Source organism: Rana temporaria, chromosome 5, assembly GCF_905171775.1.
Source record: "Rana temporaria chromosome 5, aRanTem1.1, whole genome shotgun sequence".
In the NCBI taxonomy this organism is placed as follows: domain Eukaryota; kingdom Metazoa; phylum Chordata; class Amphibia; order Anura; family Ranidae; genus Rana; species Rana temporaria.
The window spans coordinates 190241213-190385391 of record NC_053493.1 but is presented as its reverse complement, the minus strand read 5'-3'; the positions used below and the strand labels follow the sequence as shown (position 1 = coordinate 190385391).

General features: G+C 45.9%; 1 long non-coding RNA gene across 1 annotated transcript; it reads right to left on the bottom strand.

Annotated features, from left to right (window-relative positions):
- Positions 1-138091: 138091 nt before the first annotated feature.
- LOC120939609 lies at positions 138092-141201 on the bottom strand. The gene is made up of 3 exons (XR_005749309.1): positions 141053-141201; positions 138425-138595; positions 138092-138335 (listed from the first exon to the last, which is right to left on the bottom strand). It is a non-coding gene; the product is annotated as an uncharacterized LOC120939609 (long non-coding RNA).
- Positions 141202-144179: the final 2978 nt, after the last annotated feature.

Genomic DNA, 144179 nt, shown 5'->3' with positions numbered 1-144179 from the left:
CTGCAAGTCGTTCAAAATACGGCCGCTCGACTTCTGACTGTGAAAAAAACATGGGAATCAATCTCACCTTCGTTGAGATCCCTTCATTGGTTGCCCCTAAAAGACAGAATCACTTTCAAAGCACTCTGTCTAACGCATAAGTATATTCTGGGAAATGCCCCCCAATATCTATGCGAGAAACTAAACGCTCACAACACCAATCGCATTCTGTGATCCACCAACCAAAATCTACTCCAGATACCCAAAGCCAGATACAAGTCCAAAGGAGAATGAAGATTTGCGGTCCAAGGACCCAGACTATGGAACGCTCTACCAACCACCATCCAATTGGAGGTAAACCACCTGGCCTTCAGGAGAAAGATCAAGACCCATCTCTTCTGAGGGCCCAGGGAATGGATACCAAGCGCCCAGAGGTGATTCAGTTCGCATGTGTTGCGCTATATGTTTCTCACTTACTCACTCATACATGCACCATTTATATATGCCAAAGTATTGGGGCATCCTCCCTAAAAAGTTAAGAGCAAATCGCTCCTCCGCCCCTGTTGCCCCCAATGCTTCGGCATATATGCTCTTTTTTAACTGTGGTGGTGAAATCACCTCCTACAGCGTTGGAGTCACGGCTTTATGTATCGTGAGAGCAAACGCTGTTGCTGTCAAGATAAATAAATCTGCGCTGCAACAGAATGGCGTACCTGCTAAGCAAATGATGGTTAACATTAAAACAAAGAAACATTACAGTATAACAGTAAGACCTTACAATACCATACCTGCAAAGCAAATACAAAAAAAAGTTGTAAAAAAATAAAAAAATGTAATGCAACCTGTGCCTAATATATATATATATATATATATATATATATATATATATATATATATATATATATATATATATATATGTATATATATGTATATATATATATACCGAAGCATGGGGGCATCTTCCCACAAAAGTTATGCAGCATACACAGCTCGTATAACAGTGTAAATTTGTTGTTCCCTCAAAATAACTCAACATGCAGCCATTACTGTCTAAACCGCTGGCAACAAAAGTGAGTACACCCCTAAGTTAAATTTGTCAAAATTGGGCCCAATTACCAATTTTCCTTCCCCGGTGTCATCTGATTTGTTAGTGTTAAAAGGTCTCAGGTGTGAAAAGGAAGCAGGTGTGTTCAATTTGCTTTTATCGCTCTTACTCTCTCATACTGGTCACCAGGGCTGGACTGGGAAAAAAATTTGGCCCTGGACTTCATCCAGACTGGCCCACTTTTACAAGTCTCTCCCATGGCGGCCGGACAACTCCCGCACCATCCCCCCCCCCCGGCCACCCAAGCCCCCTCTCCCCCTTCACTAGCCACTAGCCGTTATACTTTATTAGAGTAGAACGGTTGGTACTGGTACTCTTATAGGCAGTACCAGTGGAGAAGCTAGACATTATTTCACCCAGGGCAAAGAATCAGTTCGGTGCCCCCCCTTATGGGACAAGTTTAGGAAGAAGTGAGAAACTCCCAGGCCATAGCTGTTGAGTCAGCTGTCTGTCCCCTCCCCCATGCTCCTCTGGTCCTCCCCCTGATTCTTTGTTCCTCCAGGTGAGTGCTGCGGGGAGGGAGAGGAGGTGAGCTCTGCGGGAGAGACAGAGGAGCGTAGGGGGGTGGCGTTCCTCTGTCACTGAAGCCGGCCCACTGAGCCATCGGCCCACCGGGAAACTCCCTGTAGTCCCAATGGCCAGTCCATCCCTGCTGGTCACTGGAAGTTCAACATGGCACCTCATGGCAAAGAACTCTCTGAGGATCTGAAAAAAAAGAATTGTTGCTGTACATAAGATGGCTTAGGCTATAATAAGATTGCCAAGACCCTGAAACTGAGCTGCAGCATGGTGGCCAAGACCACACATCGGTTTAACGGGCAGGTTCAACTGAGAACAGGCCTCGCCATGGTAGACGAAAGAGAAAAAAGTGGTGCCTTCTAAGCGTAGCAAAGTAAATGTTTTATTAAAAAGTTGCAAAGAACATAGGAAATAAACTCACAGAGGAGCTAAAATGTTAGGGCTTTTCTGTATTACTCTGCATCTGCTATGTCCTGGGAGCTGCTGGTGCTACTAGTGCCCTGATGTTGGAGGACGGAATCTCTGTGTCTCCTCTCCTCTGTCGGCAGCGGTGGTGGAACCAGACGCTCTCAGCAAACGGAGACGGAGGACAGTATTCCCTGGAGCACAGCCACAGGTGTCGTCACTTCCGGGTCTGAGGTCAGCGGGGAGGTGCGCATGTTCAAAGCATGCATGCTTCTTCCTCAGGCTCTATAGGGGCCATCTTTGGCCAGGGTAATTATAACGAACAGGACGGTATCTTATTGGCTAACCCAATCGCCATGGAAACACATGCGTACCTCGACAAAAGTTTAAAGGCTTATATGCATGGTATTGTCATAAAAAGTGTTTGGGGACCTGGGTCCCGCTCTGGGGGACAAGTATCAATAAACAAAAAAGAAAAAAACTCTGCGTTAAACCCAAATGTCAAGTGAAGAAAAAATGAAAAAAAAAATCCTAATAAAATAGGGGGTGAATAAAAATGTGAAAAAATATGTGATTCAAAAAGGGTGATGCTGCTGCTTATAAAAGCCTAAATACATAAATCTCAAAGAAACATACAAACAGAAATAAGCGCGCAACCCACATATTGTAATGCAATAAGTACAAAAGAGCTAGTGCATATAAATAAAATAATAAAAAATTATTATCACTATAGTGAAATAGTTTCAGTGTATCAATGCACACAAAAATATTATATCAATGCACATTTGCAAATATATAGTGAAAAACACAGTGTAGTTAAGTTGACCAAGTGTTAACTACCCATGGTGGAGGTAGTACAAACAATATGTGGTGAATTAAAGTCCCCAAAAAATTTAAGAAAAAGTTAACAGCAGGACACTCCCAGGGTTCAGTTCACCGATCGCTGCAATACTCAGTACAATATCTGGAAGATGCTTGAATCTTATTTTCAGTCAAAAGATGTGAAATTACTGACTCTTACCAGACAAGATGGACCTCGGTTTAGGGAGGTCAATGAAGCGTGTGTATCAGCCTACCAGCCCCGGTAAAAGATCACTCAACTCAGGGAGGGGCGCTTCTGTCTTGCAGGAAGAGGAAAAACCTTCAGCTGTTTCTCCAGACCGAATCACACAGGAAGACGGTAGTCAGATTCAACTTAGCTTTTACCAGACACTAAATCTGAGAGTATTGACTCAGTAGAAAAAAAAGGAATAAGATCCTCATAGTGAAGTATGTCCAAAAAGGTAATTTATTAAAAAGTCATTTAAAAATGTCACAGCAATAGTGTTGAGCAGAATATGCCATATTCGATTTCGCGATATATCTCGAATATATATTCGAATATTCGAGATATATTCGCTAAATTCGAATATTCGTGATATTTTATCGAAATTAAATTATTGCGATTTTTCGCTATTGCGAATGCGAAAATAATTGCGAATTTTTAATAACTGCGGTAGGAGCACTCTAATTGGCTCACAATATTCTTGATATTTTGTCGAAATTTTGCAAAATGCGAATGCGATATTGATGGCGAAATTTCGACAACAGCGCTAGGAGCACTCTGATTGGCTCAGAATATTCGTGATATTTTATCGAAATTTCGCAAAATGCGAATGCGATATTTATTGCGCAATTTCGACAAATGCTGGAGGAGCGCTCTGATTGGCTCAGAATATTCGTGATATTTTATCGAAATATCGCAACATGCGAATGCGATATTTATTGCGCAATTTCGAGAAATGCTGTAGGAGCACTCTGATTGGCTCAGAATATTCGTTATATTTTATCGAAATATCGCAACATGCGAATGCGATATTTATTGCGCAATTTCGAGAAATGCTGTAGGAGCGCTCTGATTGGCTCACTCTGAAATCGAATATTCGAGATATTTTAACGCAATTTCACAAAATGCGAATGCGAAATTGATTGCAGATATTTCGAAAACTGCTGTAGGAGCACTCTGAAATCGAATATTTATGATATTTTAGCCAAAAAATATTTTGATCGCGATTTTTCGATCGCGCATGCGCAATCGCGCGAACAACACGCGACCATTTCCTGGACCCTTGCCAGTTTCCAACTTTATGATCGCAACGCAATCGCAGAGCAAGATGGTTGGAAGTAATTTCACTGTATCTGAGGAAAAGATGCTGATTTGTGTAAGTATTTTGACCACTGTTATTTCATTATCTTCAACTGCATTTTAGTCTAGTTTAAAAGTTAGTATATATGATCAGATATTAGTATTTCACAAACAATGTGTCTCCTGTTTTTACAAAACTACAAGTCCCAGCATGCCTGGACAGCTGCAGACACCCTGGTTGGTAAATGTGTATTTAGGCACTTTTCCTTGTTATTTAGCATAATGAATTTAACATTTTTTTGGACATAGGACGTATGCGAACGTCCTGACTTCAGGGTCCTCAAGGCCCAAGGACGTTCGAATACATATTGCCCTTTAGATGTTGCAGAACTACAACTTCCAGCATGCCTGGGAATGCTGGCACTTCTAGTATTGTAAGTTCTGCAGGCCCACATTTTTCAGGCCTTTATGCACGGGTCTCTAAACTGTGGCACCCTAGATGCAGCAAAAGTAAAATTCTTACCATGCACTGACAGACCGTGGCTGATGGGAGTAGTAGTTTTGCAACAGCTGGAGGTGGACTGGTCTTGAAACCCTGAGTTAGGTAACAAACCCGTAGTGTTTTGCAACCATTCTGCCTCCAGCGGTTTTTTTTCTGTTGAAAAGCCTGTGGCGTGCAAAACACAACCCAAAAACTCCACCCGGTGCAGGGAAAAATTTGCACACACCTAAAGAGTGACATCACAAAAAACTGCGACGGTTGCATACGTCAGTGGTCCTCCGAAAAGGTCCCGTCTCTGACCCCCCGGGGTGTTAGGCTCCTGACAGGGAAAAGAGTTACTGTGGTCCATACAGCCGAAGCCATATGGACCCATCTCGGTCCAAGCAGCCGAAGCCACAAGGACCCAACATCCTCGGAGGGACTGCCGAAACAGAACCCTCCTCGGTGAGGCTCCCCCGAAGGGAGACCCCATGAGAGCCGGTGAACCTAACCAGAAGGCCGAGTCTACCAACTCCCAAGACTTTCAGAGACCGGCCCGAGGACCAGCACCCTACTCGCCACACATAAAGTGCAAGCACCAAAACAAAAAGAGTGACAAACAAAACAGAACACGGGGAAAAATAATAAAAGAAAGTGGGGAAAAGGAAGATGGGAGAGTGAGGAAAGTGACCAATGTGAAATAATTCTGCCTCCAGCTGTTGCAAAACTAAAACTCCCTGCATGCAACTGGCTGCAATTACCCCCCCCCCTCTCCCCCAATGTGAATGTACAGGGTATATTCACATGGGCTGTGGCTTACCGTGTGCTTCTAGCTGAAGCAAATTCGGCGCTGCAGCTCAAACCCTCAGCGGGAAACTACTGTGAACCCCATGCCCCTCTGACTGTACCTTAAAAACACTACACCACACTAAATATAAATGAAAAAACATAACATATACACATACCCCTACATAACCACCCTCACCTCCACATTAAAAGAAAACATCTTGTACGGCACTGTTTCCTAAACGGAGCCTACAGCTGTTGCAAAACAACTCCCCGTTATTACTGGACAGCCATTAACTGTCCAGGCATGCTGGGAGTTAAAGTATAATTGTTGTACAGCTGGTGACGGTGAGCTACATGGTGTATCAGAGCATGCTGGTAGTTGTAGTTGTTAAATAACATCAACTCCATTATTTATTCAAAATTAATTCATCAAAAAGTCAAAATAAACAAACATATTATTGTTCCTATATAAAGATAGGGATGAAAAAAAATAATCTATTGTACAGGCCCATTATCAGTGTCTAAAAATAATTATAGCGGTCAGATGAATAGCAACGCATATCTCCCCTATACGTGTATCCTGTGTTGTTAATAATATATACATAATTATGCAAATGATAATGGCTGCTATATTTATGCAAAAAAGGTGGCGACCGAAATGGCAGGATATAAAATCTGTCATGTTACCCCTGTCATTGATTAATAAGGCGAGAATGCTTCCAATTGTTGAATACCATACATTTACGTCATATATCCATAAGGCTGTCAACAAAAGTATTACAATATACTTTGTTCTTCATCTTGCAGAAGTTCCTGGAAACAGGGTACGACCAGCTCCGCAGGCAGCCAGAGAAAAAGGCTGTGGTCAGCGCCCTAATGACCGACTTTGGCGGCCAACACAATCAGCTGGCGATTGTGAAGAAGTGGTCTGACCTGAAGAGTCGCCACATGGAACAGGTCAGACGTCTTCGGGATAGATATCATCCAGGTAAGTTATTGTTGACAGTTATGTTTTTTTTTTCCAAAGTGTATTTTGTGCGTGAACTCGAGAGAGAGAGGAGCCGGCCTGCAGGAGTTGGGAGGCCTCCCCCAGAGGCAATCTGCCACATTTCTCCATGCCCCGGGTGGCAATGGCGGGTGTGAGGGGGTCCTCCCAACCCCACCTCGCATAGCACACCCACCGTGGGCGGGGCTGAGACCACCAAACTCAATTCACATGTAGCCGAGAGCGGGATCCGAACCCCTAGTTGCAGAGGTGAATCGCTTGTCAGCGCAGTGGCAATCGCGTTGAGCCACCGCAGCTCCTTTGGTGACAGTTATGTAAGGTCATATGTAATTCATGTAAGGTCAGATGTTGTTAACCAAGATGCCATGTTGTGCTAACATATATCACCACCAGCCAAGGTATTCATAGTACTGTTGAAAAAAGACATGGGACAGCAGACAGGAACACAGAAGTTATGTGGGAACATACTTTTCCCATTGCTTTGCATGGGACTTTAAACAAAAACCCAGACCCTCACCAATGTGGGTAGTTAAGGGATAAATTAACGATCCTATACTTTAAGTGGATGTATAGGTAACATGTGACCAAGTGTTATTGAAATATCTACAGCTGTTATGAAGTAACATGTATTTCCCATAGAGTTGAATGGGACTTTAAAGAAAAACCCCGACCATGGCAAATGGGGGTGGGTAAGGGTTAAACCACCTATCCTATGTTTGTGGCTGACATATAAGTAACCTGTGTGCCAAGTTTCATGTAAATATCTTTAGCCGTTTGTACGTGATGCTGGAACATACATACATACATACATGCACACACACGTTGAGTTTTATATATATAGATTCCCACTAAATTCCTGTGTTAGGCGTGGGGTTGTTATAGTAATCCCGTGTGCTCCATCAGGCCCTTTTTTTAACATGAGATCGTCTGAACAAAACAAAGGAGACAAAAACAGCTCATTTTAACATGGTGGCATCCCAGCTCACGCTCAGTCCCCTGTAGTGCCCACAAGACCCTTTAATATAACATTGTCCCATTGGTTAACTGTCTATATAAATCAATTTGTATTCATATACAATACAGCAGAGTACACAGAATTTGCATACGTCATTAGAAAACATTTTTATAATATATGAACATTGTGTTATTATAGGAGCTCCGCTACCGGTTGTGCGCGCCAAGCGCAGAAGGCGCCAGGCCGATGAGGAGGAGGAGGAGGATGCGGCAGAGGAGTGTTAGGTTCGGTTCTGGTTCTGTTGCCTAGGCTGGACCTTGGACAGTTGGATATTTTAACCCCCACACCGGTCGGTCAATTTATAACACAGACACGATATATGCTGTATTAGAGATTGCAAATTGTCTATATTGTTCAGAGTATTTTATACAGATTCAGATGTTCCTCTTTTAACAAGTTTCATTCTTACAAGCTACTTGCACACAGGATGTCTGTGCCGGAACTAGCCATTTAGCATAATCTATTTGTATTTTATGAAAAACCGCAAAACTTAAATGATAGAATAGAAGCAAAAACAAAAAATACATATTGAAATGTCTCTACAGAGACCTATGTTATATAAAATGGAATCCTAGATCTCAAAATGGAGTAGCTAATGTCAGACATATAATATTCCATTATTTCACATTCCTTACATCCCTCCTCTGATCCCAAAGAATGTTTACTTTCTTGGGATCACTCACTATACCAAATTTGGTTCGCCATCTAAATGGTATGAATCTTTTCCTTACTATGACTAATTTTGGGTCTTGGCCTTTTCCTATCTTATGTATCAACCTGGGGTGAAGTAGCAAACCACAAAAGCGGTCACCACAAACAGTATAAGCAATAGTCCACAATATTTCCCTCCTTGTATCGTTCTATTGTACACCTGATTGGCAGTTAAGTGCTGGTTTTCCCGGACCCTTGCTCTATGGAGGGAGCCATCAGGGTCTCTAGCTTTGCGTCCTCCTTGTCCTTGAGCCCTCGCTCCAAGAGGGGAGCCATCGGGGCTTCTAGCTTTGTGTCCTCCTTGTTCTTGAGCCCTCGCTCCAAGGGGGGAGCCATCGGGGCTTCTGGGGTCTTTATCTTCAAGGGACCTTTTCCACCGTATATGGACCTTGGTAAATGGGGCCTGTCTTTCTCCTCACGGCCAATTGCTTAACCAATACCTCATCTCAGGTATAAAGGGGTGAGTTGGATCTGTGGAAAGAGGAGAAAGGGTGACAGCAACTCCTTCTTGGGTATGTTGGATAGTACTCACCAGATGTTTCATCCAAGTCTCCTGTTGAGAAAACAAATCATTATCCTTTCCTACACTATTCTCAGCTGGAGGATGTCCCATGAGTATCTCAAAAGGGGAATACCCTCTAGAATTAGGAGTGACCCTTATCTGGTAAAGTACACCTGGAAGATAATGTTTCTATTCATTCGTTCCACAATTACCAAAAGATATTTTACATTTCCTTTCTGTTTTAGCATATGTGTAAAGTCTATTTGTAAGTCTGTAAGAGGTCCTAATGGAGGGGGCAAATCATGTGCAGGGATAGTATCCGCTGCTTGTTTGGTTACTTTGTCAGCAAGTGCATTGCCAAGTGCTTCCGTGGTCCTACTCGTAGTATGAGCTTTCACTTTAATCACTGCAATTGCTTTAGGCAGGTGTATGGCATCTAGTAATGTTTCAATAAGGGTTTGCAAACAGCTGACAGGCACGTATTAAAGCAGTAAGTTCAGCCTCTTGCGCAGATTTTGCGACTAAGGGTTTTGATTCATGAATAATGTCAGGAAGTTGGACAACTGCATAACCAGTACGGTAGGTTTTATCATCTGGACGTGTACAGCTACCGTCCACATATATGTCAATGCCCCCTTCTAGGGGTTTCTCCTTTAAATCAGCTCCTGGGGAGGTTGTTTGGGAAATTAGGTCTTCGCAATTATGCTCTGGCACTGGTTCTGATTCAGGCATTAGTTTTAATGAGGGAGTGCAGAAACCGTACTATAGGAGTAGTGGATGGACAAGTTTTCATCTCTAAATTTTGTGTGTTTAAGAGAATTATCTCGTACCCACTTAACCTTTGAGCTGTCATATGTTGCGTGTTCATGTTTTGCATCAGTTGTGTGACACTGTGAGTTGTGAAAAGGGTCATGGGTGATGCCAGAACAAGTTTCTCTGCCGCCTGTACTGCTAAGGCACAGGCGGCCAGTGCTTGAAGACAAGCGGGCATACCCTGAACCTGAAGAGGCAGTTTTTTTTTTTTGAAATATACGTTACAGGTCTTTGCTTACCACAGTGCTCCTGAGTCAGAACAGCAGCCATGGTATTCCCCACAACGAGTCAATACAGTGAAAAGGCCCTACCATGTTGTATCAACCCCAAAGCGGGTGCATTACAAAGTGAACGCACCAGTGTGTCATAGGCAGTGACCATCTCATGGGTCCAGTTAATTTGTTTGGGGGCTGTGGCGAGTGTAGCCTTCCTAAGGACTGAGTCATGAAATGAACAGTCTGGAATCCATTGCCTACAGTACACTATTGAGCCTAGGAAAGACAGCAGTGAGCGCTTGTCGCTCGGTCTGCTCAGTGCCGATATGGCCTCTACTCTGGCAGGGGATACCAGCCTGGCACCTTCCGAGATGACCGCTCCCAAGTATTCCACCCGAGACGAGCACCACTGCACCTTCTTGAAAGACGCTAAGTGACCCTTGTCAGCGAGGTGGTCTAACAGATGCACAGAGTCATTACTACAGCCAATTTCTGTCCCATTTCCTATTAGAAGATCGTCCACGTATTGGATCAGAACTGAACCATGTTCAGGCACCCAGTCAGTCAGGGATTGATTTAACACCATGCTGAAGGCGGCCGGACTATCCACAAAGCCTTGCAGTAACCTGGTCCATGTCAGTCGGTCGCGTTTCCATGAAAAACTAAAGAGGGGCTGACTAGCAGCATCAACGGGCACACTAAAAAATACATTGGCAAGGTCTATCACCGTATACCATTTATGTTCTGGTGTCAGAGGAGCAAAGATGGTGCCAACATCTGCAACGAGGGGAGGTAGAGGTATAATGCATTTGTTCAAGGGTCTTAAATCTTGTACCAAGCGCCATGTTCCGTTTGCCTTTCTTACGGGGTTAATGGGTGTGTTCCAAGGACTGATGACTGGAGTCAGTATGCCCTTTTGTAAAAATAATTGTATCTGTGGGTCTATACCATTCAACTTCTCCTCAGACAGGGGATATTGTTTCTGAAAAATGGGGATACATCCCTGCCTGATTGTCGGCCGGTAGGGTGTGCAATTTAGGAAACCCACAGAATCTTTGGACTCTGCCCATATTTTATGCTGACCTATTGGTGGGGGTAGAGCCACAAAGAAAGATCTGATGTCCACCCGTTTCTGCACTGACACATCACAGTCTGGTGATTTAACTGACACGGTGCCATTGGGCTCAAAAATTATTTTGATCCATAATTTGGACAGTAAGTCTCTACCAGCTAGAGAGACTGGGCAAGTAAGTAACAGAGCAAAACTGCATTTACATAGAAACTTGCCATCCTGGTTACATATTTCTAAGTCTGATGTTATGTCATGTGGTGTTGGTATCCCATTAATTCCCTGTGTCAACCGGAACGGAGGTGTCTTCCCCCTCTACAACAAGGTTTCAAGTAGGTAAAGCCTGCCAAATGCCAGAACAAGAGCAAAGAACTAAGGACGGGACTGAGATTGTGCCTGTTGGTTCCACTGTGGGTACTGGGCTATCTGTCTATTGTCATTCCAGTTAGGGTTTTGACCTCTATAAGCTCCCCTGTTTCCCTTTTTACCTCAATGACTTTGTCTCCCTTGTGGGCAGTTAGCCCTCCAGTGGCCAAAGCCACCACAATGGAAACATGCTTGATCATTTTGTGGGCCCTGGCGAGGGTATGGCACAGAGCGTGGAGGATACTGATTATCACTAGGATACTGATTCTGTTGTTGGTAGGGCATTTGTGCCGCCAACAGGGGTGTTTCCTCCAGCATGGGCTCTCCCGTTAAAGCTGGGAACAATCCTCCTTTTGCCTCAAAAAGACCTGTTAAAGTCTATGGGACTCGAACATTTGAAATCTAAAGTGCTAATATTTCCTCCTCATCCCTCCTAAGTTTTTTCCTAAGATTACTCATTTCCCGGGCTTGCTCATCAAGAGTTTGTTTATGCTCACTCATTTGTTCACGTTTTAATCTTATTTCTCTATGCTGTTCTTGGATGCGTCTCGATTCTTCTATCTCCTCTAAGTCCCTTTGCAACTCCCCAAGCTCTCTTAGTGTATCCGCTATTGTCTGGGCTTCTCTTATTTTCCTGTCTTCTTCAAATGCCCTCTTATCTGCCTCCTCTTTGGCTCTACCTTCCCATTGCCGTTTTTGCTGGTCAGTTGCAGAGCCATAGGCCATGATTGCAACTTGAGGATTTGAAAGAACGGGGTATAATTTTCTGCGAGGAGCTTCCTCTTTAACAAAAACATAGGATGGTGGAGTTGGCGCGGTTGGAACTGGGAGTGGGCGCCTGGTATAAGGTGGAGGAACCTCCCTAGGAAGGGCAGTACCTTGGTCCAACTCCGCATATTTCTTTTCATATTTTTCCACCAAAGGCCTCCACTTCTTACAACATTTTTTTTTTTCATATACTCCGTATCCCAGTCTCCTGGTGGATATATGTTCTTTCCTATTCCACACATCTTCTCTACCTCATACCCTATTCACAGGACCCACTGGACTGTATCCTGACATATGCAATTGATGGCTTCGTTTCATTATCAAATCCCAAAAAGGATCACAATATACAATTGGTATTTCATTCTTAACAAACTCTATAGGGGAGGGTTGCTTCAGCTTACCTTCTGAACACTCCTTCCCAAATTTATTACCCATGTCGGTACTCTGTATTTCAAGTCCTCCTTAAAATATTTGGGACACTGGTAAAGAAAAGGGACAGACAACTAAAGTTTGTCCTGTCCTTTGCACAATCTCCTTCACTTCGTCCGGGGACAGGCCTTCTCTAAGACCTTCCTGTGGGGTGAACGGTATTTGATTGTATATATATTTACTCTGTGCACTCTAGTGCAGGGGGACTGTTTTTTTTTTGGGATTAAACGGGTAAAATCTCCTGTTGCCTAGTTGGGTTGGACTTCTATGTCCTCCCGGCCATACAGAGATTAGGGATAACTTTGACCCGTCTGCCAAGAAAGTTAAACCTGTTTTGCACTCACTACAGGAGGTCTTTGGCACAGAGTATGACATGCAATCACTTGTCACAAAAACAACAACCATCAATCTTATATTATACAATACATTGTGTTCTATATCAATCAAAAGGTTGTAACAGATTAAATCACATCAATTTCAGACAATACAAAACAAGAAATTAGCTCTTTTGTACTTGGGGCTCCACTCTGTCAGTCCTTCTTCAGGGAGCAATCTGCTGCTACCCTGAAATATTCTTACAATAGTTTATAGTCAGACACCCCGTCGGACTCATTAGTTTATAGTCAGACTCTCCCTATCCTTTATAACCGCAACCTCTGCAATACGCACAACAGAATTTTAAAACTAAAAATTAAAATTATCCGAGGTTCTACTGAGCCAGGCAAAGAACACAAAAACACCCAAATGTAAAATTCGAGAATAAGTGTGACCTTACCTGGTCAATCAGTACCCCGCTTCCTGGTACCAGTTCTGTTAGGTTCGGTTCTGGTTCTGTTGCCTAGGCTGGACCTTGGACAGTTGGATATTTTAACCCCCACACCGGTCGGTCAATTTATAACACAGACACGATATATGCTGTATTAGAGATTGCAAATTGTCTATATTGTTCAGAGTATTTTATACAGATTCAGATGTTCCTCTTTTAACAAGTTTCATTCTTACAAGCTACTTGCACACAGGATGTCTGTGCCGGAACTAGCCATTTAGCATAATCTATTTGTATTTTATGAAAAACCGCAAAACTTAAATGATAGAATAGAAGCAAAAACAAAAAATACATATTGAAATGTCTCTACAGAGACCTATGTTATATAAAATGGAATCCTAGATCTCAAAATGGAGTAGCTAATGTCAGACATATAATATTCCATTATTTCACATTCCTTACAAGGAGGATGCGGCAGAGGAGGAGATGGATGAGGAGGAGCAGCCAGGGCCCTCCCACTCGCCAACCCCAGCTCCTGTTGAGGAGCAAGCTGAGGAGCTTCCCCCCCCCCACCCCAACTTCTCAAGCAGACGAGCAGGAGGAAGACAGCGGACCTGTGAGCCTCGCTCAGGAAGGTAAATATGTGCACAATGATTAATAACATTTCAACAATAAAATGTAGATATAAAAATGGACAACATATAAAGTGCACCTGTCAGATTGTAGAACCATAATATGGTATTTATGATAGAAGTATACAGGTAGTGCAGAATTATTAGGCAAGTTGTATTTTTGAGGATTCATTTTATTATTGAACAACAACCATGTTCTCAATGAACCCCAAAAACTCATTAATATCAAAGCTGAATATTTTTGGAAGTAGTTTTTAGTTTGTTTTTAATGTTAGCTATTTTTAGGGGGATATCTGTGTGTGCAGGTGACTACTATTACTGTGCAGAATTATTAGGCAACTTAACAAAAAAATAAATATATACCCATTTCAATGATTTATTTTTAACAGTGAAACCAATATAACATCTCAACATTCACAAATACACATTTCTGACATTCAAAAACAAAACAAAAACAAATCAGTGACCAATATAGCCACCTTTCTTTGCAAGGACACTCAAAAGCCTGACATCCATGGATTCTGTCAGTGTTTTGATCTGTTCATCATCAACATTGCGTGCAGCAGCAACCACAGCCTCCCAGACACTGTTCAGAGAGGTGTACTGTTTTCCCTCCTTGTAAATCTCACATTTGATGATGGACCACAGGTTCTCAATGGGGTTCAGATCAGGTGAACAAGGAGGCCATGTCATTAGTTTTTTTTATTTAATACCCTTTCTTGCCAGCCACGCTGTGGAGTACTTTGACACGTGTGATGGAGCATTGTCCTGCATGAAAATCATGTTTTTCTTGAAGGATGCAGACTTCTTCCTGTACCACTGCTTGAAGAAGGTCTCTTCCATAATCTGGCAGTAGGACTGGGAGTTGAGCTTGACTCCATCCTCAATCCGAAAAGGCCCCACAAGCTCATCTTTGATGATACCAGCCCAAACCAGTACTCCACCACCACCTTGCTGGCGTCTGAGTCGGACTGGAGCTCCCTGCCCTTTACCAATCCAGCCACGGGCTCTTACATCTGGCCCATCAAGACTCACTCTCATTTCAGCAGTCCATAAAACCTTAGAAAAATCTTTCTTGAGATATTTATTGGCACAGTCTTGACGTTGCAGCTTGTGTGTCTTGTTCAGTGGTCGTCGTCTTTCAGCCTTTCTTACCTTGGCCATGTCTCTGGATATTGCACACCTTGTGATTTTGGGCACCCCAGTGATGTTGCAGCTCTGAAATATGGCCAATCTGGTGGCAAGTGGCATCTTGGCAGCTGCACGCTTAACTTTTCTCAGTTCATGGGCAGTTATTTTGCGCCTTTGTTTTTCCACACGCTTCTTTTGTTTGATGATCACGCTTCAGAAGCTTTGCAATTTTAAGAGTGCTGCATCCCTCTGCTAGATATCTCTCTATTTTGGACTTTTCAGAGTCTGTCAAGTCCTTCTTTTGGCCCATTTTGCCAAAGGAAAGGAAATTGACTAATAATTATGCACACCTGATATAGAGTGTTGATGTCATTAGACCACACACCTTCTCATTACAGAGATGTACATTACCTAATATGCCTAATCGGTAGTAGGCTTTCGAGCCTATACAGCTTGGAGTAAGACAACATGCATAAAGAGGATGATGTGGTCCAAATACTCATTTGCCTAATAATTCTGCACTCCCGGGATGTTTTAGACACATAACAAGTGTATACACATGATAATGATTGATTAATAAGCAAAAAAAATATTTTATTTATTTGGTAACGTTCTTTGAAATCCAAATGTTTTTTTATTATATCCTAACAGTAGCAAGAAAGATGATGCAGCAGCACGCGCTGCTAAAGAAGACACATCTGAGGATTAAGGGAAATCATCAACAAATTCGCTACCTGGTCCAGCAAAATACGCAGCTAGAGCAGCAGCAATTAGAATATCTTGCTGAGCTGGAAAGGCTTCAGAAGCTCATGCTCAGCTATGTCTGAATTTATTTTTTTATTAAAAAATGTTATTTTTTGGAAATGTTTCATTTCTTTTTGAGATAGATTTTTAGGTTTTTCAACACATCTAACTTCACATCGAACAAATCAACATCAACACATCTAACTTCATAATAAGCAAAACCATTTTATACTATCATTTTATTTAACACAAACCTAGGACAAACTAAAGCACACGGACACAGACACGACAAACACAAAATAAACTGTTGAAAAATGAACATAACAAAAGCAACAATATATATATATATATATACAGAGAGAGAGAGAGAGCAAGAAAGAGAGAGAGAGTGCAGATTTGCTCTTGCAGACAGCCTAATGGTTGCAGTATAAAGGCCGCAAACCAGGGTTTAACATAAGGTTCATTGTTTTAGTTACACTTGCTGTTACGATCCGGTCTGGTAGCTTGTAGCGGAGGCTGTTGGTGGATCCGCTGTGCCAGAGAGGTCATGAAGCTTTACTCAGCATGGAGGCAGCAGCAGTAGTATTAAAATATAATGTAACTAGACAATGCATTTCCTGAGGAAAATGCGAGTGGGAATGCTGAATAGCTTAATTGCTGAGCCCCTTGCCAAAGACATTCACCATAACCACTACACTATCTTTAGGACACACAGCTTCTTTCTCTATCTGCAAAGTATAGAGTATGCTGACTTCCTGGTCGCCCCTCCCCCCTCAAGAGGTTTCCCCTCCCCCCCAGGTCAGTGAGGAGGAATATTGCACTGAGGTCAGGAAAGTTATTTATGGAAAGAAATAACATTACAAACGTTTTTAATTCACAGATCAAATACATGATTTAAGCCTCCAAACAATGCTTAATAAATCCTCAACCGTACATGCGATCGATACAACGACTACACCGTTTGAAATACACGGCCCTTGTGAACGCATCGATATGAAATTTATGTTGATAAACTTAAAAATGTGGCCATGTCTGCGATTTAGAAAAGAGCGTCTTTGTGAGTTTTGCAGCAACATTTTTTAGATAATTTAACATGAGAGTCTATGAGACATAATTTCTGGCTGTTGCTCCAATAACTACAACTAAAATACGTATCGCAGAATTGATCACATTGCCAGAAACCAGACAAGCATAGCTACGTTTTGATATAAAAATTGTGTATGAAAAGTAGATCTTGTGGGCGTGAGAGCAATTTGTTTCCCCTTTTTTTAAAGATATTTTTAATTACAAAGATCTCCAATGTTAAGGTCACATGACAGACTCTAAATCCCCTCCATAGGATTACATTATAACCGATTGCATTTTCGTAAAAAATTCGCCAAACGTAAATTGCGTTTTCACCAAAAATTGTAAACGATAACGATCAGAAAAGTCATAGCCGGATAGCTAAATATTTTGTGACCGCTTTAAAGTTTGTTTAGTGTCTGTAAGTGAAAGTATGAAGTAGCTGAAACTTTTGGCAGGGCATGTGATTTCAAAGGGGAAAAGGATGTTCTCATTGACTTCAATGTTAAAAAAAAGGGTCTAAAAGCTTAAAATTTATAAAAGTGTAAATAGTCCAAAAAAACTTGAAGAAGTCCCATCATTAGCTGAACGAGACGAACATTTTTACAGTTGAATGGTCTCAATAGCTGAAAGTATGCAGAAGTTACGCAGAACCAAAAAACGTAAGGAATAATAAGAATACTAAATTTACGGATATCAATACTGGAAATGTTTATTAAAGCATTCACACTAATTAAGATTAATACATTTACGGGTATCCATACTGGGAATGCTTATTAAAGCATTCCCACTAAGTATCACACAGGCAGGATTTACAAGCAGTAGTGGTAATAGTACTAGATAGCATAAAAACACTTGGGGAAGACTTTACAGCATCAGTAGTGGCCATAGTAGTCAATATTGTACCAAAAAATTGGGACACAGGTGTCTTGACTGAGCTGCAATAGTAGTAGTAGACATTGACAATACAGTGTCAAATCACTCGGGCAAGAGGTGCCATGATGAACAGCAGCAGCAGCATCAGTAGTGGTAATATTAGTATAGAGTGGCAAATAACTAGTGACATAGGTGTCTTGATTGAGCAGTAGTAGTAGTAGTAGACATTGACAATACAGAGTCATATCACTTGGGCAGGAGGTGCCATGATGAACAGCAGTGGTAATAAGAGTATATAGAGTGTGAAATAACTGCTGACATAGGTGTCTTGACTGAGCAGCAGCAGTAGTAGTATTAGCAGTAGTAGTTGATACAGAGTCATATCACTTGGGCAGGAGGTGCCATGATGAACAGCAGTGGTAATAAGAGTATATAGAGTGTGAAATAACTGCTGACATAGGTGTCTTGACTGATCCAGAGGAGTCATGGGAGAAAATCATGTGGTCAGATGAGACCATAATATAACTTTTTGATCATAATTTCACTAACCGTGTTCGGAGGAAGAATAATGATGAGTACCATGACAAGAACGCCATCCCTAATGTGAAGCATGGGGGTGGTAGCATCATGCTTTGGTGGTGTTTTTCTGCACATGGGACAGGGTGACTGCACTGTATTAAGGAGAGGATGACCGTGGCCATGTATTGCGAGATTTTGGGCAACAACCTCCTTCCCTGAGTTAGAGCTTTGAAGATGGGTCGAGGCTGGGTCTTCCAACATGACAATGACCCAAAGCACACAGCCAGGATAACCAAGGATTGGCTCTGTAAGGAGCATATCAAGGTTCTGGCGTGGCCTAGCCAGTCTCCAGACCTAAACCCAATAGAGAATCTTTGGAGGGAGCTCAAACTCTGTGTTTCTCAGCGAGAGCCCAGAAACCTGACTGATGTAGAGAAGATCTGTGTGGAGGAGTAGGCCAAAATCCCTCCTCCAGTGTGTGCAAAGCTGGTGTAAAACTACAAGAAAGGTTTGACCTCTGTAATTGCAAAGAAAGCCTACTGTACCAAATATTAACATTGATTTTCTCAGGTGTTAAAATAGTTATATTCAGCACTGTAAATACATCAGGTCCGGGGCTCCATCAGGGAATGCATGACAAGGGACCCTTCAGCGCCCTGAACCGACAACGGGTGCCAGAAAGTCACCACCGATCCAGGACTCATTCATCTTTATGAATGTGAGTCTGTCCACGGAGTCTGTGGACAGACGGGTCCTCTTGTCCGTGACCACCCCACCTGCCGCGCTGAATGTCCGCTCAGATAGTACACTGGAGGGGGGGCAAGACAATAACTCCAGCGCATACTGAGCGAGCTCACGGCAGGTGTCCAATCTGGCAACCCAGTACTCCATGGGGTCGTCGGTGCTCATACTGTCAGAAGCACCGACGGACGCCATGTAGTCTGCCACCATGTGGGCCAGCCGCTGGTGGTGACTGCTGCTGCTGGTGCTGGTACTGGGTCGCTCGGTTTGGAAGAAAATCCTCATCTCATCCATTAGGTCCCCTGCTCAGCTGCTGCTGGGTGCAGCCACCTGCTGGGTGAGATGAGGGGGGACAACTGGAGGCCGGGGAGTTGCCTGCTCCAACCGGCTGACAATGCCTGCCTGCAGTTCCTCCATCCGGTGCTGCCTCCGGCTGGCTGGGATGAACTGCTCCAGTTTCCCCTTGCACCTGGGATCCAAAAGGGTGGCCATCCAGAAATCATCCCTCGCCTTGATGGTCTTAACCCGGGGGTCCCTCCTGAGGCATCTCAGCATGTGGGCAGCCATGGGGAAGAGCACAGCCCACTGTGACTCCTCACTGCTGCCTAGGTCAATGAGGTCCGACTCTTCATCCCTGAGGCGCTGCTGGTCACGCTCAGAGATGCCCAACCCCCGGACTATCGGTGCCCCCAACACCGGCTCTCCCTCCTGACCAGGCCCTGACTCCGGGATGACACCAGCAACCACCTCCTCCTCATCATCATCATCCTCCTCCTCCTCCTCGTCCTGGCCCTGGTCTCGGTGGAGCATTGCTGACTCCTCCTGCTCCACCAAGGCACTCTCCCCAGCTTCGAGCAGGCGATCTAGTGTCCTCTCCAGCATGAACACTATTGGCAGCACGTTATTGAGGCCGACATGCTCACTGCTGACCATCTTGGTCGCCTGCTCGAAGGAGGACAACACTTGGCAGACCTGGTGTATCTGCCCCCACTCCGCACAGGCGATGAAAGGGAGTTGTGGTGAAGCCCTCTCAGTGCGTAGGTCCATCAGGTACTCCCTCACCGCCCTTCGCTGCTCCCACAACCTCTTCAGCATGTGGAGGGTGGAGTTCCACCGCGTCACACTGTCCACAATCAGCCTGTGAAGGGGCAGACTGTAGTTCCGCTGCAACTCGGACAGGGACGCGGTAGCGGTTGGGGAGCGCCTGAAGTGGCTGGCAATCCTACGCGCCTTTGCCACAATGTCACTCAACCCGGGATAAGTGCGCAGGAACTTCTGCACCACCAGGTTGAGGACATGTGCCAGACAGGGCACGTGGGTCAGGTTGCCAGCACTGAGGGCGGCGAGTAGGTTGCTGCTGTTATCGCAGACAACCATACCTGCCTGGAGCCTTCGGGGTGTCAGCCACTTCTGGACCTGAGCCTGAAGTGCTTTCAGCACTTCTTCTCCAGTGTGTCTCCGGTCCCCTAAACTAACAAGCTGGAGCACGGCCTGACAGCGCACGTGCCCCACACTTGAGTAGCTACGGGGGCGCTTGCTGGGAGGCTCAGCAGCTGCGGAGACAGTGGCTTGAGGGAGACCAGCAGTTCTCCCCTGGACACCCCGGGGCGGCACCACAAGATCGGTTGCCGCCGATCCCTCACCGACGCCTCGGAGGGAAACCCAATGGGCCGTGAAGCTGATGTAGCGCCCCTTCCCATGCCTGCTGGTCCAGCCATCCATTGTCAGATGAACCCTGTCGCTGACAGCGTGATCCAGCGACAGGGTTACATTCTGCACAATGTGCTGGTGTAGGGCAGGGACACCAGTCCTGGCAAAGAAATGGCGGCTGGGGACACGCCATTGGGGTTGGGCCTGCTCTAACATCTGCCTGAAGGGGTTGCTGTCAACTATGTTGAAGGGCAGCAGATGTTGGGCAATAACCCTTGCCAGGAGCCCATTGAGGGAACGCACACGTCGGTCTCCAGGGGGGAAGAGAGTGGTGCGGTCAAAGGCGTCTGAAATTGACGCCTGGCGCCAGACGGCAGTGCGGGACACAGACGCGGAGGGTGCTGTGGAAGTAGAGGTCTGGCTGCCGGTACCAGTACCTCTACTAGAGGGAGCGGGGGGGCATGACCTGCTGGAAAGAGATGAAGATGTGGCAGGGGCTGCTGTACCCTGCTCACTTGTGGTGGTGGCGCTGCTACCACCACCACGCTTCATCTCGTCAAACACCGCCCAGTGGTTTATCCTCAGGTGCTGGTTCATGGCTGTGGTACCCACCCGAGCCAAACACTTCCCTCTCTTCACCCTCACTTTACAAATCCGGCAGATGGCCACGGTAGGGTTGTCTGCCACCAGGGTAAAGTAGTTCCAGACAGGTGACTTCAGCACCGCCCTCCTGTTAGATGGGGTGACGCTTACTTGCACCTGCTGGGACTCGGTGCGCACAGGTGGAGCTGCCTGCTGCTGCTGCTGCTGCTGCTCCTCCTGACACCTCCTGCTGCCATCACCAGTGGAGACCCTGACGATGGTCTCCCTGGTTGTTGACCTGGCGCACCGTTTCACCAGGGTGCCTACCTTCCCCGTCGTCACTGACGCAGTGAACCGACGCGTCAGATGGCAACCATGATGGGTCACCCTCTTCGCCACCAGAGATGTCAGACCAAGGGCTGAGATGTGTTGGTCTGAGGGAACCAACTGACATGGAGCCTCTAGCCTGGCTCCGCTGTCCCCTCACCCACGCCTGGGTCTGACTAGGTGCTGCTGTTTCCTGCACCAAAACAGCAGCACCAGTTTGAAGGGATGTCTCTGGGATACTGCCAGCAGGTATCCCATCCTCCTCATCCATCCCTTCAAAAAGGTCCTGACCATCAGGACAGAGCTGGAGGTCTGCCTGATGCATGGCCTCCCCCAAGAGATCCCTCTCACTGTCGCTGTCGAACAGTAAGATGCTGGACTCTTGGGGGCTGGGGGGGGTACTACAGGCACCGGTGTAATGGTGGTACTACTGTGAGTCGGGACCGACGACTCAGTGGCACTGCTGTGCCCCATGTAGTCCACCACTACTTCAGCCTGAGATGGCAATATCGGGCGGCTGCCCGATGGGAAGAACTCCCGGATCAGGCGGACTCCCCTTGCACCCGATCCTCTACCACTAGTAGGGGCACGAGAGGTACCCCGTGCTGGCAGCGACCCAGCACTGGGAGTAACTCCCCTACCCCTGCTGCCACGGCCACGGATGCCGCTCATGATTGCTGATGTGTGTGGGGGGGGGTAAACTTTATTGGGGGGGGGAATGTGAGGAAAATTTGTTTTTATGTGTTTTTTTTACAAGACAGGCACGCAGACAAAGACGTACACAGACAGCTACTAAACTATAAGAAAAGTAGTACACCAAAGACAAGGACTACAAAATAAAAAAAAAAAAAAAAAAAGCACTAAACAAACACTAACTTTTTTTTTTTTTTAACACAAAACACAGACACTAAACACACACTAAGCTAAGCTAGATTAAATAAATGTACACTAACAGTGTGTACACTTACTACACAAAATTTAACTAAACTGAACAACACAAAACTTAGCTTTTAGAAAAGCTCTTTAGGAAAAACTAAGCAAAATGTGCACTGAAATCACTAGCAAATATCACTGAACAGCGAAGCTGCAAGATCAAACAGTAACACAAGATGAACAAAACTTAGCTTTGAAAAAAGCTCTTTTAGAAAGCTCAGCAAAATGTGCACTGAAATCACTAGCAAATATCACTGAACAGCGAAGATGCAAGATCAAACAGTAACACAAGATGAACAAAACAGCACAAAACAGCACAAAACGTAGCTTTGAAAAAAGCTCTTGGGTCTATTGCTTTGAAAAAAGCAGTTGATATACTGGAAAAGATGCACTGGAATCACTAAATAGCAATGCAGCACTATGCTGATGATGATATAAATCAATCAGGAACAGACACAGGAACACAGAAACAGCCTCCACACTCTCTAGCCAGCTTCTGAATCTGCAATGAAATGGTGACCTTATATAATGTCCGTGCAGGCAGGTTCCTATTGGTTGCTAACCTCTGACGAGTGTGGAAGGAGAACTCTGATTGGCTCTGATGCAAAAGGGCGGAGAAAATAATCGCGCAATATTCCTATTGCCGAATATTCGCATTGCGAATATTCGGCAATATAAAATGATCGCTTCAGCTACTCGGCCCAAGGTCTCTAATCATACCAGCAATGCTTTTAGACGTCTATGGAGATCACTAGGATGTGATCTGTTTTAAAAATGAAACTGTAAAAATCGCTCTGATGCGGAAGATAGGGGCGAAGAAAATAATCGCGCGATATTGCGATTGCCGAATAATCGCATTGCGATTTTTCGGCAAAATTCAATGAACGCTTCAGCTACTCGGCCCAGGGTCTCTAATCATACCAGCAATGCTTTTAGACGTCGTTGGAGATATCTAGGATGTGATCTGTTTTAAAAAAAAAATTGTAAAAAATCGAATATTCGGAATTGCGAATATTCACCGCGAAATTCGAAATATAGCGCGATTTCTCGAATATGCTATATTTGAGTCGAATATTCGCAATGCGAATATTCGTGAGCAACACTACACAGCAAGTAAAAATGTCACAGCAAGTAAAAAATCCGGAGGGGAGGGAACAAATTATTAATTTTTAATTAATTTCTCCGCATGATAACACACAAATATACTAGACAGAAACAAAACAGCTGATTATTACAATGTAGGCTCATATATGTCTAACCAAATTGTTTCCCCCTCCAATGTGGGGTGTATTTTTCGATGGCCAGCACATGTATCAATGAAAAAAAAGTTTTAAAAACAGCATTTTTTTCGGGAGCAGTGGTTTTAATAATGCTTAAAGTGAAACGATAAAAGTGAAATATTCCTTTAAATTTTGTACCTGGGCGGTCTATAGTATGCCTGTAAAGTGGCAAATTGTTCCTATGTTTAGAACAGTCCCACAGTAAAATGACATTTCTAAAGGAAAAAAAATAATTGAAAACTAATCGCGGCTGTTTTGAATTATTGGGTCTCGGCAATACAGATAAGTAATTAAAAAAATGGGTTCCCCCAGTCCATTACCAGGTCCTTTGAGTCTGATATGAATATTAAGGGGAACCCTGAACCAAAATGTAAAAAAACAATTGCGTGGGGGTCCCCCCAACATCCATACCATGGTATGGATGTTGGGGGGACCCCACGCATTTTTTTTTTTAATTTTGGTTCAGGGTTCTCCTTAATATTCATACCAAACCCAAAGGGCCTGATAATGGACTGAAGCGGGAACCCATGCCGTTTTTTCAAAGAGTTTTATCTATATTGCCGAGACCCGACAATTCATTATAGCCGCGAGCAGTTTTAAATGACTTTTTTTTCTTTGGAAATGTCATTTTGCTTCAGGGACTGTTCTAAACGCGGGAAAAATCCTCCAATTTACAGGCATACTATAGACACCCCCCAGGTATGAAATTTAAAGGAATATTTCACTTTTATTATTTCACTTCAAGCATTATTAAAATCACTGCTCCCAAAAAAATTGCAGTTTTTAATACTTTTTTTTGCATTGATACATGTCCCCTGGGGCAGGACTCGGGTCCCCAAACTATTTTTATGACAATATCTTGCATATAAGCCTTTAAAATGAACATATTTGATTTCTCCCATTACTTTTAAAGGGTGTTCCGCGACTTAGGAATTTGCCGCGAACACCGCAAATTGTTCGCTATTCGGTGAACAGCCGAACACCCTTACTTACGTTTGACTTGAACATCGGGCTCATCCCTACAGATAACCACCCTATTTCTCCATTCCCCTAAATAAAACCCTTCTAAGAAGGTTTTAAAGTTGACAGCTTCATTTAACCCTGGAGGCTAAGTGGTCTTCAGGGTGTGGATTCATTTGAGCTCCATCTGAAGGAGGGTTTTGTTTCAATCTTGCCCTTTGATATTGAAACGGATCCTATCCAAGATAAAAAATTTGGTCTTGGGAAATGTTCTATTGTGGACCAATGTAACATGTCCACCCAAGGGCAGTTAAGGGTTACAGATCTGCATGCTCCTTATATGCCTGTAGGCTCACTTCGAGAACTCAAGTTTGGTTTTGCCAATGTAATAGCATCAACAGTCACATAGTAACATGTTAATAACCCCAAATGCACTGCAGTTGGCAAAGTGCTTGGGTTTTAAAGTTTGGCCATTTGGCAGAATATGATTTTTTTTCCTGTATACATGTACTTGCAGTACACACATGAACCACACATGAATGTGCCCTTGTATTCACAAGGGTCCTTCTGGGACTCCCCTTTACATTCACTTCTTAAGATTCGGCCCCTAATAGAGTTGAGCGGACACCTGGATGTTCGGGTTCGACGGGTTTGGCCGAACTTCGGAAAAAACTCTGGGTTCGGGACCTGAACTTGACCCCGAACCCCATTGAAGTCAATGGGGACCCGAACTTTTGAGTACTAAAATGGAAAGGGCTAGAGGGCTGCAAATGGCAGCAAAATGTTAGTCAGAGCATGGCAAGTACTCTGCAAATTAATGTGGATAGGGAAATAACAAATAACTTAAAATAACATAAAAAAAATAAAAAAATAATCTTGACCTAGGAGGACGGGGTCCATATGGAGTAGGAGGTTGAGGTGGCGGTGGATGTGGCGGTGTAGGTGGAAGCGGCGGTGGAGGAGGACGAGGTAGCCAACACAGGTTTTTTTTTTTATTTTTATTTTTTTTAAATTAGGGTACACCCCAAAAGAAGCAGAATAAAAAACACACAAACTCCTGCGCACAAGTGGGATCCTTGATGATAGATCAAATGTCTACATATAGTTCTCTTTGGATGTCAAGAAAGAACCGTAGTATCAGAGGCCTTGCTGCCCTTCATGGATGGGGGAATCCTGATAGAAGACAAAAAAGGGAGAAAGAAAGGCGCACCAGCCTCGTGTACTACCGTTTGGCAAATTTTAATGAAAAATAAGAATGATAAAAACTACTCACAAACAAAGGATGATAAAAGGCTTGTCAAACGAAAATTGAAATACCCCTCAAACCACACTCCAGAATGTAGGGGGGGGGTGGCGAGGTGCGTTGCTGCTTGGCTGACGCGTTTCGAGGTGTCAGAGACCTCTTCCTCAGAGCCCAGCAGCCCACCCCAAAAGAGTGAGAAAGATCTAGGGTTGCCACCTCATCCCTTTAAACCCGAACACATAGTAATTACACAGGTTCTGGGGCTAATTTAATGTCGATAAGGCACCAAGTGAGTTTAATTAGCACCTTAATTAGCCAGAGAACCTGTGTAATTAATAGGTTTTCAGTTTTAAAGGGATGAGGTGGCAACCCTAGAAAGATCAGAAATACAAGAATGGCTGGGTAAGGCCGGTATACGTGTCTATTCTGCACAAGGTACGGACAAGTCCTGTGGGATCCATGCCTGGTTCATTTTAATGAATGTGAGCTTGTCCACATTGGCTCTGGACAGGCGGCTGCGCTTGTCTGTGATAACGCCCCCTGCTGTGCTAAATACACGTTCAGATAATACACTGGCTGCAGGGCAGGCCAGCACCTCCAAGGTTTAAAGGGCAAGCTCAGGCCTTGTGCCCAATTTGGAGACCCAAAAGTTTAAGGGGGCAGACCCGTCATTCAGTACATGTAGGCGTGTGCACAGATACTGCTCCACCATGTTGGTGAAATGCTGCCTCCTGCTAAAACGTTCCATATCAGCTGGTGGTGCTGGTTGTTGTGGCGTGCTGACAAAGCTTTTCCACATTTCGGCCATGCTAACCCTGCCTTCTGAGGTGCTGGTGGTGCCCCGGCTGCGTTGGCGACCTCTTACTCCTCCTCTGCCTTCGTCTTGTGCTTCCACTGTGCCCCCGCTGTCAGGTGGGAATTCCACCAGCAGCGCGTCTACCAGCGTGCGCTTGTACTTGCGCATTATGCGATCACGCTCCAGTGAGGGAATTAAGGACGGTACATTGTCCTTGTAACGGGGATCCAGCAGCGTGGCCACCCAGTAATCAGCACCTGTTAAAATGTGTGAAACACGGCGGTCATTGCGGAGACACTGCAGCATGTAATCGCTCATGTGTGCCAGGCTGCCCAGAGGCAACAAAAAGCTGTCCTCTGTGGGAGGTGTATCAACTGTGTCCTCTGTATACCCCCAGCCACGCACCAGTGATGGCCATGAGCTGGTCTGGGTGCCACCCTTCTGTGAACATGGTTCCTCCTCCTCCATCTCCTCCTCCTCATCCTCCACCTCGTCATCCTCCAGAACTGTGACCTTGCTGGACAATTGTGCACCTGGCGTTTATTGGTGCAGGAACCCACCCTCAGAGCCACTTGTGAATGACTGCCCTGAAAGCCTTGGAAATTATCCTGATTCCTCCTCCTCCTCCTGTGCCACATCCTCTTCCATCATCGCCAAAGCGTTTTTTCAAGGAGGCATAGAACTGGTATAGTAACGCTGAGAACTGCATCATCAGCACTGGCCATGTTGGTGGAGTACTCAAAACAGCGCAACAAGGCACACAGGTCTCGCATGGAGGCCCAGTTATTGGTGGTGAAGTGGTTCTGTTCCGCAGAGCGACTCACGCGTGCGTGCTGCAGTTGAAACTCCACTATCGCCTGCTGCTGCTCGCACAGTCTGGCCAGCATGTGCAAGGTGGAGTTCCACCTTGTGGGCACGTCACATATGAGGTGGTGAGCGGGAAGGCCGAAGTTACACTGCAGCGCTGACAGACGAGCAGCAGCAGGGTGAGAACGCCAAAAGTGCGCACAGACGGCCCGCACTTTCTGCAGCAGCTGTGGCATATCAAAGTTTTAAGGAACCTCTGCACCACCAAATTCAGCACATGCGCCAGGAAAGGGATGTGCGTCAAACCGGGTAGGCCCAGAGCTGCTACGAGATTTCGCCCATTATCGCACACCACCAGGCTCGGCTTGAGGCTCACTGACGCCAACCACTCATCGGTCTGTTGTTCCATGTCCCTCCACAACTCCTGCACGGTGTGTGGTTTTTCCCCCAAACAGGAAAGTTTTAAAACTGCCTGCTGGCGTTTACCCATGGCTGTGCTGAAGTTGGTGGTGAAAGTGTTACGCTGACCGGATAAGGAGGCGGTAAAGGATGAGGAAGCGGAGTAGGAAGAGTTAGCAACAGGAGGCAAACTGAAGCGCCCTGCAATCCTCGGTGGTGGAAGGACATGCGCCAAACTGCTATCCGCCTCAGGCCCAGCTGCCACTGCATTTACCCAGTGTGCTGTTAGGGAGATATAACGTCCCTGACCGTGCTTACTGGTCCACGTATCCGTAGTTAGGAGAACCTTGCCACAGATGGCGTTGCGCAGTGCACACCTGATTTTTCCAGGGATGGCTCGCCTGGAAAAGTAGTGGAGGCTGGGCATGACATACTGTGGGACAGCCAATGCCATCAGGCTTTTAAAACTCTGCGTCTCCACCAGACGGAATGACAGCATTTCAAAGGCCAGGAATTTTTAAATGCTGGCATTCAGGGCCAGGGATCGCGGGTGGGTAGGGGGTACTTCCTCTTCCGCTCCAGTGTTTGGGAGATAGAGAGCTAAATGCTTCCATGGGACATTGTGGAGATGTTTGGTGACCCAGGTGGTAGTGTTGCTTGCCGATCCTCTGATTGCGGGGTGGCAGGTGGCACTGTCACTACAGAGGTGGATAAAGAGGCCGAGACTGAAGCAGAAGAGGAAGCAGGAGGAGCCAGAGACCTTTCTTAGTTTTTTTATTTTTTATTCTTTATTTAAAGATGTGTCAGATACAATAAAGCGGTAACTTCACAGAACGATTAATGCAAACTTGCGAGGTATTATCAATACTCTGCATTGATACAGAAAACCACAAAGAAAGTAGAGAAATACAAGACATCCCCAACCCCCGGGGAGAAACCCCCCAGGCATATCCCGCTGGGAGCGAGCCCACCCCGGGGGGGGGCACCTCCGAACCGCCAGGGGGATCCAACACATCATAAAGGGAAGTTTAAAATTGGGTAAAAAGTGCTATCCTGAACACACCAAATTTTCAGTTATTTATTAAGGAAAGGTTAAAAGGAAAACAGAAGAAGAAGAGATAAAGGAAAGAGAGGAAGGGAAGAGAAAAAAAAAAAAGAAGAGGGGGGGGGAGCGGAGGGGTCACCAACCAGAGGGGTGCATCCACAGCACCAGTCAGGCGGCAGAAGCCACCAAAAAGTAATTTCAACTAGGTATACTGGAGGAACTCATCTGAGAAGCGGAAGATGTCCCAGTGTATCCATCTAGACTTGTGTTCCTCAGACTTATCCTGCAACTCCTCCATCTGTTCTATGTCTTTCACTCTCGCGAACCCCTGGGCCACCGTTGGGGCAGTCTGCTGTTTCCACAAAGGCGGGATGCAAGCCCGTGCAGCATTAAAGTGGTTGTAAACCCACATTTTTGACCTTTGCCTACAGGTAAGCCTATAATAAGGCTTACCTGTAGGTATAAAGAATATCTCCTAAACCTGTACGGTTTAGGAGATATTCCCCTCGCAATGCGCCGCTGATTGCAGCGGCGCATGCGCAGGGGGGATGCTCGGCTGAAGGGCCGGCCCGCCGACCCATGCCGAATTGAAATCTCACGCGCGCATGCGATACCCGGAAGACGCGCTCGTCTCAGCTCGGCGTGGACCAGGTAAGTTCCCTACCTCGTTCCGAGGTAAGTATTTCATAGTGAGCTAATATGCAGTGCATACTAGCTCATTATGGCTTTTGCCTCGCAGGGTTAAAAAAAAATGTATATGCGGGTTTACAACTGCTTTAAGGAGATGCTTGAGAAGGGATTTATGGTATAGTTTCCTTGACAATGGGGTGAGGTTGAGCAGGACTGCCGCTGGGTCATCCTGCAGTGAAACGTCAGTGAGCTTATGAATGAGTTTAAGCACCGGTTGCCAGAAAGTGGCAAGTGTAGGACACTCCCAGAAAATATGGAGGATTGTACCTGAGTGGAGGCCACAACGCCAGCAACGGTCCGTCTGAGGGGGAAATATGGGGTTCTATACCAACGTGTCAAAATTTTGTATGTCGTTTCCTAGTACTTACTGCATAGAGAGGACTTCTGCGCAAAGAAAAGTATTCTCTCCTTTTGAGGTTCGGTAAAGGTGACCTGTAAGTCTCTCTCCCATTTCTCAATGAACGGAGGGTCTGCCACAGCATGAAGGTCCAACAAGCATTTGTACAAGGTTTATAAGGATCTCCGGACCGGACCCTCCTCCAGGCAGAGCTCCTCAAAATGAGGAAAAAAACGAGCGAAAAGAGCCGGGCCAGGCAATGATTTAAGAAAGTGCGATAACTGCAACATCCTCCAGTGGTTCAGTTTAATAGGGGCCCCTTCGGAAAGAAATGCCTCCGAAGACACCCAGCCGGATGGTCCCAAAATCTGCGAGGCTCTCAGAAGTCCCTGTGAACCTTGCGATGCGAAGGCCGGATCTCTCAGACCGGGCAGAAATCCAGGATGCCCTACGATCGGCGTCAATGGAGAGGGGAAACTGTCCAGTGTAGAAAGTCGAAAAAATCTGTCCAGCTCCATCAAAGTGGGGCCAATCAACGGATGGACAGTTAAATGTGAAACATGAGATTTCCCCGCCCAGGGCAAGCCGTGGAGCGGGGCCTGCGCTGCTTCCTGCTCCAGGGATACCCAAAGTTTCAGGGCGCTGTGTCGGCACCAGTCCACGACCCTAGTCATATGCACCGTGGTATAGTATAGGGCCGGGTCCGGGAAGCCCATACCTCCCCTCAGCTTGGGTCATAGCAGTAGCGCTCTACCAAGGCGTGGATGCTTTCCCCTCCAGATGAACTTTATGAATGTCGACCGAACTGCATGAAAAAAGGTCCGAGGTATTTTTATCGGCAAAGCCTGCAACAAGTACAGGAGTCTGGGCATTGCGTTCATCTTGAGTACGTTGCAACGGCCGAACCACGAAAGAGCTAGAGAATCCCACTTCTTAAAGTGGAGTTCCACCCATAAATATAACATTACATCAGTAGTTTTAAAAAAATGTCATTAGTCCTTTACGATTTTTTTTTTTTTTTAGATGCCTTCAAAGTGTTGTTGCTAGGCAGAATAGTTAATCTTCCCACTTCCTGCACCTAGGTGCTTAATGCTTCCTAACCTACACCGCACAGACTCCTTTCCAGGAGTCTGTGCACTCCCCAGTCTCAAATAATCATGTGACTTGGACAGCACAGGTGCTGAAACCTGATCTGACACTGCTTGTGCAGCACTGAGCATGTGCGAGATCTACAAGGCTGAAAACAGGAACACCTCTGGCTGGGCAGCAGACAGGAACACCTCAGGCTGGGCAGCAGACAGGAACACCTCAGGCTGGGCTGCGGACAGGAACACCTCAGGCTGGGCAGCGGACAGGAACACCTCCAGCTGGGCAGCAGACAGGAACACCTCCGGCTGGGCAGCAGACAGGAACACCTCCGGCTGGGCAGCAGACAGGAACACCTCCGGCTGGGCAGCAGACAGGAACACCTCCGGCTGGGCAGCAGACAGGAACACCTCCGGCTGGGCAGCAGACAGGAACACCTCCAACTGGGCAGCAGACAGGAACACCTCCTGCTGGGCAGCAGACAGGAACACCTCCGACTGGGCAGCAGACAGGAACACCTCCGGCTGGGCAGCAGACAGGAACACCTCCGACTGGGCAGCAGACAGGGGCTCAAAAAGTTGGTATGTTGGCATTGCAACGTCAGGCTGGGCAACTGGCACGTCAGGCTGGGCAACTGGCACATCAGGCTGGGCAACTGGCATGTCAGGCTGAGCAACTGGCACGTCAGGCTGAGCAACTGGCACAACAGGCTGGGCAACTGGCACGTCAGGCTCGGCAACTGGCATGTCAGGCTGGGCAACTGGCACAACAAACTGGGCAACTGGCACATCAGGCTGGGCAACTGGCACGTCAGGCTGGGCAACTGGCACGTCAGGCTGGGCAACTGGCACAATAGGCCGGGCAGTTGGCACAGGAACGGACTGGACCGCTGGCACTGGAACAGGCTGGACCGCTGGAACTTGGACAACAGGCTGGGCAGTCGGCACCGGAACAGACTGGGCAGCTGGAACTATGGGCTGGGTAGCCGGCACTGGAACAGACTGAAGCAGGTTGGCTGAAGTGGATGCAGATTGGGTTAGTGGCAGGATCGAGTGGGTTGGAAAAAACCTTTTCTTCTTCTTTGGTTTTACCACTGAGGATTTGTATATGGGTATAGGGTTGAAGGTAATGGATACAGCTGGTAGGGGGGAAGAGCGGAGGGGTGGTAAAACAGAGGGTTCCGACCTTGAAGAGGATTTTGGTGGAACAAACGGAGGCAGTTGAGAAGCAGCAGAAGGGTTAAAGGCAGGGTAGGTGCAGCAGGAGGAAACAGGGGACTGGTACTTTGTTGTTAGCAGGGTGTATTGTTCAGCAAAAGTGGGAATTGGGGGTAAAGAAAAAGACATCCCAGCAGCTTGGTAACTAGACAAGGAAATGGATGGTTGGGAGCTGACAGGGGCTGAGTACAACAAACTAGACCAAGCTTGTAGTAATGGTTGCACAAAATCAGATTTGCATACGGCTTGTCTGACCAGAGACTGCACAGAATTAATGCATGCTGCAAGCACCTGTTGAGGACAAGCTGAGTACTGCTCATGAAAAAAGGCTGAATCATCTTCCAACAGCCACACCAAAGACTCTACCTGAGCTGCACTAAAAGGAGGTGTATAATCATCACGCCCAGTAGCAGCATCAGACTGAGCCAACTCTGTGCAGATCCGAATCAATGGCTGCACATCCTCAAACAAAAAACTGCCATGATCAACAAAAACATGAGCCATACGGATACATTCCAATAACTGCTCTCTAGTGTATTCACTTAATTCCTGATAGCAGAAATCTCTGTCATCTGTTGCCAGGAGTGACAGGTACAAAATATCTTCCAGATGCATTTTTATAAAAGCAAATGCCCAGAGCCAATTTCCTAAGTGCAGCCGACCTGTTTATATGGCTTCAGTATTATGTCAGGGGATGCCCACGCAGGCATCCGAGTACTGGGTAACAGGTCAATGGGCTGCACTAACGGAAACAGGCACCAAGATAGCGAAAAATATATGTTTTATTAAAGGTTAAGCACACGTGTAAAACAATCATAGAAAACCCCCAAGATGAGCAAGCATAACACAGCAAACCATAAACCACCAAGCAGATAATGCAGGGATGAGACACAAGCAAGTCCAAGGTTCAAGCCGGGGGTCAAGGATAGGAGAGAGCAGCAAAGTCCAAAAGTACAAGCCGGGGTCAATAAGCGACAAGGGGGGAACCAGAGTCCAGGGCAGGGAGCGAATCAGGAACAGGTTGGCTACAGCTATCAGATCAGGCAGGGAACAGGCTAACAAGCAAAATACTGAAGCCCTGAACTCCAGTTTAGGGCGGGCTTAAATACCTGTGCAAATACATATTGGGAGACACCTGCTGGTGGCCACCAGAACTGCACCCCTGTTACTGGAGGGAACAGTGCCACCAGCAGGTGACCAGAGTCATGACACAGATCATGACAACCCCGCCACCTTGTGTTGGTAATTGCTGGCTGTGATGCCTCGAATAGATGGGTTGCCCCTAATGTGTTGTAGAAAGGGTTCAAGTGAGAGGACGAACAGTAGTCGGGACAGAGGGCAACCCTGTCTGGTTCCGTTGGATATGGAGAAGGGGCTGGAGTCATAGCCGTTTACTCTTACGGTAGCGGTGGGGTTTCTATAAATGGCTGAAATCCAAGACAGGATGGGGTCTGGTATTCCTACAAATTTGAGTGTCTCTTACAGAAAAGTCCAGTCCACTCTGTCAAAGGTCTTTTCGGCATCCATTGACAGGAGTAGGAGGGGAATACGGGAGCATTTAGCTGTATCAATGATGTTCAACGTACGTATAGTGTTGTCCCTGACTTCTCTATTTTGAATGAACCCAACTTGGTCCGGAGCGATCAAGCGCTGCAGCAAGACGTTCATCCTGGAAGCCAGGATTTTTGTGAACAGTTTCATATCACAGTTTAGAGGAGAGATCGGCCTGTAGCTGGCACACAACAACGGGTCCTTACCCGGTTTAGGGATCACTGAAATGGACGCCCTTTGCATGTCTGCAGGGAATCCGTGACCGTCCAAAACAGCATTAAAGGCTGTGATAAAGTGAGGGGCAAATAAGGCCTGATAGCGCTTGTAATAAGGGAGGGTGAATCCGTCAGGACCGGGGGCCTTACCAGGCTGAGTGCCAGCCATGGCCGCCGCCAACTCCTCCACTGTAATGGGCCTAGAGAGGTCCTCTCGCTCTTCCGCAGTCAGCGTGGGGAGATTGGCTTCCCGTAGATAGTCGCAAATGTCTGAAGGACTCCAGGGAAAGAAGTCAGGAGTGGGGGATTGGTCTAAGTTGTACAGTTTAGAGTAAAAGTTGCGGAAGCTCTCCGCTAGTTCCGGAGAGGAGTGGATTTTAGACCCAGATGACGAAAGTAAAGCAGGTATATAGGTTTGTGATCGCTTGGCATGCAAAGCATTGGCCAAAAGACGGCTGCACTTATCTCCATACTCGTAAAAAGAGCGTCGGGCCTTCAACATAACATGTTTCGCCTCGTATAGAGAATGATCCCTTATGGGCTCTCGGAGCCTGGCTAATTCCGATTCAATCATACGTCCCAGCTTTGTGTTGGCATTCCAGGGAGTGAAGTCTAGCTAGTAGGTCGGACAAGGTTTTGAGGCGACGTTTCTTGGCTGCATGGCCATGTTTAATTATGATACCCCTAATGACACATTTATGTGTGGACCACACGGTGATCAGGTTTTTGACCGAGCCCACGTTAGTAGAAAAATATAGGGAAAGTTCCTTCTGGATATCCGCCGCAATTTCAGGGTCATTCAAGAGGGCCTCGTTGAGGCGCCACGTGGATGTTTTGGGGGACGCTTGTGAAAGCGCAAGCTCCAGAGTGATTGGGGCATGGTCTGAGAGAGCAATCTGACCAATGCTCGACCTAGTGACCAGGGGTATCGTAGAGTGCTTTAGCAGGAAGAAGTCTATTCTGGAGTAGGAGCCATGAACATTGGAATAAAAGGTGTAATCCCGTTCCTGGGGATGAAAGATTCTCCATATATCAACTAACTGATGAGAGTGCAAGAGGTTTTTAAGGCGAAGGCGGTCTCCTTGTGGTAGAGAGGACAGGTTGGAGAAGGAGTCCCTGTGTGGGTCCAGGGTCAAATTGAAGTCCCCACCCAGGACCAGTGTTCCCTCTAGAAATGTGTCAAGGGTAGACAAAAAGATCTCGAGGGTTGGGAGGGGATTGGAATTTGGGAGATAGATGTTCGCGAGAGTGAAAGTCTGAGCACCGATCTTCCCTTTTAAGAGCAAAAATCTGCCCTCTTGATCGTGATGCACATCGAGGAGCTGCCACGGAAGAGATTTGGATATGAGGATACTTGTTCCTTTAGATTTCGAAGACGGACTATGGTAGACCGTTGGAAAGTATTTGCTAGACAGTCTGGGTATCTTGTCTGCCCTGAAATGAGTCTCTTGGAGAAATGCAATGTGCGCTCTGTGTCTCCAGAGCTCGGCTAGACAACTAGTGCGCTTCTCCAGGGAATTAAGCCCCTTTACGTTCCAGGAAAGAATCTTGACAGACATACTGCCAATGAGCCTGCCCCCATCGGCGACCACCCCTGGGGCGAGAGAGGGAAAAGAAAAAAAATATATAAAAGAGGGGGGGTAGGGAAGTTCAGAGAGGTAGAAAGAAAGTAAAGGAAAAGATCAATCTAGAAGGAGATAAAGACTCAGAGAAAAGCCTACTGCCACCAGGGCAGAGTATATCTAGTGTGGGGAGTAGTAAGGCACGAGCAGGCCCAGAGCTCCCACCATTGGGGCCCCACCAGCCAGCACTGAACACTGTTGGAGCACCAGCATTTCCTAAAATGTAAGGTAATAACTGCAGATCTACAAACAAGACATACAAACCAAGGGTTGAATACATTAGCAATACACACATATACAACAATAGCGGCCTCAACTGGAAAACCACAGTAACTTCGTAAATGTGTGGCTGAAAACAGGCCATCCCTTTCCCTAAACCCAGGAAAGAAAAAAGAAGAAAAATAAAAATGTTGTCCCCTGCACGGGAAAGTGAAGAAAAAAAATTTAAATTAAAAAAAGGGGGGGGAGGGGGGAAATATGTGATTCTTAGTAGGCATAAAAAGCAGTATTACATATGGCGTGTAAGGCAAAAAGATGTTATCATACTACTGTAATTTCAAATACAAACCTCCCTTTAGGGGGGTAGGGTGAAGTCATCAGGGGCCCAGTGCTCCAATCCCGGCTCCGACCAAAAGGCCACCCCCGGGAGCACAGGGGCCCCTGGCCAATGGTTCTGCAGAAAGATAAATTTCCCACCCCAGGGTGCCAAAAAGTACATTTCTGGAGCAGCAACATGTGATACCCAGGTGCATACAAAATAAACAGTGTAGCGATTAACGTACAGGTAATAAGGGGAACCGGTTCAACTCTGCATGGCATTGGGGAGATCCCCACTGGTCGACAAGTCAAGGTGTGGTATAGGTCATCGTAGAAAGCCCCCCGGTACAACTGTCCCCCCCTCCCTCCCAGCCAGAATCTGACCCTTCACAAACAAAAGGGGGTGTATATACTGCAGGGTAGTAGATCTTGTTCAGTCCATGGGTGAAACGTCAATGGAGTGTATCTACGCTCAGACTGACAGTCCACTATACAAAAGAAAAAAACAAAGTTCAGCCGAACGCTTCCTCATTCAGGTGCATTGGGCGGACGTGCCCCGAACCTCCGGCTCGAGAAGGGCCACCCCTACCGCAGCGATGTTGATGGCCCTCTGAGGTCTGCCTGGGGGGGGGCCTGACGTCGGGGATCACCAGAGACAAGCACCAGAAGCCAGTTGGGCACTGGAATCGGATCAATCCCAGCAAAGATAAACAAGTCTGGCAGTTCCGAAGGGTGACGCAGGGGGAAGGTGTCTGCTCCTTTGGGAACGATGAGATGAAACGGGTGTCCCCACTTCTAGGCGAGACCTTGTGCACTAAGAGCATCCAGGAGTGGCTTGAGGGACCGTCGCATGAGGAGGGTCTTCCTGGAGACATCTGGCAGAAGGTGAACAGATGCGCCATCAAACTCCAGGACCCCTACCCTCCAAGCCCGTTGTATTATGTCCTCCTTCAGGGTAAAAGAGTGCAGGCAACAAAGGACATCCCTGGGCCTGTCTGAGGAGTCTGCTCTTGGGCCCAGGGTTCTGTGAACTCTGTCAATGACCACCTCAGAGTCCGGTTCGCGGTCCAGATAGCGGTTGAAAATTTTGGTCACTGTTGAGAGTAATTCTGACTGTGGAACAGACTCCGGGACCCCCCTCAACCTTATGTTCTGTCTGCAGGTGCGGTTCTCCAGGTCATCAATGAGCAAGTGCAGCTGAACAACTTGGTCACTTAGATCAGAGTTAGAGGATTGCAAAGTCTGCACAGTCTGAGATATTGCCCCCTGTTCCTGCTCCACATCAGTTACTCGAGTGTCCAGTGCAGACACCTCCTGCTTGAGGGCCTGAACCTCACCCTTCATGGCAGTCTCCATCCTCTGTGCCAGTGACTCCAAATCTGCTCTAGTGGGGAGCTGCTGGAGAAATGTTCACAGTCTCTGCTCAGAAACGGCAGCAAGAGGGAACACAGGGGACTGTGGAGAGTTAACGACAGCAGTACTCACTGCGACCTGATGCAGAGGCGTCCCTCCTCATTCTGTACCGCTCCCAGGGCTGAAGCACAGAGCGCTGAGTGGCGGGGAAGCCTGTGGAGAGGCAGCGTGTCCCATGTTGAGTAGGCCACCCTCTATGTCCGCGGAGATGGTCAGCGACCTGGGCAGGCAGGGAGAAAGATCACTGGGTGGCGAGAAGGGCGGCAGTGTGTAGTCAACTGACTGCTGTGGTGGAGGAAAAGGCACCGCGGGAACCCCCCGCTGTGATCGAGGATGCAGAGAGAGCCGGCGCCATCTTGTAAGCTGCCGGCATGGAGGACGCCGGCTTTTGCGACCTCAAATACCTATCCATGGCGGAATCCAGAGCCGCGGAATGTCGGCCGGGTTGTTCGGACACCCGAGGGACCTGATGGATGCCGGTAATGTGTGGTAAATAAGCGGTAGATAGCTGCCGGGAACCCACCGGCCGAGAGCTCTGCAAATGTGCGTCTTCACGCTGCCATGCCGAGACCATGCCCCCTTTCTTGGTTTTTGAGGTGTCTACTCCACTGCAGCTCGTGCTTTGCACTTAGATGCCTGGTCATGCAGGTTGTGCTCAGGTTGAGAACGTTTATGCCTCGCTTCAGGCTCTGATTGCACAGCGTGCAAACCACTCGTGTCTTGTCATCAGCACATTGTGTGAAGAACTGCCATGCTAGGGAACTCCTTGGACCTGGCTTTGGTGTGCTTGGTCCCTTGCTGCGTTGGGCAGTAGCAGGCGTACTGTCTAGGGGACGGACACGCCGCTTTTCCACCCTGCTCCCTCTTCTGCTGTGCTGGTGGCTCTGTGCGACCACCGCCTCTTTCTCCGAACTACACAGGTCACCTGCATGACGTTGATTCCATGTGGGGTCGAGGACCTCATCGTCCTCCACATCATCTTCCACCCAGTCTTCACCACTGCCCTCCTTGTCGGTCTGCACAATTGCGAAAGCAGCAGCAGTTGGCAACTGTGTTTCTTCATCATCCGAGACGTGCTGTGATGGTCCCCCCATGTACTTATCGTGAAACATAAGTGGTTGGGCATCGGTGCACTCAATCTCTTCCACTTCTGGGGCAGGGCTAGGTGGATGGCCCTGGGAAACCATGCTAACAGCATGGACATCAAAAAGCAGAAGAGACTGCTGCATGATTTGGGGCTCAGACTGCTTGGCTGATTTGCAAGGGGGTGAGGTGAAAGATTGATGGACATCGACTGCAGGTGCCAACTCTGACCTTTCAGCACAAGACTGGTTGGGAGACAATGTGAAGGAACTGGAGGCACTGTCAGCAACCCAATCTACTATCGCCTGTTCTGCTCCTGGCCTCAACATTCGTAGAGCTGGATTAGGCCCAACCAAATACCGCTGCAGGCTCTGTCGGCTACTCGCACCTGAGGAAGGTGTTTCACTTGTGCGTGTAGCTGGCACAGATCGACCACGTCCTCTCCCTGTAACAGGAGCTCCACCAGCAGCACCACGACCGGTGCCACGTCCCTTATTTGACATTCTCATATTTCTCAAATGTAGGATCTTGCCCTAAATGGGTGTTTTTTGAATAGCACAATATAAGAACAGTATCTAAAGGGTGTATCTCACATGCACAGATATGCAGGAAACGCACCAAAAAAAAATATTTTCCCTAAATTTTTTATGTTTTTGAATAGCACACTAGAAAAACAGTATCTAAAGTGTGTATCTCACACGTACATATATGCAGGAAACACTGCATACACTGGAGGAAAAACTGCAAAATATATTTTTTGGCCCTAAATGGGTGTTTTTTGAATAGAACAATAGAAGAACACTAGCTAAAGTGTTTATCTCACACATACATATATGGAGGAAACACTGCAAACACTGGAGGAAACACTGCAAAATATATATATTTTGCTCTAAATGGGTGTTTTTTTAATAGAACAATAGAAGAACACTAGCTGAAGTATTTATCTCACACCTACAGATATGGAGGAAACACTGCAAACACTGGAGGAAACACTGCAAAATATATATTTTCGCCCTAAATTGGTGTTTTTTGAATAGAACAATAGAACACTGGCTAAAGTGTTTATCTCACACCTACAGATATGGAGGAAACACTGCAAACACTGGAGGAAACACTGCAAAATATATTTTTTTCGCACAAAATGGGTGTTTTTTTAATAGAACAATAGAAGAACACTTGCTAAAGTGTTTATCTCACACCTACAGATATGGAGGAAACACTGCAAACACTGGAGGAAACAATGCAAAATATATATTTTTGCCCTAAATTGGTGTTTTTTAATAGAACAATAGAAGAACACTAGCTAAAGTGTTAATCTTACACCTACAGATATAGAGGAAACACTGCAAACACTGGAAGAAACACTGCAATTTTTTTTCCCCTAAATGGATGTTTTTTGAATAGCACAATAGAAGAAAAGTATATAAAGGGTGTATCTCACACATACAGATATGGTGGAAACACTGCCATTTTTTTTGTTGTTGCCCTAAATGGATGTTTTTTGAATAGCACAATAGAAGAAAAGTATGTAAAGGGTGTATCTCACAGTAACATATGCAGTGCTGGTGTAATATGATTTCTGAAGCAGGACTGACTCCTATATATTTCTCTCCCTACAAGCACAATCAGGAACCTTTCCCTAAAGTATCTAATGCAGAGTATCTCACAGGAACATATGTAGTACTGGTGTAATTTGATTTCTAAAGCAGGACAGTCTGACTCTTATATATTTCTCTCCCTACAAGCACAATCAGGAACCTTTCCCTAAAGTATCTAATGCAGAGTATCTCACAGGAACATACGCAGTACTGGTGTAATTTGATTTCTGAAGCAGGACAGTCTGACTCCTATATATTTCTCTCCCTACAAGCACAATCTGGAACCTTTCCCTAAAGTATCTAATGCAGAGTATCTCACAGGAACATATGCAGTGCTGCCACGTACCTTACCAGAGGCCGAAGTGCGACTAAGTGCAGAATGCCCCCTGGAGGTGACACAGGGGGAGCTATGCCCAGAGATGCAGGAGTTGCCAGCTGCGACTTGCTGAGTTGATGTTGGATATCAGCTGTAGACCAGGATACGCAGTCAGGCAGGGGTACCACGGAAGTACCAGATGAGGTGGACTGGCAGGAAACCCAGGGGCGGAGTCAGGAGCCGAGCCGATAGTCATACACAGGAAGCAGGAAGTGACTGGAACAGGTCAGAAGGCAAGCCGAGGTCATACACTGGATCCAGCAGACAGGAACAGGACAAGGATAAGCCGAGAGATAAGCCAGGGGTCATACACAGAGAAGTCTGGTCAGGCAAGCTGGGTCGTCAACAGGAATACAAGAACAGGAACAAGGATTCAGGATTACACCAAGGGCTGAAGATCATGCAGCAGTTGGTGACTGCTGCAACAAGCTTTAAATAGGGCACTGACGCCAGGAGTCCCGCCCGCATTGCGTGCGCAAAGGCGCACGCGCGTGCGCAGTAAAGAAGAATGTATTTATGGTGTTGTTGCCCGTATGTGCGCGCATGCGCCTTGTGCTCATATGCGCGGGCATTGTGCTCGTATGCGCGTGCATGCGCACTGTGCTCGTAGGTCTGTACAAGACAGGTCTGCCAGTTCTTCCACGGTTGGTTCTCTGACAAGTGCTGGTGTAATTTGATTTCTGAAGCAGGACAGTCTGACTCCTATATATATATATATACTCGCCAGCACACCAGGAATCATAACGTCCAAAGATTTAATGCATATCTATTATGTCAAAAAGAGTAACGTTTCGAGGCCACGCAGGACCTCTTCGTCAGGCAAAAAACTCTTCTTTTTGCCTGACGAAGAGGTCCTGCGTGGCCTCAAAACGTTGCTCTTTTTGACATAATAGATATGCATTAAATCTTTGGACGTTATGATTCCTGGTGTGCTGGCGAGTATATATATATATATGATTTGCTTTCCGGTTCCCAGCCGGTGATCGTTTCAGCACCCTTTTACTACTTGGCCATTTTGCCGGAAGGTGTGCAATCGGAATATTTTTGAGGTGACTCCTATATATTTCTCTCCCTACAAGCACAATCAGGAACCTTTCCCTAAAGTATCTAATGCAGAGTATCTCACAGGAACATATGCAGTACTGGTGTAATTTGATTTCTGAAGCAAGACAGTCTGACTCCTATATATTTCTCTCCCTACAAGCACAATCAGGAACCTTTCCCTAAAGTATCTAATGCAGAGTATCTCACAGGAACATATGCAGTGCTGGTGTAATTTGATTTCTGAAGCAGGACAGTCTGACTATCTAATTCTCTTCCTCAGAGCAGCAGCATCAGCAGCCTTTCCCTACCCTATCTAAAGCAGAGTGACAAGCTGTGCTATGTGCCTCTAGCTTATATAGAGGCTGGGTCACATGCTGGGTCACATGCTGCACTGGCCAATCACAGCCATGCCATTAGTAGGCATGGCTGTGATGGCTTCTAGGTCACACGAGTAAAACAAATGGTGATTGGCTGCCCTGCAGTGCGCCATTACATTGCCGAACACCAAACCCGAACTTACAGCAAATTGTTCGGGTTCGGGTCCGGGTACCAAAAAACCCAAAAGTCCGGTACAAACCCGAACTTTACAGTTCGGGTTCGCTCAACCCTAGTCCCTAATAGATGTGGCTCTTTTGAATGTGAACATGGGGGTTTCTGGAACAAATTGACCAATGGAAGAATCCATGATCAACATGTGCCAATATTTGGCTATAATTTATAATTCTTTTGTTCGTGTTGATTTGAGAATTTAATGATGATTCTGATTGCTTGGATTGTTGTCCACATTCAATTTATTTAAGTAAAGTAATTTCTGTCTATTTTGTGACATAACACCCTTGTAAGCCTTCTTTAGCGAGGCCCGAGAGTAGCCCCTCTGTAGCAGTCTGTCTTGGAGTTTTTTTAGCTTTGATCAAGAAAGTATAATCATCCGTACAGTTGCGTCTTACTTTTAGGTATTGACTGAATGAAATATAATTGATCAGAGTCTTTGGATGAAAACTTGAGGAATGTAAAATAGCATTACCAGCTGTCCGTTTCCTATACAGACTGCTGCAGAGGACACCCTCATTGTCTCTGCGGACTTCTACATCAATAAAAGTAATATTGTGTGCATCATAAGACAAATGTTAGTTTAAATTCATTTTTATTTATTTGCTGAATACAATGTAATAGGAGGTCGGATGGGCTTTCCAAAACAAAGAATATGTTGTCAATGTATCAGTGCCATATTAGGATATGGTCCCTATTCATTGACATGTTCTCATCCATGAGGAACATATGCTCCGACTCCCCCAGGTACAGGTTAGCATACGATGGGGCACAGCAAGTCCCCATCTTTACTCCCTGCACCTGGAGGTAGAAGAAACCATTGAAAGTAAAGATGGTGTGATGAAGGATAACGTCCAATAGAGACACCACCAGCTCATTATACACACAGCCAGTCCTGTTGTCCTCGCTGGGATAGAATGTGTTTGATAGACAGTAGTTCTTTGTTGTGGGGGTGGAACTGTTAAGTGCCTCAACATCCACTGTCAGTAATAGGACATTCGCAGGGACATATAGATTGTCTATGATTTGAAGGAAGTGGATCATGTCCCGTACATACGAAGGTAAACTCGCCACATGTGGTCTTAAGAACTTATCGACAAGTCTACTGGAGTTTTCCGTAAGTGCACCCCTGCCCGATATAACTGGAAGAATGGTCAAAATATCCCACAGACACGCTCCTAAACCTTCCCAGAAGAGTTGAAGCTGTTATAGCTGCAAAGGGTGGGCCAATTCAATATTGAACTCTACGGACTACGACTGGGATGCCATTAAAGATCACGTGCATGTAAAGGCAGGCACTACTTTTAGAGTGTATTTTACATAATACTATTAATACTATACTAATTCTATATGTGAGATATCAAGGAGTCTAAAGCGTGAGTGTTAGGGAATAGCTTTCCTGCATTACAAAAAGGATTTCTCAGTTAATTAATCTTTCTACCCTAGGGTACTAAAACAAAAACCCTTTTATTTTTAAAATATGTACTATTTTTGTCTGCATAAAACAAATAACTTTGACCTCCCCCAATATATATGCTCTATTTCTTAGAAATGTACTGTACATAAATGTTCAAGTACAGTAATATAATATCACAAAGTTGTTATTACCAATGTGAAAATTCTGTACATGTGACATTCAAATAATTATTTAAAGTTAGCAAACTACCTCTGAAATACATGAATACATGTATTTTTGCTTTACCCACATTAACTCAAAGTATAATTACTAAATTATAATAATTATTAATATTTGATTCACTAGTAGATGTCTCATTAGAGATAGGAAAGTAAAGCCATTGCTCTTTGTCCTTATAAGACTAAAAATGAAGTAATGAGAATCTGGGAACTTCCATATTGATATCTTTTCATCAGTAATAATACTGAAAGGCATTAGAATCTGTAACGTGGAGATAAAAAAACATTAAATTAATGCTGCATCTATCTATGTGGATTTATTTGTATTGTTATGTATATTATTTGTACTGATGCAACCTGAAAAGATCCATTGTTTAATTTTTCTATGTATGCGATTCTTGGTTCCTTGTTACTTGCTCCAATTTCCTGGCTGGAATTATTTGTCACTGAAGTTACCAGTGTTCACTTGGTCAAGCAACTTTTTTTATGAAGACTGAACAGTTCAGAGCTACCTGTCATATTGAATTCACAAAAAACAAACCTATTGCAACCATTATAAAGGTATGCCAGGGTACCCAAGTTCCCCCAGTACTTATGTGTCTAAAAGGAGGAAGGCTAAGAGCAACAAGTAATAGAGCAGGTACAGATGTTCTAAAACAGTTCACACAATAACTGCATTAAGGAGTTTCACAGCCATAGTGGAGGAAGCAGTAACAGGACCCTTATAAGAAAGCCCTTTAAGTTCAAGCCAACTGCCTAGTGGTGTACTGAGCCCTAGAGGGTGAACCATGGAGTCATATCAAACTCCAAGAAGTACAGGTGGTAAGAGAATATCTTACACAGACTATGCATTCAAGCAAGCAATAATGTGTTTCCAAAATAATTTATTCACAATAATTTATCTAACTACGTAGAGCTGTGTTTGGTGTTAGATTTGTCCTCAGTCTGCTAATGTACAATATACAATATATTTCCATAAAGAGAGCCTGTCACTTTGCAATTTGCAACTTGACATCAGTGCATAAAAATACGGAACTCTAATAAAAAAAAAAATTTTAACCACTTCCCCCTTGCAAGTGTCCACTTCCTATGGACCAGATTTGTTTTCCAATTCTGCTATGGACCTGTTTATACAGCTATAACTTTGTCATTACATAAGATTTCAAGATAACACATACCGTATATTGATTTTTTTTTAAGGACAAACAAAGCTTTCTTTGATATTGTCTTGCAAATGTTTTATTTTTTTTTGCTACCTTTAGACAATAAAATGCAACAATACTAAAAAAAAAAAATAGTTTTGGCCAGTGTTAGTTAAAAAATAGTATTACTGTAGACAAAAATTCTACCTTTTATTCTGTAATGTGTCCTGTTTAAAATGACTCAAAATTATAACACTGGTACAAAGCATTGCAAAGTTATTTACAAAAAAATAAAAACAAATTACTTTTCTTTTTGTGCTTTTTTAAATGTGAAATGCATAATTTTATTTTAAATGTGCAATATATTTATGAACAAAGCAAAAAAAGTTTAAATATTCATTGGTAATAAAATAGAAATGAACAGAAAAAAAAAATCAGCAGGACATTACATATGAATGGAGAAGGAGTATAAGGAGTTAATTGGGGCTGATTAGAGTAGGCAAAGGGTTAATAAAGGGTTTAAGCAGAGTAATGTTTTATTAAAAAAGAAAACATTTGCAAATAGCAGACTATTGAATGCTTCAAAATCTGTATTTTTACTGTTTTGTTTCAAATGCTGCTTTATGTTTTGACATACGTAGTGTGACAGGAAGTCAGGTAAATCTGTGGGTGTTGTCACAGACGGGAGATACATTTCTGCCTTGTTTAGACAATACACCAATTATTATCGGGTGTCAGCTGCAGAAGTAGCCAGAAAGGTTTAAAGCATTGGAAAACTTCAGCTGTTCAGAATGAGGCAATTAAGGCCTCTATAAGTAATCCAGAGGATTACTACTGATTGCTGCATCCTGAGGCTTTTTGAGTGAAGGAGAGCAGTAGCAGAAATACTTCTGAAGAGGTGAGGTGCTGTTGATTTTTCTGTGTGATAAAAATCAAAAAGACTATTTGTTTTTCTGCTGTATGCCCAGCAGTGTCTGCTCAGCAGTAGGCTGTGCCAGACTCCATAGATAGGTTCCTGTGTGGTGAAGGTAGACGCCCCAACTGGCCAGGGTTTATTTTATGTTTGATTTTGTTTATGCTGTTTGGATGCTTGCACTTGTTTCCAGCAAGATGGAAGAATAAACCAAAGTCTTTGTTTTCAACCGTCTTCGGCTGTTTCTCTGTATCGTTCCGTGTGTAGTGAACCCATCCAGGAACCCATCCAGGGGGCCCCCCCCCCCCCCCCCGCTACCGAGCTAACCCCTTACAGTAGATATTGACTGTCCAAAAAATGTGGTCACCTTATTATTCAATCCATACACAGCTTACAATGACAATAAAACATTTATTTTTTATTTTTTTATTACTATAACAAGTACTGTTTAGAGTTAAGAATATACTGTATGCTTGAATAGAATTTCAAGCATACAGTATATTCTTAACTCTAAACAGTACTTTTTATTTGCTGTCTGCCATCCCTAAGCCTCATAATTATCTTTTTCTGCTGATGTGATTTTTTTTAAAATAACAAACATTTCATACTTAACTCCTCTGTGCAGTTTGTTTTGCACAGAGTGGCCCCGATCCATCCCTTCTGGGGTCCCCCAGCGACGCTCTCCTTGGGGGTCCCTGGAGTCGGGATGCTGGACTCAACCCTGCCCCCCTGGCACCCACGTCATTGGATTTCATTGACAGCAGCAGGAGCCAATGGCTGCAATGCTATCAATATATCCAATTAAGATCCGAGACAATGGCAGAGAGGTAGAGTGTGTCTCCGCCATAGGAACAAATGGGTTCAGGTGAGAAAACGGGGGGCTGGGAGGCTGGTCAATGTCAGAAGTTTTTTCACCATAGGATGCATTAAGGTGAAAAAACACAAGGGTTTACAACCCCTTTAATATTAGAGGGTGACTACATTCATTCTCCATATCCCCACTGTAGGTAGAAATGTATCCACTCTCTCTTGGTGACTTCTGAGTCAGACTAGGGACTATGAACTATGGGATTTTGTACAACAGTGCATATGACCATAACTAATATGAACTGCTCCAGGAGAGGAAAAAGGAGCATTAGGCCCATGGGAATCGAAAGGTAACACAATGTGCCTGAGGTATGCACCACTGGGGGTCCTGATGCCTCAGGTAGATTTAGTATCAACACAAGGAGATATGGTAATGGAAGGATGGAGATATAGTCAGATGCAAAGTTTTTTTGGAAGATTAGACCCTCAAGTAAGAACTTTTAACTCCCTAACTATATTCGAAAAAACACGTAAAAGATAGAAAGAAAGATATTAAAACCTGACCACTTACTGTCACAAATGTATAAAATAATATGTAGTGAACAGAATAAAACAACCCCTTACTTTATCAAAGAATGGGAAAAAGAACTAGGATGCAGATTCCCCCCATTACAATTAAAAAAAATAATCACAATTACACATGCCACATCCACAAGCTCAGCCATCCAGGAAATGGCATATAAGTTTTTGGTTAGATGGTACCGCACCCCTGTGCGATTAGCTCAAATATATTCAACAAGAGATGACCGATGTTGGGGAGTAGCTTGGACTCCACCAAAATGGCGGTGTGATTCCTGAGCTCTGGCTATCAGCGGGACAATGGAGCGACTCACAGCGGCCAGAGGCACTAAATTCAGCCCTACAAGCAGAGGAACACCTGGGCGGCATGACGAGGAAACGGCAAGCAGACCATCGGCCGAAAAAGCTGACAGACTTTTACTCAACCTCGCCACTGCCTCGTGGGTAAGATGGCGCTAGCGCTTCCTCCTCGTCTCAATCCCACAACGGACACCCTCAGAGCGGCAAACTGTCAGCAAACCGAGGGACCCCTAACACTGGGGAGACATCCCAGGCTTCCTCCCCACTCAGCAGAAGCCCAGCAAAGGCTTGATTCAGAGCGGATGTCTCAGAGCTGCAGCAATGCGAGGTAAGATCTAACACTGACTCGCAAGAAGACACCAGAGAGCTCCCTGATTCTATTGTTTCCTTCCCCACGCTGCATCAACCAGTCATGGATACCACACTTATAGACATGCTTATTTCATTAAGGAGCACTATTCACAGTGATATGATGGCATGCATGAAAAAGTTTAACACAGAACTTTCTGCTGTGGGGGAAAGAGTAGACCACATTGAAACTAAAATGGGGGAATATGCCACCACTATCAATGATCTGGTGGACGCTCATGACACAACAGAGGAAGAACAAATGTGGATCAAGGCAAAATTAGCAGATTCAGAGGACAGATCTCAAAGAAATAATGTCAAAGTGAGAGGTATCCCAGAAACAGTTCAGTCTTCTGATCTGCGCTCATATGCTACAGCAATGCTTGCAACCTTCATGCCTGATCTTCCTACCATTGAGCTATCTATAGGATCCACCGTTTGCCGAAACCTTCTTTTATCCCAGAGACTGCATCCAGGGATGTTCTGTTCCGAATGCATTTCTATCACTCAAAGGAGAGACTGATGTCAATAACACGTAAAGGGGAACACCGTGACACTGATTATTCCTCAAGCAATTCTACACGGATCTATCGCAATTTACTTTGCAACTTCGCAAAAATTTGAATAATGTCACTAAGGCCTTAAGAAATCATAACATTGTTTACAAGTGGGGATTCCCAACAAAGATTTTGGTGACTAAAGATGGATCCACCCACGTGATCACCTCCCCGACTAAAGGCTTCCGCCTACTCCAAAAATGGAAGATTTTGCCAGGAGACCAAGCTCCTTCATCTAGCTCTGAAATGCCCGGCAGGGTATCCCCAGAGTGGAAACAAGTTTCTAAGTCCTAATGACCATTCTGACTTTTGTTCTTTGCCCTTTTATCAGTTGTTATATGCCCTAATATAGGGCCCCGCTTTTTGGAGCTTCCCCCAAAACACAAGCTCCCACTTACTTGAGCAGGAATTATCTGCACTTGTTTCACGATGACCCTCCTTTTAAGGTTCAATTTATGTTTTTACTTTTTTGTTAACCAGTTTTACTTTCAGGAACTGCACCTACCAAAACATGCGGGTCGTGATGCCTATGATCGTCTAGTTATGAAGGACTGCCACGATATCCTTATAGACTCTGCCAACCACAACCGTCAGGCTTCTTGCTTCCTCAAAGCGTTTTCTATTGGGTCTGGTTGTAAGTACGCTTGCCCCTTACTAATCGCAGCATCATTTTCTGTTTACAATGTCGGTTAAAATTCTCTCAGTAAATGCCCATGGTTTAAATCATCCAGTCAAGAGGGCATCGCTATGGCGAGAAGCTGACTCTTCACAATGTGATATTCTTTGTGTCCAGGAGACTCATTTTCCTAATAGAGCTCCACCTAAATGTACCCACAAATCCTTCCAGCATTATTTCACCTCCAGTATGGAAGCTAAGAAGAGAGGAGTTTTGATTGCTATTAAAGGAGTTGTAAAGGATTTTTTTTTTTTGTTGAAATGACTGTTTACAGGGTATAGAGACATAGGCCCGGATTCACAAAGCACTTACGCCAACGTATCTCGAGATACGCCGCGTAAGTGTAAATATGCACCGTCGTATCCATGCGCCGTGCCCACAAACTGAGATACGCCTAAAAATAGGCTTTATCCGACCAACGTAACTTGCCTACGCCGGCGTATCGTGGGTGCATATTTACGCTGGACGCATCTGGCGCTCCCATTGATTTCCTATTCAAATATGGAAATGAGGGAGATACGTCGATTCACGAACGTACTTGCGCCCGGCGCATAATATACACGGTTTGCGTAAGTCATACGTCCGGTGTAAAGTTATTCCCCATATATGAGGCGCAACCCATGCAAAGGTATGGACAAGGGAACTCAAGCAGTCGTATTTTACGTCGTTTACATTGTACGTGAATATGGCTGGGCGTAGGTTACGTTCACGCCGTAGGCAGTGATCCGTCGTATCTTAGGCATTCGTTCCGACGTGATTCTGAGCATGCGCACTGTGATGCTTCCACGGGACGGCACATGCGCCGTTTGTTATTCGTATCTAGCTGAGACTCAGCCCATCATTTGCATGGGGTCACGCCTCATTTGCATGGCTCACGCCCACTTCCACTTACGACAACTTACGCCTAAGAAACCCAGTGCAGATTTGGTGGCAATTGCTTTGTGAATTTGGTGCTTGCTTCTCTGCGCTACGTCGGCGTAGCGTATATGAGATACGCTATGGCGGCAATAATATGCACCGATGTCTGTGAATCTGGGCCATAATAGTTAACTGATTCCTTTTAAAAATGATTAAAAATAGATAAAAATCAATCATATAATGTACCTGTAGTTTCAGTTTTGTTTATGCATGCTTTTTCATGCTTCTGTGAAGTACAGAGACACAGAGCCAATAGAGGGCAGTGATGGTTTGTAAAACAAAAGTGTTTGGTTCTGAGGGGTTTAAGACACACAGTAATCACACCTTTTTGATTAGTGCCACAGAGAGAAAGCTCCCATTACTTTTTTCATCAGGAAACAGACTGTTCAGAACAGAGAAGGATTACAGCAACATCATAGCAAAAACGAACAATGTGGACATGAAAACAGGACTGCAGTAAGTTAAAGGAAGCGATTTAGCTAAAAAAAAAATCCTTTAGTGACCCTTTAAGGATACACTTTCCTTCAAATTGTTGTCGGAACATAGTATGTGATATTAACAATGTTCGCTATTAGAGTTGAGCGGACACCTGGATGTTCGGGTTCGAAGGGTTCGGCCGAACTTCGGAAAAAAGTCTGGGTTCTGGACCCGAACCTGACCCCGAACCCCATTGAAGTCAATGGGGACCCAGATGGGGACCCAGACTTTTGACTACTAAAATGTCTCTAAAACACAAATGGAAAGGGCTAGAGGGCTGCAAATGGCAGAAAAAATTGCCTGAAACATCAACTGTACGTTTTATTACTGGATACCATGATCAATATAAGAAGATGGAACACATTTTAATTAAACATTGGAATATTCTAAAACAGGACCCTCATCTAGCTACTACTCTAAATGACAAGCCTAAAATCACATATAGGAGGGCCCCCACCCTTAAAAATAAAATAGCTCCGAGTAAACTCAAAGATCTTGCATCATCCAGTACCACTTGTTTGGTCCCCCTCACTGGAATGTATAGATGCAATAAATCTCGCTGCAAAACTTGCCACTTTGTTACCCATGGCCAAAAACATTTTGTCCACAATGACAAAACTTACAAGCTAGAAAACTTTTACAACTGTTCCACCGATTATGTTGTATATTGTCTCTCATGTCCATGCAACCTTTTATATGTGGGCCGCACAATCAACCCACTCAGACAACGCTTTGGTACACACCGTCGACTTGTCCAAGCAGGCTGCGACGAGCATAGCGTTCCCCGTCATTTTTTGCAACACCATGATCAGTCCACTGACGGCCTGCGGGTATGGGTCATTTAATCAATTCCCAAAAAGTTGTCTGAGGCTGAGCGTTTCTCGTGACTCTGCGAGCGCGAAACTTTCTGGATATTTACGCTTAATTGTCTTGCTCCCCTCTGATTATATGAGGAACTGGACGTGAATACCATTTTATAATATATAGATTTGTTATCTGGTGTGCCCTTGCTGACTCATAATAATCTGTCTCTTTTATATCTATTTTTATATATTTTATGATAATTTGTTATTACTGTAATTACTTTCAACAATTTATACATAGCTCTGTCGGTTATATATGACTGATTCTCTATCTATCAATTTTATTATTTTTTTACATAAGTTTCCAGCATAGACATATATGTGCGGATACATATATATATATATAATTCTAATTGATTTTTCTAAACATATTTTATTGGATGCTGACATAATTTGGATAATATCATTATACCCCAGTTTTATATCATGTAATTTTATGAATGTACTTTGCTATTAATTTTATGTACACATTATCTCATTATGTTTTCCATTTATTGCTCGCTTTTCATGTGTATACAGGAAGTGCAGCCGCTAAAATCTAATAATTTTTGGCAATACTTGTCCAATTATCTCCTGTTTTTATTTCAATTAGGCCGCCCGCCCGCCCCCCCCCTTTCTTTTTTCTTCTTTTTTCCAACTCTTAATTTTCACTTTTTTCTTCATCTGCTTCTGTTTGTACTGATCGTAAATCCAGGTCTCCTATTGGCCCATTATTATCACATGGTTTTCCTGATATAATCCTGCAAGGCCCTCTCCCCTATACACTTGAAAAAGGAGCGCACAGTCTTGCCATTGACTAGCGCTGGCTCTGAAACGCGTTGTGTGCCTTTTTGCTTCCTTTCGGCCACCGTCTAGCTGACTTCATCCCCTTCCGAACGAGCGCTGTGTCCAGCTCCGCTTTGCACTACAACGTTTTGGCCCCTGCTGGCCACCGTCACGCTGACCTTACCATCCTTTGGACTTGGCTTATCCCTTCAGCTGACGTTCATGCTCCCCCATCAGGATTGACACACGACCTGGATTTTTGCTCACATATCCTCACTTGCACCCCTGTTCCTGTAATATGTAATGTAAGTGTTGGATATCTATTTTTATTATTGTATTAAACCAGATGACTCAGAGGCGCTTTCTTCCTGTCTTTTCTTTACAGGTAAGAGCATGGCAAGTACTCTGCAAATAAATGTGGATTGGGAAATAACTTAAAATAACATAAAAAAAATAAAATTAAAAAAATAATAATCTTGACCTAGGAGGACGAGGTCCATATGGAGTAGGAGGTTGAGGTGGTGGTGGATGTGGCGGTGTAGGTGGAAGCGGCGGTGGAGGAGGACGAGGTAGCCAACACAGCAGGTTTTTGTTTTTAATTTATTTTTTATCATCAAAGGTTTATTAAAGCCAAATATTGCAATACAAATTTCGTATTAAAACATATTATAAAACAGTGTATATAATGAAAATGAAGACAAATTGCAACTTTCAGTTCAATTAGCACAGGAGCATAAATCTGATTATAGTCCCAGCCTATAGTGTGGTGAATTGTACTCAACTCTACAACAATGGAAGCACTAATCAGCGACCTGGATGAGAGTGAATTCAGACTTGTATGCCAATAGTTCTGTGAATCAATAGAACAACTTATAAAGTCAATTACACACATTTCAGTAAAAGAGACGGGGGAAGAAAAAGAAACGAGAAAGTATGGGTAGGATAGGGGAAGGTAGGGAGTGCCTCACTGGTGACATACTGGGCCATATTCTCGTATATTTTAGGCGGGCGGCGCGTAAGCCATTTACACTACGCCGCCCCAACCTACAGGAGCAAGTGCTGTATTCCCCAAACACTTGCTCCGTAGTTTGGGGCGGCGTAGTGTAATTGGCCCGGCGTATCCCCGCGTAAATCCAAGGGGGCGGCTTGTATTTAAATTAAGCGCGCCCCCGATTCGAACAAACTGCGCATGCGCTGGGCTTAAAATAGCCCAGTGCACATGCTCCAGTTCTCGGCATAAAACGTCAATGACGCCGACGTGTGCGTCATTGACGTAAAGTCGTATTCAAGAACGACTTAGGGAAACGACGTACCCGACGGGAAAAGACGACGCGGACCCGACGCCATACTTAACATGGCGTACGTGGGACTGGCGTAAGGTTACCCATCATATAACAGGGGTAACCTTACGCTTACACAAACGACGTTAGCGATGGTTACGCAACGCAAATTCGTTCGGGAATCGGCGTATCAGGTTCATTTGCATAGACAAATGAGACCTGAACGTAAACGCCACCTAGCGGCCGGCTAGGTAATTACATTTAAGATCCGACAGTGTAAGTGACTTACACATGTCGGATCTTAAGCGTATCTATGCGAAAATGATTCTAAGAATCACTCGCATAGATACGCGGGCCAAAAAAGAGAGATACAACGGAGTATCCTGAGATACTCCGTCGTAACTATACTCAGAATATGGCCCACTGTTCTTATTTGCTTAGAGGGATCAACTCAGGGATTCGTCGCAACTAGCATTGAGAGGACACCTGGATGTTCGGGTTCGGACCCGAACCCAAACTTTGAAAAGAAAAGTTCGGGTTCGGTACCGAACCCGACCTGAACTTTGACCCGAACCCGAACCCCATTGAAGTCAATGGGGACCCGGACTTTTGACTACTAAAATGTCTCTAAAAAACTAAGGGAAAGGGCTGGAGGGCTGCAAATGGCAGCAAAATGTCGGGAAGAGCATGGCAAGTACTCTGGAAATAAATGTGGATAGGGAAATAACTCAAAATGGTATAAAAAAAAAAAATATAAAAATAAAATCATTTTGACCTAGGAGGACGAGGTCCATATGTAGTAGGAGGTTGAGGTGGATGTGGCGGTGTAGGTGGAAGCGGCGGTGGAGGAGGAGGAGGTAGCCAACACAGAAGGTTTTGGTTTTTAATTTGATTTATTTTTTAAATTAGGGTAAACCCCAAAAGAGTGAGAAAGATCTAGGGTTGCTACCTCATTCCTTTAAACCTAAACACAGAGTAATTACACAGGTTCTGGGGCTAATTTAATGTCGATAAGGCACCAAGTGAGTTTAATTAGCAGCACCTTAATCAGCCAGAGAACCTGTGTAATTAATATGTTTTTGCTTTTAAAGGGATGAGATGGCAACCCTAGAAAGATCAGAAAAAAAACAATGGCTGGGTAAGGCCGGCCCGGTGTCTATTATGCACAAGGTACGGACCTCTGGGATCCATGCCTGGTTCATTTTAATAAACGTGAGCTTGTCCACATTGGCTCTGGACAGGCGGCTGCGCTTGTTTGTGATAACGCCCCCTGCCGTGCTAAATACACGTTCAGACAATACACTGGCCGCAGGGCAGGCCAGCACCTCCAAGGCGTAAAGGGCAAGCTCAGGCCATGTGCCCAATTTGGAGACCCAGAAGTTTAAGGGGGCATAGTCGTCATTCAGTACGTGTAGGCGTGTGCACACATACTGCTCCACCATGTTGCTGAAATGCTGCCTCCTGCTAAATTGTTCCATATCAGCTGGTGGTGCTGTTTGTTGTGGCGTGCTGACAAAGCTTTTCCACATTTCGGCCATGCTAACCCTGCCTTCTGAGGTGCTGGCGGTGCCCCTGCTGCGTTGGCGACCTCTTCCTCCTCCTTTGCCTTCGCCTTCTGCTTCCACTGTGCCCCCGCTGCCAGGTGGAAATTGCACCAGCAGCGCATCTACCAGCGTGCGCTTGTACTCGCGCATCTTGCGATCACGCTCCAGTGAGGGAATTAAGGACGGTACATTGTCCTTGTAATGGGGATCCAGCAGCGTGGCCACCCAGTAATCAGCACCTGTTAAAATGTTTCGAAACACGGCGGTCGTTGCGGAGACACTGCAGCATGTAACCGCTCATCTGTGCCAGGCTGCCCAGAGGCAAGGAAAATCTGTCCTCTGTGGGAGGTGTATCATCTGTGTCCTCTGTATCCCCCCAGCCACGCACCAGTGATGGCCATGAGCTGGTCTGGGTGCCACCCTGCTGTGAACATGGTTCCTCCTCCTCCTCCATCTCCTCATCCTCCACCTCGTCATCCTCCAGAACTGTGCCCTTGCTGGACAATTGTGTACCTGAGCCTTTGTTGGTGCAGGAACCCACCCTTGGAGCCACTTGTGAATGACTGCCCTGAAAGCCTTGGAAATGATCCCGATTCCTCCTCCTCCTCCTCCTCCTCCTCCTGTGCCACATCCTCTTCCATCATTGCCCGAAGCGTTTTTTCAAGAAAGCATAGAACTGGGATAGTAAAGCTGAGAACACTGGCCATGTTGGTGGAATACTCGAAACAGCGCAACAAGGCACACAGGTCTCGCATTGAGGCCCAGTTATTGGTGGTGAAGTGGTTCTGTTCCGCAGAGCGACTCACGTGTGCATGCTGCAGCTGAAACTTCACTATCGCCTGCTGCTGCTCGCACAGTCTGGCCAGCATGTGCAAGGTGGAGTTCCACCTTGTGGGCACGTCACATATGAGGCAGTGAGGCCTTCCCGGCCCACACTTTCTGCAGCAGCTGTGGCATTTCGGGGTAAGTTTTAAGGAACCTCTGCACCACCAAATTCAGCACATGCGCCAGGCAAGGGATTTGCGTCATACCGGCTAGGCCCAGAACTGCTATGAGATTTTGCCCGTTAGCACACACCACCAGGCCCGGCTTGAGGCTCACTAACGCCAACAACTCATCGGCCTGTTGTTCCATGTCCCTCCACAACTCCTGCGCGGTGTGGGGTTTTTCCCCCAAACAGGAACGTTTTAAAACTGCCTGCTGTCGTTTACCCATGGCTGTGCTGAAGTTGGTGGTGAATGTGTTACGCTGACCGGATGAGGAGGTGGTAGAGGATGAGGAAGCGGAGTAGGAGGAGTTAGCAACAGGAGGCAAACTGAAGCGCCCTGCAATCCTTGGTGGTGGAAGTACATGTGCCAAACTGCTATCCGCCTCAGGCCCAGCCGCCACTACATTTACCCAGTACGTTGTTAGGGAGATATAACGTCCCTGACCGTGCTTACTGGTCCACATATCCGTAGTTAGGTGGACCTTGCCACAGATGGCGTTGCGCAGTGCACACCTGATTTTGTCCCCCACTTGGTTGTGCAGGGAAGGGATGGCTCGCCTGGAAAAGTAGTGGTGGCTGGGCACGACGTACTGTGGGACAGCCAATGCCATCAGGCTTTTAAAACTCTGCGTCTCCACCAGACGGAATGACAGCATTTAAAAGGCCAGGAATTTTGAAATGCTGGCATTCAGGGCCAGGAAACGGTAGGGGGGTACTTCCTCTTCCGCTCCAGTGTTTGGCAGATAGAGAGCTGAACGCTTCCATGGGAAATTGTGGAGATGTTTGGTGACCCAGGTGGTAGTGTTGCTTGTCGATCCTCTGATTGCGGGGTGGCAGGTGGCACTGTCACTACAGAGGTGGATGAAGAGGCCGAGACTGAAGCAGAAGAGGAAGCAGGAGGAGCCAGAGACCTTTCTTGGTTTTTGAGGTGTCTACTCCACTGCAGCTCATGCTTTGCACTTAGATGCCTGGTCATGCAGGTTGTGCTCAGGTTGAGAACGTTTATGCCTCGCTTCAGGCTCTGATTGAACAGCGTGCAAACCACTCGTGTCTTGTCATCAGCACATTGTGTGAAGAACTGCCATGCTAGGGAACTCCTTGGACCTGGATTTGGTGTGCTTGGTCCCTTGCTGCGTTGGGCAGTAGCAGGCATACTGTCTAGGGGACGGACACTCCACTTTGGCACCCTGCTCCCTCTTCTGCTGTGCTAGTGGCTCTGTGCGACCACGGTCTCTTCCTCTGAACTACATGGGTCATCTGCATGAGGTTGATTCCATGTGGGGTCGAGGACCTCATCGTCCACCACATCATCTTCCACCCAGTCTTCACCACTGTTCTCCTTGTCGGTCTGCATAATTGCGAAAGCAGCAGCAGTTGGCAACTGTGTTTCATCATCATCCGAGACGTGCTGCATGATTTGGGGCCCAGACTGCTTGGCTGATTTGCAAGGGGGTGGGGTGAAAGACTGATAGACATCGGCTGCAGGTGCCAACTCTGATCTTTCAGCACAAGACTGGTTGGGAGACAATGTGAAGGAACTGGAGGCACTGTCAGCAACCCAATCTACTATCGCCTGTTCTGCTCCTGGCCTCAACATTCGTAGAGCCGGATTAGGCCCCGCCAAATACCGCTGCAGGCTCTGTCGCCTACTCGCACCTGAGAAAGGTGTTTCACTTGTGCGTGTAGCTGGAACAGATTGACCACGTCCTCTCCCTGTAACAGGAGCTCCACCAGCAGCACCACGACCGCGGCCACGTCCCCTATTTGACGTTCTCCTCATATTTCTCAAATGTAGGATCTTGCCCTAAATGGCTGTTTTTTTAATAGAACAATAGAAGAACTCTAGCTAAAGTGTTGATCTCACACCTACAGATATGCAGGAAACGCACCAAAAAAAAAATTATTTGCCCAAAATATTTTTTTTTTGAATAGCACAATAGAAAACAGTATGTAAAGTGTGTATCTCACATGTACAGATATGCAGGCAAGACTGCAAACACTGGAGGAAAAACTGTAAAATATATTTTTTTGCCCTAAATGGGTGTTTTTTGATTATAAGAACGCTAGCTAAAGTGTTTATCTCACACCTACAGATATGGAGGAAACACTGAGAAACACTGGAGGAAACACTGCAAAATATATATTTTTGCCCTAAATGGGTGATTTTTGAATAGAACAATAGAAGAACACTGGCTAAAGTGTTTATCTCACACGTACAGATATGGAGGAAACACTGCAAACACTGGAGGAAACACTGCAATTTTTTTCCCCTAAATGGATGTTTTTTGAATAGCACAATAAGAAAAGAATATAAAGGGTTTATCTCACAGTAACATATGCAGTGCTGGTGTAATTTGATTTGTGAAGCAGGACTGACTCCTATATATTTCTCTTCCTATAAGAACAATCAGGAATCCTTCCCTAAAGTATCTAATGCAGAGTATCTTACAGGAACATATGCAGTGCTGGTGCAATATGCAGAGTATCTCACAGGAACATATGCAGTGCTGCTGCAATATGCAAAGTATCTCACAGAAACATATGCAGTGCTGCTGCAATTTGATTTGTGAAGCAGGACTAACTCCTATATATTTCTCTCCCTATAAGAACAATCAGGAACCTTTCCCCAAAGTATCTAATGCAGAGTATCTCACAGGAACATATGCAGTGCTGGTGCAATATGCAGAGTATCTCACAGGAACATATGCAGTGCTGCTGCAATATGCAGAGTATCTCACAGGAACATATGCAGTGCTGCTGCAATATGCATAGTATCTCACAGGAACATATGCAGTGCTGCTGCAATTTGATTTGTGAAGCAGGACTGACTCCTATATATTTCTCTCCCTATAAGAACAATCAGGAACCTTTCCCCAAAGTATCTAATGCAGAGTATCTCACAGGAACATATGCAGTGCTGGTGCAATATGCAGAGTATCTCACAGGAACATATGCAGTGCTGCTGCAATATGCAGAGTATCTCACAGGAACATATGCAGTGCTGCTGCAATATGCATAGTATCTCACAGGAACATATGCAGTGCTGCTGCAATTTGATTTGTGAAGCAGGACTGACTCCTATATATTTCTCTCCCTATAAGAACAATCAGGGACCTTTCCCTAAAGTATCTAATGCAGAGTATCTCACAGGAACATATGCAGTGCTTCTGCAATATGCAGAGTATCTCATCGGAACATATGCAGTGCTGGTGCAATATGCAGAGTATCTCATAGAAACATATGCAGTGCTGCTGCAATATGCAGAGTATCTCACAGTAACATATGCAGTGCTGGTGCAATATGCAGAGTGTCTCACAGGAACATATACAGTGCTGCTGCAATATGCAGAGTATCTCACAGGAACATATGCAGTGCTGCTGCAATTTGATTTGTGAAGCAGGACTGACTTCTATATATTTCTCTCCCTATAAGAACAATCAGGAACCTTTCCCTAAAGTATCTAATGCAGAGTATCTCACAGGAACATATGCAGTGCTTCTGCAATATGCAGAGTATCTCATAGAAACATATGCAGTGCTGCTGCAATATGCAGAGTATCTCACAGTAACATATGCAGTGCTGGTGCAATATGCAGAGTGTCTCACAGGAACATATACAGTGCTGCTGCAATATGCAGAGTATCTCACAGGAACATATGCAGTGCTGCTGCAATTTGATTTGTGAAGCAGGACTGACTCCTATATATTTCTCTTCCTATAAGAACAATCAGGAACCCTTCCCTAAAGTATCTAATGCAGAGTATCTTACAGGAACATATGCAGTGCTGTTGCAATATGCAGAGTATCTCACAGGAACATATTCAGTGCTGCTGCAATATGCAGGGTATCTCACAGTAACATATGCAGTGCTGGTGCAGTATGCAGAGTATCTCACAGGAACATATGCAGTGCTGCTGCAATATGCAAAGTATCTCACAGGAAAATATGCAGTGCTGCTGCAATTTGATTTCTGAAGCAGGACTGACTCCTATATATTTCTCTCCCTATAAGAACAATCAGGAACCTTTCCCTAAAGTATCCAATGCAGAGTATCTCACAGGAACCTCTGCAGCACTGGTGTAATATGATTTCTGTAGCAGGACAGTCTGACTCCTATCTAATTCTCTCCCTCAGATCAGATCAGCAACAGCCTATCTATCTAAAGCTGAGTGATGAGCTGTGCTATGTCCCTCTAGCTTATATAGAGTCTGGGTCACATGCTGGGTCACATGCTGCACTGGCCAATCACAGCCATCCCATTAGTAGGCATGGCTGTGATGGCTTCTTAGTCACAGAAGTAAAACAAATGGTGATTGGCTGCCCTGCAGCCCGCCATTACATTGACGTCCACGTCAAAATCAATAGGACCATGCGGCGTACTTAGCCGCAATGCACACTGGGAAATGTAGGCAGACGGCGCATGCGCCGTTCCAAAAAAACGTCAATCACGTCAGGTCAAAGCATATTAACATAAAACACGCCCCCTCAGCCTATTTTGAATTAGGCGCGCTTGCGCCCGCCGCATTTACGCTACGCCACCGTAAGTTAGGAGGCAAGTACTTTGAGAATACAGTACTTGCCTCTCTGACTTAAGGCGCGTAGCGTAAATATGATACACTACGCCGCCTTAAAGTTGCGGCGTTCTGTGTGAATCTACCTACAAGATCACCCAAGTGGCTCATCCTAAAAGTAAGGATCCAGTATATGACCACCAGGGTATCGCTGACGCGTTCAGCGACTATTATAGTTCCCTTTATAATTTAAATCAAGATGACACGACTTGTCAACCATCCCTGACTGATATAGAAGGTTTTCTCTCTAAAATCAAGTTGCCTAGTCTCTCTCCTGAACAACTCCAAGAGTTAAATTTTTCCTTTCCATTGACATAACTGTTACAAGCTTTAAAGACTCTCCCTTGCATTAAATCCCCAGATCCAGATGGACTCATTGGGGACTACTATTAGGCCTCGTACACACGATAGGTTAAACAGAGGACAACGGTCTGATGGACCATTTTCATCGCTCAAAACCAATCTTGTGTGGGGCCCATAGGTTATTTAACCATCGGTTAAAAAAAAGCCAACTTGCTTTAAATTTAACCGATGGATTACTAACCGATAGGTCAAAACCGATCGTTAGTAGGCACGACCATCGGTTAAAAATCCACGCATGCTCACAATCAAGTCGACACATGCCTGGAAGCATTGAACTTCATTTTTTTCAGCACATCGTTGTGTTTTACGTCACCACGTTCTGACACGATCGGTTATTTAACTGATGGTGTGTGGGCGTGACGGACCATCAGTCAGCTTCATCGGTTAACCGATGACAACGGTCCTTCAGACCATTCTAATTGGATGGACTGATCGTGTGTACGAGGCCTAAGACCTTTGAAACAATTTTGGGTCCGCATCTGCTCAAGGTATTTGATTTTGCCGCTGCCTCTTTTTCGCCCGAAATGTTGGAGGCACTGATAGTCACGTTGCCCAAACCTGGGAAGTCACCGGATGTGCCTCAAAATTTTAGGCCTATATCCCTACTGAATAATGATCTTAAGATCTATGCCAAGATGATATCTTTAAGATTAGTTAATATTTTGCCCACCCTGATTGACCCTGACCAATCGGGTTTTACGAAAGGCAGGCAGGCGTTGGACGCCACAAGACGCCTCATCAATATTACCCATATGGCTAGGGGGACTCAAACGCCTTCTCTGCTCCTAGCTTTGGATGCAGAGAAGGCGTTCGACAGAGTGCATTGGCTATACTTGAAATGTACACTGGAGAAATTTGGATTTACTAATCATTTGTTTTTGGCTATCCTGGCCTTATACACAGCCCTGTCAGCCAGAGTGTACACGTCGGGGATGTTGTCTAAGCCCTTTGGGATTACGAATGGCATGAGGCAGGGGTGCCCACTATCTCCCCTTATTTTTAATTTATTAATGGAGCCATTAGCTGTGTGCATTAGACAAACGCCTGAAGTACAAGGCTTTATGATCAATAGCAGAAAACACGTCATTAGTCTTTTTGCTAATGACGTTATATTAATGCTCACAAATCTGGTGACTTCCTTGGACAGAGTTTTGTGTTTACTCCAAGAATATGGTAAAATATCATATTACAAGGTGAATGATACAAAATCCTTTATTCTGGACCTAGGAGTGGCGTATAAAGATAAAATGCTCATGTAAGCTACCTTTCCACAAGTGTGGAATGATTACACGATTGACTTTAGAGATTCGTCTTACTTCCTACCCTGAGCAACTGTTTAACCACTCCATACAGGGCACTTAAACCCCCTCCTGACCAGACCAATTTTCAGCTTTCGGTGCTCTTACACTTTGAATGACAATTACTCAGTCATGCAACACTGTACCCAAATTATTTTTTTGTCCTTTTTTCCCCACAAATAGAGCTTTCTTTTGGTGGTATTTGATCACCTCTGTGTTTTTTATTTTTTGCGCTATTAATGAAAAAAGACCGAAAATTTGGAAAAAATATATTTTTTCTTAGTTTCTGTGATAAAATTTTGCAAATTATTAATTTTTCTTCATAAATTTTGGCCACAATTTATACTGCTACATGTCTTTGATAAAAATAACCCAAAGTTTTTGGAAATTATTTGGTCTGTGTGAAAGTTTTAGAGTCTACAAGCTATAGTGCAAATCATAAAAAATTATCACATCTGATCACACCTGATGTACTGAAGGCCTATCTCATTTCTTGAGACCCTAACAAGCCAGGAAAGTACAGATGGCACTGATGAGGTGGCACAGATGGCACTGATGAGGTGGCACAGATGGCACTGATGAGGCAGCACAGATGGCACTGAGGCGGCACAGATGGCACTGAGATGGGTACTGATGAGATGGGTACTGATGTGCACCGATGATGCCTGTGTACTGGTGGACACAGATGAGACGGCACAGATGGCACTAATGAGGCGGCACATATGGCACTAATGAGGCGGCACAGATGGCACTAATGAGGCGGCAGAGATGGCACTAATGAGGCGGCACAGATGGCACTGAGATGGGTACTGATGAGATGGGTACTGATATGCACTGATTGACTGTGGTACATGTGGGCACTGATGAGGTGGCACAGGTGGGCACTGATGAGGTGGCACAGGTGGGCACTGATTGCAGATGTGCACTGAGGTGGCAGATGGGCATGGTGGCACAGGTGGGCACAGGTGGGCAAAGTGGCACAGGTGGGCATGGTGGCACTGGTGGGCATGGTGGTACTGGTGGGCACAGGTGGTACTGATGGGCACGGTGGTACTGGTGGGCACCGTGGTACTGGTGGGCACAGTGGTACTGGTGGGCACAGGTGGGCACACAGTGGTACTGGTGGGCACACAGTGGTACTGGGGGGACACTGTGGTACTGCGGGGCATTGTGGTACTGGGGGGCATTGTGGTACTGTGGGGGGCACTGTGGTACTGTGGTGGGCACTGTTGTACTGTGGAGGGCACTGTAGTACTGGGGGGCACTGTGGTACTGTGGGGAGCACTGTAGTACTGGGGGGCACTGTGGGGGCACAGGTGGTGGCACTTGTTACTCACTTTTATTTATTTTTTATCGCGGGTTACTTTGATTTCTCTCCCCTCCTTACACGCGCTGTCTGTGTGAGGAGGGAGAGCCGGCAATGAGAGATGATGGCACTAATGAGGCGGCACAGATGGCACTAATGAGGCGGCACAGATGGCACTGAGATGGGTACTGATGAGATGGGTACTGATGTGCACTGATTGACTGTGGTACATGTGGGCACTGATGAGGTGGCACAGGTGGGCACTGATGAGGTGGCACAGGTGGGCACTGATTGCAGATGTGCACTGAGGTGGCAGATGGGCACGGTGGCACAGGTGGGCACAGGTGGGCACAGTGGCACAGGTGGGCATGGTGGCACTGGTGGGCATGGTGGCACTGGTGGGCATGGTGGTACTGGTGGGCACGGTGGTATTGGTGGGCACAGGTGGTACTGATGGGCACGGTGGTACTGGTGGGCACCGTGGTACTGGTGGGCACAGGTGAGCACACAGTGGTACTGGTGGGCACACAGTGGTACTGGGGGGCATTGTGGTACTGGGGGGCATTGTGGTACTGTGGGGGGCACTGTGGTACTGTGGTGGGCACTGTTGTACTGTGGAGGGCACTGTAGTACTGGGGGGCACTGTGGTACTGTGGGGGGCACTGTAGTACTGGGGGGCACTGTGGGGGCACAGGTGGTGGCACTTGTTACTCACTTTTATTTATTTTTTATCGCTGGTTACTTTGATTTCTCTCCCCTCCTCACACGCGCTGTCTGTGTGAGGAGGGAGAGCCGGCAATGAGAGATGATCTCATTGCCTCTCCATCTTTAGCCATTTTACATTTAGGCATCGAAGACATACCATCTCCTTTTAGGAAATTCACCATTCACTTATTCCTCGCCGCCAAACTAGCAATACTCAAATTGTGGAGATCAACTAAACTCCCTGTAATAGATGATGTCATCAGAACGCTATTGTTACATTTCACATATGAAAGCATGTTAGCATCCATTGAAGGTAGATGCGCAAACTTTTATATCCATTGGCATTCTTGGGTCGATTGGTATGGAGATTATAAGGCCCATCACCAACGATAATGGTAGAGTGGCATTACTAACTTAATTTATTGAGTCCTGCATGTCATTAATCTGAACTGGGCAGGTAAGGTGTTAGTTCTTTCTTTTTCTTTTCCTTTTGTTTATGTTATCTTTACCAAACTTCCAAGTTTAATTACCTTTTACTTTTTATTTTTTGCACTCAGAACGGATTACATTGACTACAATTGAGTGTACATGTATACGCAAAACGTATAGGTTGACAGGTTGTTTTTGGTACTTTGTCACTGTATTCAAAATGTGTTTAGCTAGCCCGATTCCACAGGTCACAGCTAGTACCCAAGGGGGTGACCTGAGGAATGGTTGGGATCTCAAAAGTTGCTTATCTTACTGATCTATTGCAATGCATTGAAATTGAATTATAGATCTGTTGCTTTATTGTGAAGATGTTTTTTTTATTAATCATCTGTCTTATTGGACAATTACATGTAACGTGTCTCTTATTTTCAGTTCTCATTTAAAATCCAATAAAAAATATTGTTAAAAAAAAAAAAAAGAGATGACCGATGTTGGAGGGGGTGCAGGGAGCAGGGAACATACCTCCACATTTGGTGGGCATGTCCAGGGATAAGAATCTTTTGGGAGGAAGTGGCGCCATGGATCAGGAAAATGTCTGAGGAAACAATAGAGTTTACACCGTTACAATTCCTGTTCCATGGAACCACAAGAGCTATAAAAACTTATGTAGCACTACCCACAAAGGTATAACAATATAAATTATTCTGTATAACAATATTAATATATTCTGATTATCGCACGCTAGCCGCTGCCTGAGGACTGTGTTGTGGCAGCGCGGTTTTGTTGTTTTACACTACCCACAAAGGAGCTGCTGGTTTGTTTTGGGTGGCATGTTACCTCATGGCTCCTCCGCCGTCTAAGGATGTATGGTGGTTGTAGCATTAATGAAATGTCCACGACAGGTGTCTTGTTCTGTGCTCTTTATTACCCAGACAGGTAAAAACAATAAAACTTTGTGGTGATAGAAGAGTTGAAGTAGAAGGAGAAATAGCAGATTTAGGCGTATCAAAAGGGAAACAGTCCTGCTTCCAACAACACTTAGTCTTCTTCACCACTCCAGCCGGATTGGGTATAGCATACCTAGACAGGCCTCTCTCACTGACCTGGCAGCCAGAGTATCACTCGGAACTTAGAGGAAAAGTCTCTGCCACAGACCCTCCTTAGGATTGAGGTAACGGAGGTAATCCTCCTTAAAAGCCTTTGGCCTGAATCTCCTTCAGGTAGTTTACAGGTGACCGACTGACAGATGACCAACATCCATCCTTTCAGTGTTCGGTTCCCTTGATCCCCGGTGGATTGTCGAGACCCTATTGTATTGCCAGCCTCTCTTGGCTCTCCTCAGATGGACTCCCCACCGAACAGCTATCTCACTTGGGATCTTCTCAGGATTGGGGACCCAGTCGATTACTGGGACCCCGCCACAGCTTTAAATGTTCTGGACAAATATGGTCCCGGAACCAGGAACACCGCGTGGCATCCGCACCCCGGTCTGGTAGGCCATTTCGCCGGGTGCAGTCACTCTAAAGGTGGGTGCCGCACTCGAAGAAGAACCCAGACCAATGGCGTCTGTCCCATAAATATCCTCCCCCAGCATGCACAGCGAGGAGAAACCCTCCTGATAGGCTGCTGAGGAAAAGCACCCAAACCTCGACTCCACTGTTGCCACCTATCGTCCTGGGGTGGGAACAGCACCCCAGGAACAACAGAATAAGCACACAGCACAGCCAAGCTGAGACAGAGACCCAATTTGAATAGATTAACTGGATCAGAGTTACCTAACTCTCTGACCCCCCTCTAAATTTAACAAAGCACCAGTACTTGAAAGTAACCAGGTGCTACACACTCCCCCCCACTTGAATAGACACTGTCCTCAGTGTCCCAACAACTGGTGTTCAAGCCTGAACACCTGTCCTGAATCTGCTTTAACAGGAAAGGAAGAGATAGAAAAGGAAGAAAATTATAAAAATACTACAAGGGCTTAGGAGAAAATGTATACTTTTCTGCAGTGGTAGAAGTTGCAGAACACTGCCCCTAGTGGACAGTGCGCTGGTACTACCAACATAAGGCAGTCAATGATCAAATTCAGAGCAATCAAAAAAACCCTCTTCTTTTTTTTTTTTTTTGCCGTAATGAAACTGCCGGGACCCTAAGGGTGATCACTCCTGTCCGTGATTTCCTCAATAGCAGCAGCAACAGAGAAATTACACTGTAAGTACGGGTTCTACAGGTATAATCTTGGCTCAGGCAAAGTGATGATGTCCCCTTCGTTATTCATTGTGGTAATAGGAACTATAAAAAAAAAGAAAGATGGGGAACAATCCATAGCTTTTGGGGCAGATCCACAAAGAAATTACGCCGGCATATCTATTGATAAGCCGCATAATTTCAAAGTTCCTACGTCGTATCTTTGTTTTGTATCCACAAAACAAGATACGACGAAATGAGGGATCGATCCGACAGGCGTACGTCTTAGTACGCCGTCGGATCATAGGTGTATATTTACGCTGGCCGCTAGGTGGCGTTTCCGTCGAATTCCGCATTGAGTATGCAAATTAGCTAGATATGGCGATCCACGAACGTACGTCTGGGCGGCATATTTTTTTACCTCGTTTGCGTTCAGCTTTTTCCGGTGTATAGTTAAAGCTGCTATATGGTGGCGTACTCAATGTTAAGTATGGCCGTCGTTCCCACGTCGAAATTTGAATTTTTTACATTGCTTGCGTAAGTCGTTCGCGAAAAGTGATTTGCATAGAATGACGTCACCGTCATAAGCATTGGCTTGTTCCGGTTTAATTTCGAGCATGTGCACTGGGATACCCCCACGGACGGTGCATGCGCCGTTAAAAAAAAACGTTGTTTACGTCGGGTCACAACGTATTTACATAAAACACGCCCCCATCACATCGATTTGAATTGTGCGCCCTTACGCCGCCAAAGATACACTACGCCGCCGTAACTTACGGCGTGGATTCTTTGAGGATTCGGAAAAAAAAAGTAAGTTACGGCGGCGTAGTGTATCTTAGACACGCTACGCCCGCCGCAAATATGTACGTAGATCTGCCCCTTTATTTTTAATGTGTATGTTTTTATGTATGTTTTGTTAATATGTCCAAGTAGAGAATGTGACACTAGAAGAATATGGGAAGGTGTCTAACGATCCTCCTCACCTATTTTAAGGGGGGGAATGTGGGTTTTTATATTTTTTTTTTCCTTTCTTCTCTCTCTCGCTTTTTTCCCTTTTTGGGGGGAGAAGGGGCAAGATCCCAAAACACGTATAATTTAGAAGGGAACACTACAATTATAAATAAGAAGACACATATAAACATCTTAAAGCAGAGGTTCACCCAAAATACCAAACCTATCGGATCACATTCCTTACTGTACAGACAGGTTCAATAGCCACATAATTATTTGTTTTATGTTGTGATTACCGAAGTACAGCTGGTTGAATTGCGACTTCTGGGTTTTCACTCCCGTGGGAGTAGGCATTGCTACTCCTTTCCCCGGCGCCGCAATGTAATCTGGGAGTTCTCCTGGGAGCACAGCGTCATTCCCACATTGCTCTACGCCGTCCAGCGAAATACCATCACAACGGGGCGTGAACTATCAATGACGCCACCCGTTGTGATGGCAACAAGGAAGTTGACGGCGCTACTCGTAACACGGCGCATGCGCGAGTAACAGCGGTGAATGCTGGGGTGAATGCTTCCAGGAAGTCATTGCTTGTGGGCTTCACAATGCCCACAAGCAAAATGGAAACTGCCAAACACGGATTTTAAAAGGTCATGTTTTAGACGAAAACGGACAGGGGACATTTGAAAACACCAAACAGGTGAGTAGTACTTTGTATTGGGAAAAAACATTGAATGCTCAAAAAAAAAAAAAAAGTTTGCCACGGAACCTCCGCTTTAAACGCAATTTTATATATAAAAAAAATATTCTTTTTGTGTGTGTTTACCCCTCAATAAGGGAGGTAAACCTGAATCACAGATAAATAAATATAAGAAGGCACAGAGGAAACATAATAAATATCACAATTATATAGCACTAGGAATATATATATATATATATATATATATATATATATATATATATATATATATATATATATATAAATACATTCTTTATAGTCACAAACACTTTTCTACGCTCTCCCTTCCCCCTCCCCCTTTTTTTTTGGGGGGAGGATTCGGAGATAGACAGAATGCAAGTCCAATGCTGGGATGTGTTCTGTCTATCACAGCACAGGGTTAGGAGGAGGCGGGGCTGTGTGAGTGCGAGCAGAGCTGCTGTCCATCCTCCCATCTCCGCCCCCTCCCCACATACCTCTCTCTGCTGGCTCTGTCTTCTCTGTCCGTCCTCCCCCCGGCCGCCGAATCTGTCTCCTGTCCCTCCCCCATATGTACACAGTGAGATGGGTGAGCTGTGCTCTTCCCATCTCAGCTGTGACAGGAGTTCTAGCACAGTGCTAGGACTCCTGTTTTGGAGGTGACAGGGTCAACAAAGAGAACCTGTCACCTTCAATTGCTATCACACAGGGAATTGTTTTCTCCTGTGTGATAGCAATAAAGTTAAGTGAAAAAAAATGATAAAAAAATAAATAATAAATTAATAAAATAAAAAGTAATTAAAAAGTAAAGAATAAGAAAAATATTAAAAATAATAAGAAAATTATACAAAAATAAAAGACAAGCTACAAATAATTAAAAACGTGATAAAAAAAGAAAAAAATATATTTGAACTAACCGTGCTGCACCTACCATCCGTTTGCCATTCTCCTTTGATTTGGGGGGTGGTTCGGTTGGTGAGGAGGGGGTGCATTGCGGAACCTGGCCTTGAAGTGGCAGGGAGAGCAAATCCGGCCCTGCTGGCCACCCTCTCACTCTGGCGAGGCTGCAATTTGGGACACAGTGAGGCTGCAATTTGGGGCACAATGAGGCTACAATTTGGGACACAGTGAGGCTGCAATGGGGGCACAATGAGGCTGCAATTTCTTTTGCTGATCCAAAAAATGATCCGATCCGTAACTCTGATCCGAGGAACGATCCGAATTGTGAGTTTTTTTATTTGTTGCACCCTTACTTTTTATTTTACACTTTTTTTTATGTATATTTGAAATATTGCTATTTTCCACATACTATGTGTTCTATACAGTTGATCGTGCTCCCAGGTTATTTCTGCGCTGGCCACAGATCAGTTGGGAATATTATATTATGTTTTGATTTTAGTGTTTTTTATTCTTCTCTCTCTTTTGATAGTAGGAGTTTTTATATACTCTATTTGGAATGTTATTTTCATTTTTCTTCCCGATGTAAGGTGCTGTTTGTTTGTACACCCCCCCCTTTTCTTGGTTCGTTTTTGTTTTCAGCCATAAATGTTTACATTGTTTCTTTTTCACATGTGGTATTGATTTATTTGCATGTTATGTGCACTCCCTTGGCTGTGAGACTGCGAGGTGGTATCATTGGTCTCACCTGCCGCCTTGAATATATAAGGAAATGCACAATCCTGGGATATTAGGCAATGATTAAGAAAAGCATTTGCTGATTTCTTGGGAACTGTATGTGGATAGCGTGTCTCTGTTTTTACTGGATTTACAATAAAGGATTAATTTTATTTGCTAGAAGTGCAACTATTTTTCTCTTCTTACCACAGGGGTATTATGAACCCTATACTCATTCACATGGGGGGTGGGATATGGAGGCCCTCTTGTTAAAGCAGGGTTACAGATTCTGATAATCCCCTCACCCGCACACCCCCAAAACCACAGCACAGGATAGTGGGGAAGATGCCTTTGCCCTCATCAACATAGAGACCAGGTGCTTTGGGGTGGGGGGTTTGGCGCATGTCAAGGTGGCTCCATATTAAAGTGGATGTAAACACACTCTCATCCTTTCTAAACTACTGCCATAGTGCTGATCTACATTGATCCTTACCTGTCAAATGTCTCCCCTCTGTCTGTTATAAGAACTGAAAAACTGCAGATTCTGTGGGTGGATCTGTTGTCCTGAGCTCGGTGGGTGGAGTCATGATGTCAGTAGACTCCCCACCCACCATCACTAACATCCAGTCAAAATCCAGAAAAGTAACCACATTACTTCAGAAAAGGAGTGGGGGTGGGAATTAAAAAATAATGCCTGTCTCAGGCTAGTGCATGAGATATGTAAATAACCTGTCATTTACAGCAAGGGGGAAGAACGGACAAAAGTTTTCTCCTGTTTGACCGTTTATATGACTAAAAAAAGAAAAGAGGATTGCTCAGAGCTGGATTAACTCTCTGTGGCAAGACTAGGCACAGATGATAGGAAATATTATACTCTACATTGAGACAGCAAAAAAATAAATAAAAAAAATTGGTTTTACATCCACTTTAAGTAACTTTTTGTGTATTCCCTATTGTATACATTGTTCCATGCTCATTTGCTAGAAAGGATGGATAATGTGCATTTGTATATTATATTCATATTTTGTAAAACTCTGTTGTGTATTGTCTTCTTAAAAAGATAGGTAGTTTGTAGCATTTTTGTTTATTAAAGCACATTAATACACTACAAAGTTTTTTTTATGCTCCCTTGCTTAAAGTGGGGGTTCACCCGATTTTTTTTTTAAAGCCAGCAGCTACAAATACAGCAGCTGCTGACTTTTAAAAAATTAACACTTACCTGTCCAAGTCGCCTGCGACTTCGGCAGCCGAATCCTCCATAAGGGAATTGGGAAGTGAAGCGATGCCGCTTCACTGCCCGGTTCTCTACTGTGCATGCGCGAGTAGCGCTGTGCAGTTCCCACTGGTCCCACTGTGTTCTGGGAGCCGAATGTTTCCCAGAACACAACGGGGAGGGGGGGGTTACGCGGCGGGGCCGGACTCCCGCAGGAGTCTATACCCGGAAGTGGTGCAAATACCTGTTTTATACAGGTATCTGCACCCCACCCCCCCTGAAAGGTGTCAAATGTGACATCGGAGGGTTCCAAAAAGCGGAGGTTCACTTTTGGGTGAACCTCTGCTTTAACCGTAAAGTGATTTTAAAAGATAAAGCAAAACACTTTTACCACTCATTTATTTTATTCTGTACTGCTGTTTATAAATGGCACTTTATAAATAACTCTTAGGTGGCCAGTACGTCTGTTATTTGCTGTGATTTGACCCATCTTCAGATGACTCATGTCACAGTTACATTTCCTCTCACAATAGTGGAAGAAGGAACCAATGAATAAAAAATCAATAATTTATTCATTCACATGTTGCAGGCAGCAGCAGATTCAGGCTAGGGAATTGTGATTGTCTGATTATTATTTAATGTTAACATTACCCATCCTCTCCTGTACATCTGATCATGAGACCTTCACATTTGCACCTGCATGTTTTAATCACCTCAGTATCCAGCATGTCAAAAAAAAAAAAAAAGAATAGGACAAAAAATGTGATCACATTGGGGTATCTACTTTGCTGCACTGTCTGTACTGACATTTTTTTCTATTTTACCAGATAATAAGGGAAACTGGATGATTTTCAAAAATTGCTTTTATATAGTAAGAAGTAAAAAGCACAGTTGTTATTAAATACCAAAAGTTAGTGCTATTTGTCTAAAAAAAACAACAAAAAAACAAACAATATAAATTATTTTAAATATTGTGTTTTGAATGACAATGCTGCACAGTGCAATCATCTTAGATCATGCTGTAATTTTGAGAACTACTAGCCAATGCTAATCAAGACAAAAGGGAAAATTGTAAGTAGATAACACAATCAAATTGTGATTTACTGGTGTGTTCACAAAATGTTTGCATTTTATTTCATTGTAGAAAGAGAACATTCCCCCACATGTGTGTGTTTGTATATGTGCACTTCCAGAGCTATGAATTTGACAATAATTATTTCTAAAATTATCTTCATACAGATCTACTTCTTAAAAAGGATACTCTTACCACAACTCGATAAATAGTATTAAAGTGATCCTTGAATTGAGTACTGAATGAATTGAGTATACAGAATAAATCCCACATATTATTAAAGATTTTGACACTTTGATTACAATACGTTACATTTGCAGTGCTACTTTGTAATTAATAGGAATCATATATTCTTATATACAGTGTTTTTATATGTATCATCTATAAATTAATAATTTGGATCTAAATAGTTGTCTTATATGTTTATATGAACCCATAAATCTTTTGGAAGAGATACAATATAAAATTCAGTGAGCTCTGTAAAGTGTCTGCACTATCTTAGGAGATAATTTAACTCTGTTGTCAGTGTTGACTGACAGCTTTAATAAAACCCTACATTTTAGGCATACTTACATATCACATGCATTTGTTTTCCACTAAAGAGCAGGGAAAAAACATCTTTTGTCAGATGCATAAAATAACATTTGAAATGCAAACTTAATGAGGCCAATAGTAATGTATTATTTAAGACTTATGGGGCTGTATGAAGTCTTATTTTCTCCAAATTGAAATATATAGTTTCATTTAGAGTTCTGACTTGAATATAGATGGAGTTTAGGGATGATGCTATAAAATACAAAATGGGGGGAAAACAAAGTAACTACTTTTTTTTTGGAAAACAGTTATTATGGTAATGTATAGAAACCCTAACAGACATTGGACCTTTTACATTGATCTGTAGCACACCACATGTAACCACTTTAGCCCAGGAAGATTTTACCCACTTCCTGACCAGACAATTTTTTGCAATATGGCACTTCATCGCTTTAACTGACAAATGCGTGGTCGTCCAACACTATACCCAAACAAAAGTGATGTTCTTTTTTTCCCACAAATAGAGATTTCTTTTTGTGGTATTTGATCACCTCTGCGTTTTTTTTTCTGCGCTATAAAACATAAATAAACAGTACATTTTGAAAAAAAAGCTATATTTTTTACTTTTTGCTATAATAAATATGCCCCAAAAAATATAGAAAAAAAAACAAAGTTATTCCTCAGTTTAGGTTAATATGTATTCTTGTATATATTTTTGGTAAAAAAAAAAAGGTGCAATAAGCGTATATTGATTGGTTTGCACAAAAGTTATAGGCCCGGATTCAGATAGATTTCTCTATATTTGTGTGGGCGTAACGTATCTCCGATACATTACGCCGCCGTAATTTTGGGCGCAAGTTCCGTATTCAGAAAGGCCTCCCCCCCAATAGTTACGGCGGCGTAACGTATCTCGTCCGGTGTAAGCCGGCCTGATTCAAATGGGGATGATGTGGGCGTGTTTTGTTAAAATGAATCGTGACCCCGAGTATTTGATGTATTTTTTGAACGGCACATGCGCCGTTCGTGAAAAAATCCCAGTGCGCATGCTCGAAATTACGCCGCAAAAAGCCTCATTGGTTTCGACGTGAATGTAACTTACGCAAAGCCGTATTCGCGAACGACTTAGGGCCCCGTACACACGACCAAACATGTATGCTGAAACTGGTCCGCGGGCCAGTTTCAGCATACATGTTCGGTCGTGTGTAGGCGTGAGCGGGCCGAATTCCAGCAAACATTTGCCTGCCGGGCCTTTTCCCAGCGGGCAAATATTCGTGGACGTGTTTTAAAACCGTCCGCTGGAATCCTGCCCGCTCGGACATGTACGGTCGTCAGTACAGACCTACCGTACATGTCCAGGCGCCCGCCGTCCCTCGCATGCGTCGAATGACTTTGACGCATGCGTGGAAGCCTTTAAATGGCAGGCCCGCCCACGTCTCCGCGTCATCGTCGCGGCGACGACGCGGACACGACCCGCGTATTGTTTACGCGCGGACTTCTGTACGATGGTTAGTACAACCATCGTACAGAAGCCCTCTGGCAGGCATGTACGGTGAAAACGGTCCGACGGACCGCTTTCATCGTACATGTTTGCTCGTGTGTACCGGGCCTTACGCGAACTACGTAAAATTTTCAAAATTCGCCGCTGGAACGACGGCCAGGATACGCCGCATATACCCCTCATATAGCAGGGGTAACTTAACGCCGGAAAAAGCCTAACGCAAACGACGTAAAAAAAATTGCCGAACGGACGTTGGTTTCTGAATCGGCGTATCTACCTAATTAGCAATTAGTAACTATACGGAAGCGCCACCTAGCGGCCAGCGTAAATATGCAGCCTAATATACGACGGTGTAAGACACTTACACCAGTCGGATCTTAGGGAAATCTATGCGTAACTGATTCTCTGAATCAGGCGCATAGATACGACGGCCCGCACTCAGAGATACAACGGCGTATCAGGAGATAAGCCGTCGTATCTCGTTTCTGAATCCGGGCCATAGCGTCTACAAAATAGGGGATACATTTATGACATTTTTATTATAATTTTTTATACAAGTATTGGAGGCGATCTGCAGTTCTTATCGGGGTTGCGACATTGAAGCGGATAGATCGGACACTTTTGACACTATTTTGGGACCATTGGCATTTGTACAGCGATCGGTGCTAAAAATAGCCACTGATTACTGTGTAAATGTCACTGGCAGGGAAGGGGTTAACACTAGGTGGCAATCAAGGGAAATAAATGTGTGTCCTAGGGATTGTTTCTAACTGTGGAGAAATGGGACTGCCTGGGTGAGGAGACCGATCATTGTTCATAAGCAGAAGGAACAACAGATCAGTCTCCTCACCCCTGACAGTACAGAGATCTGTCTGTTTACATTGACAACTCTCCGTTCTGTCCTTCTCAGGAGCAATCGCGGGTAGCCATGCGCAATGGCTCCTATGTCACACGCATCCCCTACACTCCTTAAAGCGCCCGCCGTACAGCTACGGCGATTTGCACAGAAGTTCCATTCTGCCACCATCAATCGACGATGGGCAGATGGCAAGTGGTTAATATATGAGCATAAGCTTACACAAAATACACAGACATTATAAACACAAGCGGACTGCTGTCTTAAGCCATTGCATTTGTGACATATTTTTCTTTGTTATGGTTCTAGGTTTCTCAAAAAAGTACTTGATGATATGTATTTGCTGTGTTTGGTATTTCTTTCTGTTTCTGCCACAATGTGTATTAGCAAGTAACATGAAAACACGCTTCATGAGGGATGTATGTGTCATGTGTCTGGCCTGGGATTGAACTAGGGTCATTCTGTTTTTAGCCTGCGGCTCTGTTCACTCTGCCACGGGGATACCTGAGTCTTGTAGTAAACACATTGCATAGTACCTCTGCTCCTAATACTCCATGGCCCCATCTGTCTTCTAGCTGCAATCAATCCACAATCAGATCAGCTTACATTGCAGGACTTCCTGTCTAGTGTGCATGTTTGTTGGATTTGTTTCCCTGGATGTTTGATATACTGCTGATCTACTTAACTTCTGGAATTTGACCTCTGCTTGTTTCCTGGGTTATTCTCTTTGCCTGGCGATTTTATATTACTCTGCCAGTTTGTGTATGACCCTGCCGGCTAGAGTTGCCACCTCATCCCTTTAAAAAGGAACACATATGAATTACACAGGTTCTGAGGTTAATTTAATGCAGGTAAGGCACCAAATGAGTCTAATTACCACCTTAATTAGCCACAGAACCTGTGTAATTAATATGTGTTCCTTTTTAAAGGGATGAGGTGGCAACACTACTGCCGGCCTCCGTCCATGTTCATTCTGACTTTGTAACTTGCTGTCAAGATTTGTTGCTGAACCAACCTGCCTGACAACAAATGCTTAACCCCCAGCCAAAACTCCACTCTGGACCTAACCTTTTACAGATACCTTATGAAGCACCCTGCTCCCAATGAGTGGGTGCTATATGTTGAAATTATAGTTGCCTGGGCAGTACAGTAATTTGGCCCAGAGAGATTTTGTTCAAATTCATGGCTCTGTTCCAGTTTAGCTGGTTGCATGATTTTCCTTCTGACGGTGGGTGTCACTGTCACCGCTGGTCAGAGTTGGAAAGGCAACAGGCTGGACACATTGGGTATCTCTTTCCCAGAAGCAGCCCAGAGGTCGTGGTCAACCCGCTGTGCATTCTGGGAGAAGGTACTTAAATTGAAGTAAACCCATCTATTTGATAGTTTAAAAAAACAGCTAACATTCCCGGCATGCCGGAAATGCTAGATGTCACATTTGCTTGTGCTCTCAACCAAACTGTCAAACCATCCAATGGCTGGTTTCATAACTGATCACATGTGCAGCATCATGGCAGATGCAGATTAAACAGAGACCAAGATGGCAGCTTCCTTGGCTGAAAAAAATAGGAGGGTTTACTTCCACTTTAAGGAGCAGACACCATTTTGTGGGGTTCATCTTCCGATCCCACCCTGAGGGCCCTCCTGGCCTCAGGGATGTGTTGGCAGTTATCACCTCGGGGCCACGTTGGCCTGAGGCCTTGCAACTTGATACTGGGGCCTACTGATCCAGGGATGATCCTGTGTTGCCTTACCTGCTGGAAGGGACCGAGCAATTGAGGACTCAATTGGAGGATATATCAAGATCTCAAAGTTTACCTCACAGTGCTGCCAGAACGGCTGAAAAATTCTAGCACTGAAAGCAGAGTTCTATCTTCACCTAGTCTGTGGCAGAGACTATCGAACCAGTTCTACCTTCACCTAGTCTGTGGCAGAGACTATCTTTTGATCGAGCTTTGCACCAGATTGATTCATACGCTTGGCGTGAAACAGGAGAAGTTCTGTTTTCGCTTCGTTGAGTTTAAGATAACTCTTTGTCATCCAGTTCTCTATCGAAGAGAGGCATGTCTTTAGATTGAGATGGTGATCCTTTTTGTTGCAAATGCGGAAATACAGTTGCGCGTCGTCTGCATAGGAGTGATAAAGCAGTTTTTGGCTTCTAATGATTTCGAAAAGAGGACGAAGATAGATGTTAAACAGCACTGGCGACAGAGGCGATCCTTGAGGGACTCTGTACGGTACCGTGCGTTTCTCAGAAGTGAAAGGTCCCAATTTCACTGTTTGTGATCGGCTTTCCAAAAAAGAGGAGAACCAAGGCAAATCACCTTCTGCGACTTTGGCAACGTCAGCTAACCGAGATAGTAACAGTTTGTGGTCTACCATGTCAAAGGCTGCGCTTAGGTCCAGCAGAACCAGGAGACAAGATTCTCCTTCATCTGCGGCCTCGAGAGCGTCGTCCCATATTTTGAGTAATGCTGTTTCCGTACCGTGTCCGGGGCGGAAACCCGATTGAAATGGATCAAGTAGGTTATAGGTATCTAGATGCTGTCTGAATTGGGGGCTTCAAGACAGACGGGATTCATGGTCTGAGTGACCAGCTTGAAGAGTTCGCGGGGGCGGTTTAGGGCGCTGTTGATAGCCTTGGAAAAGTAATTTTTCTTGGCTTTAAAAATTTCTTTATGGTATTTTCTTGTTATTGCCTTATAGATGATGAGATTTTCTTCTGAGGCGCATCTTTTCCAGGTGGCTTCCGCCCTTCTGCGCTCTTGTTTCAGTAACGATAGCTGGTTGTTAAACCAGCTAGAGGTGTTTTTCCGTTTCGGCGCTATTAAGTCGGCTGACTGTAATAGGGCTGTGTTTATGGCATTCAGTGTTTCTGAGGCCGTTTGATGAGGTTGAATTGTTTTTGTTTTTTCCCTTAATGTGGTTTTAAAGAGTTCAGAATGGAGCTTCTTCTGACATCTAGTCCAGTGTGTTGTCACTGGTTTTGATGTTTTTGTTAAGGGGGGGATTTTGGAAATTATGAATTTGATTGCATGGTGGTCTGTCCATGGCAACGGTTCATTTTCCAAATGTTTATTTCCAGATCTTGTCTGAAAATAAGATCGAGCGTGTGACCTGAAGCATGTGTGGGCCCACATACTAGTTGCTGTAGTCCTAATCCTTCCAGGTGGTCAATACAGGCATCGGCAACAGGGTCTTGTGAGGAGTTGGCCCAAAGGTTGAAATCCCCGAGCAGCAAAAGGTGTTTGCTATTAAGTGGCGATAAACTCCGTCAATGATGGGAGAAGCTGCGATTTTGGGCCAGGTGGTCTGTAGCAGAGTAGAATACGGATGGTTTCCTGGGGATTGGTTTGCAGTTGCAGAGTAAGGGTTTCCATGAATGGAAGGGGGTTTTGAAGGACTGGTTTTGTGATCGCCAGGTGATTCTTGTGGATCACCGCCAGGCCTCCTCCTCTTTGCCCTATTCTGTTTTCGGTTATGATACGATAGTTTTCTGGCACCAGTTCTCCGAGAATGGTGTTACAGTCGGCTGTGAGCCAGCTCTCTGTAATCAATAGACAGTCTAAGTCGTATTGCAAAATGAGATCGTGGATTTCTAGTCTGTGTTTTACTGCCGATCTTGTGTTGATCAAAGCACATAATATGTGCTTAGGCTTGGGTGAATGGCTGACATTCTTGACAGTTGATCGTCGAAATAATCGCTCAATTCTTAGGGCTTTTTTGGTGATGGCTGGTAGTATTGCGGCAAAACGCCTCAGACCCCAAATGGTTTCAGCAGAATATTGCAGATTAACCATGGTCGCCAAACACCATCGGGGGGGGGGGGGTGGAGGGGTAGTTTTTAAGGGTGATGGGGAGATTAGCTTAATCCTCCCTCCTAGCTTGGTCCAGAGGAAGGCAAAAAAAACCCTGACCGAGCTACGCCAATCTGCTGCGGCAGGGGAAAAAATTCCTTCCTGACCCCCCGAGAGGCGATCGGACAAAGCCCTGGATCAAGTGCTGATTGTATTGAGAAGGGGGGGGAGTGGGTATAAGGGGTATCCTTGTTGCTGAGTGTAGCAAGATGGTCACTGACCAGGCCGCAGGAACCAGGCTGGGGGCTGCCTGTTGGGTGGATTGGTACTGCTGTGGAGGATTGGATCGGTGGCCAGGAAGCACAGGTAACCTTCTGGGGTAGGGGGGGTGTTTCTGGGCGATTTGGCTGAGATTATCAGGCGTTGGAAGCGGCGCGCCGCTAGGCCGCGGCGCGCCGCTAGGCCGCGGGTGAAGCCGCGGTCTTTCCTAGATCGCGGCTGCCGCGGCTCTCCATAGGCCGGCGCGGATGTCTGGAGAATGCTGAAAACGGCAGGCGGTTGTGGCGGGGGGTTAGGTGAGGATGTCCTGGTTATGGATGGTGATGTGGGGGTATAGCAGAGGGGGTGAGGAGCAGGGGGAGAGCCGTAATGATCGGGTAGCTGCGGCGGCTTGTCCTGAAAAGGACGGCCACCCACGATCCAAGTAGCTGGCCCTGAGAACAGGCTTACCTGTTGGCTCCCTGGAGAGGGGATGAAGGAGGGAGCCAGGGGACGTCAGGTAGGCCGGGGGGAAGCCAGATGATGAGTCTGCGGAGAAGAGTTGGAGAGCAGACAGCCATGGCAGGGGGGTGGACCAGGGGCTGAGCTGAAGCTGAAGGCTGGGGGTGGAAGCCCTGCCTGTCTGGCTCCAGGAGCCGTACGTCCTACTGCTAGGATCTGCACGCCAATTACTACTGGAGCTCAGTTCTTGCCCTGGGGAGGAGTCACTCTTTCAGACTCAATCCTGGAGAGCAGGAGATGGTGTAAAGGAGAGTTGTCACATAAAGAAGCGCATTGAATTCCTTGCTAACCGCAGTTGTGGTTCACTCCGTTCACCAGTGCTGTTACAGACATTTAGTCACATAGACAACATACAGTATTTTGTACTACACGTAAAAAAGGTTTGATTGGAAAAATTTCTTGTGTAGAAGTTGACTGGAAGGAATCTGTCCTGCTTCTATTTGCATTTACTTTGCAGATAGGACATCTCTTACAAGGATAAAAAAAAAAAACATAGTCTGGAAAAAGGAGAGTTGTTTGGGTGGATCTATTACATTAGGAACAACCTGTAATTTCAAAGGTGGCACCCCTCTATAAACAACCCAAGGCACTTTGGGTAAGTTTGGGCCCAATACACGGTCACCCCTTAGAACCTTCCAATGTTTTTGCATTATCTTCTTAATATCATAATGCTTTTTTCAGCGCTACACCCCTACCCCCTATTTGCATTATTGTACTTACCCAACAATATTGTGTCAGCTGCTATACATTTGTTGCATTTATTTACAATTTTTTGAGCGCAACAAATCTGTCTTTTATATTGGCATTTATTGCCAAACAACAAACAACAACTTTGGTGATTTCCAAAATATGAAATGAACAGGGGAGAATAGTCTACACAATAGAAGAAATTCTGAAATGCTTTTATGGGTACTATGTTAAAATGTATGCCACTTCATTAACATGCACAAAGGAGGATATTGAGGGGTATTTGAAGGAGTTAGAATATCCTGAAATATCAAGAGAAAATGCTAAATTAATGGATGGGGAGTTTATGGAGGAAGAAGTAAGGGAGGCCATCTCCTCGTTAACTAGTGGTAAATCCCCAGGACCAAATGGGATACCTTTGGAAGGGTATACAGAGAGGTCTTCACTGGGGGGAACTCCAAAATGTAATGTATGAAACAACGGTAATTTTAATTCTAAAACCAGATAAGGATCCATATAATTGTACCTCATGTAGGCCAATATCCTTGTTAAATTGCAATTATAACATTTTGCCCAGGATATTGGCCAGAAGATTAAACACCGTAATAACATCTACAATTCATACAGACCAGACAGATTTTATACCAGGTAAATCAACATCGATAAAAATTCGTATTGGTGGCACAAATGAGGGAGTATATCCCAGTGACTGGGGCTCTGGCATCTCTTCTTGATACAGCTAGAGCCTTTGACGCTGTAGAGTGGAGATGTTTGCAGGCAATACTGGGGAAGTTTGGCTTTGGTAATGGATTTAAACCGTGGGTTAAAATATTATATGCAAACCCACAATCAAAGTTATTGATTAATGGAAAATGTACCCCCGTCAATAAACATATTTAGGGGAATGAGGCAGGGATGCTCACTATCCCCTCTGTTTTTGCCATTACAATAGAGTCATTGGCCCTATGGTTTCGGCAAACTGAAGAATATCAGGGGATAGAGTTGGGTGATAATATAGAAGAGATTGGACTTTATGCTGACGATATTATACTGTATATGCGTGATAAGCAGAGCACTCTGGGAAAAGCAATGAGTATAATAGACACCTTTGGTCAGTACTCAGGGCCTAATGCTGCGTACACACCATCACTTTATGTGATGAAAAAAAACGACATTTTGAAAAACGTCAATTAAAATGACCGTGTGTGGGGGAAAACGTTGTTTTATGTCTTGTGAAAAACTACAAAAAAAAAATTGAAGCATGCTTCAATTTTTTGTGTCGTTTTTCAAAACGTTGTTTTTTGTGTCAATTAAAATGATAGTGTGTGGGCAAAACGACGTTTAAATTAACGTTTTTAAACCCGCGCATGCTCAGAAGCAAGTGATGAAGCTAGCTTCAATGGAAAAGAGTGCTGAACGTAACCGCACTTTGCTAGAGCATTTAAAAAAAACGATAGTGTGTAGGCAACGTCGTTTTTGAAAATGAAGTTTCAAAAACGTTGTTTTATTTCATGATTTAAAACGTCGTTTTTTTTCATCACAAAAAGTGATGGTGTGTACGCGGCATTAGATTAACTGGCAGAAGTAGTTTCTTATGCCACTGCAGCAAGAATCAGAAAAAGAGGAAATGATAGATGCCCCACTTAAAATAGTGGATTCTTTTAAGATCTATATAACAAGTATGGATGATCCGAACACCCCCCCGGTTCGGTTCACATCAGAACTTTTGAACTTTAGAACCCCATTGAAGTCTATGGGACTCGAACGTTCAAAATCATAAGTGCTAATTTTAAAGGCTAATATGCAAGTTATTGTCCTAAAACGGGTTTGGGGACCCAGGTTTTGCCCCAGGGAACATGCATCAATGCAAAAAAAAGTTTTAAAAACTAATGTTTTTTCGGGAGCAGTGATTTTAATGATGCTTAAAGTGAAAAAAAAATTGAAATATTTCTTCAAATATCGTACCTGCTGGGTGTCTATAGTATGCCTGTGAAGTGGCACATGTTTAGAACTATTCCTGCACAAAATTACATTTCTATAGGAAAAAAGTCATTTAAAACTGCTACGCCGCTGTAACTTACTTTGCTTTTGTTTGAATCCTCAACGAAACCGCACCATAAGTTATGGCCGCATAGCGTATCTCTCGCAGTGTAAGGGCGCGGAATTCAAATTTGGCGAGTAGAGGGCGTGTTTTATTTAAATGAAGCGCGTCCCCGAGCCGATTGAACTGCGCATGCGCCGTCCGTAAAAACTCCCAGGGTGCATTGCTCCAAATGACGTTGCAAGGACGTCATTATTTTCTTTTTTTTTTGTTTATTAGTATCATCTGACTCACTTCCATTGGTCTATTTATTTTTTTTAAAATCTTTTTAACCACACTGATAGTCGTCCCTATCGTTGGATGTCGTTTAACTGTCTGTGGTATCGTGGAGTCACTTAACCAAATTAGGCCTTCTAATGGTAGTTCCGACATTGCCTGTTCCAAAATGATCCATGGTTTGTCTTTTGCTCTGGCACACCAATCCAATACTCTTGACAGATGTACTGCCTCATAATACGAGAGTGGGTCTGGGAATCCCACCCCCCCTTTTTCCTTTGGTAGCGTTAAAATGTCTCTACGCACTCTGGCTGGTTTCCCTGGCCATATAAATCCTGCAAACTTTGCTCTGACGTCTCTTAGAAACCCCTGGGGTATCCTCGTTGGAAGCGTCTGTAGTAGGTATAACAACCTCGGCATTACATTTATCTTTATGATGTTGATTCTGCCAAACCAAGTAAAGACTTCTTTATCCCATTTCTGCAGGTCTAACTTAATTTGTCTTACCAACAGTACCAAATTTAATTCCAGAATTCTATTTAATTTCTTTGGTATTTTAGTCCCAAGGTACCCTATGTGTGAGTTTGTCCATTTAAACGAGAAGACGTCATTGTTTTCAACGTGAACGTAAATGGCGTCCAGCCCCATTCACGGACGACTTACGCAAACGACGTAAAATTTTCAAAATTATACGCGGGAACGACGGCCATACTTAACATTAAGTATGCCACCATATAGCAGCTATAACTATACTCCGGAAAAAGCCGAACGGAAACAACGTAAAAAAATGCGACGGCCGCTCGTACGTTCGTGGATCGTCGGAAATAGCTAATTTGCATACTTGACGCAGAATACGACAGAAACGCCACCTAGCGGCCGCCGGAAAATTGCATCTAAGATCCGACGGCGTACTAAGGCGTACGCCTGTCAGATCTAACCCAGATGTCGTCGTATCTTGTTTTGTGGATACCAAAACATAGATACGACGCGCAAAATTTGAAATTACGTGGCGTATCAAGAGATACGCCAGCGTAATTTCTTTGAGGATCTGCCCCCTTGTCTTTAATGTAATGTCTGGTCCCTGCAATATGGATGAAAAGCATTGAGAAAAATAGCATGGGTCCCCCCCTCCCACCAGGTCATTACCAGCCCCTTTTGCCCTATATACTTTGAACAGCAGTATACAGGTGGTGCAAAAAACACAGGGACTGTAGGTTTGTTGTTAAGTAGAATCTGTTTGTAATTTTGAACTGGTATTTTTTTAAAGTGTAGCTCCAGCCAAAAAATCTATTTTTAAGCTTTTTGGAAAACATAGAGAAGGGTTATCACCCCTGTAACATTTGTTTTTCTGTCACCTCACTTTCTGTCCCAATGACAAATGTTTTTTTTTTTTTTTTTTAGTGAAACAAGGATTGGTGATAAAGCATCAGTGGACAGGAGACACCTCTTACAGAAGAGAATTACCCTTCCTAGGGGTAGATTTCCTCTCACTTCCTGTTCTCTCCTTCCTTTTGCAAGTAGGAGTCGTTTGTAAGTTGGATGTTTGAAAGTAGGGGCCTGCCGTATATACGCTGAAGAAATTTGTGCCCTAGGTGTTGGTGTTGCTACAACACTGTAAGCCCTCACAGTTAGTCTTGGTGGGCACTGGAATGCCCTTCTGTGAACTATTATATGAAGAATTGTAATTACATGCCCCTATTAAACAGGGGCAGAAAAATTGGACATAGGCACTGGTGCTGGTGCCACAACACTGCAACCCCTCACAGATACTCTAGTTGGAGTGCAGGATTGAGCCCTGCAGCAAAGTATTGCATCAAAAATTGTAATTACACGCCTCTGTTAAACAGCAGAAGAAAAATTGGGCCTTAGCCACTGGTGGCGGTGCCCTGAACCAAAAATGTTCTTCCAAGCTATCAGCATGATCATTGAGGAGGAAAAGGATAGTCACTTAGCATAACAGGATAGTCACTCAGCATGACAGGATAGTCACTCAGCATCAGCATAGGCAGTCTTGAAGGGATCCGACATTTCCAAAAAACTATTCAGTTACATCAGCATCAGGTGCTTGGTAGCTGGTGGTGATCCAAGCCTGATTCATTTTTATAAAGGTCAGTCGATTAACCAAGTCGGTGGAGAGGCGCACCCTGTGATCGGTTACAAAGCCTCCAGCAGCACTGAATGTGCGTTCCGAAAGAATGCTGGGTGCAGGACAGACCAGTAGCTCAATTGCATACTGTGCAAGCTCTGGCCAGTGATCCATACTCAAGACCCAAGTCTGGTCTTGCCCCTAGGTATTCCTGCACCATGTAAAACAGACGCTGGCGATGGTTGCTGGAATCGGTCATACCTTGGGGCTGCGGACTAAAAAATTGTCTGAACGCACCGGTCTTTCGGCGCTGCAGCAGCTGGGGCAGGGAAATTTGCCTGGTACAATCTGACGTTGGTGTACCAATAGTAGATTGCCCGCAAGTACTTGGCTGTGACACACCTAATTCTACACCTTCAGTCCTATCAGTGCAGGCTTCAGAGAGGACTGAAGGTACAGTAGGTGTTTGTGATATTGTGTTTTTAGCATGACAGCATCGCGCTGATTCTCGGTGACATGATGCCGAGATCTCGCCGACATCTCGCACTCACTGGAATAGTGACAGCACATTCCAACGTGCGCGTCATAGAAGCAACGGGAGATCCGACTTGGATTCCCGCCAATTCTACACGTGTGCGGCGTTTGTTATGAATCCTGAGGGGGAAGTCCCCGCCGGATTTTAAATAAAAATTTGGCATGGGTTCCCCCCTCAGGAGCATACCGGGCCCTTAGGTCTGTTATGGGTTGTAAGGAGAGCCCCCTACGCCGAAAAAACGGCGTAGGGGGTCCCCCTACAATCCATACCAGACCCGTATCCAAAGCACGCTACCCGGCCGGTCAGGAAAGGAGTGGGGACGAGCGCCCCCCCCTCCTGAGCCGTACCAGGCTGCATGCCCTCAACATGGGGGGGTTGGGTGCTCTGGGGCAGGGGGGCGCACTGCGAGGCCCCCCCACCCCAGAGCACCCTGTCCCCATGTTGATGAGGACAGGGCCCCTTCCCGACAACCCTGGCCGTTGGTTGTCGGGGTATGCGGGCGGGAGGCTTATCGGAATCTGGGAGCCCCCTTTAATAAGGGGGCCCCCAGATACCGGCCCCCCTCCCTAAGTGAATGGATATGGGGTACATCGTACCCCTACCCATTCACCTGGAGGAAAAGTGGTAAAAACACAAATAAAAAACACAGGGTATTAAAATATTTTATTAGTCTGCTCCGGAGGCTCCCCCTGTCTTCTTTAGCTCTTTTACCAGGGGGAGCTTCTTCTTCCGATTTCTGGGGGTCTTCTCCTGCTCTCCGGGGTCTTTACCGCTCTTCTGTGACGTCTTCTCCGCTCCGGGGGGTCTTCTTCTATGTTCGCCGCTCTCCGCTCTTGACTCGGCGCACCCCGGTTCTTCCTCCCGCTGTCCAGTGCCTTCTCCTTCTTCCGCTGTTCTGTGACGTCTTCTCCACTTCTTCCGCTGTTCTGTGACGACTTCTACTTCTCCCTTCAGGCCGCTGTGCTGTGACGTCTTCTCTTCTTCTCTTCTCCCGATGTTGACACGCCGGCTCTTCTCGCTGAAATGGCAGGTGCGCTGCTTTCATCGGACCTATATAGGCCTCACAGTCCCATCATGCTCTGTACCTACCCATGTGATACCTACCCACGTGGGTAGGTATCACATGGGTAGGTACAGTGCATGATGGGACTGTGAGGCCTATATAGGTCCGATGAAAGCAGCGCACCTGCCATTTCAGCAAGAAGAGCCGGCGTGTCAACATATGGAGAAGTGAAGAAGATGACGTCACAGCCCGGAAGAAGAAGAATACGTCACAGCACGGAAGAAGAAGATAGACGTTCGGCGCTGAAGGAGAAGGCACCGTACAGCTGGAGGAAGAACCGGGGTGCGCCGAGTCAACAGCGGAGAGCGGCGAACATAGAAGGAGACCCCCGGAGAGTTGAGAAGACCCCCCGGATAGCGGAGAAGACCCGTCGGGATAGCGGAAGAAGAAGCCCCCCGCCGAAGACGCCGGAGGAAACCCGCCGGGGGTGGGGGCTTTTTTAAAAGCGACCCCCCCGGCGGTGGAAGAGAACCAGACGGCGGCCCCCACCCACCCGAAGACGTCAAAGAAGAAGCTCCCCCTGGTAAAAGAGCTAATAAAGAAGACAGGGGGAGCCTCCGGAGCAGAAAAATAAATTATTTTAAAAACCCTTGTGTGGTGTGTTTATTAACTTTGACATTTTTCCTACAGGTGAATGGTTAGGGGTACGATGTACCCCATATCCATTCACTTAGGGTGGGGGGCCAGTATCTGGGGGCCCCCTTATTAAAGGGGGCTCCCAGATTCCGATAAGCCTCCCGCCCGCATACCCCGACAACCAACGGCCAGGGTTGTCAGGAAGTGCGCCCCCCTGCCCCAGAGCACCCAACCCCCCCATGTTGAGGGCATGCAGCCTGGTACGGCTCAGGAGGGGGGGCGCTCGCTTGTCCCCACTTCTTTCCTGGCCGGCCGGGTAGCGTGCTTTGGATACGGGTCTGGTATGGATTGTAGGGGGACCCCCTACGCCGTTTTTTCGGCGTAGGGGGGGCTCTCCTTACAACCCATAACAGACCTAAGGGCCCGGTATGCTCCTGAGGGGGAACCCATGCCGGATTTTTATTTAAAATCCGGCGGGGACTTCCCCCTCAGGATTCATAACAAACGCCGCACACGTGTAGAATTGGCGGGAATCCAAGTCGGATCTCCCGTCGCTTCTATGACGGCTTTGTCTCTATTGCGGCAAGCCAGCTTGGCGCTGGCTCCCGCGATGGGGCTCGTAGGTGCTCAATCTCGCCGAGAAAGGGAGCGAGATTGACACAATATCGCGTGCACCTACTGTATAGTGAGGTTGGAGATCCCAGCTGATGAGGAGCAAGGAGAGCTCCGCTTTGTTCTTTGGTGTGGGTCTTTGAGGTACGCTTGCAAACGAACTGCATGGCAGGTCGATATATGTCAAGCATGTGGTGCCCAAGCGAGTGATGTTTTGACCATGCGGGATAAGCTTGCAACATATGTTGCAAATAGCAACGGTGCAATCTGGTGCACTCGTCTCAAAAAAGCCCACACCAAAGAACTTTTGGAATAACGCAGAGAGACAGCAGCCCTGCACATGCGGAGCTCTGCATTGTGATGCAGTCGGTGAGCTGGCCCCTGAAGGGCATCCTGCCTCGTTGGAGATGTGCCTCCTCCTCCTCCTCTCTCCTATCAGGCACCCACGTAGAGTCAGTGACCTCATCATTCCCTCCCTCCTCATCACTGTAGAAAACCTGGCAGTATGCTGCAGCTGGGGGAACATGACTGCCAGATTGCTGTCCTTCTTGGGCACCCCCTCTCTCTGGGCTCACGTTACTGCCTTCCTATACTGTAGCTGTGTACCATCATCGCTGCATATCCTTCTTCAGCATGTACCCAACACTGTGGTCAAACAGTTTGGGGGACACCTCAGGAGGACATGGTGGGGCTAGGGAAGGAGTGACTGATGCCACTGAGCAGAGGGAAGAGGCCGTGTTGGCAGCTGCTTTGCCAGACAATGTACCCTGAGCCTGGGTGAGAGAGGTGGATGAGGACGGCTTGGTCATCCACTCTACCAAGTGTTCGGCATGTTGCGGCTCAAAACAGCCAGCTGCCGAAAAAAAAGGATGAGCGTGTGCCACGGCCACGTGTTGATGAGGATGCACCTTGTCCATGACCAGCACTGTTGCCTCTAGACGCAGAGCCTGCTTTCCCTCTTTTAGCGGCTTGTTGTCCTTCCAGACATACTACTGGCCTGCAGGGAGATGTAGCTGCACAAATACTGACAATACTTGCTGATCTCTGCCTGTGGTATTAATATGAGAACATCAAAGGTATTCACGTAGCTTTAGGTGCACACTGTGCAGAGGACACAGTACATCAAGTGAGTATACTTGCTGATCAGTCACTGCCTGTGGTATTAATATGAGAACACCAGCAAATGTATTCACACAGCTTTAGGTGCACACTGTGCAGAGGACACAGTACACCAATGAGAATACTTGCTGATCAGTCACTGCCTGTGGTATTAATATGAGAACACCAGCAAATGTATTCACATAGCTTTGGTGCACACTGTGCAGAGGACACAGTACACCAAGTGAGAATACTGCAGCTAGCACAATCACCTTTCTGCCTGTCAGTATATTAGGAAGAGCATACCGGAATGGATCTATCTAAACTCAATACAGTGTATAAATATATGTAGAACACCTGGGATGCATATATATCCTCTACACACTGTAACTGTAACTGACTCACCTATCTACCGACTATCTAACTCAAAATAAATGACACTCTCTCTCTCTCTATCTGTCTTTAAGCACCACAACACACTACACAAGGCCGCCACGGAGGTGGCCTTATATAGTGTGGGGCGTTTACTAAACCCCCTGAGACATAATTGGCCAAAGCCACCCTGGCTTTGGTCAAAGCATGCTGGTCAATCATCAGCCAGCAATGCACTGCGATGCCGCAGTGAAATATGGGCCATAACAAGCCACTCGAATTTGGCAGTGGTCAACCCTGTCCTCAGGGCCCACTAAGGCCCCGTACACAGTACCGAACATGTCTGCTGAAACTGGTCCGCGGACCAGTTTCAGCAGAAATGTTCGGTCGTGTGTAGGCCCGAGCGGACAGGATTCCAGCATACATTTGCTCGCCGGGCCTTTTCCCAGCGGGCAAATATTTCCGGACTTGTTTTAAAACAGCCCGCTGGAATCCTGTCCCCTCGGACATGTTCGGTCGTCTGTACAGACCTACCGTACATGTCCGAGCGCCCGCCATCCCTCGAATGCGTCGAATGACTTCGACGCATGCGTGGAAGCATTGAACTGGCAGGGCCGCCCACGTTGCCGCGTCATCGTCGCGGCGACGGCGCGGCCATGCCCCGCGTATTGTTTATGGGCGGATTTCTGTATGATAGTGAGTACAGCCACCATACAGAAATCCCCGGGCATAAATGTACGGTGAAAACGGTCCGGCGGACCGGTTTCATCGTACATGTATGCTCGTCTGTACGCGGCCTTACAGGCCAGTTTTGCAAGATAACTTAAATACATCACAGGTGATATAATTTTCTTACTCAGTGATTGCAGTATTTTAGTCTGCATCTCCCAAAAGTAATACATAAAACCTGCCCTGTTAGTGGGCCCTGAGGACAGGGTTGATGACTAGTGTTGAGCAGAATACGCCATATTCGATTTCGCGATATATCACGAATATATAGCCGAATATTCGAGAAATATTCGCTAAATTCGAATATTCGTGATATTTTATCGAAATTAAATGTTTGCGAAATTTTGCTATTGCGAATGCGAAAATAATTGCGAAATTTCGACAACTGCAGTAGGAGCACTCTGATTGGCTCATTATGAAATCGAATATTCCTGATATTTTATCGAAATTTCGCAAAATGCGAATGCAATATTTATTGCGTAATTTCGACAACTGCGGTAGGAGCACTCTTATTGGCTCATTATGAAATCGAATATTTGTGATATTTTAGCGAAAAAACAATATTGCGAAATTTCGCTAATGCGATTGCGATATTTATTGCGACATTATGGTTCGCGCATGCGCAAGCGCGCGAAAAACACGCGGCCAACAGGCGACCATTTCCTGGATCCTTGCCAGTTCCCAGTTAATTTTCGCATCGCTGTTTTTTGCTTCCCTGTCCTGCGATTGCGAAGTGAAAATGGTTGGAAGCAATTTCACACCCAGTGAGGAAAAGATGCTGATTAGTGTAAGTATTTTCACCACTGTTATTTCATTATCTTTAACTGCATTTTAGACTAGTTTAAAAGTTAGTATAAAAGATCAGATATTAGTATTTTCCAAACAATGTGTCTCCTGCTGTTGCAAAACTACAACTCCCAGCATGCCTGGACAGCTGCAGACACCCTGGTTGGTAAATGTGTATTTAGGCACTTTCCTTGCTATTTAGCATGATGAATTTAACATGTTGTGGACATAGGACGTATGCGAACGTCCTGACTTCAGGGTCCTTAAGGCCCAAGGACGTTCGAATACATATTGCCCTTTAGATATTGCAGAACTACAACTTCCAGCATGCCTGGGAATGCTGGCACTTCTAGTTTTGTAAGTTCTGCAGGCCCACATTTTTCAGACCTCTATACACGGGTCTCTAAACTGTGGCACCCTAGATGCAGCAAAAGTAAAATTCTTAGCATGCACTGACAGACCATGGCTGATGGGAGTAGTAGTTTTGCAACAGCTGGAGGTGGACTGGTCTTGAAACCCTGAGTTAGGTAACAAACTCGCAGTGTTTTGCAACCATTCTGCCTCCAGCTGTTGCAAAACTACAACTCCCTGCATGCAACTGGCTGCAATTACCCCCCCCCCCCCTCTCCCCCAATGTGAATGTACAGGGTACATTCACATGGGCTGTGGCTTACAGTGTGCTTCTAGCTGTAGCAAATTTGGCGCTGCAGCCACATTAAAAAAAAAACATCTGGTACGGCACTGTTTCCTAAACGGAGCCTACAGCTGTTGCAAAACAACTCCCCGTTATTACCGGACAGCCATTAACTGTCCAGGCATGCTGGGAGTTAAATTATAATTGTTGTACAGCTGGTGACGGTGATCTACATGGTGTATCAGAGCATGCTGGTAGTTGTAGTTTTTAAATAACATCAACTCCATTATTTATTCAAAATTAATTCATCAACAAGTCAAAAGAAACAAACATATTATTGTTCCTATATAAAGATAGGGATGAAAAAAAATAATCTATTGTACAGGCCCATTATAAGTGTCCAAAAATAATTATAGCGGTCAGATGAATAGCAACGCATTTCTCCCCTATACGTGTATCCTGTGTTGTTACTCATATATACATAATTATGCAAATGATAATGGCTGCTATATTTATGGAAAAAAGGTGGCGAACAAAATGGCAAGATATAAAATCTGTCATGTTACCCCTGTCATTGATTAATAAGGCGAGAATGCTTCCAATTGTTGAATATCATAGATTTCCGTCATATATCCATAAGGGTTTAAACAAAAGTATTATAATATACTTTGTTCTTCATCTTGCAGAGGTTCCTGCAAAAGGGCTACGACCAGCTGCGGAGGCAGCAGGAAAAAAAAGCAGTGGTCAGCTCTCTAATTCAGGACTTACACAACCAAGAAGGCTGCCCACACGACCGCATGGCCATATTAAAAAAATGGTCGGACCTGAAGAGGCGCCACATGGACCGGGTCAAGCGTATCCGGGATAAATATCATCCAGGTAAGTTATTGGTGACAGTTATGTTTTTTTTTTTTTTTAAAGTTTATTTTGTGCGTGTACTCGAGAGAGGAGCCGGACTGCAGGAGTTGGGAGTAGGCAGGCCTCTCCCAGAGGCAATCTGCCACCTTTCTCCATGCCCTGGGTGGCAATGGCGGGTGTGAGGGGGTCCTCCCACACAGCCCGTCCTACCTGCTCCGCTTTGAAGCCTAACGGGGCAGAGGGACTCCCTATGAGGGAGTGAGAGGATTTGCCCGCTCAACCAGCCCCGTTAGTCCTTCGCCTCTCTTTTTAGAGACCGCGTGGTCAGAGTGCGTGCATGTTAACCCAATTTCTAGTGCGTGTGTAAGTGTGGTGGTTTTTGTGGGAGGGGGGTGGGCGTACTAAGCGCAGGCTTACCTCGCATAGAACACCCACCGGGGGCCGGGCTGAGACCACCAAACTCAATTCACATGTAGCCGAGAGCGTGATCCGAACCCCTAGCTGCAGAGGTGAATGGCTTGTCAGCGCAGTGGCAATCGCGTTGAGCCACCACAGCTCCTTTGGTGACAGTTATGTAAGGTCATATGTAATTAATGTAAGGTCAGATGTTGTTAACCCAGACGCCATGTTGTGGTAACATATATCACCACCAGCCAAGGTATTCATAGTACTGTTGAAAAAAGACATGGGACAGCAGACAGGAACACAGAAGTTATGTGGGAACATACTTTTCCCATTGCTTTGCATGGGACTTTAAACAAAAACCCCGACCCTCACCAATGGGGGTAGTTAAGGGATAAATTAACGATCCTATACTTTAAGTGGACGTATAAGTAACATGTGACCAAGTGTTATCGAAATATCTACAGCTGTTATGAAGTAACATGTATTTCCCATAGAGTTGAATGGGACTTTAAAGAAAAACCCCGACCATGGCAAATGGGGGTGGGTAAGGGTTAAACCACCTATCCTATGTTTGTGGCTGACATATAAGTAACCTGTGTGCCAAGTTTCATGTAAATATCTTTAGCCGTTTGGACGTGATGCTGGAACATACATACATACATGCACACACACATTGAGTTTTATATATATAGATTCCCACTAAATTCCTGTGTTAGGCGTGGGGTTGTTATAGTAATCCCGTGTGCTCCATCAGGCCCTTTTTTTAACATGAGATCGTCTGAACAAAACAAAGGAGACAAAAACAGTTCATTTTACCATGGTGGCAGCCCAGCTCACGCTCAGTCCCCTGTAGTGCCCACAAGACCCTTTAATATAACATTGTCCCATTGGTTAACTGTCTATATAAATTAATTTGTATTCATATACAATACAGCAGAGTACACAGAATTTGCATACGTCATTAGAAAACATTTTTACATATATGAACATTGTGTTATTATAGGAGCTCCTCTACCAGCTGTGCGCCCCAAGCGCACAAGGCGACAGGCCGTACAGGAGGAGGATGAAGAGGAGGATGCGGCAGAGGAGGATGCGGCAGAGGAGGAGAGGGATGAGGAGGAGCAGCCAGGGCCCTTCCACTCGCCAACCCCAGCTCCTGTTGATGTTGAGGCGCAAGATGAGGAGCTTACCCCCTCCCCCCAAATTTCTGGTGAAATCACGGCTGCAGGGGAGGTCGAGGAGGTGGAAGAGACCGTTGCTATGAGCCTCGGTCAGGAGGGTAATTATGTGCACAAAGCTTAATAACATTTTAACAATAAAATGTAGATATAAAAATGGACAACATTTAAAGCGCACCCGTCAGATTTCAGAACCATAATATGGTATTTATGATAGAAGTATACAGGTAGTGCAGAATTATTAGGCAAGTTGTATTTTTGAGGATTCATTTTATTATTGAACAACAACCATGTTCTCAATGAACCCAAAAAACTCATTAATATCAAAGCTGAATATTTTTTGAAGTATTTTTTTTATTTTTTTTAGTTTTAGCTATTTAAGGGTGATATCTGTGTGTGCAGGTGACTACTATTACTGTGCAGAATTATTAGGCAACTTAACAAAAAAAAAATATATACCCATTTCAATTATTTATTTTTACCAGTGAAACCAATATAACATCTGAACATTCACAAATATACATTTCTGACATTCAAAAACAAAACAAAAACAAATAAGTGACCAATATAGACACCTTTCTTTGCATGGACACTGAAAAGCCTGACATCCATGGATTCTGTTAGTGTTTTGATCTGTTCACCATCAACATTTCGTGCAGCAGCAACCGCAGCCTCCCAGACACTGTTCAGAGAGGTGTACTGTTTTCCCTCCTTGTAAATCTCACATTTGATGATGGACCACAGGTTCTCAATGGGGTTCAGATCAGGTGAACAAGGAGGCCATGTCATTAGTTTTTCTTCTTTTATACCCTTTCTTGCCAGCCACGCTGTGGAGTACTTGGACGCGTGTGATGGAGCATTGTCCTGCATGAAAATCATGTTTTTCTTGAAGGATGCAGACTTCTTCCTGTACCACTGCTTGAAGAAGGTGTCTTCCAGAAACTGGCAGTAGGACTGGGAGTTGAGCTTGACTCCATCCTCAACCCGAAAAGGCCCCACAAGCTCATCTTTGATGATACCAGCCCAAACCAGTACTCCACCTCCACCTTGCTGGCGTCTGAGTCGGACTGGAGCTCTCTGCCCTTTACCAATCCAGCCACGGGCCCATCCATCTGGCCGATCAAGACTCACTCTCATTTCAGCAGTCCATAAAACCTTAGAAAAATCATTCTTGAGATATTTCTAGGCCCAGTCTTGACGTTTCAGCTTGTGTGTCTTGTTCAGTGGTCGTCGTTTTTCAGCCTTTCTTACCTTGGCCATGTCTCTGAGTATTGCACACCTTGTGCTTTTGGGCACTCCAGTGATGTTGCAGCTCTGAAATATAGCCAAACTGGTGGCAAGTGGCATCTTGGCAGCTGCACGCTTGACTTTTCTCAGTTCATGGGCAGTTATTTTGCGCCTTGGTTTTTCCACACGCTTCTTGCGACCCTGTTGACTATTTTGAATGAAACGCTTGATTGTTCGATGATCACGCTTCAGAAGCTTTGCAATTTTAAGAGTGCTGCATCCCTCTGCAAGATATCTCACTATTTTTGACTTTTCAGAGCCTGTCAAGTCCTTCTCTTGACCCATTTTGCAAAAGGAAAGGAAGTTGACTAATAATTATGCACACCTGATATAGAGTGTTGATGTCATTAGACCACACACCTTCTCATTACAGAGATGTACATTACCTAATATGCCTAATTGGTAGTAGGCTTTCGAGCCTATACAGCTTGTAAGACAACATGCATAAAGAGGATGATGTGGTCAAAATACTAATTTGCCTAATAATTCTGCACTCCCTGTATGTGCTAGACACATAACAAGTGTATAGACATGATGATGATTGTTTAATAAGCAACATAAATATTTTATTTATTTGGTAACGGTCTTTGAAATCCAAATGTTTTTTTTCTTATATCCTAACAGTTGCAAAAAATATGCTGCGGAAGCAGGCTGTGATCAAGAAAACTAATGCCAAGATCCTCCACAATCAAAGAAGAATTCGATATCTGGTCCAGCAGTATCAGCAGCTGGAGCAGCAACAATTAAAAAATTATTCGGAGATGGCAGAGCTTCAGCAGCGCATGCTTAATTACGTTTGATTTTTTTTTTTTTATAAAAAATGTTATTTTTTTGAAATGTTTCCTTTCTTTTTGAGATAGATTTTTAGGTTTTTCAACACATCTAACTTCACATCTAACACATCAACATCAACATCAACACATCTAACTTCGTAATAAGCAAAAAAAATGTTATACTATTATTTTATTTAACACAAGCCTAGGACAAACTAAAGTACACGGACACAGACACGACGAACACAAACTAAACTGTTGAAAAATGAACATAACAAAAGCAACAATATATATATATAGATATAGAGAGAGAGAGAGCAAGAAAGAGAGAGAGTGCAGATTTGCTCTTGCAGACAGGCTAATGGTTGCAGTATAAAGGCCGCAAACCAGGGTTTAACATAAAGTTCATTGTTTCAGTTACACTTGCTGTTACGATCCGGTCTGGTAGCTTGTAGCGGAGGCTGTTGGTGGATCCGCTGTGCCAGAGAGGTCATGAAGCATTACTCAACATGGAGGCTGCAGCAGTAGTATTAAAATATAATGTAATTATCACACAGGCAGCATTTACAAGCAGTAGTGGTAATAGTACTAGATAGCATCTAAACACTTGGGCAAGACTTTACAGCATCAGTAGTGGCCATAGTAGTCTATAGTGTCAAATAACTTGTGACATAGGTGTCGTGAGCAGCAGCAGTAGTAGTAAAAGTAGACAATATATTGTCAAATCACTCGGGAAAGAGGTGCCATGAACAGCAGCAGCAGCAGTGGTAATAGTAGTATAGAGTGGCAAATAACTTGTGACATAGGTGTCTTGACTGAGCAGCAGTAGTAGTAGTAGTACTAGACATTGACAATACAGTGCCAAATCACTTGGGCAAGAGGTGCCATGATGAACAGCAGCAGCAGCAGCAGTGGTAAGAGTAGTATAGAGTGGCAAATAACTAGTGACATAGGTGTCTTGACTGAGCAGCAGTAGTAGTAGTAGTAGTAGTAGTAGATACAGAGTCATATCACTTGGGCAGGAGGTGCCATGATGAGCAGCAGTGGTAATAGTAGTATAGAGTGGCAAATAACTAGTGACATAGGTGTCTTGACCGAGCAGCAGTAGTAGTAGTAGTAGATACAGAGTCAAATCACTTGGGCAGGAGGTGCCATGATGAGCAGCAGTGGTAATAGTAGTATAGAGTGGCAAATAACTTGTGACATAGGTGTCTTGACTGAGCAGCAGTAGTAGTAGTACTAGTAGACATTGACAATACAGTGCCAAATCACTTGGGCAAGAGGTGCCATGATGAACAGCAGCAGCAGTGGTAATAGTAGTATAGAGTGGCAAATAACTAGTGACATAGGTGTCTTGACCGAGCAGCAGTAGTAGTAGTAGTAGATACAGAGTCAAATCACTTGGGCAGGAGGTGCCATGATGAGCAGCAGTGGTAATAGTAGTATAGAGTGGCAAATAACTTGTGACATAGGTGTCTTGACTGAGCAGCAGTAGTAGTAGTAGTAGTAGACATTGACAATACAGTGCCAAATCACTTGGGCAAGAGGTGCCATGATGAACAGCAGCAGCAGCAGCAGTGGTAATAGTAGTATAGAGTGGCAAATAACTAGTGACATAGGTGTCTTGACTGAGCAGCAGTAGTAGTAGTAGTAGTAGTAGATACAGAGTCATATCACTTGGGCAGGAGGTGCCATGATGAGCAGCAGTGGTAATAGTAGTATAGAGTGGCAAATAACTAGTGACATAGGTGTCTTAACCGAGCAGCAGTAGTAGTAGTAGTAGTAGAAATAGAGTCAAATCACTTGAGCAGGAGGTGCCATGATGAGCAGCAGTGGTAATAGTAGTATAGAGTGGCAAATAACTTGTGACACAGTTGTCTTGACTGAGCATCAGCAGTAGTAGTACAAGACAATATAGTGTCAAATCACTCGGGCAAGAGATGTCATGAACAGGAGCAGTGGTAAGAGTAATAAAAATGGCAAATAGCTCAGCCAAGAGGTGCCATCAGCAGCAGCAGTAGTAATAGAAAGTGGCAAATCTCTTGGACAAAAGGTGACAGCAGCAGTATGAGTAATATATCGATACATAATCACTCAGCCTTTTGGCATTAGCAGTAGGAGCCCATATGGTGGCAAAATTACAAAAGCTTGAAGTTGCAGTAGCATCGTGATTAAATTTGAAAAGCAGAATGACACAGGCCTTAAGTAGCTGTAGCCTGACTATACCATAGTGCCTCATAATTTAAAAGTTTGATTAACGTCATTTCTATGCCATCCGTGACTTTTTAAATTCATGATGAGCAATTACTTTTCAAAATAATGTGGCAGCAGCATCAGGACTCCTTATAGTGGCTTAATGACACAGCATGGAAATATTTATGCCCTTAACACTACCTGCCCACTATGAGTTTCAAAGGTATACAGTGAGGAAAATAAGTATTTGAACACCTGTCTATCAGCTAGAATTCTGAGCCTCAAAGACCTGTTAGTCTGCCTTTAAAATGTCCACCTCCACTCCATTTATTATCCTAAATTAGATGCACCTGTTTGAGGTCATTGGCTGCATAAAGAGTGACACCTGTCCACCTTATACAATCAGCAAGAATCGAAGTACTAACATGGCCAAGACCAAAGAGCTGTCCAAAGACACTAGAGAGAAATTTGTACACCACCACAAGGCTGGAAAGGGCTATGGTGAAATTGCAAAGCAGCTTGGGGGAAAAGGGTCCACTGTTGGAGCAATCATTAGAAAATGGAAGAAGCTAAACATGACTGTCAATCTCCCTCAGACTGGGGCTCCATGCAAAATCTCACCTCGTGGGGTCTCAATGATCCTAAGAAAGGTGAGAAATCAGCCCAGGACTACATGGGAGGAGCTGGTCAATGACCTGAAAAGAGCTAGGACCACCGTTTCCAAGGCTACTGTTGGTAATACAATAAGACGTCATGGTTTGAAATCATGCATGGCACGGAAGGTTCCCCTGCTTAAATCAGCACATGTCAAGGCCAGTCTTAAGTTTGCCAATGACCATTTGGATGATCCAGAGGAGTCATGGGAGAAAGTCATGTGGTCAGATGACACCATAATAGACCTTTTTGGTCATAATTCCACTAACCGTGTTTGGAGGAAGAAGAATGATGAGTACCATGCCAAGAACGCCATCCCTACTGTGAATCATGGGGGTGGTAGCATCATGCTTTGGGGGTGTTTTTCTGCACATGGGACAGGGTGACTGCACTGTATTAAGGAGAGGATGACCGGGGCCATGTATTGCGAGATTTTGGGCAACAACCTCCTTCCCTCAGTTAGAGCTTTGAAGATGGGTCGAGGCTGGGTCTTCCAACATGACAATGACCCGAAGCACACAGCCAGGATAACCAAGGAGTGGCTCTGTAAGAAGCATATCAAGGTTCTGACGTGGCCTAGCCAGTCTCCAGACCTAAACCCAATAGAGAATCTTTGGAGGGAGCTCAAACTCCGTGTTTCTCAGAGACAGCCCAGAAACCTGACTGATCTAGAGAAGATCTGTGTGGAGTAGTGGGCCAAAATCCCTCCTCCAGTGTGTGCAAACCTGGTGAAAAACTACAAGAAAGGTTTGACCTCTGTAATTGCAAACAAAGGCTACTGTACCAAACATTAACAATGATTTTCTCAGGTGTTCAAATAATTATTTTCATCACTGTAAATACATCAGGGAATGCATGACAAGGGACCCTTCAGCGCCCTGAACCGACGGCGGGTGCCAGAAAGTCACCGCCGATCCAGGACTCATTCATCTTGATGAATGTGAGTCTGTCCACGGAGTCTGTGGACAGACGGGTCCTCTTGTCCGTGACCACCCCACCTGCCGCGCTGAATGTCCGCTCAGATAGTACGCTGGAGAGGGGCAAGACAATAACTCCAGCGCATACTGAGCGAGCTCGCGGCAGGTGTCCAATCTGGCAACCCAGTACTCCATGGGGTCGTCGGTAATCATACTGTCAGAAGCACCGACGGACGCCATGTAATCTGCCACCATGTGGGCCAGCCGCTGGTGGTGACTGCTGCTGCTGCTTGTACTGGGTCGCTCAGATTGGAAGAACATCCTCATCTCACCCATTAGGTCCCCTGCTCGGCTGCTGCTGGGTGCAGCCACCTGCTGGGTGAGATGAGGGGGGACAACTGGAGGCCGGGGAGTTGCCTGCTCCAACCAGCTGACTATGCCTGCCTGCAGTTCCTCCATCCGGCGCTGCCTCCGGCTGGCTGGGATGAACTGCTCCAGTTTCCCCTTGCACCTGGGATCTAAAAGGGTGGCCATCCAAAAATCATCCCTCTCCTTGATGGTCTTAACCCGGGGGTCCCTCCTGAGGCATCTCAGCATGTGGGATATCCCCGTCAACGTTCCCTTCTTCCCATAACGAAAATCACCCCAATATTCCACGAGGAGGGATATCCCTGGAATCGCCCAGAAAGCCACACATGAGACCAGCTTACTGCTTGAACAACACAGACTTTAATGTTATAACACACAGCTTATATGTCATTTCCAAAACTGTTACAATGACAAATCTCCGCCCCCCTCACACTGGGGCTTCCATACAGATGAGTAAGTAGACACGACGGGGCCGATGCTGAAACACATTTTCTTTAGACAATGACATCAATGACGCTGAGCACTAGCTGTACTGAATACATCAACCAGACCGCTCGACCCCGCATATAGAGAGATAATTACCACAATGAAGCAATCAGAATAATTAACCCAAGCCACTTAAACCCAGCTCTCCTTCACACAACACAATAGATCAATTAACCTTTAGAAATAGTGAGGGGACATTAGCACATCAATAACCTGGCTAGCAGGGAGCAGTAAACTGAGACCTATAGGCAAATGTATCACAATGGCCCCCCTTTTGCTCCCTGCTCCGGCAAACCCGGTTGGACCTTCCCTGGTCCAGTAGGGTTGACGGGTTCAGAGCTATTAGTCAGAGGTTAACTCAGTTTGGCATGACTGACCTCCCTTGGCAACTGCTTCAGACTCAGGTATGTCACCGGGTCGTCAGATCACACGCCGGTCAGTCCCCAAGTCTTTGTGCGATCTGCAAAGTCACCAGAAGTCAGTGTGAAGACAGCGAATGGGTCTGTGCGCCGCCGTCTAGGTGTCCCGCTATGGGAGGGGGCAGGTTATGGCTCTGAAGTGACAATCCCAGGAGATTCATAAAAAAAAAAGTTATATTTGTTGAAATGCTGTAGCACTGGTGCTCAGAGTCCGGGGGGGGGGGAGGGGAATCAGAGCCCCATAAGGTCAGCCACCCCCTGCTCCCTCCGCAGCCGCCGGTTCTCCTCTTGGAGCTTCTCCAGCTCCATCTCCAGTTCATGCTGCTGTGACCTCAGGTGGTTGTTCTCCTCCTCCCTGCGGCTTATGCACTCCTCCAGCTCTATGTACTCACGGATCAGCTCCTGCTTGCTCATGTCCTGCAGGCTCTCCACGTGGTCCTTCATCATCAGGAACTGGGTGGTGGTGTAAGGGGCCACCGGTGGGCCCTTGGCGAACATCTCGGCACGCATCTGGGACGCCCGCTGCGACTCCCTCTCCTCCAGTCGCTTCTTCTCCTCCCAGGTCAGCTTGTTATACGGCTTCCAGGACCTCTTCTTCTTGAAGGGTGGCCGGCGGTGCCTCTTTCTGCCCAGCTCCCTCCAGGGCCCCTCCGGCTCAGGGCTGTCGCCCATGACCAGCTGACAATGGTGTTCCCTGTTGTCCGTAATAACAGATTGTACCATGAGGGCTTCGTAAGTTGTGCCCAATGGTTCTTCCTGACCCAGCTCCTTTGGATCCCAAGCCGAGTCTACACAATGGGCTGCTGCTGGTGGGCGGTACCCAGGTTGAGACCAATTTGACCTGGTGTTGTCATTCATGGGGCAATTCTGCTTGAAGTGACCCAGCTGTTTGCACCGGAAGCAGCGTTGTTCGTTGCCCTCCTGGCGATGATAGCGAGGGCTAGATGTCACCGGTCTGTTAGGAGGTTGGTATCTAGCGGTTGGTGGGTGTGAGGGCACCGTTTGTGGTGGAGGTTGTTCCTGTGGTGTGACCTGGTTCGTCTTGCGAGTATCTGCATATTCATCCGCCAACTTCGCGGCCTCTGGTAGAGTCATGGGCCTGCGATCTCTCACCCAATCCTTGACGTCCGTCTGGATGTGATTGTAAAATTGCTCCAGGAGCATTAGTTGCAAAATGTCCTCTGCGGTGGTGGCCTGGCTGCTGTTAGCCCAGTTAGAGGCCGACCGGGACAATTGGCATGCCCATTCCGCATAAGAGTCTTTCGTGGTTTTGCGTGAGTCCCTGAACTTCTGTCGGTGGGACTCTGGGGTTACTGCATAACGAGCCAGGAGCACTTCTTTAACCCGGGCGTAGCTATGGATATCCTGATCTGGCACGGTCCGGAAAGCATCAGAAGCTTTGCCTGACAGTTTGCCTGACAATATTGAAACCCAGTCTCCTCTAGCTATTCGGTGCAGGTTACATTGTCGCTCAAAATCCGCCAGGAAGTTATCAATCTCACAGTCCTTTTCATCAAAAGCTTTAAAAGCGCTAAACGGAATCTTCCTTGCGTCTGCTGTGCTGTACTCACTGTTCGTAGAAGGTGCGGCTGCTTGTTGGACTGCTGCCAGTTTTAACTGTAGCTCTGCGTCTCTTATTTGTTTATCCTTCTGTAGTTCTGCGTCCCTTATTTCTTTAGCCTCCTGTAGCTCCGCGTCTCTTATTTCTTTAGCCTTCTGTAGCTCTGCGTTTACTAACATGTCCATCACTTTCAGTACCACATCTGGCGTTGGGTTCGGGCCGAACCACGCTAGCTTCTCTCTCATTAGCTTGTTGGCTGGCGATTCCTCCTCCTGAATCACTGGTGTCTCCATCTCTTGTACTGCTGGCGTTGCTGCAATCCCGTCCTCCTGGTCTAGCTCCATTGATTCTGCTATGATGACCCGCTTGGTTTTGTTGCTAGCAATCCTTCCACGAACTTCCAGTAGTTCTTCCAGTGTCTGCTTGGAATCCGGGTGTGAAGGGGAATAGAAGGGAAAAATCCCACTGCTACCAACCAATTGTGACGGTATCGGTATGATATCCCCGTCAACGTTCCCTTCTTCCCATAACGAAAATCACCCCAATATTCCACGAGGAGGGATATCCCTGGAATCGCCCAGAAAGCCACACATGAGACCAGCTTACTGCTTGAACAACACAGACTTTAATGTTATAACACACAGCTTATATGTCATTTCCAAAACTGTTACAATGACAAATCTCCGCCCCCCTCACACTGGGGCTTCCATACAGATGAGTAAGTAGACACGACGGGGCCGATGCTGAAACACATTTTCTTTAGACAATGACATCAATGACGCTGAGCACTAGCTGTATTGAATACATCAACCAGACCGCTCGACCCCGCATATAGAGAGATAATTACCACAATGAAGCAATCAGAATAATTAACCCAAGCCACTTAAACCCAGCTCTCCTTCACACAACACAATAGATCAATTAACCTTTAGAAATAGTGAGGGGACATTAGCACATCAATAACCTGGCTAGCAGGGAGCAGTAAACTGAGACCTATAGGCAAATGTATCACAGGCAGTCATGGGGAAGAGCACAGCCTGTGACTCCGCAAGGCTGCCCGGGTCAATGACGTCCGACTCTTCATCCCGGAGGCGCTGCTGATCACGCTCAGAGATGACCTTCGCTGCTCCCACAACCTCTCCAGCATGTGGAGGGTGGAGTTCCACCGCGTCACACTGTCCACAATCAGCCTGTGAAGGGGCAGCCTGTTGACCCGCTGCTACTTGGACAGGGACGCGGTAGCGGTTGGGGAGCGCCTGAAGTGGCGGCAATCCTACGCACCCTTAGCACAATTTCACTCAACCCGGGATAGGTGCGCAGGAACTTCTGCACCACAAGGTTGAGGACATGTGCCAGACACTGCACGTGGGTCAGACTGCCAGCCTTGAGGGCGGAGAGTAGGTTGCTGCCGTTATCACAGACAACCATACCTGCCTGGAGCCTTCGGGGTGTCAGCCACTTCTGGACCTGAGCCTGAAGTGTGGTCAGCACTTCAGGGCCAGTGTGTCTCCGGTCCCCTAAACTAACAAGCTGGAGCACGGCCTGACAGCGCACGTGCCCCACACTTGAGTAGCTACGGGGGCGCTTGCTGGGAGGCTCAGCAGCTGCGGAGACAGAGGCTTGACGGAGACCAGCAGTTCTCCCCTGGACACCCCGGGGCGGCACCACAAAATCTGTTGCCGCCGATCCCTCCCCGGTGCCTCGGAGGGAAACCCAATGGGCTGTGAAACTGATGTAGCGCCCCTGCCCATGCCTGCTGGTCCAGCCATCCATTGTGAGATGCACCCTGTCGCTGACAGCGTGATCCAGCGACAGGGTTACATTCTGCACAATGTGCTGGTGTAGGGCAGGGACACCAGTCCTGGCAAAGAAATGGCGGCTGGGGACACGCCATCGGAGTTGGGCCTGCTCCAACATCTGCCTGAAGGGGTTGTTGTCAACGATGTTGAAGGGCAGCAGATGTTGGGCAATAACCCTTGCCAGGAGCCCATTGAGGGAACGCACACGTCGGTCTCCAGGGGGGAAGGGAGTGGTGCGTTCAAAGGCGTCGGAAAGCGACGCCTGGCGCCGGACGGCAGTGCAGGACACAGACGGGGAGGGTGCTGTGAAAGTAGAGGTCTGGATGCCGGTACCAGTACCTCTACTAGAGGGAGCGGGGGGGCATGACCTGCTGTGAAGAGATGAAGCTGTGGGAGGGGCTGCTGTACCCTGCTCACTTGTGGTGCTGGTGCTGCTACCACCACCACGCTTCATCTTGTCATACACCCGCCAGTGATTTATTCTCAGGTGCTGGTTCAGGGCTGTGGTACCCACCCGAGCCAAACACTTCCCTCTCTTCACCCTGATCTGGCAGATGGCCACGGTAGGGTTGTCTGCTACCAGGGTGAAGTAGGCCCAGACAGGTGACTTCAGCGCCTCCCTCCTGTCAGATGGGGTGACGCTGACTTGCACCTGCTGGGACTCGGTGCGCACAGGTGGAGCTGCCTGCTGCTGCTGACACCTCCTGCTGCCATCACCAGTGGAGACCCTGACGCTGGTCTCCCTGGTGACCTGGCGCACCGTTTCCCCAGGGTGCCTACCTTCCTCGTCGTCACTGCCGCAGTGAGCTGACAAGTCAGATGGCACCCATGATGGGTCACCCTCCTCTTCGCCCCCAGGTATGTTAGACCCAGGGCTGCAATGTGTCCCCTCACCCACGCCTGGGTCTGACTAGGTGCTGTTGTTTCCTGCACCAAAACAGCAGCACCAGTTTGAAGGGATGTCTCTGGGATACTGACAGAAGGTATCCCATCCTCCTCACCCATCCCTTCAAAAAGGTCCTGACCATCAGGACAGAGCGGGAGGTCTGCCTGATGCATGGCCTCCCCCAAGAGATCCCTCTCACTGTCGCTGTCGAACAGTAAGATGCTGGACTCTTGGGGGCTGGGGGGGGTACTAAAGGCACCGGTGTAGTGGTGGTGCTACTGGTAGTCGGGACTGACGACTCAGTGGCACTGCTGTGCCCCATATAGTCCACCACTACTGGAGCCTTAGATGGCAATATCGGGCGGCTGCCCGATGAAAAAAAATCCCGGATGAGGCGGACTCCCGTTCCACCTGATCCTCTACCAATAGTAGGGGCGCGAGAGGTAGTGGCAGCGACCCAGCACTGGGAGTAACCCCCCTACCCCTGCTGCCCGCAGTGCGCCCCCCTGCCCCAGAGCACCCAACCCCCCCATGTTGAGGGCATGCGGCCTGGCACGGCTCAGGAGGGGGGGGGGGCGCTCGCTCGTCCCCACTCCCATTCCTGACCGGCCGGGTAGCGTGCTTTGGATACGGGTCTGGTATGGATTGTAGGGGGACCCCCTACGTTGATTTTTCGGCGTGGGGGGGTCTCCTTACAACCCATACCAGACCTAAGGGCCTGGTATGCTCCTGGGGGGGGGGACCCATGCCAGTTTTTTCTTTGAAAATTGGCATGGAGTTCTCCCTCTCAGGAATGCATGCTGAGCGACGCTGTCATTTTTTTTTATAATTATTTGTTTTCCCGGCGCGTATATTTTTTTTCACCCGTCGCAACTTTAGTGTCCCGTCGCAATCCACAAAGCCCGGCGTCAATTACGTTCGCGCGCTGCACGTCGGGAAAATTACGTCACACGCATGCGCAGTACGGCCGGCGCGGGAGCGCGCCTCATTTAAATTTTAAACGCCCCCCGGAGAGGAGGACCGCCTTGCGACGGAGGCACTTAAGTTACACGGCGTGTAATTTCTAGGTAAGTGCTTTGTGGATCAGGCACTTAGGTAGAAATTTTAAGTCAGTGTAACTTAACTGCTGAAAGTTAAGTTACGCCGCCTGGCTGAGGATTAGGCCCTAACTGCTTACACAAACGTATATGACTATAAACTAAAGCTAATTTTTTTTTTTTTTTTTTTTTTTTTTTTACACTGACTGACAAGGACTACAACTACAAAAAAAAAATATGCACTAAACAAACACTAACTAATAAATAATTTTTTTTATTTTTATTTTTTACACAAAACACTGACACTAAACACACACTAAACTAAGCTAGCTGAAAGAAATGTACACTAACAGTGGGCCAGATTCAAGAAGCACTTGCGCCCGTGCAACCATAGGTTGCGCGGCGCAAGTGCTTACTTGCTCCGGTGTAACGAGTGCTCCTGATTCAGGAACCTCGTTACACCGACTGCAGCCTAGGATATGACAGACATAAGCCTCCTTATGCCTTCATATCTCAGGCTGCATTCTTGCGTTGGCCGCTAGGGGGCGCGGCCATTGTGATCGGCGTATAGTATGCAAATTGCATACTACCACCGATTCACAAAAGTTGCGCGGGCCCTGCGCACGCAAGGTACGGAGTTTCCGTACGGCGACTTTAGCGCAAGGTTGCTCCTGCTATAGCAGGGGCAACCAATGCTAAAGTATAGCCGCCCTTCCCGCTTGTGAAATTTAAATTTCACGTCGTTTACGTAAGTGATTCGTGAATGGCGCTGGACGCCATTCACGTTCACTTAGAAGCAAATGACGTCCTTACGTCATTTGCCGCAATGCACGTCGGGAAAGTTTCCCGACGGAGCATGCGCTGTTCGCTCGGCGCGGGAGCGCGCCTAATTTAAATGATTTACATTAGGCAGCCTTACGCCCGGCTATTTAGCATATCGCCCGCGCAATTTACGGAGCTACTGCTCCGTGAATCGCGGGCATTTCAAAATATTTGCATGGGCGCAGAGCAAACATCGTTGCCCTTTGCCCACGCAAATATTGCACGGATCTACCTGAATCTGGCCCAGTATGTACACTTACTACACAGAAATCTATCTAACACTAAGCTAAACTAACATGGACAACACAACACAAAACTTAGCTTTTAAAAAAGCTCTTGGGTCTTTTGCTTTGAAAAAAGCAGTTTAGAATAAGATAATATGAACTGGAATCACTAGCAATGAAGCACAATGCTGATGCTGCAAGATCAAACAGGAACACAGAAACAGTCCACACTCTCTAGCCACCTTCTGAATCTGCAATGAAATGCTGCTGGGAGTGACCTTATATAATGGCCGTGCAGGCAGGTTCCTATTGGTTGCTATGGAGGTTGCTAACCTCTGACAACTGTGGTAGGAGAACTCTGATTGGCTCTGATGCAAAAGAAGGGCGGAGAAAATAATCGCGCAATATTCCTATTGCCGAATATTCGCATTGCGAATATTCGGCAATATAAAATGATCGCTTCAGCTACTCGGCCCAAGGTCTCTAATCATACCAGCAATGCTTTTAGACGTCGATGGAGATCACTAGGATGTGATCTGTTTTAAAAATAAAATTGAAAAAATCGCTCTGATGCAGAAGAAGGGCGAAGAAAATAATCGCGCAATATTCCTATTGCCGAATAATCGCATTGCGAATTTTCGGCAATATAAAATGATCGCTTCAGCTACTCGGCCCAAGGTCTCTAATCATACCAGCAATGCTTTTAGACGTCGATGGAGATCACTAGGATGTGATCTGTTCTAAAAATAAAATTGAAAAAATCCGAATATTCGGAATAGCGAATATTGACCGCGAAATTCGAGATATTCGCGAATACTCGAATATGCCATATTCGAGCCGAATATTCGCAATACGAATATTCGTGTGCAACACTATTGATGACCACTGCTCTAAGTGAACAAACACTTTAATGCATCATCACATTTTGCTCTTGTGTTTTTCATATCTTTTTAGTAGTACAAATAGCACTATAACTTTCAATAGTTATTTGTAACATAGGAAATAGGGATGAGCCGAACACCCCCCCCCCCCCCCCCGATTCGGATCGCAGCAGAACATGCAAACAGGCAAAAAATTTGTTCGAACACCGTTAAAGTCTGTGGGACACGAACATGAAAAATCAAAAGTACTAATTTTAAAGGCTAATATGCAATTTAATGTCATAAAAAGTGTTTGGGAACCTGGGTCCTGCCCCAGGGGACATGTATCAATGCAAAAAAAAGTAAAAAAAAATGGTTGTTTTTTCGGGAGCAGTGATTTTAACCACTTAATCACCGTCTCATAGCCGAAATACGGTTACAAGGCGGTCACTTAACTCTGGGAGGACGTCCATGGACGTCCTCCCAGAATCGCGCACACGGGAGTGTCCATGACCGCCCGGTCCAGAGGACCTGGCGCATCACAGATCGCGGTAAATTGCCGCTGATAGCGGCCGTTTACCACGTGATCGCTCCGTCCAATGACGGAGCGATCACATGTAAACAAACCGGCGTAATTTGATGATGACGCCGGTTCCTCCCTCCTCTCTCTGTACTGATCGGTACAGTGTGAGAGGGGGAGCGCAGGTGTCAGCAGCGCTGTGGCTGAATCTGTGACTATTGCAGTCACAGATCCATCCATTCCTGCTCAGCCATCCCTGCAACCCCCGCCCCAATACTCTGCAATACACTCTGCAATACCCCCTGCAATACCCCCTGCGCTAATACTCTGCAATACCCCCTGCGCTAATACTCTGCAATACCCCCTGCGTCGGTACTCTGCAATACCCCCTGCGCCAGTACTCTGCAATACCCCCTGCGCCAGTACTCTGCAATACCCCCTGCGCCAGTACTCTGCAATAACCCCCTGCGCTAGTACTCTGCAATAACCCCCTGCGCTAGTACTCTGCAATAACCCCCTGCGCCAGTACTCTGCAATAACCCCCTGCGCCAGTACTCTGCAATAACCCCTTGCGCCAATACTCTGCAATACCCCCTGCGCCAATACTCTGCAATACCCCCTGCGCCAATACTCTGCAATACCCCCGCACCAATACTCTGCAATACCCCCTCACCAATACTCTGCAATACCCCCACACCAATACTCTGCAATACCCCCACACCAATACTCTGCAATACCCCCGCACAATACTCTGCAATACCCCCGCACCAATACTCTGCAATACCCCCGCACAATTCTCTGCAATACGGCGACTTCAATAGGATTCATTCACTATTCATATATTTCTGATCCAGATGGTTGTATTGTGACTGTATTCACATTCTATTATACCATTGTTAGTGTACATTTTGTATATTTTTGTAATAAACTATATTTTTATACTTCCACGTGCCTCAAAGTCCGATTTTGCCCACTCTTTGGATTGGGTGTTTTTCTATATTCTTACCATTACGGATGTGGCCAATGTGAGTGCTTTCCTTGTGTATCTTGTCTTCTATTCCTTTCCGTTCTTTCTTTTCTTTTCTAACTTGCCCCCCTTCCCCTTCCTCCCCTCCTCTCTCTCCTTTTTCCTCTCCCCTTTTTTCTTCTTCTTTTTACCCCTTGTCTTTTCTTCCTTCTTTCATTTCCCTCTACTTTTTCTTTTTCTTTTTTCGCTTTTTTCCCCCCAGTTACGTGTTTTCCCATTTCCCTTTATTCCCCTCCCCTTTTTTCTCACTCTGCAATACCCTCGCACCAATACTCTGCAATACCCCCTGCGCCAATACTCTGCAATACCCTTGCACCAATACTCTGCAATACCCCCTGCGCCAATACTCTGCAATACCCTCGCACCAATACTCTGCAATACCCCCTGCACCAATACTCTGCAATACCCTTGCACCAATACTCTGCAATACCCCCGCACAATACTCTGCAATACCCCCACACAATGCTCTGCAATACCCCCACACAATACTCTGCAATACCCCCGCACCAATAGGTCACGGTTAATTTAAATGTAGCACGCCCACTACCTGCCTACTTTGAATTAGGCGGGCTTAAGCCGACCATATTACGCTATTGCTCTGGGCTTTCTGCGTGCCGTCGGCGTAGCATATATTCGATACGCTACGCCAGCAAAACTATGCACCGAGGTACGTGAATCTAGCCCTATGTTTTTTTTGCTTAATTCTTTTTTTTTGCTTTGTTCTGAAATTCAAGAAATTCAAGAAATTCTTTTTTTTTTCCGTTTTATTCGTTTTTTGCTTTTTTCATAAATTCGGGAAATTCGAAAATTCGGAATTCGGAAATTCTAAAATTTCGGGATTCCGAATTTCCGAAAAATTTCCAAAAAAATGCAAAAAAACGAGTGAAACGAAAACTAAAAACACAAATTTTCGTAAATTCTAAAATGTCGAAAATTTCCCATTTTCGAATTTTAGATTTTCGAATTTTTCATTTCGAATTTTCGAATTTTCAAATCTTCGAACTTTTGAATTTTTCAATTTTCGTATTTTCACGTTTTAAATTTTTTCAATTTTTAACTTAAAAAATTCGTAAAGTTTAAAATTTGTAAATTTGAATATTCGAAAATTCGTAAATTTGAATATTCGAAAATTTGAACATTGAAAAATTAGAAATTTGAAAAATTTGAAAATGTTCGAATTTTTCACGTTTTTTAATTTTCGAATTTACGAATTTTCTAATTTTTCAATTTTCGAAAATTGAAAAATTCGAAAATTCGAACATTTTAAAATTTGAAAATTCGAAAATTCAAAAATTCAAAAAATCAAAAATTCGTAAATTTGAAAATTGAAAAACACAAATTTTAGATTTTTTCAATTTTCGATTTTTTCAATTTTCGAATTGTTCGAATTTTAAATTTTTTTTAATGAAAATTAAAAAAAAATTCGAAAGAAAATTGAAAAATTAGAAAATCCGTAAATTCGAATATTCGACAATTCGAATATTGAAAAATTTAAAAAATTCAAATATTAAAAAATTCGAAAATTGATAAATTCGAAGATTCATAAATTTGTAAATTCGAAGATTCGAAAATTGAAACATTCGAAAATTTGAATATTCGAAAAATTCGAAAATTGAAAAAATCTAAAATTTGTAAATTTGAAAATTGAAAGAAGCAAATTTTTGATTTTTTTAATTTTCGAATTTTTCAATTTTCGAATTTTAAAATGTTTGAATTTTCAAATTTTCGAATTTTTCAATTTTCGAAAATTGAAAAATTAGAAAATTCGTAAATTCGAATATTCGACAATTCGAATATTGAAAAATTTGAAAATTCAAATATTTAAAAATTAGAAAATTTGTAAATTCGAAGATTCGTAAATTCGTGAATTTGAATATTCGAAAATTGAGATTCGAAAAATTTAAAAATGTGTAAATTTGATTATTCAAAAATGTGTAAATTTGAATATTCGAAAATTTGTAAATTCTAATATTCTAAAATTCGTAACTACGAATATTCAAAAATTGAAAAATTCGAAAATTAGAAACTAAACAAATTGCACATGTCTACCGACAATTTATTATAGCCACAAGTAGTTTTAAGTTACATTTTTTCCTTTAGAAATTTCATTTTGTGCAGAGACTGTTATAAACACGAGAAACATGCGCTACTTTACAGGCATACTATAGAAACCCTTGGGCACGAAAGGAATATTTCACTTTTATTGTTTCACTTTAAGCATTATTAAAATCACAGCTCCCCAAAAAAAATGGCAGTTTTTAAAACTTTTTTTTGCATTGATACATGTCCCCTGGGGCAGGACCGGGTCCCCAAACACTTTTTATGACAATAACTTGCATATTAACCTTTAAAATTAGCTCTTTTGATTTCTCCCATAGACTTTTAAAGGGTGTTCCACGGCTTTCGAAATTTGCTGCAAACATCCCAAATTGTTCGCTATTCAGCGAACAGCCAATGTTCGAGTCGAACATAAAGCTCATCCCTAATAGGAACCTTCTTGTCACCTGCCATAACCCTGCCCCCATCTATCCCCACTCCCTCCATTAATGTCTGACCCCTAACTGACCTGTGTGCCCAATTGAATTCTAGTTCACCCTCCCCCTCAATCCTATTTTAAATACTCCTCCAGCCTTCTTCCATAAACCTCTCCCCCAGCACACAGACCCCCTTCCATAAAGGGAAAACCATCTTTAGCATATACTGCAGGTTGTACCCCAATGAAAAGTCAGCACAGTGCTTTAGAATCCCATATCCTTCCTTCTTACACAGGGTCTTTGGCCATGCATTCAGTTTTCCAATCTCTCCTTGTCTTTCCTGTGTTGCGATTGGCACAGGCAATATTTAAGAAAATATCACCTTGGAGGTCCCTTCGTTCAACCTGCAGCCTAGTTCTTTAAATTGATTCTTAAGAAAACTCCACCTTACATGTATTCTGTCATTGGTTCCAGCATGTACCAAGACAGCTGGGTCATGCCCAGCCCGTCCCAGAATTTTTTCAACCCGGTCCACCTCATGCTGAACCCTAGCATCAGGGAGACAGTAAGCCATTCAGTTTAGGTAATCCAGGCAACAAATTATTCTATTGGTCTTTCTGATTATAGAATCCCCTATTAACACCAACTGTTTAGGCCTACCTGCACTCCCCTCACCACCTCTACTAGATGGGCTGCTCTCCTGGCTCTTAGGGGTAGTAGTAACATCCAGGGTAACCATCTCTGTGTTTTCCACCTTCACATGTTCACTTGACTTGGCAAACTTGTTTTGGTGCTCAAACACGGGACTGGCCTTCCTTTTCTGTGAGCCCCCTACCACTCCTCATAGCTACATTAAAGCAGAGCTCAACCCAAAAAGGAAGCTCCGCTTGTTCGCACCCTCCACTGCCACCTTTTTTTTTGGGGGGGGGGTAGGTATCTGGTTTTGACAGGTATCCACTCCCACTTCCAGGTAAGATCTCTGCATGGCAATCTACGACATTTTCGGGCCCCTCCTTCCCCCGCTGCCCTCTGGCAAACACAGAGGTCCCAGAAGATGACGGGACCATTCAGAAAGCACAGCATGACTTGCGCATGCGCAATAAGGCACAGGCTGTGAAGCTGCAATGGGAGCACTACAGATCTCAGTGCCTGCACCCGAAGTAGATTGATGAACCGGCTAGGGGTGCCGACATTGTGATATGCCTGGACAGGTAAGTGTCCTTATATGAAAAGTCAGCAGCTACAGTATTCATAGCTGCTGACTTTATTTTTTTATTTATTTTTACAGACTGGAACTCCTCTTTAATCCATTTTCCTACCTCATAATACTGACTTGCTCCTCCACCCTCCACATTAACTCCATTGACCGCCAGCTCAGCGAGCAGAGGATACCTTTCAAGGTTGTCCTTTCTACTCAGTGTTGCAACTTGCTCCTCAACATCTCTAATGTGAGCATCCAAAATGGCAACCTGCTCACATCTGTCACAACGGTATGCATCCATTTTTGCATGTAGTACATGTGGCACATTGTGCACTGAGAAAAATCTTCAACCTTGCTAGCACTCATTATTCCACTAACAATATAATTACTTATAGGAATTTTAAGATGTTACTTACAGGTTAGAAGACTCCTGTCTTAACTCCTGTTTTCATCTCCTCGTTTTTAACTCTCCACTTCCGTTCAAAATTCCACGTTTGTTCACAAATTCCACATGCAAGCCAGCATGAACAGTCACCATGTATAAATACTTTAGTGGACCATAAAGTAAGGTGACCAGGTTTTTTAAATAAAATCCGGGGACAATTTTTTTTACTAGTAATGTCAGCAATCAGCGACTCATAGCTGGACTGCGATATTGCAGAGGACAAATTGGATACTTAGGCCTCGTACACACGATAGGTTAAACAGAGGACAACGGTCTGATGGACCGCTTTCATCAGTCAAAACCGATCGTGTGTGGGCCCCATAGGTTATTTAACCATTGGTTAAAAAAAAGACAACTTGCTTTAAATTTAACCGATGGATTCCTAACCGATAGGTCAAAACCGATCGTTAGTAGGCACGACCATCGGTTAAAAATCTGCGCGTGCTCAGAATCAAGTTGACACATGCTTGGAAGCATTGAACTTCATTTTTTTTTCAACACGTTGTGTTTTACGACACGATCAGTTATTTAACCGATGGTGTGTGGGCACGACCGCACGACGAACCATCAGTCAGCTTTATCGGTTAACTGATGACAACGGTCCTTCAGACCGTCCTCATCGGATGGACTGATCGTGTGTACGAGGCTTAAGTGACACTTTATGGGGACCAGTGACGCTAATACAGTGATCAGTGCTAAAAATATGCACTGTCACTGTACTAATGACACTGACTGGGAGGGGGAAAACATCTATGGCAATCAAAGGATTAAATGTGTACCTAACAAGTGTTTTCTTACTGTGGGGGTGGTACTTTTACTAAGGGAAGGCATAGGTCCCTGTACCAGGAACACAGGATCAATGTCTTTCATACTGACAGAACGGCGATCTGCCTTGTTTACATAGGCAGACCACTGTTCTGCCTGTGTAAATAACGGGGGGGGGGCTGCTAAGTTTGCAGTCTCTTCCTCATAGCTAACACAAATCTCTCAGGCAGGCAGACATCACTGTATGAGCCTTCCCCAATCAGTCTGTATGTCCACATACTGTGAACTTAATTTTCGACCCTTCCATTTAACCTTGTGTGATCCAAATGTTATACAGTGAAAAATATAAACTCACCACACAAACTAATAATAATCCTCAATAAACAGCAGAGCACAGTGTTCACAGCTATCTGCATGCTAGCACTATTATATGAACACTTATTACCGTATGTATCGGCGTATAACACACGGCGGCATATAACACGCACCCCAAGTTTAGGAGGGAAGTTTAAGGAAAAAATGTTTAGGAGGGAAGTTGAAGGAAACAAAAACTTACATTTTAAAAGCCCCTTATCAGTGTTCATCTGCAGCCTTGCACAGCGTCCATCTGCAGCCTTATAAGTGTCCATCTGCAGCCTCGCACAGCGTCCATCTGCATCCTTGCACAGCACCCATCTGCAGCCTTGCACAGCGTCCATCTGCAGCCTTGCACAGCATCCATCTGCAGCCTTGCACAGCGTCCATCTGCAGCCTTGCACAGCATCCATCTGCAGCCTTGCACGGCATCCATCTGCAGCCTTGCACAGCATCCATCTGCAGCCTTGCACAGCATCCATCTGCAGCCTTGCACAGCATCCATCTGCAGCCTTGCACAGCGTCCATCTGCAGCCTTGCACAGCATCCATCTGCAGCCTTGCACAGCATCCATCTGCAGCCTTGCACAGCATCCATCTGCAGCCTTATAAGTGTCCATCTGCAGCCTTGCATAGTGTTCATCTGCACCTTGCCCAAAATTGTAGCATGATGTCTTTTTAAATTTAGCGCCACCGAGATACACAGAGCCGGATGTCCTGTGTATTCGGCTCCTTTCGGCTCGTCTCCCAGTCCTGCCCAGTCCCGCCCCTTGGCCCGGCTCCTATGATGGACACAACAATGATCCAATGGCGGGACTTAAAGGCTAGAAGGCGAGACTGGGCGTGACTGCGAGTGGAGCCGAGCCTAGCCGAGTACACAGTACACTCGGCTCAGCTCGGTCTATGTCGGCGACGTTCCTCTTGCTCTCAGAGACATCGGGGATCAGCGTATAACACACACTCAAGATTTTCCCCAGATTTTAAGGGGAAAAAAGTACGCTGATAAATACGGTAATTTAGTGAATCATTTCTGTTTATGGAGGATTGTTTTTTTTTGCATTTACTTACAGGCTCAGTTCATACATACAGGTGTGACCAAACATGGGCATATTTTTCACACATCATGTGTAGGGAATCCCAATCATTTCAATATGATGCCTTACCTCCAAACAACTAAAAGTATGTCCATCATGTCAGTGCCAGTTTCCAATGGTCAGTTCCAGTGTCCACGTCTTTGCAATACATCGGCATTGTCATGATGTGGATCCTGGACTGCAACTGTGCAAAACCCATGAGCCATGCATGCATGGTAAGCAGTGCCATCCAGGCAAATACAGCAGGGCAACAACAGCAGAACAAACATTGTCCCACCCTAGTAGCCATAGACAAAAGAGACCCTTGTGTATGAAAGGGAACTTTTCTTAACAGGCCTAAGGCTGTGCAAGGGGCCCAAACATTTTTGATAGCCATCCTGTGCAAGGCCGATCCTGGATGGGTGCTAATGCAGATGGGGGGTGCGGTCCGACCCAAGTGCCACACTGGGGGGTGTCAGGCCAGCATCACCCGCTGTGACAGCTTATATTTGAATCAGTAGGTGCCCACCATTACACAAGTCCCACCTCCGGGTTTGGCTCCTTTGATAGACAGCACACTTGTCCATACAGGGACATGTGCTGTCTATCATAGGTATGTGCTGATAGAGGAGGGGGGACTGGTATGACAGCAGGATGGCGGTGATTCAAATTAATTCTGTCACAGCAGGCAACGCCGGCCTGTGTGATGACCTGGCCAGCTCTCCTCTCTGATCCCCTGCACTGATGAGGTTGCATTGCTGGGCACTGGTGAGGCTGCATAGATGGGAACTGGTGAGGCTGCATTGCTGAGCACTGGTGAGGCTGCATTGCTGGGCACTGGTGAGGCTGTATTGCTGGGCACTGGTCAAGCTGCATTGCTGGGCACTGGTCAGGCTGCACAGATGTAGTCAGGGATGGACTGGCCATTGGGACTACAGGGAGTTTCCCGGTGGGCCGATGGCTCAGTGGGCCGGCTTCAGTGACAACGGACCGCCGCCCCCCTCCGCTCCTCTGTCTCTCACTTCCTGCAGCACTCACCTCCTCTCCCTCCCCGCAGCGCTCACCTGGGGTGAACAAAGAAGCAGGGGGAGAACCAGAGGAGCAGGGGGGACGACAGAGGAGCATGGGGGAGGGGACAGACAGCTGACAACAGCTATGGCCTGGGAGTTTCTCACTTCTGCCTAATCTTATCCCATAAGGGGGGTCACCAAACTGATTCTTTGCCCCGGTTGAAATAATGTCTAGCTTCCCCACTGGTACTGCCTATAAGAGTACCAGTACCAGCCGTTCTACTCTAATAAAGTAGAGCAGCTAGTGGCGGGGGAGAGGGGGCTTGGGTGGCCGGGGGGGGGGGGGGTGCAGGAGTTGTCCGGCCGCCATGGGAGAGACCTATCAAAGTGGGCCAGTCTGGATGAAGTCCAGGGCCACATTTTTGTCCCAGTCCAGCCCTGGATGTAGTAAATCTTCCAATCGCACATCTTCCAGGGGAAACGGCTCAAAAGTACAAAAATGAGTGCTGAAGCGATCACCACCTGGGTACTGGAACAATTGCTACCTCTTGTGATGTTGTCTGTGCATTAAAACTTTTTTGGACTTTATATACGATCCGCGGTGTGCTGGCGAATATGTTCATGAGGCTGCACAGATGGACACTGGTGAGGCTGCATTGCTGGGCACTGGTGAGGCTGCATAGATGGGCATAGCTGAGCCCTGCATTCGTTATTTAGCGCACTTCTGAACCCTGCATTCTTTATGTAGCGCGCTCCTTAGCCCTGCATTCTTTATGTAACACACTCCTGAACTCAGTATCTTTTTTTAATCTTTATTTATGGACAAAATGTGAAAAAAAAAAAGATTCCAGAGATGAAATCCTTTCACGATCTCCATTGATGTAATCTATTCTCAATCTCCAGCGAGGATACATTGCACATGCATGTTTCCTGTTGCATCAGAGGGGGGTGGGGTCACCCGTACATGTCACTGGGGAACCCTGGCATTTCCCCTTCGTCGGAGGGGGCGGGGTCACGTGGCGGGTGGCCACGCCCTCAGCTATATTAGAGCTGTCAGGCTGGAGTGAGTAATTCGTTGGGTGCCTCCCATGTAGGCAGGATCATGTGCGTTGTAATAATAAATGCTAATAATAATAAATGCTTTAATAAATGACTTGTCCCAAGCTGTCTCCTGTGGTTTTTAACATTTTGACACTTTTTCTTTGTGAAATGGTAGGGGTACAATGTACCCCCTTACCAATTCACATATGGGGGGGCCTTTGTTAAGGGGGGGTTCCAGATTGCGATAAGCCCCCCAACTGCAGACACCCAAAACCACCAGGCAAGGGTTGTGGGGATGAGGCCCTTGTCCCCATCAACATGGGGACATCCTCCCCATGTTGAGGGCATGTGGCCTGGTACGATTCAGGAGAGGGGGGCACTCTCGCCCCCCCTCTTTCCTGTGGCCTGCCAAGTTTCATGCTCAGATAAGGGTCTGGTATGGATTTTGAGGGGGACCCCTACACCATTTAAAAAAAAAAAACATTGGCACAGGGTTCCCCTTAATATTCAGTCCTGAAGGGCCTGATTTGGAATTTGGGGGGGACCCCACAATTTTTTTTTATTTTGTTTTGGGGTTCCCCTTAATATTCATAAAAGACCCAAAGGGCCTGGTAATGGACTAAGGGGGGAACCCATGCCATTTTTTTCAATGACTTTCATCTGTATTGCCAGGACCTGACAATTCATTATAGCCACAAGTAGTTTTAAATTACTTTTTCCTTTAGAAATTTCATTTTGTGCAGAGACTGTTATAAACATGGGAACATGCGCTACTTTACAGGCATATTATAGACACCCCCCAGGTACGAAATTTAAAGGAATATTTCACTTTTATTGTTTCACTTTAAGCATGATTAAAATCACTGCTCCCGAAAAAACTTCAGTTTTTAAAACATTTTTTGCTTTGATACATGTCCCCTGGGGAAGGACCCAGATCCCCAAACACTTTTTATGACAATAACTTGCATATTAACCTTTAAAATTAGCACTTTTGATTTCTCCCATTGACTTTTAAAGGGTGTTCTACGGCTTTCCGATTTGCTGCGAACACCCCAAATTATTCGCTATCCAGCCAATGTTCGAGTCCAACTCATGTTCAACTCGAACATAAAGCTCATCCCTACTCAGAACCAGTATCTGAATCCAGTAATGGATGGGCATCATCAAAGAGCAAGTGGCTGACGCTGTGGTCAAATAACTCAGCTCACTCCTCAATGGCTGATGTTAGGGCTATGGCAGGAATAGATGTGGACAAGGAGTCTCCACTCTGGCAACTGCAGGGGACTGCACACTTGTCTCTGCTTGTGTGACAGAGGATGAGGAGGATGAGGAAGGTTTAGTAAGCCAGTCCACCACCTCCTCTTCATGCTGTGGCTGGATAGCTTGGGCAAACTCACTAAACAGAGGAAATGATGCCCTGCCTGAGGACTGACCACCTCCACGTCCACCTTTGCCTGTGGACACTTTTGTTGCTGGCCCTCTAACAGTGCTAACAGTGCTAAGGGAACATCTGCCCCTTCTTGTTATCCTTCCAGACATTATTGGGAGGGAGGGGGCAGTGCTTAGAAGCAAATGTAAAGGAGAAGTTGAAATCTGTATGTAGATGCACTTTAATCAATGTAAAGAGGTGTTTGGTGCCCTTTAGTTTGAGTACTCACACTACACAAACACACTCCACAGATACAATATAATATATTGCACCAAACACACAGTGACGTACAGAACTATATGGCGCTAAACTGTCAATAACGCACGCAAAACTATATGCCATTAAACTGGCAGTAACTCACGCAAATCTATATGGTGTTAAACTGGCAGTAACACATGCAAAACTATATGGCGTTAAACTGGCAGTAGCGCACGCAGAACTATATGATGTTAAACTGGCAGTAACGCACACAGAACTATATGGCGTAAAACTGGCATTAACGCATGCAAAACTATATGGCGTTAAACTGGCAGTAACGCATGCAAAACTATATTGAGTTAAACTGGCAGTAACACACGCAAAACTAAATGGCATTAAACTAGCAGTAACGCACGCAAAACTATATGTCGTTAAACTGGCAGTAACGCACACAGAACTATATGGCGTTAAACTGGCAATAATGCACACAAAACTATATGGCATAAAACTGGCAGTAACGCACGCAAAACTATATGGCGTTAAACTGGCAATAACGCACACAAAATTACAGTATATGGTATTAAACTGGCAGTAACACACGCAAAACTATAGAGCGTTAAACTGGCAGTAACGCACGCAAAACTATATGACGTTAAACTGTCAGTAATGCACGCAAAACTATATGGCGTTAAACTGGCAGTAATGCATGCAAAACTATATGGCGTTAATCTGGCAGTAACACACGCAAAACTATATGGCGTTAAACTGGCAGTAACGCATGCAAAACTATATTGCATTAAACTGTCAGTAAAGCACGCAAAACTATAGGGCGTTAAACTGGCAGTAACGCATGCAAAACTATATGACGTTAATCTGGCAGTAACACACGCAAAACTATAAGGCGTTAAACTGACAGTAATGCACGCAAAACTATATGGCATTGAACTGGCAGTAACGCACGCAGAAGTAAGTGGTGTTAAACTGTCAGTAACACTCTCCACGCCAAAATCACACTGATAATGGCTGCAATTGCAAGAATACTTTTATACTGTGGGGGGGGGGAATGAGCCATGATTGGATAAAGTCATGACAGTGTCCAATCATGACTCTGACCGTGCTCTGTGCCCTGATTGGCTGAAGCCTTCACTGCTTCAGCCAATCAGGGCTTGCAATGCACTGTTTAGCACAGCAATGCATTGTGGTCGGTTTGAGGGGGGGGGCGAACAAACGGTCGAACGTCGCGGAAGTTCGGCTGTTTCCCGAACTTATGCTCGGGTGAACCGTTTGCCTACCTGTGATCGCTGTTTCTTAAATTGCCCGATATTTCCACATCAATGATCAGGTCTATATTGTTTGTAATCAGTAGATCTAGTAACACTTTATTTCTTGTGCATTATTCTTGATATACAGGCATATCCCTCCCCATTTTTACCCTCTCTATCCTTGCGATAAAGGGTATACTCAGGGCTGTCTTAATGAGAGGGCACACCTGGGCACTGTCCAGGGGCCCAGCTGCATGGAGGTCCCCTGCACTTTCCCAAAACCAGCTGATCCTTGAGCCCACGCTGTCCCGAAATTGGGGGCCCCGTAATGGCACTGAGAGTGATGGATACACAGGGGAGGAAGGCTTGCAGAGGTGTGCTGTGTAGAATGATACCTATTATTTCAGGGATGTAGAGAGGCCACGGTGTAGTGGGGTCACAATACAAATGGTATCTCTTGGTAAATGGTTACTGGTGCTGGGGAGATATCTGGGGGGTAGAGGGGACATAGTGCTGGGGAGGCATCAAACCAGCAGATATATTATATGCACAGGACAGCTTTGTTACTTTATGTACAGTATGTAGTATTTTTCCACTGTTTCTTTGCTCTACAGAATTATTGTAGTTAATGCGGAGCTCCACCCAAAAGGGAAGCTCCACTTGTCTGCCTCCTACCTACTTAACCCCCCTGGCGGTATTCTCGAGTCTGGCGTGGGTTAAGATTTTTATACCAAGAACGGTATCCTCGAGCCAGACTCGGGCTCCCCTCGCTGCAGCCAGAGACAAAGTTACTTACCTTGTCCCTGGATCCAGCGATGCCGCCGCGCTGTGTGAGCGAGCGGGTCCTCGCTCAATTCACACAGTGTCCCCGTGTCCGGCGATCTCTGTTCCCTGCGACGTTACGACGCACAGGGGCAGAGAATGGCGCCAAATTCAAAAAAGTAAACAAACACCTTACATACAGTATACTGAAATTTTATAGATTACAGTACTGTATGTACAAAATACACACCCCCCTTGTCCCTAGTGGTCTGCCCAGTGCCCTACATGTTCTTTTGTATAATAAAAACTTTTCTTTCTGCCTGCAAACTGTAGATTGTCCATAGCAACCAAAAGTGTCCCTTTATGTCGAAAGTGGTTTTAGAGCAGCTAGAAAACAGCGATAATAAATTATAATCACTTGCAGAATTGTGCAATAGCGATTTGTGGGGAAATTCGTCATAAAAAAATAAAAGTAATGACAGCGACAATTCTGCAACTGAGTAAATTTCAGTGATTTTGAGTTGATTACATTATTGATTTTTTTTTAATAATTATATTATTATTTGTTATAATTATTTATAATTATTTATTATATTATAATTTATAATTTTGTTTTTTAAACTTTTTCATACCCGGGATGCCTACTAGACTCTTGTTTGGTCAGATTTAAGTGAGTTATTCCTAAGAATTACAGGCCTACAGTATAAAACGTCAAATTTCCTTGGAAAATAATGGTACCGCTTTCAGCACCTAAAATCTGAAATAATCATACCGCTAGGGAGGTTAATGTCTGTTTACCTGTACTGTCCCTATTGTAGGGTCCCCAGAGCATTACTTTGTCCAGGGGCCCATGATGCTATTAAGATGGCCCTGGGTATACTATACTCTTGAATGGTTGCCAGCCTGTGGTGGAAGTGAAAATAAAATGAATATTTTATTCTATGTTACTTAGTGTTAAACTCACTCAAATGTTGCCAAGTGTTGCTTTTCTTTCATTATTTATTTGTTGTTTTTATATTCATTATCCATATAATATATATATATGCATATGTATGTATGGGTATGTGTTGCAATGCAGATATTATCCTTACATGAAGTTTTGTCAGATATGTTTTTAAAGTATATTTCAACTTGGATGGACATACAAAAGGACTATTATTAAGAACAGATGTGTCATCCACTCACTCCATCCCCCCCTTCCCCCTACTGCATTCTAAAGTGGACTTCAACCTTCCCTCCCCCTTCTCTTCATCCCACCGAAGGAATTTTATGTCCTGTGACAAGAAGAACTGTTTCCAAATATGGACTTCCACCCCTTGCTCCTAAACAGTTCCTCCCATAGCTCCCACCATCGAAGGAGCAAGATGGCGAATGAGTCTGAATGAAAGACACAAGGAGACCAGTGGCGGCCCGTCCATAGGGGGCGCTCGGGCGCCGCCCCCCAAGCTGTTTTTTTTTAAATGTCACTTTAAAAGTGACCAGGCGCCGGTCATGCGGCGGTCTATGGGAAGCTTCCTAGCCTGCAATCAGCTGATTGCAGACTGGGAAGCTGATTTGCCCGTGTTTAGGGCGTGTGCGGGGTGCAAGCTGTGCGACCGCACACACTCCCACTGTCATTTAATTTGCTAGCATGCATGGTGTTGTCATGGGATTGGCTCGGTGGGGACCGGAGGAGAGGTCAGCGGGCAGTGCCATTAATATTACATCACTTCCGGTATTTTGGTGGTATCTGGAGCGCGTGTGGGGGCATCATAGAGGAGCGGCGCCAACCATTGAAGGTAAGGAACAGACCGGCTCCATCCCCCACGCCAGCACCAGCAGCATCCCCGCATCTATTGCCTGCCAGCCCCGCCACCACCACCAAAGCCCCACCGCAGCTGAATACTTCTCTCTGCGGAGTCGGCGCTAGTACTGCCAGTGACAAGCTGCAGCGCCCCCCGCAGTTCACTCCGATTCCCGCCGCCCAGCCACACTCCGCTCCGGAGCAGCAGTGTGCACTCGCAACATCTTCAGGCCCCCCCACCTCAATGTGCTGATCAAACATCTGATCGGCACATTGAGGTGGGGGGGACCTGAAGCTGTTGCGAGTGCACACTGCTGCTACGGAGCGGTTTTTGGCTGGGCGGCAGGACTCGGAGTAAACTGCGGGGGGGGTGAGCTGAACTGCTGCTGTTGCTTGTCACTGAACTTACACAATGACAGAACTCAGAGAGAACTGCGCGGGGGGGCTGCTGCTGCTGCTTGTCACTGAACTTACACAATCACAATGACAGAACTCGGAGGGAACTGCAGGGGGGAGGGGGCTGCTGATGCTGCTGCTTGTCACTGAACTTACACAATGACAGAACTTGGAGTGAACTGCAGGGGGGGCTGCTGCTGCTGCTTGTCACTGAACTTACACAATGACAGGACTCGGAGTGAACTAGGGGGGGAGGGGAGGGGGGCTGCTGCTTGTCACTGAACTTACACAATGACACCATAAGCTGCCTTGTTTGCTTCTATTTCCTCTGCCCACCTGTCATGGTCTTACCTCTTGCTGGCTTCTTTCATTTGACATGTGCTGGCGGCCATGTTGGTTTCTGGGCTTCTTATAACTTACCTCACCCTGCGGCTCCTCCTTCCCACTGGGAGGAGCTGGATGCCTTGCATATATAGGAGGTCTGTTGCTTCATTTCCCTGCTTGGTCCTCTTGTATTCACATGCTCCTGAGTTTGTGCTGCTGCTTTTGGTTACCGACCCGGCTTCCACGGATAACCCTTCTGGCTCCTGATCCCTGGCTTCGTTCGGACTACCCTTCTGGCTCCTGATCCCTGGCTTCGTTCGGACTATCCTTCTGGCTCCTGATCCCTGGCTCCGGTGGAAGACTGTGCACTGTTTGATCATCCGTTTGGACTTTTACCTTGCTGTTTGGTTTTCAATAAAGCCTTCCTATTTCATTTATCTATTGTTGTACGTCTGATTCATGCTTCCGTGACATTAGGACCAAGCCATGAATTCTGACGGTACAGGGCCACCTTCGCTACCCATGCTGGTTGCCAGACTTGATCAGCAGGATCACCTGCTGGGTCAGTTCGCTCAGGCGTTGCAAACCCTGCTTGCACGCACGGCTCATCTCGCTCCCATTGCCGATAGGCCGGTTGTCGCTCCTGGGTCCGCTCCTACTGCCGCTCCGGTTGTTGCGCCAGAGTCTACCCCGACACCTGTTGCGCCTGCGGTGTCTCGGGGTATGACCGGTTCTGCCCCCCTTCCGCAGTGCTTTGGGGGAGAGCCAACTCAGTGCCGAGGTTTCCTTAACCAAGTGGGCATTTATTTCGAGTTGCTGCCACATGCCTTTCCTACTGAGAGATCTAAGGTGGGCTTCTTGATCTCGCTGCTCTCGGACAAGGCCTTGGCCTGGGCCAGCCCTTTATGGGAGAACAACAATCCGGTGGTTGCCGAGTTTTCCGGTTTTGTTGCTTCTCTTCGTAAGGTATTCGATGTACCGGCTCGCTCTGCCTCTGCTGCGAAGCTCCTTATGTCCGTCAGACAGGGTTCACGATCGGTAGCCGAATACGCCATTGAGTTTCGTACCCTGGCAGCAGAGGTGGGCTGGAATAATGAGGCTCTGGTCGCTGCTTTCTCCCATGGTCTCTCGGATGCCTTGAAGGATGAAGTTGCAGCTAAGGACCTACCAGTGGAGCTCGAGGCTCTTATTTCTTTCCTGATATTGATTGACACCAGACTCAGGGAGAGACCTTCCTTTAAGGAGAGCCTGCGGAGGTCTCCTAACAGATTGGCGCCTACGTTTGCTGTCCCACCCGTGACTCCCTCTCCTCCCACGCCTCCTGGAGTTGACATGTCTGGGGGTGAACCCATGCAGCTGGGGTTTGCTCGCCTGTCCGAGGGGGAGAGGGAACTCCGGAGACGCGAGGGCCGATGCATGTACTGTGGTCTCGGTGGGCATTTTCGGTTGGCCTGTCCGAACCGTCCGGGAAACGCTCGCACCTGAGATCCTGTCGGGAGCAGATCTTGGGTGGAGTCTCTTTGTCCCCGGTTTCCCGTGCTGATAAACCACTGATCACCGTTGTTCTCTCCTGGGTCGGGGGCTCGGTGACGACCCAGGCGTTGGTGGACTCTGGTGCTGGTGGATTTTTCATTGATAGTAAGTTTGCTGCCGCCAACTCCATTCCTCTGCAGGCTCGAGTTTTCCCGCTGGTTCTCGAAGCGATAGAAGGCAGACCCCTCCAGCCGTCACACGTGACTCATGAGACCCTTCCAGTGGGGATAGCCATTGGGGCCGTTCACAGGGAGTCGGCCTGCCTTCAGGTCATTTCGTCCCCACACTACTCGGTGGTCTTGGGGTACCCCTGGCTCCAGAAGCATAATCCGACTTTCGATTGGAGATCGGCCGAGATCCTCTCGTGGTCACCACAGTGTGGGGCTAGTTGCATCCATGGGCCTGTCAAGTTGTTGTGTACCTCCTCGGACTCTGTGTTGCCTCCTGAATACGAGGGGTACCGGGATGTATTCGATAAGGTTCGCGCTGTTGCCCTGCCTCCGCACCGCCCATACGATTGTGCCATAGAGTTACAACCTGGTGCCGTTTCTCCTCGTGGCAGGGTCTATCCACTGTCGGTTGTGGAGAATGAGGCCATGGAGGAGTACGTGAAGGAGGCGCTTTCCCGTGGTCACATTCGCAAATCCTCGTCCCCGGCAGGGGCTAGATTTTTCTTTGTGAAAAAGAAGGGCGGAGAGTTGAGGCCTTGCATCGACTATAGAGGCCTTAATCGCATCACGATCAAGAATGCATACCCAGCGAGAATGGTCGCACATTGAAGGAGCTCCTCAGCACGCACAGCCTCTGGCAGCTTTTCACCCGACCACCAGCTTCCAGATGCCAGGCAAAAAACTTCACACCACCCCACGCTCTCGCCCACGCCGCGGCTCCGTGTCCTATTCGGCCAAGAACATAGAAGAACTCTTCAAACCGAGGGCGACGAGCCGCGGCACCATGCCTGGGCCCAAGATGGCGCCGAACCGCCATGAGGAGGAATACAGCGACGACTCCCAATCGGCCTCGGAGAGCTCGGCCAAAAACAGATCCGGAGCAGACCGTCCCCTCACAGCCGCGGACATGTCCGTCATTGCGGCAGATATTAAAGCTGCATTTTCTGCGGCCATAACAGATCTTAAGACCAGCATGCTCGTGCTGAACGAAAAGATGGCCACCACGGAGACAGCCGGGAAACGTAGAGACAGAGCTATACAGAAAATGGAAAAGATAGCGACGGTCCATGCACATCACTTCATCGACATGAATCGCCACCTGGAGGACCTCGATAATAGAGGTAGGAGGTGTAATATACGGGTGAGGGGGACACCAGAGTCGGTGGACTCGGCCCAAATTGTCACTACCCTGCGCAGTGTCTTCAATACCCTTCTAGAACGGCAGGAAGATACAGAGATTATCTTTGTGAGGGCGCACAGGGCTCTCAGGCCTAGAGGCCCCGATACAGCCCCGCTGAGGGATATAATATGTTGCCTTGAAAGTTTTGGGCTCAAGGAGGACATTATGCGCAAGGCCCGGAGGAATGACCACCTCGTTTTCAATGGAGCTAACATCCTGCTCTTCCAGGACCTATCCCCTATCACTTTGCGGAATAGGAGAGCTCTAAGGCCCCTGTTGGACAAACTGAGGGATAAAGACATCAGGTACACCTGGCGCTTCCCTTTCGCCCTGAACGTGACCCTCAACAGCCACCAACACACACTCCGAGTGCCTGCGGACCTGCCTGAGTTCTGTGAAGCTCTGGGCCTCGGCCCGACTGCTCTGCCTGATTGGTACTCGGAGTTTCTGCACCCCCTCCCTGATCGGAGCCCTCCTGAATCCCCGCAATCCACGCCGGACAAGAGGCTCGCAAAGAAGGCTAAACATGGCCGAGGAGGCGGATCAAAAGCTGGCACTCCGAATCACCATGCAGAGGCCCTAAGAGAATTTGGGGGTGAGTGACTTTATTTTTTAAGCCCCGTGAGCATTGAGTGAGCTCATTCCCTCATCCCCTTTCCCGGTTCCCAAGCCCCACTGACACTCCCCCCTGGATTGCAGGCTGTCTCACTCGAGAACCGCCGAACCTGACCCGATGCTTCCCTGCAGACGTGTCCCAGCTTTTGTCACCCTGCCTGATGCCATAAGCCGACTCACAGAATGCTCACAGTTTCATAACGATAAAACTTGGTCGGCAAACTTTGTCTGCACCCGGAGGATGACCCCCCCCTTTTTTTTTTTTCTTCACCAGCTTAACCTCTGCCCTGGACGTGGCTCATTGCTCCTGCTTATGAACGCAGCTTATTACGGCCTTGCTGAGTGACCTAGGTCACGCGGCAGACACTGTTCCGAGGATCGACTTATTAATCACCACTTGATGACTTTACACTTATTCTCTCCCTTTAGGAGTCGAAAGATCCTCCCTAATGGACCGTCAATACTGGCAGGGTCAAGTATTCTAACACGTTGGCAGTTCATCTGACATGTATTTCGATAATTTATTTTGGGGGGAGGGGGTTTATGGAAGGGGACATATAGCATACAGTTTATAGCATATAGTTTGAAGTTTGCTATCTGCTTGTACGTGCTCACTCTGAATGGGCCCTTTAATTACCTTAATTACCCTAGTTGCCCGCTACCTTATTTTTTGTTTGGATCTTGGTCGGGTGTAAAACTTCAATTTAGCTTCCTTTCAACATCCAGCCAGTAGGGCTGTGCGTGTACTCCACCCTGTTGGTTATATTGTATTTTGTTTTACTGATTTTGCATTAAACAGAGGTACTGAGGGGCTGTGGTTTAGCTGCCGCTGCCTCCCTTCTACCCCACAAGGTACCCTGTGTCCTCGGAGACACCGGGTGCACCACATTGTGTAGGTGAGGCTCTCCGTTGGGGGCATCCATTTTTGCCCTCGGGGGGAGATCCACCTCCTATATTCCTATTGCTCCGTTCTCTTCCTTGTTTTCCTTTCTTCTCTTCTGCTAATTTTCTTACCCCCTCCCTTGCTAACTGTTCCCCAACCCCGTCCCCTCCCCTACCAACCCCCCTTGACTTGGTGCTGACGCCTGCTTAACCCCTGTCATCTTACTGATTGTTGCGGTCGCGTTGCTGAATAACTACCTTTATTGTGGTCTCACAGGTCGAGTCCCAGGTCCCCGCCACCTCCTATGTTTGAACTCTCCACCATGGCTTACTCCTCATTGGGTAGCACCCCCCTCGTGATCTCCCACAACGTGAGGGGTCTCAACACCCCCGAACGCCGCACCTCCCTATTAAGGGAACTTAAAAAAGGTAGGCCCCATTTTGTTTTTTTGCAAGAGACCCACTTCAAGACTCATCACATTCCCAGGCTCTCCAGTACATATTTCCCTAAGGCATTCCACGCAACAAACAATGACTCCAGGTCAAAAGGGGTGACGATCTTAGTAAGTAAGGAGGCTCCGTTTGAGGTCTTAGAACAGCTGAGTGACCCAGGAGGTAGATTCCTCTTTATAAGAGGAATGTATGGGCATACCCCACTGACTCTTGCAAACGTGTACTTCCCTAACAAGGCACATAAGTCGTTCTGTCAGACTGTGGTCCGTGAGCTCCGTGGCTTCGCCAAGGGTTGTCTAATCATAGGGGGTGACTTCAACGTACCACTGAATCCCCTAGCAGACACCTCCAATGGGAAGACATGCATCTCCTATAGAATACTCAAAGCCATCAAACTATTACTCCAGTCCCTACAACTAACTGATACGTGGCGCTTCCTCCACCCGGACGGTAGGGACTTTACGCACTTCTCCGCCCCACATTCTAGATACGCGAGACTAGACTATATCCTTGTATCTCAACGAGACCTCGGGAGGGTGACAGGGGCTCACATAGGCATCCAGTCCTTTTTGGACCACGCGCCCACAGCAATTTCCATGGATCTAGCGAACCCCACACGACGACAGCCGTCCTGGAGGCTTAACGCCTCTCTACTGACAGACCCATCGACACTACCTACCCTGACTGACAGCCTGACAGAGTTCTTCAGAATCAATGCGACCCCGGACCCACTTTCTGTATGGGAAGCCCATAAATGCTCCATGAGGGGAATTCTGATGGGACTGGGCTCGCGCCGGAACCGGGAAAGGGAGGCTGTAATTCAAAAGCTAACTAACCAGATTAACGCATTAGAAACATTACATAAACAGTCCGTCTCCACTGATTCCGCATCACGGTTACTTGAAGCGCGACGGGAACTGTAGCACTTGCTGGATTCCACGGCCAAGCGCATGCTATTCTTTAAGAAGAAACTGTATTACGAGTCGGGGAATAAAGCGGGTAGGTTTCTGGCAAGGGCCTTACGCGAGATTTCATCGACTAACCACATCAAGGGGATCAAAAGAGCAGATGGGGGCCTTGACGTGACGACGGACGCGATTGCGGATCATTTCCACAGCTTTTATTCCAAGCTTCCCCCATCCTTCCCCCTCCCTCTCCTTTTTGTATTTCCTCTTCATTACTACATCTAATTCCTAACCTTTCTCATGAATGTTCGGATGTAGCGGTTGCAGCTAATTGTTCCCGTTCACATCTGATCCACAGCAGAATCTGTTGATGCAATCGTAGTTGCAATGTTATATGAAGTCAAGTTGCCACTCACTGCCTACAATACCGTAAAGTTTGCTCGCTATTTTAGAACCTATAGCACCTTGTTGGCTCTGTTGCTCCCAAGGAGCTAGGCCTGTTAGAAAACGTATTGTTTCTATTCGAATGTGTAACCTGATTTTTGGCAATCCCTTAGGTGTTTTTATCCAGCTGCGTCTGCGATGGAAATTTCATTGTATGTATGATCTTTTTGTTATTATCTTTAAATCTTTCAATAAAAGACTTTGAATGGAAAAAAAAAAAAGAATGCATACCCGATACCCTTGATTTCCGAGTTGTTTGATCGCCTGAAAGGGGCCACGGTCTTTACTAAACTCGACCTGAGGGCGGCATATAACCTGGTAAGGATCAAGGCTGGTGACGAGTGGAAGACCGCGTTCAACACCAGGACCGGTCATTATGAATCCTTGGTTATGCCCTTTGGGTTGTGCAATGCGCCCGCAGTCTTTCAGGAATTCATCAACGATGTTTTCCGTGACCTGTTGCAGCAGTGTGTGGTGGTCTATTTGGATGACATCTTGGTATATTCTGAATCCATGGAGGCCCACATTCTGGATGTCAAGCGAGTGTTGCAACGGTTACGAGAGAACAAGCTGTTCGGTAAGCTTGAGAAATGCGAATTTCACCGGTCCCAGGTAACCTTCTTAGGTTACATCATTTCCGCTGAGGGGTTCTCCATGGACCCTGAGAAGGTTTCGGCTGTCTTACAGTGGCCCCAGCCCAGTGGTCTTCGTTCCCTGCAGCGCTTTTTGGGCTTCGCCAATTATTATCGGAAGTTCATCAGGGACTTCTCCATGCTGGCCAAGCCTCTCACGGATCTGACCAGGAAGGGCAGTAATTCCCAGGTCTGGCCGCCCGAGGCCATCCAGGCTTTTGAGGCTCTAAAATCTGCCTTTGTGTCGGCTCCAATACTGTCTCATCCCAACCCTGGGTTGCCCTTTGTTCTCGAGGTGGACGCGTCTGAGACGGGAGTAGGCGCCCTTCTGTCTCAGCGTCGAACACCAGAGGGTCCTCTGCTTCCCTGTGGGTTTTACTCCCGGAAACTGTCTCCCGCGGAGTGCAACTACCAGATTGGTGACAGAGAGTTGTTGGCCATCGTGCAGGCTCTCAAGGAGTGGAGGCATTTGCTCGAGGGTTCGGTGGTTCCGGTTCTCATCCTGATGGACCACAAGAATCTGACTTACCTTTCTGAGGCCAAGAGATTGACACCACGTCAGGCCAGATGGGCTCTGTTCCTGTCACGTTTTAATTACGTGGTCTCTTACCTACCCGGTTCCAAGAACGTCAGGGCGGATGCCTTATCACGTCAATACTCCGAGCTGTCCAGGGAGGAATCGATACCGACTTCGGTCATACCTCCTAATCAGATCCTGGCCTCCCTCTGGGAGACCTAACGGCAGATGTTTTGTGCCTGAGGAGTTGCAAACTCGGTTGTTGCGAACCTACCATAACTCCAAGACCGCTGGGCATCCTGGAAAGAATCAGCTGTCCTGGGCTGTTTCACGTTTGTTCTGGTGGCCTTCTCTACGTTCTGACATCGCCGCATATGTAGCGGCATGCTCTGTTTGTGCCCAGAGTAAATCCCCTCGGCACCTTCCATTGGGCCTTCTGCAACCCATCGCTACCGGGGAGCGCCCATGGTCACACCTTGGCATGGACTTCATTGTGGACCTTCCTGCATCCTGAGGCCATACGGTCATTCTCATGATTGTGGATCGGTTTTCCAAAATGTGCCACTGTGTTCCTCTCAAGAAATTGCCCTCTGCACAAGAGTTGGCCACGGTTTTCGCCAGGGAGGTCTTCCGGTTGCACGGTTTGCCCAAGGAGATAGTGTCGGATCGGGGGAGTCAGTTTGTGTCCAGGTTCTGGCGCGCCTTTTGCTCCCAGTTGAGGATTCATCTCTCCTTCTCCTCGGCCTACCACCCTCAGTCCAATGGGGCCGCAGAACGATCCAATCAGGCCCTGGAGCAATTCCTTCGTTGCTATGTCTCCGATCATCCAGACAATTGGGTTGACCTTCTGCCTTGGGCTGAGTTTGCCAGGAACACGGCGATGAACTCTTCCTCTGGGACGTCTCCCTTCATGGCCAATTATGGGTTCCAACCTGCCGTGTTACCGGAGTCATTCTCTCCCCAAGATATTCCGGCTGTGGAGGATCACCTTTCCGCTCTACGTGATTCTTGGATACAGATCCAGAGGTCCCTTGAGGTCTCTACGCAGCGCCAGAAACTCCAGGCTGATCGCAGACGGGCGCCTGCTCCTTCCTACCAGGTCGGAGACCGTGTATGGTTGTCCACTCGCAACCTCAACCTTCGAGTGCCCACTCCCAAGCTGGCTCCTCGCTTTGTTGGTCCCTTCCGAGTGCTTCGCAGGGTAAACCCGGTTGCCTATGCCCTTGCGCTCCCACCTGGCATGCAGATCTCCAACGTGTTTCACGTTTCCCTGTTGAAACCACTGGTGTGCAATCGCTTCACCTCCTCAGTTCCTCGGCCTCGTCCGGTCCAGGTGGGCGATCATGAGGAATATGAGGTGAGCGATATCCTGGACTCACGCTTGGTCCGTGGTCGGGTGCAGTTTTTGGTCCACTGGCGTGGTTATGGTCCAGAGGAGCGTTCCTGGGTTCCCTCCGCAGATGTCCATGCTCCTGCCTTGCTCCGAGACTTCCACGCACGCTTCCCCCAGAAACCGTTTTTTACACCGCGGAGGAGGGGCCCTTGAGGGGGAGGTACTGTCATGGTCTTACCTCTTGCTGGCTTCTTTCATCTGACATGTGCTGGCAGCCATGTTGGTTTCTGGGCTTCTTATAACTTACCACACCCTGCGGCTCCTCCTTCCCACTGGGAGGAGCTGGATGCCTTGCATATATAGGAGGTCTGTTGCTTCATTTCCCTGCTTGGTCCTCTTGTATTCACATGCTCCTGAGATTGTGCTGCTGCTTTTGGTTACCGACCCGGCTTCCACGGACTACCCTTCTGGCTCCTGATCCCTGGCTTCGTTCGGACTACCCTTCTGGCTCCTGATCCCTGGCTTTGTTCGGACTATCCTTTTGGCTCCTGATCCCTGGCTCCGGTGGAAGACTCTGCACTGTTTGATCATCCGTTTGGACTTTTACCTTGCTGTTTGGTTTTCAATAAAGCCTTCCTATTTCATTTATCTATTGTTGTACGTCTGATTCATGCTTCCGTGACACCACCTTCCCTCCATGAGCACACTCACCCTGTTGTCAGCTGGCACCAGAAGCTGTACCCGCTGTTCTTGTGACACGTTCAGTCCAGTTGTAGTAGCAGCAGATACACATATACAGCTACAAGGGAAGCGGAGCGGCAGCAGGTGACCAATCACAACACAAGTCAGTGCCCCAGCGCTGAGCCAAAGACTTCTGGACAAGGGTGTGCTCCTCCCAGCTCAAATATCCCCCCAGTGTGAATCCACCCCCTCCCATGTAAATCCCCCTAGTGTACTCCCCGTAGTGTATTGCCCCATTGTAACCCCAACTGTATAAATACCCCCAATGTAACCCCTTGCAGTGTATTCTCCCCTGCAGTGAGAGGTGAATTAGTGGAGCCAAGTGCCCAAAACAAGTCACTGGGCACAGGCACTGGGCTCTGGAACTCCAGCGGGAATTGGGACCCCGGGCAGTGCCCGAGTGTCCAAATGGTTAGTCCACCCCTGCCCCCAACCTGTCCTGATCCCCTCTCCCTGCCGGTATAATCTGATCTCATTAAACCCAATATCACCAGAGTAAGTAGGTAGGTAGATCAGTCAGTGGGTAGATTAGTGGGTAGGTGGGTGTACCCACTGGCTTTACCAGCTGCCTTGGGTCACTGCAGCAGCTTCTGCACCATGATGCCCATGTCCTCAGCCTTGACAGCCTGGAGAAACTCTTCTTAATCCTCAGTGCTGCTCCCCAGGGGAGTACGATCCTGGGTACTAGAAAGGAAGGCAGATCCTGGCAGAGCTTGGTCCTCACATGTCACATCCCCAGCATCTTTCCCTGGAGAGGAGGAGGAGGACTAGGAGATAGATGGGCACACCGGCTCAGATGTGCTGCTGGGTCAGGAGAGCACACTTGAGGGGTGATCACCATACTCAGGAGTCAGGAGAGGACAGGGCGACCCTGGAGGAGGAGCTGGGAATATCTGGGGGCAAGCTCCATATTTGGGAGCTGTGCTGGAAAGGGAGGGGCTGAGCTGGGGTGAGCCAGGGAAGGATCCAGGAATATCTGGGGCGAGCTCCATACTCAGAGCCAAGGATGGAGGGGCAGAGGTGTAGGGGTAACCTCTGAGGAGGAGTGAAATAACACAGAGCAACCTGGAAGGGAAGGAATATGGGGGGGAAGGGGGCAGCATTTTACAGGGCACAGTGGCGACAATTGATGTGGGCACAGTGGTAACAATTGCTGTGGGTACAGTGGTAACAATTGATGTGGGCACAGTGGTAACAATTGATGGCATGGCACAGTGGTAACAATTGATGGCATGGCACAGTGGCTGCGCTTGATGGCACAGTGGTGACAATTGATGGGCACAGTGGTGAAAATTGATGGCATGGCACAGTGGATGTGTTTGACATGGCACAGTGGCGACAATTGATAGCACAGTGGCTGTGTTTGATGGCATGGCACAGTGGTGGCAATTGATGGGTACAGTGGCGATACATGATGGCACAGTGGCTGCGTTGCATCGCACAGTGGCTGCATTTGAAGGCATGGCACAGTGGCGACAATTGATGGCACAGTGGCGACAATTGATGAGCACATTGGATGCATTTGATGGCACAGTGAGGCTGCAATTGTTTTTTTTTTTTTTTGTTTGCGCCCCCCCAAAAATGTTGAGCACCAGCTGCCACTGAAGGAGACTTTTATGCCACATGACAAGAAGGGTGTGTGTGCATGCCCAAAAAAGGGCTTCCAAGAAGAGACCACCCTTTATGTGAACCGACCTATGAGGGCTCCATGCCAAGAAGAGATGTCACAGGGGGCGTATAATAAGGGGGCTGGGAAATGTGTAAGCTAACCAATTGAATGCATATGTTTTGTGATGTCATTTGCCAATAAAAAGTAGCTGCTCCGGCTCAGCTGGGCCCTCTTGGAGTTGGATGCTGAAAAAGGTGAGATGTAGATTCTTTGTCTGGTCTGCATATTTCACCTTATAATTTAAATCAAACGGCAGAAATGGGTTAGCCCTGAGATTGTATCAGGGTCATCACTATCAAGCCAAACACGAGAGCTGTTGAACCAAGTCTCTGAAATTCACACAAAATCCAAATCCTCCTCATACAACAGTATCTCAAGTTCTCCCATCTTGTCCGTCAGGCTCCTGCCATTTTTGAACATGCCACGTAGTTTAGACTGGTTGCATGCTATCCTCTTATTGGGTGTTCCGAGATTGCAACTAGGGCTTGTTACTATACTTACCTTGGGTTTATGTGCTTTTGTCAATCTACCACTAATGCCCCCAATACTACCCTCTGGACTATGTCCTACGCTGACTATCTCTACCTCTGGACACTCCCCCCCGTTGCCTTGTTTAAAAACCCTCTAACTTTTTGGCCATCTTTACTCCCAACACATCTGCACCCTCCTCATTTAGGTACAATCCATCCCTTCTATAGTACTGGTGACCGATCTTCCCTTGTTTTCTTCCTTCTTTCTACTACTTCTGCCATTTTTGTATACTTCATTTGCTAGCATTACCGTGTTGCCTGCTTACTCGGATATCATATCCCTAGTTGAACTTGAAGTTGTTGTTCAGTATACCAAACGATGCATAACCAGGCATGTACTGGCCATCAGGACTACTGGGAGTTTCCCGGTGAGCCAATGGCTCAGTGGGCCGCTTTCAGTGACAACCTGTCAAATTAATGGCTGTGCTACTCATGTAGCCATTGATTTGAGCACCGCTGTACTGCCCATGACAAGGTATCGAGCTTCTGGATGCAGCGCAGAGCACTTCGGCTCTTTCCGCCCCTGCTTGGCTCTTTCAGAACGCTGAACACAACTTCAGCTAACTCCGGCCCATACTCGTCCTTTTCCATCACCACTCGACTTCCCTCGCCCCCCTCCTCTCTGACAGCTCTTCAGCTCCATCCAGCAAAACTCAGCTATCTCCGGCGGCCCCCACGTAATGGTCGCTGTGAGTTTAAATGAGCCGGTGCTGCCTGCATTACGTCCTGAGAGCAGCCGACAGGCAGAGAGGTCCCAGAGCAGACGAGGGAGGCCAGAGGATGATGGTGCTGCAGGAACCCATCCATTTCAAATATTTTCAGCAAAAAATTTATATAAACCATGCTTATAATTAAAACAATTATATCCAAAGTGCAAAAAGAGTACAAATGAAATGTTTTTAATTATAAGCATGATTTACATTAAAAAACATTTTTGCTGAAAATATTGTTATGCACATTTCAATATTAATTGACACTTTTGATGAACTTTTAGCTATGTGGATTTTGCATATTGTTTGTATAATTATTTGCACCGAATGGATTTTTGATGTTATTTTAGGTAGTGCCACATCCTTTGCTATACAGTATATTCAATTTATCTGTGGATTTGTGGTAACCTGTTTGATGTTGGCAGCTGCTCACTACTGACGTTGATCAAAAATTGGTGTGCACATTAGTTGTTTATTTTAAAATATATAATGCAGAGCCAAGCTTCGGGCCTAGTTCTAGGGGGTAGGGATGAGCTGAACACCCCTTGGTTCGGTTCGCAGCAGAACATGCAAACAGGCACAAAATTTGTTCGAACACACAAACGCCATTAACTACTTCCAGACCGCCGCATGTATATGTACGTCGGCAGAATGGCATGTACAGGCACATTGGCGTACCTGTACGTTCCTGCCTAGACGTGGGTCAAGGGTCCGATCGGGACCCCCCCCGCTACATGCGGCGGTCGGATTCCCGCAGGGAGCGATCCGGGACGACGTCGCGGCTATTCGTTTATAGCCGCCCCATCGCGATCGCTCCCTGGAGCTGAAGAACGGGGAGAGCCGTATGTAAACATGGCTTCCCCGTGCTTCACTGTGGCGACTGCATTGATCGAGTGATCCCTTTTATAGGGAGACTCGATCGATGATGTCAGTCCTACAGCCACACCCCCCTACAGTTGTAAACACACACTAGGTGAACCCTAACTCCTACAGCGCCCTCTGTGGTTAACTCCCAAACTGCAACTGTCATTTTCACAATAAACAATGCAATTTAAATGCATTTTTTGCTGTGAAAATGACAATGGTCCCAAAAATGTGTCAAAATTGTCCAAAGTGTCCGCCAAAATGTCACAGTCACGAAAAAAAATCACTGATCGCCGCCATTAGTAGTAAAAAAAAAAAAACTATCCCCTATTTTGTAAACGCTATAAATTTTGCGCAAACCAATTGATAACCGCTTATTGCGATTTTTTTTACCAAAAATAGGTAGAAGAATACGTATCGGCCTAAACTGAGGGAAAAAAATATTTTTATATATGTTTTTGGGGGATATTTATTATAGCAAAAGTAAAAAATATTGCATTTTTTTCAAAATTGTCGCTCTATTTTTGTTTATAGCGCAAAAAATAAAAACCGCAGAGGTGATCAAATACCACCAAAAGAAAGCTCTATTTGTGGGGAAAAAAGGACGCCAATTTTGTTTGGGAGCCACGTCGCACGACCGCGCAATTGTCTGTTAAAGCGATGCAGTGCCGAATTGTAAAAACCCCTTGGGTCATTTAGCAGCATATTGGTCCGGTCCTTAAGTGGTTAAAGTATGAGACAAGGAAAAACGCATATATTGAGAGTCCAAGGGCCGCACACCCCAAAATGTTGTAGATACAAAAATGGAGAAATTCCCCCCGGGGGCTTTTAAGCGACATATTGTGTAAGGTATATTAAATTCAAAGACATGGAAATATATAAAAAAAAAATTCTTTACTAGGTTTCTGTATCACGAGTAATGAAGATGCAGATAGTTGTAATATAAAATACATTCAGGTTACAGACAGTTGGAGACCTATCTCAACAACAATTAAATGTTAAATGATACAATGGAATAATATATAGTGCCATTGATGAAGTAGCTTCCATAAGAATACCCCGACGCGTTTTGACCACAATTTGGTCTTCTTCAGGGGGATTTGTATTCTGGAAAGATGTCAAAAAAAGTATGTTAGGATACTAACATTCAAGTAAAATGCTGGCACCCATAGTACAGATAGTGAGGATATATTTACCGCTCAAAGCATATAGAAGGTGACATGTAACCAGAGATGATGGCCGTGGTGCAGACAAAGGATCCCGATATCCCCATGATGAACGTCCCCCATCACTCCAGGCGGGAGTCAACCAAACACAGGCTTGCAGGGAGTCTCGGGTGTGAACCTGCGAGAAGGGGGGGAGGGGGGCTAGGAAAAACAGACGACACCCATAATGATTCAATATATATTTGTAATAAGAGTATAAAGTCATTGTGTACTAACAAGATCTTGGCATAAATATGTATAAAAGAATATGATAGAGTATGAAGGTATTGTTGATACTCAAAGCAGAATATCATGTTATTAAATATACCAGAACCATTGACATGGTAGGTATAATATACAAGTGAATGCAGAGTGAACATGCTGCTGGTGGATGAAGTGATTGAAAAAAAGACAGAAAAATGTGTGGTGCAAAAGTAATGTGTATGTGTGTGTGTAGGGTGTATAGGTACAGAGTGCATGTTAATGCACTGTGTATGGGTTTGGAAATACAAGTGTGTGTAATGATGTGCAAGGAAAAAAAAAAAAAAAAGATAAAAAAAATGTAATAAAAAAAGCGGCAATATGTAGTGAAAATTGAAAAAAACAAGAAAAATCTAGCGAATCAGGTGACATGAGCAGAAAGTAAAAAATGTAGGAAGTAAAAGAAAGTATGTGTGAATGGTGAAGGTCAGTGTGATAGTATGTCCCAGTGCTGGTAGTTGTAAATAAGTGTAGATGTATGCATTTTAAGGCAGTAATGATATTGCTAAATAACTACAAAGTGTAGTATAGTGTGCAAAAATAATATGAATATATGTAGTCAGGGCCGCTTATAGAAATCATGGGGCCCCGTACAGCCTACCTGACGGGGCCCCCGTGCACAAATTTCCAAACAAAAATCCCCCTCCTAGCACAACCCCTTCTAAATTACCCCTCTGCCCCCCCCCCCCCAGTCTCTCCTCCCAGCACATATCCCCCCATTCTTCCTCCTCACACATATCGGCCTCCCCAAATCACCATTACATTTGCCAACACAGCCATGAAGAGGTGTGCTGTGTTTTGTTCTCCCCTCCTGTCAGAAGAGTGCTGGTCTTTATAGTACATGAGACCGGATCGCTCTTACTGTAGATTGCATTGCACTGTACACACACACACACACAGTGCCCCTATCTCCTCCAAAGGCTGCTCAGTGCTCACCTCCCAGCAGCAACTAATGTGGATAGGGGGCAGTGTGTACCAGGGACGGATCCGGAGTCTAGTTTTGGTAGGGGCACTCCCGGAAAATAAGGTGTTGCTTACAGAACTGTATTTAACATATTTAACGTATCATACAGTCTCCTAACCTTGTTTACAACAGTGACACTGTTTTAAAGTGTTACATGCATCTGATCACAATGCCGGTATCATATTTATTCCTACTGAGACACACAACCACTTTATCCCAATATGACATGCTGGTGCAGGTCCCTGAACGCACCCTGCATGCATTCTGGGACCCGCACGCATGACATATTGGGATATAGTGGCTGTGTGTCTCAGTAGGAATAAATTGGATGCCGGCATTGGGATGCATGTAACACTTTAAACATCCCCAAGCCAGTAAAAGACAGCTCTGCGTGCTAGACGCATGTCTGCAGCATGCCCTGTGTGAATAAAGCCTAAAGATGAATTTTTCTGTCATTCTATATAATCATTATTATCATGATAATCACACAATACAGGTGCTCAATGCACCTGTACTGTGTGATGATCATAATGATAATGATTGGTAATTGTAATATGGCACATGGAGGGGGTTAATGTACTCTCTGACCAGTGATAAATAATTAACCCCTTTGTGCTGCATTAGTGGCAATGTTTATAAACCCCTTCATGCTGTAGCATAAAAGGGGTTAATTAACACTGATGGTGCCAATGACTGTCATTAATGCAGCACACAAAGGGGTTAATTGCCACAGGTCAATAATACTAGGTGAGTACATTAACCCCCTCCAGGCTCCATGTGCTATATTACAATTTGCATTGAAAATTATTTAACCCCCCCTCCCCCAAAGCATTAACCAGTCCACTTCACACATCTAAGACGGAGGTGTTAAATACGGCATTGTTATGCAAATGAGCTACGTGATTACTCACTTGCAGACACTGAGACACTGAGCTCTGGCTACAGGTCCTGACTTTTGCCAGCATCTTTTCTTCAATCCCGCGCTCCCCAGCCTCTGAATGATGACGTCAGACCAGCCGGGACTAGGAAGCTCCTGTCGGGTGGAGATCACTCCGCCTGACAGGGAAGTGAAGCATCACTCGCACCGTTCTGCTGCTACTCTGCAAGGTGTGTAGCAGCGGTCTTGGTGTCACCGCAATCCCCACCCCTATAGTACCACTACTGGGCCCCTCTAAATAAACTGATGGGGCCCAGGGAATATATCTTAGGCCACCTGGAAGCCGGGGGAAGCAGAAAAATAGTCCCTTCAGATGATGCCTCGTAACGCTGTCATTCTCTGCTCCACCGATCCTCCTGCTGTCCGGGCCCCCTGTGTGCCCGGGCCCCCTACAGGAGGGCTGGTGGTCCCCCCCTATCAGCGGCCCTGTATGTAGTATGCTGGATCAAGTACTCACATGGGCTCACATCCTGTCAGTGTGTGGAGGGAGCTCTTCTGGGATCATTACCAAACCCAGGAAAATAAGGCACATTAAATAGGGTCTAAGCCAATTAGTGCCAGGTGTCGTCTTTTCCCTCCCCCTCATCAACCACAGCCCCGTGCTGGTTAACTCTTTACTCCCTCGGCGTTCTTGTAAGCTGATGCTTCGGCCACTGCCGTCACCTCCATCGCAATCGCGTGATGTCCTGACGCAAAAACGCACGCAGGGCCGAGGCCATGCATGCATGCGGCGTCATGGCAATTCTGGAGGTGATCAAGGAATGCCGCCGACACGGTAATGTTCCCCCGGGTGGCCACAGGTGGAATGGCACACCCTAATGGGAGCATAAGTGGTTAAAGTATATGCGACACAAACATGAAAAATCAAAAGTGCTCATTTTAAAGGCTAATATGCAAGTTATTGTCATAAAAAGTGTTTGGGGACCTGGGTCCTGCCCCAGGGTACATGTATCAATGCAAAAACAGTTTTAAAACTGCAATTTTTTTGGGAGCAGTGATTTTAATAATGCTTAAAGTGGAAGTTCACCCAAAAATATTTTTTTTTTTCATACATACCTTGTTAGCAGTGTTTCATCCCTCGGCTTCCGGGTACGATTCTAGCGGGGCTGGGTGTTCCTAGTTGATTGACGTTCCTCCGACCGCCGCACACTGCGCGTCACGACTTTCCGAAAGAAGCCGAACGTCATTGCGCAGGCGCCGTATAGAGTCGGCTCTATACGGCGCCTGCGCAGCAATGTTCGGCTTCTTTCGGAAATTCGTGACGCGCAGTATGCGCCGGTCGGAGGAACGTCAATCAACTAGGAACGCCCAGCCCCGCTAGAATCGTATCCGGAAGCCGAGGGATGAAACACTGCTAACAAGGTATGTATGAAAAAAACAGCATCCTCGCAGTATAACCGGTCAGCTCAAGGTATTATTAGAAATTTATTTTTGGGTGAACTTCCACTTTAAAGTGAAACAATAAAAGTGAAATGTTCCTTTAAATTTCATACCTGGGAGGTGTCTATAGTATGCCTGTAAAGTAGAGCATGTTCCCCGTGCTTAGAAAAGTCCTGCACAAAATGGCATTTCTAAAGGAAAAAAGTAATTTAAAACTGATCGCGGCTATAATGAATTGTCGGGTCCCGGCAATACAGATAAAAGTCAGATAAAAGTTGAAAAAAAAACAGCATGGGTTCCCCACTTAGTCCATTAACAGGCCCTTTGGGTCTGGTATGAAAATTAAGGGGAACCCCAAACCAAAATGGAAAAAAAAGCGTGTCGGTCCCCCCCAAACTCCATATCAGGCCCATCAGGTTTGGTATGGATTTTAAGGGGAACCCCGAACCAAAATTAAAAAAATTACGTGGGGTTCCCCTCAAAAATCATACCAGACCTTTATCCGAGCACGCAACCTAGCAGGCCGCAGAGAAAGAGGGGGGACGAGAGAGCGCCCCCCTCCTGAACTGTACCAGGCCAACATGGAGAGGATGTCTCCATGTTGATGAAGACAAGGGCCTCATCCCCACAACCCTTGCTGATGGTTGTGGGGGTCTGCGGGTGGGGGGCTTATCGGAATCTGGAAGTCCCCTTTAACAAAGGGGACCTCCAGATCCCCCCCTTTTTTTTGTGAAACAGTCTCAAAAGGCCTCAGACAAACTTCTATTTTCACTTACTCTTTCCTGGTGCTGTCACAAGTACTGTATAAGCCCAAAAAGAACTTACAGTATGTGAGCAGAAAATAATTACTTGTTATTTATTGTGACATCAAGAACACAGAAAACACATGTACAAAATTGTAGCGAAATAATACATATCTAATAAATACAAACTAATAATAATAAAACTAATAACAAATAAATATCTAGAAATACCACATTATTCTGTCTCTGTTAATGGTGAAAACAGTCAAATATGCCTGTTCAATGAATGTCAGTAGAGCTACCTAGAGTTTCTACTATAAGCACATGTTGAGGATTGACAACACAGTAGAGAAACAAATAGATTGAGAGATAGAATTGTCACCAAATAACAGGGAATGCTTGAATTGTTAATTTAATAAAAGCTGTAGATTCAAAAATAAATAAAAAATTGTATATAAAATAACATGCTAAATCTTATATAAGATCTTAGCATTTGGGTTTACATCTACTTTAACAGTCCTTTATGCATCAGTCCCATAATGTGTTACAGCCATTACAATAAAAACAATATTTGCTTTTTAAATAACACAGATAAATATAAACTGTACAAACTAAAGCAGAGCTTTCTTTACCATGTTATAATTGCCAACAGTGTTGTTGACTGCTCCACTGACCTAATGAAAAATTGATAATAGAAAGAGCATGGTGGAAACTTGTAACTGCATATTTGTGTAACTGGGGACATTGTTGTCACTACGGACATCAGTGAGACAGCTTTGGCCTAATTTCATCTGACTTTGAATGTGTGCAAATTACAGAAAAATGTGAACTGACTATGGGCTGAGAAAATCAGCAAAGACAGAAAATCATTGCAAATCACAGCCTTATCAATATTTTACCAAGTAAAGACTAGACACCTTAAAAAGAATAAAAATAATGAAAGTATTTTAATCGTTAATCATTATTGTAATTATTAAATTCTATCAATATAAACAAGCATTTTTGCTTTTTCCAAGTGAACGAGAGGCCATGCTGCATGAAATTAATCCCAATATGTATCAAGGCACACACCTTCTCCAGAAAATACTGAAGCATCTCACCTAATAGACCTGTTATGGAGGATAGATTATGCAAGTGATATGACCTTGACCATGAACTCAAAGTCAAAGCTGTTTGTAATCCTATGACATGGATGTGGCCTGTATAAATGAAAACAGACATTCAGCAAGCTATTTTCCTGCATCAGACTGTGCCAGTAATTAAAAGATGACATGCATGTTAAACTGCTGATTAAAAAATCTTCTATTTAATTTGTAAAATACAGTGCAGTAAATGAAACTATAGGAAAATGTGTAAAAGTATTTTATAAAAGGATAAACATACTTTTATAAACAACCTAAGCCGATACCTCCCTCCCCACTGTACATACTTTTGTACATACCTCGTTCAATAGGAACCTGA